Raw genomic sequence first — 144,179 nt, 5'->3', positions numbered from 1 at the left:
CTCCGGCCTGAGAATGTAATTTTTTCCTGTTAGTCTGACCTTGTCTTTTCTTTTTTGTTTAATTAGTGTTTTTAAATTGAATCACTGTGAGATACAGTTACAAAACTTTCATAATCAGATTTCAGTGATACGATGTTCCAACACACATCCCTTCACCAGTGTGCATTTCCCACCACCGATATTCCCCACATCCCTCCTTACACCCTTCCATCCAGTCTACCTACTATCTGTATGTAGCAGGCTCTCGCTCTCTCTCTCTCTCTCTCTCTCTCTCTCTCTCTCTCTCTCTCTCTCTCTCCCTCTCCCTCTCCCTCTCTCTCCCTCTCCCTCTGTCTCTCTCTTCCTTCTTTTGGGCATTATGGTTTGCAATACAGATACTGAGAGTACAGATACTGAGATACTCATGTTTGGTCCTTTACCCACTTTTAGCACACATCGCCCATCTAGGAGCCATTGCTTCCAATCACCCTTGTCAATAATGGTCCCTTCTCTGTCCTACCTGCCCTCTCCCCCAGCCCTGGAGGCAGGCTTCCAACCATGAGCCATTCATCCTGGCTCTTGTTTCTACTGTTCTTGGGTGTTAGCCTCATACTATTTTTTTTTAATATCCCACAAATGAGTGCAGTTATTCTGCCTATCCTTCTGATTTATTTCATTTAGCATGATACTCTCCATGTCCATCCATAAGAGAATTTCATAACTTTTTTTTTCTAACTTTTTTGTGTACATGTACCATAGTTTCTTTAACCAGTTGTCTGTTCTCGAGCACTTGGGTTATTTCCAGATTCTAGCTATTGTGAATGTACTGCAATGAACACACAAGTGCAGATGTTATTTCTGCTGTGTGTTTTTGCAACCCGGAGGTATATTTCCAGAAGTGATATTGGTGGGTCAGATGGAAGCTCAATTTCTAGTTTTTTGAGGAATGTCCATGTTGTTTTCTAAGAAGGCTGGACCAGTCGGCATTCCTACCAACAATGAATGAGAGTCCCTTTCTCCCCACATCTGCACCAGCACTAGTTTTTTTTACTCTTTTTGATGTGTGCCAGTTTCTGTGATGTAAGGTGATATCTTATTGTTTTGATTTGCATCTTCCTGATGATTAGCAATGTAGAGCATTTTTTTTCATGTGCCTTTTGGCCATTTGTGTTTCTTCTTTGAGGAAGTTTCTGTTCATTTCTTCCCATTTTTTTTATGGGGTTGGAAGTTTTTCTTTTAAAATAAAGTTCTACCAGTGCCATATATATTTTTTTAAAAAAAATATTTATCCCTTATCTGATGGGCTGGAGCGATAGCACAGCGGTTAGGCGGTCGCCTTTCACGCAGCCGACCCGAGTTCGATTCCTCCGCCCCTCTTGGAGAACCCGGCAAGCTACCGAGAGTAACGGGCCCGCGCGGCAGAGCCTGGCAAGCTACCGGTGGTGTATTGGATATGCCCTAAACAGTAACAATAAGTCTCTCAATGAGAGACGTTACTGGTGCCTGCTCGAACAAATCGATGAGCAGTGGGATGACAGTGACAGTGACTATCTGGTGGGTATTGGGTAAATAATTTTGGTATATTATAATAATAAATTTTGGAGATTCTTAACATCCTCCATTATAAAGGGGTGCAGGAATGCTCATATTAGTTTAAATTGCATGAACCCAAAATTAGAACCATATACCTATTACTAAACACCCAAATGTTTAGTAATAGGTATATGCTTAAGATATTATATGCCCGTACAATGGAATACAGTTCAGCCCCTCCCCCAGATCACTTAATATCTACAACTAAATGAATAACAAATTATTACCATTATCAATAATGCTGAGTAAAAGATGCCATGCCAGAAAGGACATATTTGATTCCATATACATGCAATGGAAATGCAACCTAATCCCTATCCAACTGAAAACCTTTATAGGAAGACTTCTCTGGATGGCTATCTCAAGGAAGTAAGGGGAAGCTTTCAGAAGTGGGGAATATTATTTTGACTATGGTGTTGCTTTTAAAAGTGTTTGCAGATGTCAAAACATCCATTCATACCCTTTAAACATGTAGTTTATTGTTTTGCATTCTCCTCAAAAAAGTTGTTTAAAATAGTGTATATAATTATTCACAACATATGCAAAGTCTAACAAATAAAGAACCAACAGAACACGCGCTGGTAACTTATCAGCCAAATATTTTAGAAGTTAATGTTACCATTATTCTGAATTTTTTCTGTATTACTTGACCACCACGACTCAGGCTTTTTGCCTAAAAGATGAATGACAGAAACTATTTTCTGCGTTTAGGTTCCCGAATGTGAATATCTAGGGACTCAATGAAATTGAAATTAACTGAGTAAAGTCCTAATTTGAAATGGAAACTTGCCCTTTAAGATGTGGGTGGTGATTGAAGCCTGTTGGGCGGTTCAAATGGGAATGCAAAGTGCGGAATTCCTGTGACCAAGTCTAGATCGTTCTTGTTCTTTTACTTCCTTTTTGAAAAACATGCCTCAGGAATTAGTTAGTAATAGAACCTCCGCTGTTCTCTCTGGGTGGAGTTTAACTCGGCCCCGCCCACAAGTTTCCTGGTTGAGGACACGGGAGGATCCCAGGACTGGACCCAGCGTGTGAGCGCCTAACCCTCCAGGGAAATAGCTAGCAGTGGTCCCCAGGAGGGCTGGACCGAGTAAGGATTCTAATCAACCTTCCTTTTGAGGAAAACCTTCTCCGTTTTCCTTAGCAGAACTAAGCTATGACTCAGCTTATGCTAATTGTGTATTAACCGCGGGAAACTGGCTCCTTGCCAGACTTCAGCTGCTGCATAGTTTGGGCACAGCCAGATCTTTTTCGCTCCTGCAGTTAAAGGATTCAGGTCTGTAACTGCTGGTCTTTTTTGTTTTGTTTCTCTTTCTGGACGATGGCGTTTATCATCTTTATCCTCCGGTTGGCCATCTGCATCCTGACATTTCCCATGTACCTGCTGAATTTTCTGGGCTTGTGGAACTGGATATGCAAAAAATGGTTCCCCTACTTCATGGTGAGCTTCACTGCGATGTATAATGAGCAGATGATGAGCAAGAAACGGGAGCTCTTCAGCAACCTGCAGGAGTTTGCGGGTCCCTCGGGGAAGCTCTCTCTGCTGGAGGTGGGCTGCGGCTCTGGGGCCAACTTCAAGTTCTATCCCCCCGGCTGCCGGGTGACATGTGTGGACCCCAATCCCAACTTTGAGAAGTTCTTGATCAAGAGTATTGCCAAGAATCAACACCTGCAGTTTGAGCGCTTCGTGGTGGCTGCCGGGGAGAACATGCACCAGGTGGCCGACGGCTCCGTGGACGTGGTGGTCTGTACCCTGGTCCTGTGCTCTGTGGAGAACCAGGAGCGGGTCCTGCAGGAAGTGTGCAGAGTGCTGAGACCGGTGAGTGGGGGGATGTGAGGACTTTAGAGTGTAGTCTATAGCTTCGCGCTCCTGTCAATTTCAGAAGGCTCAAACGGGCTGATACCAAAGGAAAACTACTAGGGAAGAGGCATGAATTTTAAAAATAGACTGAAATAGAAGCTATCAAAGGAAAGATTGGGGTGGGAATGACAGTACAGCTGGTAGGGGGCTTGCCTTGCACGCCGCTGACCTGGGTTGGATGTTTGGCACCTGAAATGGTTCCCAGAGCCCAATCAGGAGTGATCCCTGAGCACAGAGCTTAAGGAGTATTGCTCTGAGCATCGCCAAGATGTACCTCCACAAAGCACGATTAATTAAAAAAAAAAAATCATACTTTTTTAAAAAAACGCCTGCAAAAAAAAAAGAGTGCTGTTAACAAAATTAAAGAATAAAAGGCCCCGAAAATAGTTCTAAGACTGAGCTCTATACTTTGCGTTTTGAAGGCTCCAGTTTACTTCCTCTGCACTCCATAGTCTCTGCAAGAAAGCCACAGTGAAAATAGCCCCTGAACTCTGTTGTGTGTGGCTCTCAAGACAAGAAATACAATTAAAAAAAAACAAACCAATAACAAACCCTTGGAAAATTATTTCCTAGGAATTCTGAACAAAAGATTGATTCCTTTATATTAAAAGATATAGCAAACCAGAAAAATCTATAGAATTCTTAAAATTCATTAAAATATGATTGGGAGCAGGAATAGAAAAATAGCCAGCATGATTAGATTAAAATCTCCAACCTAAGTTGATATAAAAAAAACTCCCAAAGATAATGTTAAATGAAGAAAAGCAATCAAAGTGTCAAATATTAGAGGGGGGAAATATTCTATATTTGCCTATGTGCTAATGGGATTGTGCATGGAGATTTCTTCTCAGTTTACACCTTTCTGTATTGAAATTCTGCACAATTGTATTTGCAACTTTCATATATTTATTATTTGACACTAAATTTGAAAGCTTCATTTAAAAATAAAGTATAAATACCTTAACATTTTTATTTAGTAGGAGAAAAGAATGTTCTATAAACCCCAAATTTATTTTCTAGTAAAAGTAGTTCTCTAGGGAAGAAAGGAACTTTGACCTAGGGTTCAGAGGCATTATCAAAGGAGCAAATGAAAAAGCTGTGATTCTCATGCCCAAATATTGAGTTCTTAGGTTTAAACAGTGTGCACTAACTTGGCACTCTTAGTTTTGCTAACAGTGATTCCAGTCTCACGACACCTACAAAGGGTAAGTAGCTACTTCTCTACTGAAAATACTTTCAAGGGGACCATATTCTTAGTCGTCTTCTTTAGTTGCTGTGACGCATCACTCTGCAGAATATATCCAGGTTCTTTATTATATTCTCCTTTAACCCTTACAGAAATCCTTTAGCACCACTGTTACCTATGGTGTGTTAAGAAAACAAATTCAGAGAGGTTAAGAAATTGACTGATGGTTGCAGAGCTAGTAGATCTGACTTACTCACTTCAAGTTTTATTTTTGGAGGAGGGCAATCCCGGTTGTGTTCAGGTCTTACTCCTGGCTCTGCACCCAGGAATCACTCCTGGGACTATATGGGGTGCCAGAGATCAAACCTGAGTCAGGTGTGTATCTGCTGGACTATAGCTCCAGCCCCTACTTCAGGTATTATTTTCTCTGCACTACAGTACTTATCAGTGGGCTTTTGATTGCTCTGACATTTATGTCAAAATGTAGCTGACATAAAAATCAACTACATTCGCAATTTATACTCTCCTGCTGGAGATATCAGGTCCTTCCACAGGTTTGAGGATGACTTCAGATGAATTAAAAGGCTTTTAAAATGCCAGTAAAAACAACAGGCTAGGGAAAATGTGTGTAATATTCATCTTTATATCCAAAATATCCTTTCTAAACAAAAGCAAGACCCCTGTGGTAAACTCATCAAAGATACCAACAGACAAACCAGAAGAGAAGAAATGTGCTAGTAATATTAAAGATATGCATATTTTTACAACAAAATTAAAAGTTTTGTGGCGGGGGCAGGGGGGGGATCACACTTGGTGGTTGAACCCAGGCCCTTGTACAAGCAAGACATGTACTCTGTGACTTGAACGACATCCCACCTCAGGAAAGAAAATTTGACCCGTGAAAATGATAAATACTGGAATATGAGGAGTACTGATGTTTGTTTGCTGGAAATGGCCCTTCATAATCATTGTTCATAGGTATGTAAATTTGCTACAACTTCTTGTCCTTTGTTGAGTGTCCACATGCAGCTGTCCTTAGTGCTTATCCCGGCTCCACCCTCAGGGATCACTCCTGGCAGTGCTTACCAGGGCAGTATGTGGTGCTGGAGGTTGAACCTGGGTGGGGTGTGTGCTTTTAAAGCTTACTCCTGGCTCTGTTCCAAAATCACTCCTGGCAGTGCTCAGGGGCCCCAGGGGATTGAATCCAAGCCAGCCACATACAAGGTAAGCACTTTACCTGCTGTATTATCGGCACTGCACTGTAGCACTGTTGTCCCATTGCTCATGGATTTGCTCAAGCGGGCACCAGTAACGTCTCCAATGTGAGACTTGTTGTTACTGTTTTTGGCATATCGAATACACCATGGGTAGCTTGCCAGGCTCTGCCGTGCAGGTGGGATACTCTCGGTAGCTTGCTGAGCTCTCCGAGAGGGGTGGAGGAATTGAACCTGGGTCGGCTACATTATCTAGATTTAATATTTTTTACTCTCTCTCTAATTTTGAGCATTGTGATTTGCAATACAGATACTAAGAGGTCATTGTGTTTGGTACTTGGTCTACTTTCAGCACATATCTCCCAACCTGGGAGCACATATCTCCCATCCCTCCAATCATCATTGACTTAGTGTTTCCCTCTCCATCCTACCTGCCTTTTCCCCCAGCACACAGGGCCGGCTTCCAAACCATGGTGTGGATGCCTTGTGATCTTCCTGGACCTTATCTCTACTGTCCTTAAGTGTTAGTCTCATATTCTGTTACTCTATATTTCAGGCAAAAAATCTTTTTTTTTTTTATTGTGGAAAGTTACAAAGTTACAAAGTTTTCAGGTTTAAATCTCAGTTATACAATGCTCGAATACCCATCCCTTCACCAGTGCTCATATTCCACCACCAAGAATCCCAGTATAGCTCCACCCCGCCCCCTCACACCTCAACCCCCCCACGCCCCTAGCTCCCCCACCCTAAGCCCCCCCCCCCGTCAGGCAAAAAATCTTAAGCTATAATTATCATGAGCCAGTGTGAAGGTGGTGGATTGCTTTTCCTCTTTAAACTTTCCTGTGTTTTCTAAATTTTCTAAAACAAACACATTAGTGAGGCAATATTGCCAGACTCTGGAGCCAGACCATCTGGTTTCAGAACTCGATTCTCATATTTACAAGATTGTGACCTTGTGAACTTTACTTATTTTGTATGTGACTAGTTTCCTCATTTATAAAAATAGAATTATAGTAATAAAGTCTAGTGTGAGGATGAAGTGGAGTTAACTTGGGGTCGGCATTAAGGGTCGCCCTTAATGCTGAGGAGATGGCTTCAGAGCCGAGCATCAACTTTGGGTGCAGGACAGCCTGTTCTTCCCTGGGGCACCCTCACTGGGTGCTCTGAACACTGCCGGAAGCAAACTCCTTGAACTGACCCAATAATAGCCCAAAGCCAAACAAAGCAAAAACATTTGTACGTGTTTCAAAATCACAAAGAAATTCTGTCACTGTCGTCCCGTTGCTCATCGATTTGTTCGAGCGGGCACCAGTAATGTCTCTCATTGTGAGACTTGTTGTTACTGTTTTTGGCATATCAAATACGCCATGGAAAGCTTGCCAGGTTATGCCCGTGCGGGCTCGATACTCTCGGTAGCTTGCCAGGCTCTCCGAGAGGGGCAGAAGAATCGAACACCGTTTGGTTGCATGAAAGGCGAACGCCCTACCACTGTGCTATCGCTCCAGCCCCCACAAAGAAATTAACCTTTTAAAAATTAATACTAGAATAATATACTGCTGGAGAGATAGTACAGCAGGCAGGGTGCTTGCCTTGCCTGAGGCTTACCATCACCAACTGGGTCCCTGGCACCACATATGGTCCCCCAGACCCTGCCAGGTCTGATCCCTGAGAGCAGTGCCAGGAGAAAGCCCTGAAGATCACCAGGTGTGGCCCCAAACCACCCTCCCAGCCCCCACCAAAAGAATAACATCTTGAATTCAGGAACTGCTTTACATTCTAGCTATTAGCTATATTACTTTTATAATGAGACAATGTAACTTAATTGTTTTAGATTTGCAGCACTATATAAAAGTTGGCAGATGACTCAAGTAACCACCAGAAGGTGTCTTAGTAAGTTTCATTTATCCCTGTCTTCTCATGAAATGGTCTCTGGAGCCACTGAAATCTGAATTTTTAAATTTTTTTTCTAGATCTATTTTCCGCTCAATTAAAATCCTTGACATGTCTTCTTTCTTTCTCAGGGAGGGGCTTTTTATTTTATGGAGCATGTAGCAGCTGGACGTTCAACCTGGAATCACTTCTGGCAGCAGGTCCTGGATCCAACCTGGAACCTTCTCTTTGATGGATGCAACCTGACCAGAGAGAGCTGGAAGACCGTGGAGAGAGCGGGTTTCTCCAAGCTGAAGCTGCAGCACTTACAGGCCCCCCTGTCCTGGGAGTTGGTGCGCCCTCACATTTTCGGATATGCTGTGAAATAGCATGGCAGGGGCGCAGGGCTGAGTGGCTCAATCACTAAGGCTTTAGCTTAACACAGAAGGCTACTTGGCAGAAAGGAAACCCCGGTTTGGTTATTTGTTATCAAGGTAAAGTTGAATTATATCCCTAAAATTTACATTGTAATATTTCCAGCATTTTCTATTGTCTCCCCTCAAGAATCAAAAACAGAATAAAACAGAAAACACTTCTGAATTCTCTGAAAAAGCGAAGTGAGCTCCCATAACTGAATTCTGTCATTTAATCCCAAACTGACTTTATTGAATAATTTCAAATTTTTCCAGGTGTCTTCCTTAAATTGTTATTCAATAGATTTTAGTTTTGTCCCCTCTTTGGAAGCTTGATACTAACAAGTCAAATAACTCAAAAAAAAGACTTTCAAAAGAGAGACACGGGCTGGTTTGCATCAGGACCCTCTGTATTTGCTTATGTAGCCTGACCTGTTTTTATTTTCCTTTATTTCTTCTGTCAATTAAAGTTATTATCCAACAAAAAAAAAAAAAGAGAGAGACACGGGGACCAGGCAGGGATTCACTCAAAGGGCTGGAGCCCAGGTTCCATGCCCAGAGCCCCATGGATGACCCCACCAAAAAAATAAATAAATAAAAAGAGAGAAAAATGAAAATATCTTAATAATTTACAAGCCAAATAAAAACAATGTTAACAGATGATAATCCAAATCATCAACATATGCAAGTAGAACAAATATTTTTAAAAAGGAAACTGATACTTGATCTTCATGCCCGTGTTCTTGCTTGCTTGTCTCTATGTCTCTGCTTGCTTTTCCCATGCTAGAAAAGTCTGTGCTGTATCTTGAATACATATTCTTTCCCCTCTCCCTCTATCCTCCCTCTTCATCTTCCTAAGTAAATTTCATTCAATTAAAGCTATGAGCTTAAAAAAAAAAACCAAAACTGTTGCTTCATTAAAAAAGAAAAAAGATCTGAATATATTTGCTATTCTTAGTATCAGTAGGCTGGCACTCAAAATTAATCTGCCAAAAAGTCACAGTAGGCCTGCTTTGTTGTATCTTTTATTCTACCATTTTATTGAAGTTTGTTTTCCTGCATTTTAGCCTTCTGTTTGTTTGTTTGTTTGGGCAGGGGGAGGGGGCATAGCTGGTGGTGCTCAGGGCTTACTCCCTGCTCTGCTCAGGGATCACTCTTGGAGGGACTCTGGGGACCATCTGGGATGCTGGGGACCAAACCCAGGTTGGCCACATGAAAGTCAAGTGCCCTCCCTACAATTCTATTGCTCCAACCAATCAGCCTTCAATTCTTAAGATAAAGATTGTACTTGTCACTTTATTATATACTTAAGACTATTTGAGGCAATTAAGGTTTTTTAGAATCTTTTTCCTTATAATATAGCATATACTTTGTTGAATCTGGTAGATTGCAGGTAAGAAAAGGCCCACTGTAATTAGAAAAACCTGTGTAATTAAGTATTCTATATTAGGAGCTATGTAAGAGCCCGTAAAAAGGGGGCAGGCTGTCTGTGAGCCTATAAAGAAGTAAACAAGTATTTGGGGGATTATTGTGATCAAGTTTCTATTCCTGTCCTAAGCTGACATTTTTGTTATTTTTGCAACTATACAAACCTTTTAAAAATTATCACAAGTGAGCTGCTTGCAATTGGGTGGTTAGTCACAAAACTTAAGATTTTCAGGGGCTAGGGATGTTCTCAGAGGTAGAATTGTGTGTGAGGCCTTGCATGTGTGAGGCCCTGGAATAGAATTCAGAACCACAAAAATATCTATTTTTAGCGATAGATTATATGTATTTTATTATAATTATTGTATTTTTGAGGTTATTTTGCATGTTTTAATTTTAAATATCAAATCAACTAATCATATATAATTTAGACATGGAAATATAATAAATGATTTATATCTTTGCTGGCTTGGTTTCATTATTATTATTATTATTATTTTTTATTTTATTTTTTTATTGAATCACCATGTGGAAAGTTACAAAAGTTTCAGGTTTAAGTCTCAGTTATACAATGCTCAAACACCCATCCCTTCACCAGTGCACATATTCCACCACCAAGAATCACAGTATACCTCCCCCTTCCCCCCACCTCCCCAGCCCCCCACCCCGCATGTGTAACTGGTAAATTTCAATTTACTTTCACCTTATTTTGATTACATTCAATATTTCAACAAAAAATTCACTATTGGTTTCATTATTATTAATATTTCTAAGAAAGCTTTCCTTTAATGTGTTAAAGGAAATTTACTGTTTGAACAGTTAAATTTAACTGTTTGAACTGTGTGGCCTTCTCCACATGTTCGAACGAGCCTCACGCATGAAGGAACCGGCAGAGGAACCCAGGTGTGTGGGACCCGGGGCTGAGACCTCGAAGGCTGCTTGGATGGGGGCTGGGTCTCCTCTGCCCAGATTTCCCATCTCCCAGTAGCTAGGTGGTCACACCCAGGGACTGCCCCTGGCGCTGTGTAATCCTGTCAACGGCCAGCATCCAGAGACTTAAAAGCCAGCTCCTGGAAGCGTGATATCTTTTTTTTTTTTTCTTTTTGGGTCACACCTGGCTATGCACAGCGGTTACTCCTGACTCTGCACTCAGGAATTACTCCTGGCGGTGCTCAGGGAACCATATGGGATGCTGGGAATCGAACTCGGGTCGGCCGCGTGCAAGGCAAACGCCCTCCCAGCTGTGCTATCGCTCCAGCCCCTCGCACGATATCTTATAGCCTACTTCTCCCTCTGGGAGAATCTGGCAAACTACTGGGAGTTTCCTGCTCACATTGGAGAACTTGGCAAGGTCCCCATTGTGTATTAACAAGCCAAAACCAGTAACAAGCTGGGTCTCATTTCTCTGACCCTGAAAGAGCCTCTAGTGCAGCATCATTGGAAAGACGAGTAGAGAGAGGCTTCTAAAATCTCAGGGCTTGGACGAATGGAGATGTTACTGAGACCGCTCAAGAAATTCGACGATCAACGGGATGATGATGATGATGATGATGAACTGTTTGCACATAGATATTTCTTCTTACAGCTAGGTAGTTATAAACTTAGCTAGTAGATTTTAGCAAATGCACATTTGGAAAACTCAGAAAGGCTTTTGAAGAACAGAAGTCCAAAGAGCATTTGTAAAAGCTGTAGGGTAGGGTGGCTTACTGTGCTGCCTTTAGATGTTGCAATGATGTCAGATGCTCCCCAGTTCTGGGCCATAAACCTCCTCACAAAGCCTCATCTTCCCACCTTACTGCTGCCTGGGGCAGCCTCTTGACCAGATAATTGGAAAAACCACAGGCTGGCCTGGTGAAATACACATTGGAAGAATAAGTCCACGATGGAAGGAAAAGTAGTAACATCAAAGTCCAGGGCAGGTTCTTATTAAGTCCCTCTAGCCTAGTAGAATGAGAACTGTTATCCTCACTTCCTAGAGACAACACTGAGGACCAGAGAGAATATGTGAAGTTTCTTACATTGCACAAACGACTGAGGAAGTTTTAGAAGTCCTGAGTTTCGGGACTGCAAAACCCCTTTGACTGTCATTGCTACAACATGACCTTCTCACTGCCTTTCTCCTCGGGCCCAGAGAGCATATATTTATGATTGTATGTTCATTCATTCAGCAATCATTCCAAATGCCAGAAAAAGTAGCTAAGTCTATGCAAAATGACAACAAATAGAGGGTAAAATATGTATTAACTTAAACTGCATCTTTTACCATCTTTAAAATGTATCTGATAAGAAGGGAAAAATAGAAGCATATCTGACAATGATCAGGTTCAGTAGTCAGGGGCTACTCCGGGCTCAATGCTCAGGGCCCTCTCCCGACAGTGCTGAAGGACCATGCAGTACTAGAAATCAAACTAGGGGTGCTGGCACACAGCGTTTACTCCAGTCCTTTGAGTCATCAACTTGGCCTGACATGGTTGCTTTTTGGTCAGACCTGTCTGCATTCTGATGTAGGCCACACAACACCATGTCTAGAACACTAGCATTTCAGCGGGACGACACATGGAATGAGGGAAATAAAAATCAGAGTGATCTAGGTTAAGTGACTGTTATTTGCTCACTGTTACTTCTGATATGTTACTTCTCTGCTCTCACTTTCTTGATCTCTTCATGGGGATCATATTTAAGGGTTATTTCTAAGGAGTTCATGGAGAAAGAATTTTGTGTTTGATAAAAGCACTTACTGAATGCACTGCTCTTGGCACTTGGCATGGAACCATGAGTAAGCTAAATGTGATCCCTGCCTTCATGGAGCGGGCAGTGAGGAGAAATGTTCGCAGTGAGGGAGAAGAGCAGGGTTTCAAGAGAATGGAATCGGATCTCCCCAGGGGGAGGTGGATCAGATGCTCCTCAGGGAAGTGATATTTGAGCTGAACTGCAGAGAATAAATAAATCCATCTGTTACTAGCCTAATGGAACAACTTGCGCCACAGATAGGAGGAAAAAACAGGAAGTTCAGAGAACTGAAATTGGTCAATGTTGGCCCAGCATTTAAATTTCTGAGTCCTCTCAAACATTACTCAGCAGGCCTGTGGGCCACTCCAGGCCATACTTGGCTCTTCAGCTCAAGTTACAGCCTGAGGATGTATGCTTCTGCCCTATGCCAGGGACTACCAGGGCCACCCAGTAGTGCTCAGGTGATGTGTTATATGTGGCATATACCTGTGCCTGATGCTTAGTGAATCATGGGGTCCCAGGGATCCAACCAGGTTGGAAGCATGCAATGAATGGGTCCCTCACCCCGATGCTATCTCCCTCGTCCCCCGCCACTTATTTAAGTGACTAGCAACAGTAGAAAAAAATGAAATGTTCAGAGAGAGAATTCAAAGGGCTGGAGCGCATGTTTTACATGTTTTGCATGTGAGAGCCCCAGGTTTGATCCCTGGCACCACAAGGTCCCTCAGCACTGCTGGGAGTCACCCTTGTAAGCACCAAGCCAGGAATAGCACCCAAGCCCTGCCCACACCCCCCAAATTATTTTCAAAAGGTTAAACATTTCTTATTAAACATTCTATTCCTAAGTAATCTAATATTCTAATTGTTTCTTTTGAATTCCTACATATTTTAGTACTGAATAGAAAGTAAAACAAATATTACATAACAGTTTCTCTTGTACTTTCATCCACCTTCCCCTTTGATATTACTTTGGAAAACACAGAACTTCACATAACTGAGATTCAATTCTTGTTTACCTGTTATGACAATTGTGAAAGTAATGAATCGTAGCAGACTAATGTTCACAAGAGCAAAAGAGAACCTTCTCAGTCAATAAAACTTTAACTCTCAATATTTAAACAAAAGCACTCAGGCAACATTTAAGAGTAATCAGAATTCCTGAGTCCTGTAACTGCCAGAGAAAGGGGGCAGAGGTCATCTTAACTGAAGGCACAGGAAATGAAATAAAATGCCAAAGTTTCCAACTTCTAGTTCGGTAAAACAAAATAGAACTACCATGAGGATCAAAACAGTGTTATTTCAGTTCTAAATGAAAATGTGGGGAGCCAACAGAGAACTACATGAAAACCAGAAAAATTACTGGTCAGAATTTATCATTTTTTAAAGTAAAAATTTCTCACACTCAGTAATCTTACCTTAAACTGCCTCTTTCACTGTCTTTAAAATGTATCTGATTAAAAAAGAAATTTTTAAAAACACCTTATCTAACAATGATGTTGACTTCTTGGAATGATCCCTTTATTCCCTGGCCCTAATAATAAAAATATCCATTTCTTATGTTCATTTTTAATGCTGGGCACTAACTTTTTACACAATTCCTTTTATGCAATTCTCATAACTCAACTATTCAGGTCTGACTATCTGATTTGGCAAGAAAGAGAGTCCTGTGGACATGCCCTTGACCACACAAAGAGTGGCTCACCAGCTCCCCTGCTTGACATACTGTCTCCATTGACCAGGGTTCCCAGAGCACGGGTTTCTTAAGAATTTCTTCCCAAACCTCTTTCATTCCACCTCTTTTTATTTTTTATTCTCCTTCTCATGGTGAATAGTCCCACAGTACTGATTACATCTGTATTCAATCCCTTGAGAATTTGGTGTGTGTGTGTGTGTGTGTGTGTGTGTGTGTGTGTGTGTGTGTGTGTGTGTGTGTGTGTGTGTGTGCGCGCGTGTGTCTGGGGCTACATCCAGACTGCTCGGAGGCTATTCCCAGCAGTGCTCAGAGAACCATGCAGTGCCAGGGAATGAAGCAAGTCCTTCTGCATGCAGAGTATGTGCTCAGCCCTTTGGCCATTCCCTTAAGACATACTCTTAGCTTGTATCCACTAAACTTCATGCTTTTGCTGATCCTTTGCAGTTTGGATTTTGACTCTATAAGAGCAATGTAATGTATCTTTCCCCAAATAAACAATGCTTTTCAACTTTCCATATGGCCCCTGTGGGCCCCCAGGATATTCTTGGGAGGGTACAGCTGAAAATAGCATAAACAGGGCAGGGGGCATACCACGGCCAGAAAGCCAACAGCCAGTTGGGAAAGGGGCGAAGAGGAAGGAGACAAGATGGGAGAAGGGGGCATGGTCCGAAGATTGAGAAATGCTGCCCATTTACTGCATTTCCCAAGGACCAGCTGGAATGATCCCCTGGCTGCTTCAAGAAGCTTTGCTTTGAAAATTTATGCCCATTAGTAGGATTTCTCCCTCATCAATCTCTTCTATTTTTCCTCTGCATACCAAACACAGTGCTTACTACACCAGAGGGGCAAGTTAACTTATCCTAAGTCCTGCCTCTTCTTCTATACACCTGCTAACCCTTCTGATTCTCACAGTCAGCATCTTAGTGTGAGGACTGGTCCCCGGTCAAACTGCACAGACAGCTGTGTAGACGACTGTACTGACAAACTACTTGTGTAGAAAATTGACAACCACAACAGTATCCAAGACAGGACAGAAAAGGAACTCTTAAGTGAGGGAGAGAGCCTATGCCGGGATACATTAGTAAAGAAAATAGTCCTTTTGTAACAGATTGAAACTTCTTTACCCTCCTTTACCCTCCTTCACCCAATTTACTCCACTTATCTCGTTTCACATAAACTCAGCAAACAACTTAATCTGAGTTATAAAGAAGTGAGCTCTTAGGTATTCACCAAAATCAATGCAAATCATAGTCCCTATGAACAGTGCTTCAAAATGATCTCCATGGCTCATGCTCGCCAACTGACTCAAATACTTCAAATCACTGTATCACTGTCATCCTGTTGCTCATCGATTTGCTTAAGCAGGCACCAGTATCATCTCCATTGTGAGACTTGTTACTGTTTTTGGCATATCAAATATGCCACAGGTAGCTTGCCGGGCTCTCCGAGAGGGGCGGAGGAATTGAACCCGGGTCACCTTTGTGCAAGGCAAATGCCCTACCCGCTGGGCTATATCGCTCCAGCCCAAATACCTCAAATGCTTCAAATAATTCAAAATGATCTCCGTGACTCATGCTTCACCACCCCTATATCTCTATGCTCATAATTTCCAGAATTGTTTCATTTAGTTATTCCCACAACTCAATTTTATGAAGGTATATATCTACTCAGCACAAGATTGAATTTAGGGCCAGGAATGCAGCTCAGTGGTAGAGCAGATGCCTTGCCATGTGTGAGGTTCTGGGTTCCATCCCTGGCACTGTGTAGCTTCCAAGCACTGCCAGGCAAAGTTCCTGGCATCTAAGCACCACTGGGTGTGACCCTGCAACATCATAGCATCAGCGGCAACAAAAACAACTACAAATATTTCATTTAAACTAGTGGTTCTCAACCTCTGGTCTGTGAACTGCTGCAGGTCTGCTGGTGTTTTCATTTATTAGTTTTAGTTTTGTTTTTGTTTATGGGCCACACTTGGTGGTGCTCAGAGGTCACTCCTGGCTCTGCACTCAGGAATTACTGCTGGCGGTGCTTAGGGTATTGTATGGGATACCAGGGATCAAGCTCAGGGGGTCACATGCAAGGCAAATTCCCTACCTACTATACTACCCCTCCAACCCCCACTGGTGTGTTTTAAAAAGCTAAAGGACTTCGGCCCCATGCCTGCCCAGGAGGGGAAAGGTATTTCTCTCTCTCTCCTTTTTCCTTGCCGTGGGTGAAGGGCATGGCAACCGCCATATTATGAGGACCTCAGGTGTGAGTTACAAACTGCAGTGATGGGATGCGAGGGTGCTCTTGGGAAAGTGGGCGGCACCTGCCCGCTCCCTGCCAAGATGTGATCCCAGGGGCTGCACATGTGCGGCCTCTCCACAGCTGCACGAGCATGACTCCAGAGGCCAGCTAAACTACTTTTGGTACCAGCAGCTCCTTGCAGAATGTCTCCAGACTGAGAACTAAGCCGCGGCCCCATGCCTGCCCAGGAGGGAAAAGGCTTTTCTCTCTCTAGCCTGTTCCTTGCCGGGGGGGGGGGGGAAGGATGTGGCGACCGCCATATTATGACGACCACAGATGAGACTTACAAGCTTGCAATGATCCAATATCTGGAAGAAATTTCTCTGGACTTAGTTGCTAAAATACAGAAATCCAAAATCGCGCAGCCGCTATTGCACCCTCATATCTCTTCACAACAGGTCTGACTCTAGTAGGGAACTCCGAACAATAATAGTGAGGTTTTTGTTGAAATATTGAATGTAACCAAAGTAAAGAGAAAGTAAAGTGAAATTTATCAGTTGAAAGGGGGGGGCGGAATGGGAGGTATACTGGGTTTTTGGTGGTTTGTTTTTTTTTTTGGTGGTGGAATATGGGCACTGGTGAAGGGATGGTTGTTTCAGCATTGTATAACTGAGACTTAAACCTGAAAGCATTGTAATTTTCCACATGGTGATTCAATAAAATAATTTTTTTTTTTAAAAAAGGTAAAGGACACTAGTTTAAACTGTACATCTTTGCATTTAGGAGAACCAGAAAACTGACAACTCAATGTTTTCCCCATTTGAGACCAAATATTATCGTTGTAATTTACTACTCACCTTGTAAAGAGAATAGCCCCAACTCTCCTCAGTTGAGATTAATGAAAACATGAGTGGTGAACTACAAACCTCTGTGCTGAGCACTGCCACTATTTCACACAGTGCTCACTCTACTCAAATTACGCCTCTTTAGGCATTTGTGAGAGGAACAAAACAAAACTCACTTTTTTTTAATCAGAAAAGATATTTACTTCTATAAATGTGGTCCTGGAATTCCAATGACCTGAATTATTATACGATAAGTTTTTCTGAAAGTCAGTACACATTTTCTATGTTAATCCCATTAGCCCTGTTCCCTTCCCTGGGTTGTACTGCAGTGACCAGAAGCCATACACTCAGCTGCTTAGTTGCAGAATTTTCAGAGCATTGCACAATCTAATTGAAGCACTCCCATCCATTTAGTTGTGCTTCACCAAAGGCTGAACACTTTGTTGTGCTACCAGGAATCCCAAAGGGCAGAGTCACCAGGACCATGCTTGGCATATGTGGTGCGCTAGATCAAACTCATGGCTGCATGCTAGCAAGGCAGGTGTTCTCTCTGTCTCTCTCTCCCTATCTCTCCCTCCCTCTCTCTGTCTCTCTCCCTTCCCTCTCTCTCTCTTTTTGTCTTTCTATCTGTCTGTCTGTCTCTATCTCTCTCTCGTCTCTCTCACTGAACAATCTCTGGGTCTCCCAAGGACCTCAGTTTGGTTTTATTTTATTTTATGGTTCAAAGCAAGGACTAAGGATGCTTGGTAGACAATGATTGCCCCAAGCCACCTCCAGGGGTGCTAATGGTGGGGTGGGAGTGAGGGTGACTCCAGGGCTGTATTCTATAAGGCCCAGGGGACCACATGTGGTGCTAGGGATTAAACCAGGGTCAACTGTGTGCAAGGCAAGTGTGTTATCCTCTGTATTATCTCTCCAGCCTCTCAGTATATTTTAAAAGAAATATTCCATAAAAATAACTTGGATAAGCTCTCACTTTTGTACCTAACAATAAATAGTTTTATAGTTTTGCAACTTTGTGAGATGTACTGGCTTCAATTGATGCAAATAATGTCTACACAAACTAGACATTATACACGGCTAAAGACAAGATTTCCTAAATCCCTCTGATCTTGGCTCCCTAGCTAAGCAGCATGTATTAGAACTGTAAAAGAAGCAGCAGACAGTTCTAATTCTATCTCACCTATCAGGTTATGGGAATAGATGATTAACTCTGTTCCCAGAGGAAGAGTTTATTTCAATCTTCTTGTCCATCAAAGTTTAGGAATAAAGAAATCTAAAAACTTTATTTTGAAAAAAAATTTAAGCCTGCAATGTCAAAACAAATACATGTTTACATTCATTTGTAAGCGTAAGTGTTAACATTGACCAAACTCCTTGCCAGTTCATACCAATCCATCTGCCTAATTTTAACAGTGGCCAGAGTGAGCACAATGAATAGATTGTTCACCTGTCAGCTAATGTTTTTGCTATTTTGCTTTCATTTTCTTCCCTTAATACTCTTGGCAGGAGCCCTTCCTGAGTAGAATTTTTTTTTCCCCAAATGATATATATTTTTTGTTTTATTTTTTGGCTTTTTGGGTCACACCCAGCGATGCACAGGGGTCACTCCTGGCTCTGCACTCAGGAATTACCCCTAGTGGTGCTCAGGGAACCATATGGGATGCTGGGAGTCAAACCTGGGTCGGCCGCATGCAAGGCAAAAGCCCTACCTGCTGTGCTATCACTCCAGCTTCCCTGAGTAGAATTTTATAAAGTGATATTTGCCTTGTGTTCATACAATACTTGGAAGATTGTGTCTAAAACTGTAAGGTAAAACTGTAACTGTAAAACTGTAAGGTAAAAATGTTGCACTCTAATTGGTGGAGGAGAATGGGCACTGGTGGACAGATGAAAATGATCACTGTATGACTGAAATGCAACATGAAAGTTCATAAGTTTGTAACTGTACCTCACGGTGATTCACAAATAAAAATTTTAAAAATAATAAATAAATTTAAAAAAATGTTGCCCTCTAGAGCCAATTCTTTTTTTTTTTTTCTTTTTGGGTCACACCCGGCGATGCACAGGGATTACTCCTGGCTCTGCACTCAGGAATTACTCCTGGCGGTGCTCAGGGGACCATCTGGGATGCTGGGAATCAAACCCAGGTCGGCCACATGCAAGGCAAACGCCCTACCCGTTATGCTATCACTCCAGCCCGTAGAGCCAATTCTTAATTCTTATGGGGGCCACTAGAGACTTCTTGAGAATATAATGGAAGGTTTAGATCCTTTCCCCGCCGGAATGCTCCTACAAATAAACATCATTTCCAGAGGAAACACTCAAGCTAAGCGCGTGTCTAAGTGTATTGTCACCACCTCCAAAGCACCACATACGAAATTTTAAAGCCTGTAGTCCTGTTCTCTAAGGAATAAAACTCCTTGTTTTATACTTTTCACACAACATCTGTTCTCTAGTGGTGAGACCACAGATGCTTCTACTCTGCTTTGTCTGTCATCATTCAGTGCCTTTATCCAGGCTGAACAGCAGACTAAACCAGCCCATTATTGCTTCCTATTCCTGTCCATTCCTAATGCTATACAAATCTGCCAGTTTGAAGGTGGGGTCTCCTTTATCACAAATCTGCTTATTTTGCATTTAAAAAACAAACAACCATCTTAACTCAAGTCAGAAACCAGGACATTATCTGTTTTCTTCTCTCACCTTCCATTACCAGTTAAACACTGTCCCCGCCTCCCTTCCTCATAGCTTCTGCATATGTCACTACTGACTTGAATTACCAAATCTCAGTGCAAAATCTTCTAGTCTGTCCTCTGTGCTGCTTCCAGAAACTAACTTAAAAATCACATCTTAACCCAACTTCTCCAGATGGAGTTCCGGCAACACTGAGCTTCTACTAACATGGCTCTGGTATGTGGGACTGGGATATCTCTCCAAACTGCATGGGGGCACTAGAACGGGATGGCATCAGCCCAGCTTCCAGCCCATCCCTGCCGCTGGAAGTCATGCCCTCAACCCACCCTAGGCGCCATCTTGCTGCACCTAGCAGTGAAGAATCTGGGCCGGCGGGCACCACAAGCCGGAGAATGCTCCCCAGACCAGGCCAACAACACCAGGGTGCCAGACAGAGAAGGTGCAGCCAACCCACCTTCTCCAGATGTGGGAGAAGAATCTCAGCGATTCTGGGAGATTCTTCTCCCACCTTCTCCAGATGTGGGAGAAGAATCTCAGCGACACTGAGATTCTACTAACACGGCTCCAGTATGTGGGACTGGGATATCTCGCCAAACCACCTTTCCTGATATAAAAAAAAAAAAAAAAAAAAAAAAAAAAAAAAAAAAACACGCTAGGAACGGCTCTGCCACCCCTGAGCAGCCATTATCCCAGAGGTACAGAAACCAGTCTCGGAACACAGTGGCTGCTCGGAGATATACTCCTGGACTGTGAACTAAGCTACGGCCCTTTGCAGCCCCGGGAAGGGAAAGGTTTCCGTCCCTCGGCCTTTTCCCCTTTGTGGCGGCATGGCAACCGCCACCCTTCAGACCCAACTGGACAGAAAGGTAGGAGCTTGCAGTGATGGGACGCATGGGAAATCTCGCGATGGGGGGGGTTGCAGAACTGATTCTTGCCCAAATGAGACCCCGAGTGGCCACCCAAGAACAGCTCCTCTGCCCCTGAATAGCCATGATATCAGAGGAACACAAACCAATCTCGAAATGCAGCGGCTGCTGGCAGAAATACCTCTGGAATTAATACCAGAATTCCAAAACTGGGCGGCTGCTTTCGTGACTGTGCAACATCATATGCTCTTTGTTATCGACAATAGAAAACATATGATCTAATGAAGCCGTTTCGACCGGTCTGACTGTTGGGGGCGGGGGGAAACTCCAAATAATGATAGTGAGTTTTCTGTCGAAAATTGAATGTAATCAAAGTAAGGAGAGAGTGAAGTGAAAATCATCTGCCACACAGGCAGAGGAGGAGGGAAATGGGGGTATGCAGGGGTTTTTGGTGGTAGAACATGTGCACTGGTGAAGGGATAGGTGTTTGATCATTGTATGACTGAGACTTGATCCTGAAAGCCCTGTAACTGTTCTCATGGTGACTCAATTAAAAAAAGATAAATTATTAAAAAAAATCACATCTTTCCTGAAATCCTTGGATGGCTTCTTAGAGATCTCAGATTAGGTACTGGAATGCATGCCTGCTGGAGACCTCAAATTCAATCCCTGACACCAGGTGTATGACCCTGGTGGTCCCCCAGTGCCCTGGACCAAACAGCACCACGTTACTGAGACCAAGAATCAAATCATCCATTCCACAGAGCTGGCCAAGTATTGCTGGGAGTGACCCCTGGATTCCTGAGCACTTCCTGGGAATCCCTTGACCCCTGCCACCACCACCACCAAGTGATGATGATTATAATCATGATGATGATGATGATGATGATGAGGAGGAGGAGGAGGAGGAGGAGGAATGATTCCAAAATATCTAGTTTAAAATCCAAGCCTCTTGTGATCGGGTCTCACTGGCCCTAGAAGTCACTCCTAGCTTTAGTTCTGCACTTTGTGCCATGGGACCCTTTGCCTCTTTGCCCTTTGCCCTTTCCTGCACCTGGAATACCCCTTCCTCTCTTCATCTAAAATTCACTAGATCCCAAAGTAGCCCACAAGCCACTTTATCGAAAGGAACATCCTTTATTTTCCAGCTTTATTACTGGGCCCATGCCTCCTGCTTCTCAGTTTGCTCTCTCCTTTCCACAATAGTCTCCCCGATGCGAAGCTTCTTGAGGACAGAACACTTGCAGTCACTCAGTTTTGCATATGCAGTGCTAAATTAATCTTTGTCAAATGCACACATTATCCCACCTATTTGCTTTTTCTGTTGTTTTTCTTAGGAGAAAATACAAACCTTCCTCCAGTTAGACTTTCAGAACTGCAGCCAAGGGTAATTTCCAATGTTGTCCATTGCAGTACTGCTTGTGACGTTTCCAAGCGAGTTAACCCTGCAACTGAGTGCTTAGATAAACCGTGGCACTTCTGCACAACTGGGGAGATGCAACCTGTTGGGTCCTATATCAGGTTTCCAGGACATGCCAAATTAGCATATTGACTTATTTCCAAGTGAAGAAATGTTTGGTGTGTAAACAATCCAAAACCTTTCTCCCCTAAAAACAGTAAATTCTACTGCCTCTAAACTCATTCATTTGTATCCAACAGTCTTGAATCCTACCCATCCTGTTCTAGTCAGTCCTTGGATACCCCACCCCCACCACCAGTCTCTGGATTTTGGGATGCCATCACCGACCCACCCTCTGTCCTGTGACCACAACTGTAACCTGCCCAACCTGACACCACCTCCAGACCCAGCCAGTGATTCCAAAGGCCATGCTGATACCATCCAGAACTTTACAACAGTCGGGAATAAAGTTTGTATTGAGTCATAATATACCCCAAATAGCCAAACCCACAATGGGAAATGGAAAAATGAGAAGTATCTCATTACCTAACTTGAAATTATACTATAAAAGCTATAATGATCAATACAGAATAGTAGTGGAATAAGGACAGACCCTCTGAGCAATGGGTCAGAACTGAGCAACCAAGGACAAATCTGGGAACATGAAATGTAGAAAGATAGCCTCCTCAACAAGTGGTCTGGGAGAACTGAATAACTGTGTAAAACTTAGTGTTGATTCCATAACTCACACCTTACACAAAAGCCAATTCAAAGTAGATCAAAGAGTGGAAATGATAAAATACACTTAATAAAATACAGGTAGTATGCTCCAAGATTTGGACCTCAAAGGTACCTTCAAAGACAAGGGCAATTAAGCACACCGTCTCCAGATGGAGCCCTGGCGACACTGAGCAGCAACTAACACGGCTCTGGGATTCAGGATTGGGACACATCCGAGCCCCGGGGGGGGGGGGGCACTGGAGTGGGGCGGCGCCAGCCCAAACTCCAAGTGGTCCCGGCCGCCGGAAGTCACGCCCTCGACCCACCCTCGGCGCCATCTTGCCACATTCAACAGAGAAGCGGCCAGGCATTCTGGTGAGCAACGCGGCCCGGAAAATGCTCCGGACCCGAATTGGGAACAACAACACCGGGGAGCCGGATGGAGGAGGTGCAGCCAGCACACTTTCTCCAGATGGAGCCCTGGCAACACTGAGCAGCAACTAACACGGCTCCAGGATTTGGGACTGGGACACATCCGAGCCGTGCGACCTTTTCTAAAACCTGAAAATATACAATCTTTTAATGGAAAACTAATTATCAAATGCTTCCTTAGTAGGGCTATCTTGTTTGGGGGTATAACTCCCACAACAATAGTGAGTTTTGTGTTGAAATATGGAACGTAATCAAGGTAAAGAGAAAATGAAGTGAAATTCATCAGTTATACAGTTGGGGTGGGGGGCGGGGGGTATACCGGGGATTTTGGTGGTGGAATATGGGCACTGGTGAAGGGATGGTGTTTGAATACGGTATAACTGAGACATAAACCTGAGAACTTTGTAACTTTCCACATGGTGATAAAATTAAAAAAAAAAAACAAAAACCAAAGACAAGGGCAATTAAAAATAAACAAACGGGACTACATCAAATTAGAGTTTCTGCACGGTGAAAGAATCATAGGCTAAAACTGAAAGACACCCAGTTAACTGAAAATTTTTGCACTTAACACATTAGAAAAGGCAATAATATTCAGGACATATAAAATACTCACAAACATTAACAATAATATTTTATTTAGATTTTTAAATTTAATTTTTACAATGTTGTTCACAATAATTTGTAACATTTAATATTCTAACACCAATCCCACCACTTTACACCTACCCACCACCATAAACAATAATACAAATTTTTAAAACTATCAACAATGGAGAGAAAAACTGATCAGACATTTAACTGAAGAAGATGAATGGTGTGTCTTCATCACTTATTATTAGCACTGTAGCACTGTCATCCTGTTGTTCCTTGATTTGCTCGAGCGGGCACCAGTAATGTCTTCATTGTGAGTCATGTTATTACTGTTTTTGGTATATCGAATATGTCATGGGGAGCTTGCCAGGCTCTCTGAGAGGGAAGGAGGAAGCAAACTCAGCTCGGCCGCGTGCAAGGCAAACGCCAAGAAGACAATAAGATTATTTCATAAAAGTGAAAATGGCACATATAAAAAATATTGGGAATAATTTGTGTTAGGGATGATGTGGTAGAAAAGGAACTATGAGTTCACAAAGCATGTGGGTGCTGTTTGATGAGTGCATTGGTGGCTGAGAGCTGCCTCCCATCCTCCCCAGGCAGAGAGACAAAGAAACAGGGGACAACAGCCTGATGGTGAAAATGGCCCATTTAATGCGGAGTTGCTAGCATACTTATAGAACACCTGAAGGGGTCATACTGCATGTCCGTGTGATTTACAGAGGTAAAACATTCCAGCAGAGGCAATTCTCTGGGGGAGATAAACTCAAGGAGATGTTCTGTCTCCCAGGGATATCTCTATGCTTTTCTCTTTCCTTCTAGCCCTATATATCGAACAATTAAGTCAAAACAATTAATCAAACAATCAAACAATTAAGCCAACTTCTTATCAATACCTGCAGTTGTTTGGATAAGCACAGTAAGATATAAAGATCCCAAACTTAGTTCTCTGAGCTATTAGCTCGTTGAGAGCAAGCAAGGCTTTTACTGTAAATCCCAGACTAAGTCTCCTCAGGCCAGTTCAACTTGTCCTTCCCCATGGGGGTCCTGCCTCTTAAGTCATAAGAGCTTGCATCAAGCTGTTTATGCTTCTAGACTGTCCCATTTTGATGCCGGTGCAGCTTCACCACTCACCCCGGGCCCAACTCAGCCCCACAGCAGGATCTCCCTTTTGGGGTGTTAGCAACTATGGCAACTGAAGCCTGAGTCAAGTAATTATGATGGATACCCAGGAGCAGATATATATCAGAGTCAATCAACTCCCAAATATTAGGAGCATAGCACTAAGGTCTTTCTGTGTGTAAGCAAAGAACATTGCTCTATAGTAAAATATGAAAAGGCCATAGGGGAAATAGAAAAGTATCCATAGAGGAAATAGTGTGAAGATTGTTCTATTTTGGTAGGGGCCATTAAGACTTTCTTTAAGATATCAAAAACATGTTGTTAAAGGTTGAGTGATGTGAACTTTCGTATATATATATATATATATCTGAAAAAATATATATGCATACACACACACATACACATATATATATTTCCCTTCCGGTTGCCTACTATTTGAACCCCATCACATTGGTGTGGCACTCTTGGAGAATGGGTGGGGAATAGGTTCACTTGTGAGTGAGGCTTGGCCGAGCATGTGGGGAGCGGCCTTGAGCATGGCAGTTGTTGGGTTCTGGAGGTTTTCAGCTGCCAAGGCTGGGTCCCTTGGGGTGGGGGCAAGGGGCTTTAACCTCTGGGGAGCCCTGAGTGAAACAGCCTGGCTCCGGGTCCAGTGGCATGGCTATAGCAGGCGTCATATTGCTCCCTTTCAGGAGAGAAAGCCGTGGGATCTGGACAGTGGCCGGTGACGAAATTATCTGGCATCAGCAAGAGGTGGCTTATGGGCGTGACCTGTGGGTCATCGGAGACAGGGGAAAACGGGCCGAGGATCTCTGCTCCTGGGCCCATTGAGCCCAGAGTCCCAGAATCACAAAAGTTCCACGCGTACCTGGGTTTTGTTGGACTTCACTCGTGCGTGAGGCTTGGCCCGAGCTGTGAGGATCAGCATTGAGGGTGGTGGCAGTTGGGCAGTGGAGTTTTTTGGCTGCCAGGGCTAGGTCTCTTGGGGTGGGGAGGGGTCTCACCCACTCCCCCTCTGGGGGACCCCGAGTAAAACAGCCTGGTATGGGGTCTGGTGGCATGGCTCTGGTGGGTGTCATATTGCTCCTTCACCACCCCCCCTTCCAGATAAGGCTTTTCATGAAAGGCTGCACAAAACAACTGGGAGCCTGGTATGATTCTGCCAAAAGTTAACAAGTTACAAACGCAAGACACCAGAGGGTATAAATATAAGGTCTAAAACCAGTGAGAATCAGAAGAAATGATTAAGTAACCAATAGATGGATCCTAATTTCAACTTCGTTACATACTAATTTCAATACATTTATTTATTTTTCAATACATTTAAATTATAAAATCACACCTATTCAACTCATGAAAATTTCCAATTGCTATGGCAACTCCTGGAAACAACCAAACAGATTAGAATCTGGGTGGTGCTTTGATTCTAAGAATTCACCACTCTTTAAACCTCTTCCCTCAGAATCCCCATGCTTATCCCATTCCTTACTTGCTGTTTCTATAATTACACAACCTAGAAATTGTGTCAAATTGGTTCTATCATCTCTTGAGTAGGCATGTCTGAGTGTGTACTCTTAGTAAATTTGTCTTACTTAAAAATAATTGCTACTGGGTCTGGAGTGATAGCATAGAGGGTAGCGCGTTTGCCTTGCACTCGGCCAACCAGGGTTCAAATCCCAGCATCCCATATGGTCCCCCGAGCACCGCCAGGAGTAATTCCTGAGTGCAGAGCCAGGAGTAACCCCTGTACATCGCTAGATGTGACCCAAAAACAAACAAACAAAAATAATTGCTACTTTCATTGAAGTGATGCCTGTATTCTGATTTTTCAGTGCATTGCTTTAATAACTTTTCTGTACTTTGTCTGACCCACTCTTAAATTCTTTCCTGTGGTGAAGTTAAGAAGCTGGACTCCTGGGGTCCTGCCCAGGCTTTTCCTACACCATGTTTAGGAATTCTTCACTTAAAGTCATCAACAGGTTCTTGAAAACTTCAACTTTAAGCTAAACTATGAATAATGAACCCAAGTTCCTTAATAATATTATTTCTTTCACCATCTCCCAGAATTATTTTTGTCATGGATGTTATAATGGAATGACATTGTTAAAAGATATACTCTATAATCTCAAGTAAGAATAAGAAAGCATCATTACAAACTCTGTGGGCAGGGCTGGAGCGATAGCACAGCGGGTAGGGCGTTTGCCTTGCACTTGGCCAACCCGGGTTCTAATCCCAGCATTCCATATGGTCCCCTGAGCACCGCCAGGGGAGATTCCTGAGTGCATGAGCCAGGAGTGACTCCTGTGCATCGCCGGGTGTGACCCAAAAAAGCAAAAAAACCAAAAAAACAAAAAAAAAACCTCTATGGGCCCCAGAAGTAGCTCAAAAGGGTTGGAATGTAGGTTTTGCATGTAGTAGTCCTGAATTCAATCTCCAGCACTGCTAGGAGTGAATCATTTCCAAAGAGAAAGAAAAAAAATCCTACAAAAAAAATGGATGAAAGCCAAAGACAACTATGATGGGAACTTTTATATTTCAAATAGACTGAGCTGTCCCGGTAGCTAGTAAACATTATTTCTCAGTGTGTCTGGGAGACGGTGTTCGGAAGAGCTTAGCATTTGAATCAGTGCACTCTATTATTTATTTGTTTATTTATCACGGTGCTGGGATGGGACCCAGAGCCTTGCATATACAAGGCAAGGCAAGTGCTCTCTGCCACCGAGCCACATCCTCAGCCTGATCAGCACCGTCTTCACTGTTGAGCTGATCCACTGACGGGCTGAGTAAATACAAGGCCGAGAGCTGCCACCATGTCAACTCACCACCAGTCCTCCTCTTCAGATTCACTAACTAAATCTCTGAGGAGATGCAAACCAAGCAGCTGAAATTCATGGACACACTGGTTCTTCCCCCAGGGCGCCCCCCCCATTCCTGACCTCCCAGCCAGCCCCACTGAAAACTGGGGCACCCCTGGGAGGGGGTGGGTTGAGTTCCAGCACTGCCAGTGCTTCAGCAGCTGCACCCACATCCCGCAGCAGCTCCAGGCCAAAGGCCTACAGCCCAACTTCATGACTTTATTAAAAATCTCTGCAAACTCATCCCAGTTCCATAGATCCTGAAGTTACAAATCCCACAGTACTGAATTTCCAGCAAGAGCACGCCAGATTAGATGAGAAAGCAATGTGGAAGTCAACTAAACTCAACGAACAAAAACTAACACAGAAAACTCAACCAGTGACAAACGGCCTAGTAAATCCTCAGACAAAGACTTAACAACCCTGTGGTGAGTTATAACAAATTTTACTAATTTTCTTTTACTGAAGTATTTTTGATATTTCCTTTAGTTATTTGGCTGTAACAAGTAATATAAAACAAATCATTATGTGCCTACTAAAAGGACAGGCCTGAGAAGGGTTGGGAAAATGGGGACAAGTAGTGGAGGGAGGGTCACGCCGGTGGTGTTGGAACATCAAAAAGCCCACGACAACTGTATTATGAACAACTTTGTAAGCCATGCTGCTTAAATAAATTTTAAAATATAAAACAAATACAAAGGCAAAGGAGGTGTGAATGCGTTCTCTGCCTGAGCTGGAGCTTTCTCATCCTGTCTTTCTCACCCTTTCCTCACTTCAGTGATCTCTCCGTCAAGCCTCTTTTGCCAAAATTCCTTTTGCATTGGAAAGAGATGGAAGTTTTTAAGGATTCATTTCATTTTTCATGTCACATGAATGCTGTGGGTCTAACTCCTCAAAACACTGCTTACAATTGTTAAGAGTCAAGCGAATTATTTGCCAAGTCCGGAAACCCTGAAGCATCTGTTCCTCGAGTTGAATCAAGGCCCCAAAGTCAGAAGACATTGGGAATCAGCAACATGAAGACTGAGTGGACGACAGGGAAATCAATATCCAAAATAACATTTTAGGCTGGAGAAAAGTGGGCATGGATATATCAGGGGAGGAAAGACGGAGGTGATGGAGGTGGAGACAGAGGGGATATAAGGAAGGGAGGGGGAGGAGAAGAAGGGTGGAGAGAAAGGAGAAGTGAGAGAAAGAGGGGGGAGAGAGGGGGAGGGAGAGAGAGAGGAGAGGGAGAAGAGAGGGAGAGGAGAGAGAGAAGAGAGAGAGAGAAATAATAAATGACAATGTTAACTGTGAACACTGAGAAATGCAGGTGTCAGACATAGACACACAGCTCCATGTACTATTCTGGGAACTTTCTGGAAGTCTGAAATTATGGGGGGGGGGAGGACCCCACCAGCACTAATCCTCTATCCTCCACTGAGGTCTACATGGCTTCAGTGCAAGGGGCCAGGAACAAGGGCTTATCTGAGGACTCACGGACGCAGGGCTGCCCAGTCACCAGAGCGGTGAAAGCAGCAGCCACACCCACCTGCCATGTGCCTGAATGTGCAGGACGGCGACCCACACAGCATCTTCTGCGCTGCTCTCAGGCTAACCACAGGCCCAGTGACACCAGGCCCTTCTCGGAAGGGCACAAATGCTCCTTCGGCCTCTGCAGAGGCTGCCACAGCCCATGCTTTGCTCCACTTGGAGATCACAGGAGGTTTACAGTGTGTCGCCCAGGAGTCCAGCCTGGCCTAGGCAAGCTCTTATTCCCACAGAACAGAACTCTGGGCCTCAGATGGCTAATCTCCGCCCTCACCCTCTAGCCCAGGTGTGTAGCCCTGTGCACTTTCCTCTTGACGGGGCTAATTTAGAATTAAACGTTCACGAAAGTTACGGTAAATAGTAACTGTCCCCTAAAGCAACTATTATTGTGAAGCTTCAAATTTTATTTTACTTAATCAGTTTCATTATTTATTTTTAAGTGAAGGTAGTTTTGTTTGTTTGTTTGTTTGGTTGTTTTTTTTGCTTTTGGGGTCACACCCGGCGATGCACAGGGGTTACTCCTGCTGATGCACTCAAGAATTACCCCTGGCAGTGCTCAGGGGACCGTATGGGATGCTGGGAATCGAACCCCGGTCGGCCATATGCAAGGCAAATGCCCTACCCGCTGTGCTATCGCTTCAGCCCCAGGAAGGTAGTTTTTATTGCAACTTATTTTTTAAAATGTAAGGGGAGAAAAAAGGAGAAGTGTGTGTTTAAGAGATAATACAGGTGGGGCTGAAGCAATAGTTCAGTGGTAGGGCATTTTTTCCCTTTTTTTTAAGGAAAACAAAACCTTTTCCTATTAGACATAATTAGAATACCTGTGTATGTCCAGCTGCAGACTATTTAGGTAAAAGGACTGACAAATACAAACAAATACAAAGGACGCCAAAAAGTTCATGAAGATGTTATGAGATGATGTCCAGGGCTTTGGTTCTTAGAGGAAGACCAGACACAATTCTTAAAAACAGTAATCAACCCTATGGTGAAAATGCAAGCAATATTATGCCATTGGAAAAATAGGAATAGGGTATTGAGTTGTCATCATTGCCTTCAAGTCCTGGTTTTGTACCACAGAAATGCAGGGAATGTGCACTAAAAACAGAATCAACAGATAATTCTTCTTTTTAAAAAAATTTTTTAAATTAGTGAGTCACAGTGAGGGTACAGTTACAGATTCACACATTTTTGTTCTTATTTTTCCCTCATGCAATGTTTAAGAGCCCATCCCTCCACCAGTGTCCATTCTCCAAGTGGTAGGGCATTTTCCTTGCACAGGCCAACTCAGGGTTCATTCCCCAACATCTCATATGGCCGCTGAGCTCGCCAGGAGGGATCCTTGAGTGCAGAGCCAGGCATAAGCCCTGAGGACTGCTGGGTATGCTCCCCCCCCCCAAAAAAAAAAGCAAAAGAGAGAGAGACAGACACAGAGAGAGAGAGACAGAGACAGACACAGAGAGAGAGAGACAGAGACAGAGACAAACAGAGCCTGAAAGAACACAGGCCTCTCCAGAACGGAAATAGGAATTCAATTAAATTAAAATTATCTGCAATTACTAGTTTAGTTCCCAGTCCATCTAAATTAAATAATTGATGGAATTTAACTTTTGACTCAAGATCAGCAGCAAGAGAATCAATTACTGCTACATCAAAAGTCTTCTAAGGACTATTGAGAGGATTATATCTCCTCTTCCCTGCTTTTAGCACTGTAGCACTGTCATCCATTATTCATCAATTTGCTCGAGTGGGCACCAGTAACGTCTCCACTGTGAGACTTGTTACTGTTTTTGGCATATCCAATACGCCACGGCTAGCTTGCCAGGCTCTGCCGTGCGGGTGCAATACTCTCAGTAGCTTACCGGGCTCTCCGAGAGGGAAGGAGGAATCGAATCTGAGTTGGCTGCTTGCAAGGCAAGAGATGTGGCTCAGAGGTAGAGTTCAGGCCTTAACTGCCTGAGGCCTGAGTTCAATCCCTGGTACTGACCCTTATGCAATATTATAGCAAAATTCTCTCAGGCAACTCTCCTAGTACACAGACACCAGAAATGATGCTAGAAATGAAAATATTGGGAATTGAAGAGTTAGTACAATGAGTAAGGTGCTGACCCAGGTTCAATCACTGGCACCTCATATTGGTCTCAGAGCCCTAGTAGAAGTAAGTCCTGAGCACTGTCATGTGTGGCCCCAAAACAAAATCACAAACCAAATAAAAAAATGAAAATATTGGAGTCTGAGATAATTTATGAAAGTAGGTCTTGGTTTTTATTTACATGTAGCTAACACAGGTAAAAGGCATAGTACAGAGTGTATTGCCTTGTACATGGCTGGCCCAGGTTCAATCACTGGCACCGCATATGGTTCCCAGAGCCCCTGTAGGAGTAATCCCTGAGCATAGTGTATTGATAAATGCATACCCCACGATAACAGACTATATAGATACATCTTGTCCCAGAGAACAAAACCCATTACCACAGAGAGTTCCCGAGTATAGCTTCTCATTCAGCCTGATCACGGAGCAATCACTGTTCTAATTCCTAACACCACAGATTAGTTTTAGCTCCTCAAGAATGTCACAGAAATAGAATCCTGCTCTGTGTGTTCTTTTTCTGTCTAGCTCCTTGCACACAGCAGGTACTGGAATGCATTCATTTCGGATAGGTTGCTTGTCCTATCTCATCGCTGAGTGGTACTATACTGTACCAACACTCCACAATTTGATTATATATTCATCTGCTGGTGGACACTGGGCCAATTTTGGGTTATTATTAAGACATGGTGGCATGGGGACATGGCTCAAAGGACCCAAACACATACTTTCCACTGGAATGCCCGGCCTCAATCCCTAGCAATATAAAGCTCCCAGAGCACTGGCAGAAGCTACCCAAGCAACAGTCCAGGGGTAGCTTCTGAGAACCACCTGTGGGTGTGGCCCCCAAACAAAACCACTACAGCAATAACAAAAAGAAATGCAACAACCATTTTAGTTTATCATTTTGTATTATTTATTTTATTATTATTGGGGGCACACCCAGTGCTGCTCAGAGCTTACTCTTGGCTTTGCACTCAGGGATCACTTCTGGCAGCTTGGGGAATGAACCCGGGTGCTGGGGATGAACCCCGGTCGGCTGTACAACCTGCTGGACAGTCAGGCTGGCCCTGGGAGGACCTTTCTAAACAAAACTTTTAATGGGCATGTTTCCATTTCTCCTAGGGATAAATAGGAAATATTCTTGGATCGTAATATAGATACATATTTAACATTTTAAGAAATTGTCAAATGATATTGATTTGTATCATGTTACTCTAATTACCAGTGTATTGTAGTTTTAATGTATATATATACATTTATTTATCTCTACCAATGTATTATGACAGTTCCAATTGCTTAGTATATTTTAAAAAAATTTTTTTTTAATTTTTATTAGTATGATAATTTTTTTTTTTTTTGGTTTTTGGGTCACACCCGGCGATGCACAGGGTTACTCCTGTCTCTTTACTCAGGAATTACCCCTGGCGGTGCTCAGGGGACCATATAGGATGCTGGGATTAGAACCCGGGTCGGCCGTGTGCAAGGCAAACGCCCTACCTGCTGTGCTATTGCTCCAGCCCCTGCTTAGTATATTTTTAATTATGTAAAGAGACCTGTTAAACTGCTGTTGTGTTATTCCAAGTTCTAATAAACACTTGAGATAACCAATGTTTTATTTTATTTTGTTTCTTAAATGTAACTTTTTAAATGTGTTGGAATATGAGCAGTATATGCCTTTAAAATTTCTATAATAAGACAAAAAATAGCAATTTAAAAAAAAAACATTTTCTATTTTTTTTTTACACCCCTCTTCCTACCCACTTCTCAGTTAGCCTTAGTTCTATTATCAGAGCCCACTGGCTTGTCTTTTGAATTTTGAATTTTGAACTGGAAATTAATGAATTCAAAACAACAATTAATTGGTCAGTAATACCAAAAACTGACCCACAAGATCTTTGTGATCTTTGTGATCATGGAAAGTCAGGAAGCGAGGAAGGGAGGAAGGGAGGAAGGGAGGAAGGAAGAAATGAGAGAAGGAAAGGAGGGAGGGAGGGAGGGAGGATGGAAGGAAGGAAGGAAAGAAGGAAGGAAGGAAGGAAGGAAGGAAGGAAGGAAGGAAGGAAGGAAGGAAGGAAGGAAGGAAGGAGGAAATTTTTATTGTTGGTTTTGGAAGACCTTAAAAAAACAGAATTTAAAGATTATGAAAGATAAACTTGATAAAATTTGTTGCATATCAAAATTCACTATGACAGGGGATAATTATTTAAAATATAGAAACATAAGTATCATACTAGGAGAACATTTGTAACATAAGAGAATAAGTCTTTCCATAAATCTATTTTAAAAAATCATAAACAATGCAAAAGAAAAAGGGCAAAGCTTTAAATTGGTCATTCACAGGGACTGGAGTGATAGCACAGCGGGTAGGGCATTTGCCTTGCATGCAGACGACCCAGGTTCGATTCCCAGCATCCCATATGGTACCCCTAGCACCGCCAGGGGAAATTCCTTAGTGCAGAGCCAGGAATAACCCCTGTGCATCGCCGGGTGTGACCCGAAAAGCAAATAAATAAATAAATAAATCGGTCATTCACAAAAGTACAAACAAAAATGGCTAATACTTAAAAAATGGTCAGCTTTACTGTAAGAAGACACAATGCAAAGGGCATCATTTTTATCAATCATACAAAAAAATAAGTGTTGATTTAAATGACTCAGTACATTTAAACAAAGGGGCAATATTCAACTATAAAAAGGATGAAATTTTGCTATTTGCTGCAAGTCTAGGAAGACAATCTAGGGGATTAGTGAGGTGAAGTAAGTCAGAAGGGAAAAGGTGAGTGTTCGGTGATTTCAACTATATGTGTAATATAAATGATAAAAACTGATGAAAAGATAGTTGCTTTTAATCTTTTTTAAACTGCAGATTAGGGGCTGGAGCAATAGCACAGAAGGTAGGGCGTCTGCCTTGCATGTGGCCGACCCAGGTTCGATTCCCAGCATCCCACATGGTCCCCCGAGCACTGCCAGGAGTAATTCCTCAGTGTATGAGCCATAAGTAACCCCTGTGCATCGCCGGGTGTGACCTAAAAAGCAAAAAACAAAACAAAATGACCCCCTTCCTGCAGATTGATGATACTGAGGTATTCTGTGGGCTGCAAAAACAAGGTGTGGGGCTGCTTATACTCACTAGAGTGAACAACACAGCTGCATTCTACCACAAAATCCAGGCATACCATGTGGTAAGTGGCATTCGGAAATCTTTTTGGAGTGCCATTAAAAACTGCTGTTCTAGGGGCTGGAGCACTAGCACTGCAGGTAGGGCGTTTGCCTTGCACTCGGCCAACCCGGGTTCGATTTCCAGCCTCCCATATGGTCCCCTGAGCACCACCAGGGGTGATTCCTGAGTGCAGAGCCAGGAGTAACCTCTGTGCATCACCAGGTGTGACCCAAAAAGCAAAAAAACAAAAACAACAACAAAAAACTGCTGTTCTAAGTAATCACAGCTTTTTAAATTTGAAGTTTTAAGTTTTTGAATCTGTTCTTGAATTCTTGTGCTTTTAAGTTCTTGTATCTTTTTTTTTTTTTTTTTTTTTTTTGCTTTTTGGGTCACACCCAGCGATGCACAGGGGTTACTTGTGGCTCATACACTCAGGAACTCAGGAATTATTCCTGGTGGTTCTCAGGGGGCCATATGGGATGCTGGGAATCGAACCCGGGTCGGCCACGTGCAAGGCAAACGCCCTACCCGCTGTGCTATTGCTCCAGCCCCTTGTATCTATTCTTGAATTCTTGTATCTATTCTTGAATCTTAAGTTCTTGTATCTGTTCTTGAATCCTTGTGCTTCTTATTCTTGTTTCTTCCATTACTGTTTGGTTTTCACCAAAAACTTCTGCTTCAACTGTTTTGTGACATTTTAAATTACATATTTCAGATCGAAAGAACTGACTTAATTCTGGATAAAGAAGGTCTGAATGGGAGCCAGGACTTCACTGTTCCCCTGAGAGTATGAATATTCATGTTCAGTTGCCCTTTTTGCTAACTTCTGTGTTGAGATTGATGGTGAAGCAAACTTTAGGTCTAAAAAATTGGTCTTAGGGACTAGGGAGATAAGTGTGAGGGCTGGAGTATGAGCCTTCCTCTTTCGAGCCTGAGGTTCCGGCCCCAGCATTGCGGGGCCCACTGCGCACCATAGTAGCCCCTGAGCATCAAAACAAAAACAACTGGCATTATAATTTGACCTGGAATCACAGCCTTCTTAGCTTTGGCTGACATGTGTTTATGAGATTTACACCAGATACTCTCTTTCTCTCTTCTCTCTCTTTTTAGTATTTTTTTTTTTTGGCTTTTTGGGTCACACCTGGCGATGCACAGGGATTACTCCTGGCTCTGCACTCAGGAATTACTCCTGGCGGTGCTCAGGGGACCATATGGGATGCTGGGAATTGAACCTAGGTCAGCCCTACCCGCTATGCTATCGCTGCAGCCCCTTTTCAGTATTTTTAATTAGAAAAAAATGCAAGTACTCAAGGCCACTTGAACATATCACTAGAATGAACCGAGGTCAGTACTGTTCCTGTTGGAAATGAAATTATTTTCTAGATACAGCGATGAAAGCGGAGACAAATATGTTTCTATCACTGGAGATTTTGTCTATAGAGCTGAAGTTACGTGAGAGAAGGAGCAATAGTACAGTGAGTAGGGCATCTGCTTGGCATGTAGCTAACCTGGGTTTGATCCCCTGTACCTCTATGGTCCCCTGAGCCTGCCAGAAGTGACCCTTGAGCAAAGAGCCAGGAGCAAGCCTTGAGCGTTACTAGGGGTGGCCCCAAAACAAAACAAACAACCCTCCGCAAACTGAAGTTACGTGGCGTGGGGGATGGCTGGGAGGGGTGAAGGGAATCGGCTCTCTGGTTCTCTCATGATGGCTGTGGTGCTGGAATGGTAGATGTGTGAAAACTATAATTAACAGTATTGTTAACCCTGGTACCTCAATTAAAAGTCGTTAGTTTTTTTTTCAATGTTCCATCTAAATTTATTTAAATTACAGAAATACAGTATGGAAAATTGCTGGATGTTCCAGCATTAGCCACTCAAAGAAACAAAACTAAGACTAGAACTCTGAGTTAATCAAGGAAAGAGAGCCAAATTTTTCCAAGAAAAATAATGATAAAATCTAGATATACATAATAATTTCTGACTGTTCTTTTTTCCTCCCCCTGGCCTTCCAAGCAGTGGTCAGGGGACCCAGGTATCACTTCTGACAGTTCTTAGCAACAGACCCAATGGCTCAATACTATTGCCCAAGTGTTGCGAACCAGAGTTCAGAATGCTGGAGTCCAGATATAGAACGCTGGCCTGGAATGCCGATCCCGGCAGTTCTGTCTGATCTATCTCTGTTCCTCCTCCTGCAAAAATTTCCCCTTAAGAAAGCTTTTTACATTAAAAAAAATTTTTTTTTATTGAATTACCATGAGATATTTGCAAGCTTTCATGTTTGGGTTACAATCACACAATGATACAATCACCCATCCCTCCACCAGTGCACATTCCCCACCACCAATATCCCGGGTATACCCCCCCCTTTCCCACCCTCCCCTGACTCCATGGCAGACAGTACTCCCCATACTCTCTCTCTAGCTCTTTACATTTTTGTTCATCTTGATAAACTAACACCTTCAGATGTGTAATAGTTTAATCCAGATAGATCAAGATTGTTAGAAACATGACCACAGAATGTTGTTCTTTTCCTTTTATGATTATTGGTTCTAAGCAATAAATAATGATCGTGGAGGACAGTCAGAGCTCTCAGTCCATAAGGCTGTTAGCCCCCTACCCTGTGCTTTTTCTCTCTTACTTCTGTCGCTTTTCCCTGCTTCAGGCCTGTCTACCCAGGGTTGGGTCTTCTGTTGCTGGGGATCAGGGGCCACCAGAGCCACACCTGGTGGTGCTTGGGGGCCTACAGGGCTATGCCCAGTGAAGCTTAGGAGACCATATGGTGCCAGGGATCAAACATGGAGTTACTCCATGTCATCTCTTTGACTATTATTTTTATATTGTTCACACTCACACTTAATTTTTTTAAAATTTGTTTTGTTTTATTCCTGTCTTTGTTTTGGGGCCTCACTGGGCTGTGCTCGGGTTCTTCCTGACTCTGCACTCAGGGGAGACTCCCAGCAGGCCGAGGGGATCATATGGGGCGCTAGGGGTTGAACCCTGGTCAGGGATATGCAAGACAAACCACCTTATCTGCTGGACTTTCTAGCCCCCCTATATTGTAATTTTTAAATTTATTTTACTCATTGTGATTTACAATGCTGTTCTGTTTATTATTTATTTATTTAGCTTTTTTTTTGGTCACACCCAGCGATGCTCAGGGGTTATTCCTGGCTTTGCACTCAGGAATTACTCCTGGCGGTGCTTGGGGGACCATATGGGATGCTGGGGATCGAACCCAGGTCGGCCGCGTGCAAGGCAAACGCCCTACCCGCTGTGCTATCGCTCCGGCCCCTATTTTGCTTTTTGGGTCACACCTGGCGATGCTCAGGGGCTACTCCTGGTTTTGCACTCAGGAATTACTCCTGGCGGTGCTTGGGGGATCATATGGGATGCCGGGGATCGAACCCGGGTCAGCCGCATGCAAGGCAAACATCCTACCCGATGTGTTATCACTCCGGCACTGTTCTGTTTATTTTTATTTTTTTAATTTTGTTTTAGACGCTGGTTTACAAAAATTGTTTACTGGTATGACTATTTTAAAAGTTTTTTTTTAATTTTTTTTATTTTTCAGGCCATTCCTGGCTCAGTGCTCAGGGATCACTCTTGAAAGTGCTCCATGGACCATAGATTATAATGGGGATCAAACCTGGGTCTCCTGAATGCAAAGCAAGTTAAGCTATCTTTCTTTCTAGTCCCAGTCAATGTTTATTTCATCATAATCATCTATTTATAGCTGTTAAAATCTTCATATTCTCCTGCATGTATCACTCCATTACTGTAATCCCATTGTTCATCCAATTGCTCGAGCGGGCTCCAGTAACGTCTCCATTCATCCCTGTCATGTACTAGTGTAGCCCGATGGCGTACTGGGGCTCTTTCTGGATCACGGGAATGAGGACCATCGTTGTTACTGTTTTTGGCATATCCAGTATGCCATGGGTAGCTCGCCAGGCTTGGCCAATTCTTCTGAATGTATGTGTATGAATTAATGTTTTTATCTTGGAGGGGTGTGGGGAGGCCGGGGCCACACCCAGCTGTGCTCAGAGCTTATTCTACTCTCTACTCATGGCAGTGCTCAAGGATATGTTGTACCAGGTATAAAAATTTTCACCCTGTATTATTGATCTACCGTGACTTACAGTACTGCAAGTGATAGTTTCATTCATACGTCATCTTAACACCTCACACCCACCTCCAGAATACCTGTTTCTCTCCACCAGTGTCCCAGGAACCTCTTCTATTTCCTTCACTCCCCACCCAGGTAAGCTTCAGTTTTTAAACAAGTGTCCAGCTCTGTTGTTTTGGCTTTCTGCTGCTCGCTTAATTTGTTTCTTTATTTCAACATGAGAGAACACTATCTGTTCCTCTCCTTATAACCGACTTCACTCAGCATGACACCCTCCAGTTCCATTCACATAGTGGCAAATAGCATGATTTCATCTTTTTCTCATAATGGAGTAGTATTCTGTTGTGTTCTTTATTCAATCATCGATTCTTGGGCACTTGGAATGATTCTAAATCTTGAACACTGAATAGTGCTGCAATAAACATAGGGCCACAAATGCCTTTTCCTACCCTAAGGAAGCCCTTAGGGTAGATGCCAAGAAGTGGAATTACTGGGTTATATGGAAGCTCAATTCTTAGTTTTTTGATATTTTCATATTGATTTCCAAAGAGGTTAGATCAGCTGACATTGTCATCAGCAGAAGATGTGAATTCCTTCTACCACTCCTCCCTCCCCCACCATATATACCAGCACTAATAGGTTTTGTTCTTTTTTAAAATCTTTATCAAGATATTGTGACTTACAATACTGTTAATGAGAGTTTCATACATCATTTCAACACCACGCCCATTATAAGGGTACCCACTTCCCTCCACTAAGATCCCAAGGGCCCCTCCTGGACCACTACCTACCCCTCTAGAAGCTCAGCTCTGTAGGTCAACTCTGCTGCTGTTGGTCATTTGTTCCCTTACTGTGTGTTTTCACATCCCACACAAGAGAGATCATTCTATCCGTTTCCTTCTGACTGACTTCACTCAGCATGATGACCTCTAGTCTTATCCATCTAACAGCAAATTGTACAATTTTGCCCTTTCTTTCAACTTCATAGTATTCCTTTGTGTATATATGCAGCAACTCATATTTGGGCATTTGAGTTGTTTCCCTATCTTGGCTATCATACCAAGCACTGCAGTAAATATAGGTTGGCCTCTGTCCTTTTGTATTAATGTTTTGGGGGTAGGCGCCAAGAAATGGTACCCCCTAAGTGGGGTGAAAGAAACCATTTTCTCCCTTTTGATCATATAACTGTAACCATATCTTGTTCTCTTCACATATCATCAAGGTGTGGAACAGTGCTTTGTTTTACTACAGACTTGCAATCAATCTTGCATGCTCTTCATTGACACACTAGAATGTGGTTTTGGGGTATAAATGTGATTCTAGTCTTTGAGTCACTTGTTGTAGAGGTCCTGATCCACTGCAGTGAATTTAGAATTAAACTTCTGTTCATCTCTCCTGTTTTGGTCTTGGTAGCTCTCATTGAGTTCAAGTGAACTTGGGTATAACAAGATAGCTCCTTGTTTTGATTTGCATTTTCCTAATCATAATTGACCATGAGCACTTTTTCATATGTCAGTTGGTCATCCATGTCTTCTTTGGGGAAATTTCTGTTTATCTTTTCTCCCCAATTTTGGATGGAATTTTGTCATTGAGCTTTGTGAGTGCTTTATAGATCTTGGATACTAACCCTTTATTTGATGTATTGGGTGTAAATATTTTCTCCTGTAAAAGGGTGCCTTTTATTTTAGTTAAGTTTCTTTTGCTGTGCAGAAGCTTTTTTTTTTTGCTTTTTGGGTCACACCTGGCAATGCTCAGGAGTCACTCCTGGCTCATGCACTCAGGATTACTCCTGGCGGTGCTCAGGGGACCATATGGGATGCTGGAAATCGAACCCAGATCAGCCACGTGCAAGGCAAATGCCTACTCGCTGTGCTATTGCTCCAGCCCCATGCAGAAGCTTTTTAAATTTGATTTAGTCCCATTTGTTTATTTTTGTTTTTCTTGTCTGCTTCTGTGGCCATCTTATTTAACTTACCTCTGAGGGCAATTTCCTGGAGAGTTCTGCTTATGTTTACTACAGTGTATTGGATTCTGGTCTAATCTGAAGGTCTTTAATCCATTTCAAATTTACGTTTATGAATGGTGTGAGGGGGGCTGGAGCAATAGCACAGCAGGTAGGGCATTTACCTTGCATGTGGCCAACCCGGGTTCGATTCCCAGCATCCCATATGGTCCCCTGAGCACCACCAGGGGTAATTCCTGAGTGGAGAGCCAGGAGTGACCCCTGTACATCACTGGGTGTGACCCAAAAAAGCAAAAAAAAAAAAAAGAATGGTGTGAGGTATGGTTCCAATGTCGTTTTCTTACATATGGCTGCCCAGTTTTCTATTTGTTGAAGGGATTTTCTTTGCATTATTGCATGTATTTTGTTGTAAATTAGTTACCTGTAATCTTGGGACTTAATTTAGGATTTTCAATTTTATTCCACTGGCCTGTGAGTCTATCTTTATCCCAGCAACTTGCAGTCTTTTTTTTTTTTTAATTTATTTATTTTTAATTAGAGAATCACCGTGAGGGTACAGTTACAGATTTATACACTTTTGTGCTTATACTTCCCTCATACAAAGTTCGGGAACCCATCCCTTCACCAGTGCCCATTCTCCACCACCCATAAACCCAGTGTCCCTCCCACCCTCCCCAATCCCATCTCCCCCCCACCCCACCCTGCCACTGTGGCAAGGCATTCCCTTCTGTTCTCTCTCTCTAATTAGCTGTTGTGGTTTGCAATAAAGGTGTTGAGTGGCCGCTGTGCTCAGTCTCTAGCCCTCATTCAGCCCGCAACTCCCTTCCCCCACATGGCCTTCGACTACAATGTAGTTGGTGATCGCTTCTCTGAGTTGACCTTTCCCCGGAACGTGAGGCCAGCCTCGAAGCCATGGAGTCAACCTCCTGGTACTTATTTCTACAGTTCTTGGGTGTTAGTCTCCCACTCTGTTATTCTATATACCATAGATGAGTGCAATCTTTCTATGTCTGTCTCTCTCTTTCTGACTCATTTCACTCTGCATGAAACTTTTCATGCCCATCCACTTAACTACAAAATTCTTGACCTCCTTTTTTCTAACAGCTGCATAGTATTCCATTGTATAGATGTACCAAAGTTTCCTCAACCAGTCATCCGTTCTGGGGCATTCGGGTTTTTTCCAGATTCTGGCTATTGTAAACAGTGCTGTGATGAACATACATGTGCAGATGTTGTTTCGATTGTACTTTTTTGCCTCTCTGGGATATATTCCCAGCAGTGATATTGCTGGGTCAAATGGGAATTCAATATCTAATTTTTTGAGAGTCGTCCAAATTGTTTTCCAGAAGGGCTGAACCAGTCGGCATTCCCACCAGCAGTGAAGAAGGGTCCCTTTCTCCCCACATCCTCTCCAACAGCGGTTGCTTTTGTTCTTTTGGATGTGTGCTAGTCTCTGTGGTGTGAGGTGGTATCTCATGGTTGTTTTGATCTGCATCTCTCTGATGATTAGTGATGCAGAGCACTTTTTCATGTGCCTTTTGGCCATTCGTATTTCTTCCTTGGTAAAGTTTCTGTTCATTTCTTCGCCCCATTTTTTGATGGGAGCAACTTGCAGTCTTGATCATTATAGTAGTACTATAAAAATTGGTAATGCAATACCTCCCATCTTTTTCCTCTGGTATTTGTCTATTCAGAATCTCTCCCCCAGCCCCTGCACTCAAGGGTGTTCAGTGCTTACACTTGTGCTCAGGGTTCACTCCTGGCAATGCTCAGGGGACCATATGGGATACAGGAGATCAAACAGGGTCAGTCACATGCAAAGTAAGTGCCCTACCCACTGTACTATCTAGTTGACCTCATACTCAGGGAGTCTTATGGTCCCATAACAATTTTAGTAGAGTTTGTAGAAAGTCCTTGAGGAATATCATTAGAATTTTAATAGATATTGCCATTGAATCTGCATAATGCTTTAGGTAGGAAGGTCGTTTAGATGATGTTGACTTTTCCAATCCATCAATAGGTAATATCTTTCAATTTCCTGGCAACTACTATTTCTTTATTTTAAAATTTTATTTTATTTTTACAAAGTTGTGTACAATAATTTATATTTACTATTCCAACACCAATCCCACCGCCATTTACTTTCCCACCACAATGTTTCAAATGTTCTTTTAACAGTAATTTATAGTTTTAACTGTCGAGGTCTTTCGCCTCCTTTGTTAGGCTGATTCCTAGATATGTGATGTTTTGGGACACTATCTTAAAAGGGATTGTATTTTCATTTCTTCCATTCTAGCTCATTATTTGTATACAGTAATGTCATGGATTTTTTTTTTCGTGTATAAATTTCAGAACCTGCTAACTGACAGTATTGGTGTATTGTTTCTAAGAAGCTTTTTTTGTGTTTTAAAATGGTGATCTCCAGAGTTTTCTAGATGTATATTATCAACATTTCCTGCAAACAGTGATAGACTACTTCTTTTCCAATTTGAATCCCTTTATCTCTTTCTTACAGCTTGCAAGCTGTATTACAGATTCACCACCAGGATTTCACCATTCTACAAGGAAGTGATCATCGACGTAAAGAGAGGGGTTCAGCAGGGTGATACCATTTCACTGAAACTCTTCAGTGCCACCCTCGAGAACATCATGAGATAAATGGAATGGGAAGGAATGGGAGTAAAGATAGACAGTCAGCAACTACACCACCACCGCTTCACTAATGACATAGTTCTAAATAACACCAAACATTAGTGAAGCGGCACAAATGCTGGCCGACTTCAACTGCGAGTGTGGAAAGGTCAGACTGTAGCTGTACCTCACCAAGACAATGTTCATGAAAAACAAACTAGTTTCTGACGTTCCATTTGCTCTCAACGGAATGAACATCTCCGAATGCAGCAGCTATGTGTACCTGGGTCGAGAACTCATCATGACAAACGACCTGGCACTTGAACTGTGCAGGAGGAAGAGAGTGGCATGGAACTCCTTCAAGAGTGTCAAAGAAGTGGGGCTGGAGCAATAGCACAGCGGGTAGGGTGTTTGCCTTGCACGTGGCCGACCCAGGTTCGATTCCCAGCATCCCATATGGTTCCCTGAGCACCGGCAGGGATAATTCCTGAGTGCATGAGGAGCCAGGAGTAACCCCTGTGCATCGCCAGGTGTGATCCAAAAAGAAAAAAAAAAAGAGAGAGTCAAAGAAGTTGTTAAGAGAATGAAGAACCTCCAGCTCTGGGCACATCTTTTTGACTCCACCGTTCTTGCTGCACTAACATATGCCTCAGAGACCTGGACCCTACAAAAACAGGATGAGAATGCTCCTTGGGTATCCCAAAGAGGAATCGAAAGAGCTATGCTTAGAATATCACATTTCACTCAAGTGAGAGAAGGAATCCAGAGTTCTGACCTCCATCGATGACTGAGAATCAGGGACACTATCTCCTTTGCCCAGGTGTCGAAAATCAGATGGGCCAGACACGTAATGCGATTTAGAGATGACTGCTGGACTACAGCTGTTACCAACTGGATTCCACAGGATGTCAAAAGACCGAGTGGCCATCCACCTACGAGATGGTCAGACTTCTTCATCAAAACCCTGAATGAATGGTTTGAGGTTCTTCGTGATTCTGGAGCAAGCAGATACCATTGGGCTACACTAGCAGGTGACAGGGACGAATGGAGACGTTACTGGCGCCCACTTGAGCAAATTGAAGATCAATGGGATGACAAGTGATGCAAGTGATCTCTTTCTTGACTGATTGGTGCGATAAGAACTTTTTAAAATATTTTGGATTAAAAAAAAAGGGGCGGTTCTCTGCTGCTGCTCGAGCACAATCCCGGAGGCAACTGAACTACTCTGGACACGAGCAGCTCGCAGAGATGCGTCCAGACTGTGAGCTGAGCCACTGCCCCATGCAGCGCCAGTGGGGAAGGGTTTCTCTCTCCAGGCTTCTCCATCTTATGAGCACCACAAAAGGGAAGTAAAAGCTTGCAGTGATGCAATTTTTGGCAGAATTTTCCCTGGACTTTATACAGAAATCCAAAACTGCGCGGCCGCGACCTAATATCTCTTAATTGTCAGCAATGTGAAATGGTTCCTTTTTAGCAGGTCTGACTGTGTGGGGAAACTCCAAACAATAATACTGAGTTTTTTGTTGAAATATTGAAGGTAATCAAAGTAGCAGCCATTTCTCTAGACTGAACTAAACCATGGGCCCACGCCGGCCGAGGAGAGGAAATATCCTCCTTTCTCGGTTCTTTTCCCTTTTCAGGGAGAAACATGGCATGGCATCCACCATATTATGAGGTATATTAAGCAGGCACGAACTTAGTGGCGTGGGAAGGGGAAGGGAAAAAAAAAAACTATGTACTTGGAATAGCGGGACACTTGGGCAGTCTCGGGCTGATACCAGCACACGCTCCACCGAGATCTGACCTGGGTGGCCACACTTTGGTGCGGCCGCTTTGCTGCTGATCAACCAGAATCAGGAGGCCAACTAGACTACTTTTGGTTCCAGAAACTGCTTACAGCCATGTCCCTAGAGTGAAATAAGCCATAGCTCCACGCCAGCCAAGGATGGAAAATATCCTTTTTTCTCGTCAAGTGGTGTGGCGTTAGCCATATTATGAGGACTGTTTATTAAGCAGGCATGAACTTGGTGGCATGGGAAGGAGGAAAAAAAAATTTATGTACTTGAAACAGCGGAACTTTATATCTCTCCATTCTCAGCAATAGAAAACTAATTATCAAATGCTTCCTTGGCAGTAGGGCTGTCTTTCCTGGGGGGAAACTCCAACGATAGTTGAGTTTTGTGTTGAAATATGGAATGTAATCAAGGTAAAGAGAAAATGAAGTCAAATTTATCAATTACGCAGGTGGGGATGGGGGTTGGGAGGGCGGGGTTGGGAGGTATACTGGGGTTTTTGGTGGTGGAATATGGGCACTGGTGAAGGGATGGGTGTTTGAGATGGGTGTTTATGTCTCTGTATAACTGAGACATAAGCCTGAGAACTTTGTAACTTTCCACATGGTGATTCAGTAAAATAAAAAAATTTTTTTAAAAAAAGGATGGTGAAAGTAGGTACCCTTGCTTTGTGCCTCATCTTGGGGGTGGGGAAGGCTTTCAGTGTTTCTTTATTGGTTGTGGCTGTAGGTCTGTTGTAGTAGCCATTACCATCTTGAGATGTGTTCCTTCTCTTTCTATTTTTCAGAGTTGTTTTTGTTTGCTTTTTGTTTTTTTGGGGGAGCCACACCCAGTGTTGCTCAGGAGTTACTCCTGTCTCTGCACTCAGGAATCACTCCTAGCAGGCTCAGGGGACCATATGGGATGCTGGGGATGGGACGCGGGTCAGCTGAGTTCAAGGCAAGTACTTTACTTGCAATCCTATCTCTCCAGTCCCATATTTTTCAGAAAATTTTTTTGTCATGAATGTATAGTAGATCTTGTCAAAAATCTGAATTAATTAATATATTTTATCTTTATCTTTCCTTTATTAATATGGTGTACTGAGTATACTGAACCATCCTTGTATTTCTAGGATGCACCCCACTCGACCACGGTGAATAATTCTTTTGATACATTGCTGGATTTGGTTTGCTAGGATTTTGTTGAAGATCTTCATATCAATATTCATTAGGGACATAGGTCTCTATTTTCTTGGGGTGGGTGCAGACCCAGCTGTGTTCAGGGCTTACACCTGGTTCTATGCTCAGGGACTATTCCTGATTGGACTCAGGAGACCATATGGGGTGCCTGGGATCGAACTTGGGTCAGCTGCCTGCAAGGCAAGTGCCCTGCCAGCTGTACTATCCCTCTGGCCGCATCCTAGAGATTTATAAGGAGATCCATAGGACTTTGTAAAGAAAATACTTCTTAGTGTGTTTGGGGGCCATATCCAGTGATGCTCAGGGTCATTCCTGGCTCTGCTCAGAAGCTACCCTGGCAGTGCTGGGAGACCACATATAGTGCCAGGATTTTAACCACTGTCAATGCCTGCAGCCACATGAAGGCAAGTGCCTTAACTTTGGTACTACTTGTCCTGCACAATTTTCACCCCCCCTACCCCCCATGGAAGCAAGTAGTTTGAATAAAGCCTAAAAACAGTTTGAGATCAAAACTCCAGGGAAAAACAATGCAAGAGGAGAAAAGATAGATGAATAATCTGTGTTTAATTAATGTATTTGTTAATTGATGGCTATTTATTTTGGGAAAATATAAGTGAAAGAAACTCAGTGCTTACTCCCATGGATTCTCTATGTATTTTTTTTTTCTCTATAAGGACTACATTAGCCCTCACTAAGTTCTGCAATGTGTCCAAAAAAAAAAAAAATGGAGCACCATAAAGGGAAAGAAAGCCTGGGTTTGGGAGATGGGCTGGGGTGTACATGCTTGTATGTGGGAGGCCCAAATTCAATCCCTGGCACCACATGGTCCCCAGAAGAACCCCTAAACACACACCAGGTGTGCTCCAAAACAAAACAAAATATAGGGCTTCTGAAAAGTATTTATGATGAAGACAAATTTTTAACATGTAGCAAATTGTATTGCAGAAATATCAGCAGAATTATCAGTCTTATATAGTAAATCTCAACTGTTTAACAAGTTTATTTTCAAGTCAATAATTGTAAACATCAACTCAAAATATACTTTATTGATGTATTTCAGCACCTAAGACAAAATTTTCTGACTTAAATTTTTTTCTACATTTAGTCGTAGAAAATAATATACTCTAATGCAATCTGAAAGTAAGAAGTTATATAGTGAGTACAGAAAATTTTCTACATCTGTGTTAAATGTGATACTCAATGTATTCAAGGCTTAATGAATGCATAATTCCCCAGACTTAACTAATGTAACTAAGATTTTCATAATCCTCCATTTAGGATAGGAAAGAACTCCCCTAGAGGAGAAAGGTTATGTTGGTTTTTATTTATTTATTTATTGTTTTGCTTTTTGGGTCACACTCAGCAATGCACAGGGGTCACTCCTGGCTCATGCACTCAGGAATCACCCCTGGCGGTGCTCAGGGGACCATATGGGATGCTGGGATTCGAACCCGGGTCAGCCAAGTGCAAGGCAAATGCCCTACCCGCTGTGCTATCACTCCAGCCCCAGGTTATGTTGATTTTTTAACCATGTTAGATGAAAATTCCTTTTCTCCTGGTATGGGAAGTAGCTCACAGGGCTGGAGCTCATGTTTTCAATGTTTGCAAGTTTTTTTTATTTTTCAATTTTGGTTTTTGTTTGCTTGTTTTTGCAGTGCTAGGGATCAAAACCAGGACCTTTTCATGCAAGCCAAGAGTTTTACAGAAGAGTCACGTCCCCAGAACCAGATTATTATTATTATTATTATTATTGTTATTATTATTATTACTACTATTATGGTTTGGGGATCATACCCAGTGGTATCTGGGCTATTTCTGGCCGTGCTTGGTAGTCCATGCATGCCAAGTACTGAATCCATGGAGTGCAAGCAAATCATGTGCTGCGGCCTGCTGAACAATCTCTCTGCATGCAAGTGCCCTGAATTAGATCCCCAGCACCAGCATGTCCCTGAACACTATAGGTGTGGCCCTGGTACCCCTCTTATCACCAAACAAGGCCTATACAGTCAGGCAGAATACCACCATGAGAGTCATCTGTGCCTCCTGAGCATTGCTCGGAAATAAAAAAAATTAAATCTTTTAAAAAAACAAGTAAACAAATTCCTTTTCCCCACATGACAGTATATGGAGAGTGAAGGGCTGAGTCCAAAATGGCTGGTACTAAACTGTTCTAATGATACTGAGAAAATATAAGAAACCAAAGTAGTCATATGCCTGTGGTCCCAAACTCCCTTCAGACTGCTCAAGGGCTCTAATAAATGACCTAAAGTTGTTGAAGTCATGGCTGTCCTGACTCAGATTTATTGCCTAAGATGTGAAGTCTGAGAAATATAATAATAAAAAAAGTTTCCTCTGCAATCAGATGATGACAAATACAGTGCTCTCCAAAAGACAGTCTGGTGTGACTTCCTTCACACTGACGTTTCTAATAACGGATGAGTCTAGTATATATGGAGAAGTGAAATATGGAGAAATATCTGAAAATGTATCTGCATTCAGGGTATTAACCCACTCTTCTGGGTATCACATACATTTTTCTCCATTGAGCAGCTAATTATTTTTAAAACTGGCATTTGCATCATGCGACTATCGTGCTGCTAAGAAGTATAAGTATTTTGGTCAACACAGTGTTAGGAAAGAATTCTGCTACTTTGTTCCATAAAGTTCCCACAGCTGGAGTGAGTATGTTCCAGAGTCAGGAAAACTGAGGAACGCACAGAAAGGTCATCCTGCAGCTTCTTCACAATGGAAAAGTATTTCCAATCTGGAAAAATTCCTTTCATATATATATATATATATATATATATATATGTATATATATATATATGTCAATCAATCATCATCCCGTTGATTGTCAAATTTCTCAAGTGGTCTCAGTAATGTCTCCATTCATCCCTAGCTCTGAGATTTTAGAAGCCTCTCTCTACTCGTCCTTCCCAACAATGTCAAATTGGAGACTCTTTCAGGGTCAGGGAAATGAGACCCAGCTTGTTACTGGTTTTGGCATATTAATACATCATGGGGACCTTGCGGGGACATATACATATATATATGAATCAATATATACATTGAATTAGAAAATAACTTTATGCCCAAAATACAATAGGGGGTAAATACAATAAGAATTGTTAAATCTTACTCTGAGAAAACTAAGGTAATAAATACATTTGAAACTAAGGTAATACATTTGAAAGAAAAAAAAAGGCTAAAAAAAACAATGAAGTATTTACTAATTAAGAGTGCCTATTCAGAAGTTGGAGAGAATACCCAAAGGGCAAGAATGCAGACTTTGCAGGCAGGAGTCCTGGGCTGGATCTCTAGAACCATATAGTCCTCTGAGCAACACCAGTGCTGACCCCTGAGCACTGCTGGGAGCATCTAAACACCACCCGGTGTGAGTGTCAGACTGCATTTGTGTGTGTGTATGGGGGGGGCAGTAAAGCAGAAGGACCACTATAAGAAGACCCAATTAAATAGAGAATATACAACATCTGAATTCACCATGTTTCTGGAGCAAAGCTTTGGTGACTTAAAATACAATGTTTATAATTGGGAAGTATATTTCATGGTAGCAATCACCCCTGATGCCACATTTGATAAATTAATTATTTCATGCTTAAATGATTAAATATATGCTAACTGCCTTGAATATAAGCGGAAAATCACATATTCAGCTTATATAGAGCAGCACTTATATAGGGCAACAGCAACAATTATTTAACTGTGTTTTCCTGACATTCTAGGTACATCTCTGTTAGAGAATCTTTTACAAAGTGAGTCTCAGTGTTAACCACTAAGAACTGAGTGTATGCACCTCGGTTAATTTGAAGACTGAGTATATGATTTCTATAATATAGTTAGCACATAATAGAAATCCATATAGATTACAAATTACAGAATAAAATTAATTTAGAAAAAAGTTTTATACTCACTCTTTAAATATTAACCTCTACTGGCTTTTTAGCATGATTCCATTTGCTTTACAAAAGATGTATGACCTGAGAGATATTCTTGTAAACTCAAGTCTATTTCCACTAACATACAGCCAAAGAATGGAGAAATTCTACAGAAATCTCCAAAGTACTTATTCTTTACTAGTCACCTCACCTTGCTCTGAGCTGTGGAGCAGATTTGTTTTGCCCTTTGTTGTTTTCTCAAATAGTCTCTGGTAATGAACCTATGGAGAAATTAAACTGCCCAGGGAGAGAGGAAAATCCAATTTGGTTCATCTAAACTTGTCTGTGTATTAAGAAGCTAAAATACAAAAATACATTGCTTTCTTTTCAAATGTCAGTTGACAGCATATGTTAATTCAGTCCTATTTTTAGGATCAGAAGCAGCAGGCTGCTCTTATCAGAAGTCTTGAGTTCTCCTGAAGTAGAAATGAGGGACTCCGAGTATCACGCAGGACATCGAGAAGACCAAGTCTGTCTCAAAGACTGTCAATGTCTGGATTTAAAATTAAGGTCATATTAAAAGACACTGAGGCAAAGAGTCAGACGCTTTATCTTTACACTAAAAAGAGGAAAATGATGCTCAAAGTCAACTAAACACTGCACGATTTGTAAACTCAGTGCCTCTGGGTCCAAAAGGAAATGAGGGAGTGAACCAGTAAATGCTACTCTAGAACATATCCTTTAAAAACGGACAGTTGCTAATTCCGGTCCAGTCAGCTGCATCTTTATGCTGGGATGTGAGCCCACTGCTGAAAATCTTCTCACTTTTCACATAAATTTTCAAAACTGCTCTATATTTTTAACTAGGAGAAGCGGGGCGGCAGGACACACCTGGCTACCTCGGTGCATGGGGTCACTTTTGGTGGTGCTCGGGTACCATGAAATGCCAGGGATCAAACCCAGGCCTTCTGTACGCAGAGAATGTGCTTCCACTATTGCACTATCTCCTAGTCCTTATAAAATTTTTAAGGGAAAAAAAATTCCTATTTAGTAGGGAGGTTTAAAAACAAACAAACAAACAACTAAAACCTTCAGGTAGGCGGGCAGTTTAAGATAGGAGAAATCTTCTGAATCCCATTTTGGTTCTAATCTCATACTATTTGATATAGAGATCTTACAGTGCTTCATAGGGCGTTCAACACTAGAAATATTCACTTCTGATAGAGATTTGGACCAAAAATGGTGTTGGGAGTGCTAATGAGAAAATTCAGAAGAAAAGACTTAGTGTCATTACATACACATTAGAGAAAAATGAATACTTTCATGATCTTCTGTTGGAACTTACAAAGCAAATGTTAGATGCTCCCTTTTTTTCATTTGTTTGTTTGTGTATGGGTTACACCTGGCATGTTCAGGGGTTATTCCTGATTCTGCACTCAGGAAGCACCTGGAAGTGCTCGGGAGACCACATGGGGTGCCAGCATGCAAGGCAAGCATCCTACCTACTGTACTCTCTGGTCCCCAATGCTCCTTTTTAGAACAAAAGTGTGAATCTAGAAAGAATTGAGTTAATGCAACATAGGCAATAAATAATTCGTTAAAGATCAGTCAGAATCTTGTTAGTAGGTATTAAGTTCTTTCACAAATTAAAACATATCTATAAGAGTACAGAAAAGAGACAACAAAGAAGAGAATGACAAAGTGACTATTAGCCAGGACTAATTAGCCAGAAGGTTTTCTTTAGAAATGATGTGCTGGTATGAGGGATTATTAAGGTTGATGGCTGATTAAAACTATAAACTGAGATCTAAGTGACATACTAAAGCACCACGATATAAGGAAATCAATTTGACTAGCTCATTCCCTTTCTTATTTGTGCTCTGGATTTAACTGTACAAAATATATTTTTAAAAAAATACAAAAGATCTATCAGTTTATATAATCTTCAAATCCTACCCAAACCAGTATGCTTAGGTTTACATAAATATATGCACATACGCGTCTTTTTGAATTCCAGAAGTCAAAACACAAGCCCATAGGGGTGTGTGGCCTTCGCAGGCCAATCATTTAGCTATGCCTATTGTAGGAGTGCTGTAGGTGGGTGGGTCTCTGGCCTACCCTTCAAGCTGTCAGCTTTTAACACCCTTCCCATGAGGAAATGTTTGCTTTTGTTCAAAACATTTGAACAAAACTCACCTCTGAACTAACAGAGATGTTAGGGCACTTGGTAGAAAAGCACTAAGTGAAAGTATTTCTTATACGGGTCGACGGTCATCTAGTCATGAGAGAGTCAGCGTCCACGGTGTTGAGGAGGTAGAGTTCAGGCTGCGCTGTCAATCCCAGATGGTACTAAGGACGAAAAAGAGAAAAGGGTTAGATTTATTTTCAAGTGTCAATTGAAATTAGCATTATCAATTTAGGCTCCAACCTGCTTCCCACAAAATTGGCTTTTTACTTTGGAAAAGGAACTTGAGGCAATTCCTCAAGTCTCTGTAAACCGTTTCTAGCTAGCCACTGAGTGATGGAATGCCCAACACTTGAACAAAATTTACATTTTGACTGTTCTTGTGACTCACTGCATAGATGGGTCCTTATGATCAGAATGTTAAGAGAGAAAGTGCAGAGTGATATCTTACTGTGTGTATTTCAGAAACCCAGTTTTAGAAGGTCTAACTCCTGAATGCTAAATCCTTCCCCAGCATTCTTTGGCAGCAGAGCAGATATATTTTCCCAGTTTAAAAAAAAACAGCCAAGTCCATGCTCTGACTCTCATGTCCCATGACCTGAATCCCGTATCTTTGTTAGTCTGAATCAATATCACTTGGGGGGGGGGGGCTGTTAAAACAGATGGCCAGACTGTTCCTAGAGAACTGTACTCAGGTACTTTGGTTGGATCTGTGAAGTTGTCCTCCTTTTTATTTCCCTTATGGATATAGCTTGGGAGAATCATTCAGTTTCATTTTAGTCTCACTGCTTTTAGAATTTTAGAAATGTACTGCTCCTGTGCTCCAAGGTAATGGTAAATTAAACTGTAAGCCTATAAATCTATAGCAATGAAGGATTCCCATCAGAGTGTCATGAAAGAGGTGCTGGAGTTGAACTCAAGCTTGAATTCCACCACTTCCTACAACCTTGAACAGGTCGTATGATCCCTTTGGAATCATACCCTGGGAATAAAAAGCCAAGGGCACTAATAATCTATCTCATGTAACTCCTACTAAGTACTTCTTAACAAACTGTGTAGTCTAATATTGTTGCAACCTCACAAGCCTGATGACCATGAAGAAATTAAATGGAGCCTAAAACCATTCTCAATAAATGAACTAGAAAAATATGGAGTCACACTGGTTTTAGTGCAGAGAAAACAGCTCTTCAGACTTCAGCTTGGTTACCCATCCTGGGGCCTTCCATCTAAGGTTTTGGTAACCAGGAGCAATTTTCAATGACAGAGACAATCCAGGTTTTCTCAAGAAAGTTAGTGATAGAATTTGTTCTCTAACTAAGGCTGCACTATAAGCCAATGACTCTGAGACACTATCAGTTAATTTGGCAGACAGATTTCTTTTATTAGAAAAACTGACCAAAATATTGAGAAATGTGGTTAGAACCATAGGCTGAAACATATTTAAGGGCAGAGAGGTAATGTAAATGAATAAAACTATTGCTTCTTAGCTATTTCTAGGGTTGTGTTATAAAGGGCTTAGCTCAATTTCAAAGGCTGCCAGAAAGCATTTTTTAATCTTTTTTAAATCAGAAAGCATTTTTTAATCTTTTTTAGTCAGAAAGCATTTTTAATCTTTTTTTAATCAGAAAGCATTTTTTAAACTTTTTAGTACTCTTTAGGGGCTGGAGTGATAGTACATTGGGTAGGGCGTGCACACAGTTGACCTGGGTTCTATCCCTGGCATCCCATAGGCCACCTGGAGTCTGTCAGGAATGAATCCCAAATGTAGAGACAGGAACAAACCCTGAGCACTGCCAGCTGTGACCCCAAAAACAAACACCAAAACTAAACAAAAAGCACTCTAAAACTTGGTACAGACTGAACAGAATTAGCCTAATTCAGAGCACTCCTCAGAGTCCCGAGCAAACGCCTGTGCTGTATGTTGATGTTCCTCGTGCTGCTGGACAGCAAACTTAGGGTCTTGCCCTCACATGAGGGCCATGCAAGAGAGTATACCGGATGGGTCACTGACACCCATGTGCCACTGGTCTCCGGAGTTCAGCTACTCAAATGGTCTACTTGGATATAACTGGGGAAAATTACTTTGCTTTTCTGCCTTCATTTGACTCTTTTACAGAGGATTCTCTGGTTATGTGAATTAAATGTGGTTATATGAACACTCCAGTCAGAACTAACATATAGTGATGTTAGCTATTTTTACATTCATGAAAACAAGAAGCTGAGATTTATATTAATTGGTCATTTGTAGCCAGCAGAGTAGAACGCATTCCAGAAAGGAAAGCCAAAGGAAATACCTCAAATCAAGCTCCTTAAAACACTTTGTATCTTATTTATGAAATCAAATATTCACTGTATCACTGTACCACTGTCATCCCGTTGCTCATTGATTTGCTCAAGCGGGCACCAGTAATGTCTCCAATGTGAGACTTGTTACTGTTTTTGGCATATTGAATACGCCACAGGGAGCTTGTCAGGCTCTGCCATGCGGACGGGATACCCTAGGTAGCTTGCTGGGCTCTCCGAGAGGTACGAAGGAACTGAACCCAGGTCGGCCTCGTGCAAGGAAAACGCCCTAAAAATCTGAAAAGATAACATGGAGAATAAAGTTCTTCCCAGATCACTTCCACAGTGTTGCTGAGAACATTCAGGTCTGGGGAATAGGCAAGGAAAGCTTGCAACTGAGAGAGGGAAAGTGAAGTTCTATGTTCTTGGGATAAATGAATTGATGACTTAAATCTGTGTTTGGTGACAGAGCTAAACTTTATTGCTCCTGGGCTTTGACTTTTTTTTTTTTTTTTTTGGTGTCACACCTGGCAGTTCTCAGGACTTACTCCTGTCTGTACTGGTTACATAACTGGTGCCAGGAATGGCAGCAGGGACAGGTACATGCAAGGCAAGTGCCTTAACATCTGTACTGTCTCTGGCCCAGATATAGTTTTTATTAAACATTGCCAATATTATGTACTACTATAAACAATAAACTATAATGTAATACAACTTAATTAACTTTATGTAGCTTATATATTATACATATTATTTATATTTAAATCATGTTTAAATCAGATATTCCCAAAGGTTTGTTCACTTGCTCTAAACACTTTTTCTCCAATAACTCAATAAGTTTTGTTTTGGTTTTGGGGCCAGACCCCATTCAGGACTTACTCCTGGCTCTGCCCCCACGGATCACTTGGCAGGTTGGGAGACCATATAGAGTGCTGGGGATGGAACTGGGGTTGGACCCTACTGACTGTATTATGTACTCAGTAGTTTTTATTGGCAGCATATAAGAACAAAAAGGTCTACTTCATTGGTGAAACAAGGCTACAGTGAAGTGTTCAGTTTAAAGCAGTTTAGAAAGGCAGAGAACATTTATTTTTTCCCGAGTTCAAACTGGAGAATAATGTGACCCTTAGCTATAGTAAAAACTATGACTCTATGTGGGTAAAGAGAAATTAGCATCCTGGTGTCTGCAGTCATTGGCGGACTAAATATATTTCTCTATCCCTTCTAAGGAGAAATATCACTAAGTTTGTAACATGTGGTAACATTGTAACCAGATGGTAGCTGCTATTTTTAACACTTTTGTGTCAAGGTAATTGAGACCCCCATTAAGAAAGTGTTTTCAAGGTTAAAAAAATACCCAAGAAACCAAATTGGAAAATGAAAAAAATTTTAATTACAGATCAAGCTTACATAGTGTTAAATGTTAAAAGCTCAGCTTTAACGCTCCTAGTATCACTGGCAGGACCTCACCAGAGCCAAGATGGAGCCAAGCTGCTGTTCTTCCCCAGCTGGTTATTTCCCAGCATGTTGTAGCGGCACAGTTACTCCACATCCCATCCAAGGAGAACAGAGGGCCACTTTATATGAAGTACAATGACTGCTCCTAAGCTTCTCATATACACACTCTACATTCTGGGGCTGGGAGACTTCAGTTCTAAGCATGTTTACTGTACCCAGAGTGCTGGAGGATCAAGTAGAATATGATACGGGAGTGCTTTAAATCCGTCAGATACCACACACAAGAGTATTCCAAGTGCCACTCAACTGGGAAGAAATGTATGTTCCGCTACTACAAATAATAAATATTTGAAAGAAACCTAGCAGCTTTTTTTCTTTTTGTTTTGGGGCCATACCTGGCAGGAGCTCAGGCTTTATTCCTGGCTTACTCCAGGGTTTCCTCAGGGATTACTCCTGGCTGGGTTCTGTGAACCATATGGGATGCTGGGGATCAAACCTGGGTCAGCTGTGTGCAGGGCAAACAGCTATCAGCTGGTACGATCTCTCCGGCCCTGTAACCCCCGAAACCTATAAGTTTTACTTGGACTACATAATATTTGTAAATCAGACCCACTAGACTCAAGACAAAGTTAAGGTTCCTGTACCTGTATTTTTTTGAGTTGGGTTCTTTTCATTTTTGTTTACTTTTCAACTTAGCCTTTACCAATAAAAGTTTAGGACATCTGTCCCAACATCTCTTATAATCACTTTGGGCACTGGTGGAGGGGAGAGGGGCAAGTATCATGACAGAACAAACCAGAAGCTATCTTTCAAGATCCTTGGATTAAAGGTCAAGTGAAATATGATATGGGAGTGCTTTAATGCTGTCAGATATCACACACAGAGTATTCCAAGTACCTCTCAATTAGGAAGGAATATTTGAGGAGCTAAGGTAAAGGGCTGGTCTGTGAGACCCAGTGGTGTGCCCCTAGTGCCTCACAGAAGGCACCATCAATCCTGCTCTTGACTGTGAGCAAAATACCAGCAACGCCTCATTTAAGGGGCTTAGAGGAACAGAGAACATTCATCAACCAGGCCTCCAGGATGACAGCTCCAAAGTGACAAATCTTTCAACGCCATTGCCATGACTGTTCCCACAATGTCCATGGCTACCAAGTACTTGTAATTCTTTCTCTCCACCAGGAAAATGTGGTTAGGATTCAGTTCATCATTTAGTCTTAGACTCCAGTAAAAAAAAAAAAAGTCAGGAAACTGTCACAGGTCACTGAAGAGCAGCCGCTTCATCTGAATGGAACCGTTTCCTCTGACTCCACAGCGCCACCATCTGGTCTCCGCTTTCCCTCTGAGGGAATGAGTGCAGACTGTGGAACCTTCCAGTCAGTACTTGAACCTCACTGATGATCATTAGTGTGATACGCAGAGAGAGCTTTGCCACAGTTAGGTCCAAGATTTTTGGGTTTCAGAAAGACCTGATGATTCTGGTAGGAGATGGCTTTAGAAATAAAGAGATGACTCTTCTCCTTTGAATATTTTCTCCTCACATTCTGACGAGAATGTCAGTCAGAAATGTTCCCAGTTTTTTCTACTACCACCCTCCTGCGTGGGAAGGGAGGTTTTACAACTCGGTATGCTGGAGAGTATCATCAGAAAATCTGTGTACTCAGATGAAAGTTGTTCTATCAGCAGTCTCCAGGAAATCCTCAGACATTTTCAGTATGTGAGCAAAACCTTTGAAATGACTTTCAAAGGAGATTTAGGAACCACCACCTACAAGTGGGTTTTGCTACTTGTGCACTTACACCTTAGGATTCCTAACTCCTCTTCAATTTCACTGAAGTTTCCACTAAAGTGGAAATCAATGAAAAGAATCCTGAAGCTAACAGAGGTAGATGTTTTACAATTTTATATTTTATATAAAGGAAACCACCCTATTTGAGAATTTATTTTTTATACTAAACAATGATGAAAAGAGTATGCATTAGAAAATTATTTCTCAATCCATTATCTTTTGAAAAGCAAAATTTGCATACCCATTTTGTAATTTGTAGTAGGGTAAAAATTATTGCATTTTCCAAATCATTTTTAACATATTACCTGATTTAGAATCATGGATAGTGTATTATTTTTCATAGGGATAAAACAAATTTGCCCTTGGGCAGCTACTTAACAGCTTAGTGTTGCAATGACAGTAGCAAATGTAGCATTTCAAAGATCCAACCTCATCCAGGTCCCAATTTAAGAGGTTAGGAAGAAACTTTGCATTTTTCAAACATGTATGAGACCATCTTTTACAACAGTTGATCCCTACATACAACCAGTCTGTGCAACAGTACAGGCTCCTGGCCTGTTCACATAGTAAGCCATAGGAACCCACTGGCTCTGTCGGTTACTTGAAGAAAACTGATCCAGTGTTACTTAGTGTTGCTATCGGTGGCTTCTTCAGTCATCAGCGCTTTAGAGATGCTTACCGTGCGCCCACAATCCAGGAAGGACATGCCCAGTGCAATCAAACATTGCCAAATCTGAAAGATAAAATATGGGCATCATTCACCAATCTCCTGACTGTTGAATGCACTGCCCTGCTCTCATGTGAAATGACTTTCTCCTGCGAACGCCAAGCTTTGCCTATCTCCTATCAGCAAGACTATACAAGACATGCACCCACTCTTATGCCCCTTCCAAACACACCAGAACCCATCTTCCTCAATAAATGCGAGTTTCTGTCATGTTGTTTTGGTAATTTTCAATACCAACTTCTGCTTCTACTGTTGTGTGTTTGTGGTGTGCTTCTTTTATTCAAGTACAGATTCCCTGAAGACAACTTTTCTCCATTCCTCATGATGGCGGTACAATGAAACAGTCTCTCAAAGTGCTCTACTCTATGAAGTCCATGTTTTAGAGATAAACAGCAGTTACCCACTTGTGAATCAGTCTTCAGCCTTAAATCAGGGTTGTCAACAGTTTCGAGTCTCAGGATGACAAAACAATTTGGCATTTTAATAACCAATGTGCATGAAGGATTCTTTAATTACTTCATTTTTTTAAGGGGGGTCTGCTGGGAATTGAACCCAGGTGAAGTTCACATATGAAGCATGCACTCTATCACTTAGCCTATCTCTGGCCCTGAATTTCTTTGACTTCTATAATGCATATTTAGAACAATTCTTGTCAAAAATTTGTTTGAGAACCAGGTAAGAATTATTAAGAACTAGTTATAAATAATAACTAGTGTCTTATTTATTTTGGTTTTAAGGCCACACCCAGCATGGTCAGGGGTTACTACTGGCTCCACACTCAGGAATCACTCTTGGAAGGCTTGGGGGAGGATGTGGGATGCCAGGGATTGAACCCTGGTCAGCAGCGTGCAAGGTAAGCACTTCACCTGTCATACTATCTCTCCAGCCCAAACTAGTCTCTAATTCTGTTTTTTTCCTTTTGGGTCACACTCCGAGATGCACAGGGGTTACTCCTGGCTCTGCACTCAGGAATTACTCCTGGTGGTGCTCAGGGGACCACATGGGACGCTGGGAATCGAACCTGGGTCAGCTGTGTGCAAGGCAAATGCCCTCCCCGCTGTGCTATCACTCCAGCCCCTAGTCTCTAATTCTTAGTCAGTCTTTGAAGCATGGTATAAATTTTGCTGTCACCAATTTTCATTATTTGTATTATTTTCAAGAAACCTATAGAAAAGAAGGTGAGTTTGTGGCTATTGTTACCATAACAGCTTTCCATTAATATAAAGTAGATGATTCAGAAAAGAGGGAAAAATATAACTATAATATATATTATTATCAATGTATATATGTACTATACAGAAAATTATGTATCTATAATACATACATATATAACTAGCACCAAGAAAATATATTGAAATTAGCACTCTGATGTAATTTATTCTAGATCCTTGCATTCTCTATTATAAGGGTACAATAATTCTTCATTCTCTTGAATTCCCTAAATAGGTTATGGTTTTAAAATGATTTTAATACTGTTAAGATAATCCAGTGAGAGAGTATCGCTATTTACCTAGCTCCTTATTGGACAGCAATTGAGTGGAGGAGCTGAACAGGGTGCAAGGCACATGAGCTCTGCCCCAAAGCTCTAAGATCACACAGCAAATGCTTTCCCAGTTCCGCCTTGCACTGCTCTGATTTCCTATATTGTGACCCTTCTTTCACCCCTCAAACATACTACTCTTGCCATAAGAATGACTAACCATGGAAACCAGACAAAAACAGTATCTCCTAGAAACTAAGATGTGTGTGTGGCTCTGTGTGTGTGCGCACGTGCGCGAGCGCGCGCATGTTCGGGGGGGAGGGGTGTGCACGTGTGCGTGTGCATACTCATGTGTGGTGTTAGGGATTAAATCCAGGGCCTCACACAAATGAGGCATATTTTCTGCTATTGAAGTGTATTTCCAACCCCAAAATCAAAGTAAATTTGGGCTGGAGGAATAGTACAGCGGGTAGGGTGTTTGCTGACCCGGGTTCAATTCCTAGCATCCCATATGGTCCTCTGGGCACCACCTGGGGTGATTCCTGAGTGCAGAGCCAGGAGTAACCCCTGTGCATTGCCAGGTGTGACCCATAAAGCAGCAAAAAAAAAGTAAATTTATGGTTATAGATATTATTTAGGGGGCAGAGAGAAAGTACAGGGATTACAGTGCTTGCCTTGAATGCTGAGCCCAGTTAGAATCTCTGAGCACCACCAGGAGAGCCTCCTGAGCACAGAGCTCCTGACTCCCTGAGCACCGCAGGGTGGGACAAAAAAAAAAAACTTGATTAACCAGAGCTGGTTTTGGAATTTCACATAAAATGTGCCAATTTCTTGCCGCTCTCCGCCGAGATGTGACCCGGGTGGCCACACGTGTGCGGCCTCTCCATTGCTGGATGACCATGACCCCAGAGGCCAGCTAAACTACTTTTGGTACCAGCAGCTTCTTGCAGAAATGTCTCTAGACTGTGAACTAAGCCACGGCCCCATGCTGCCCCAGGAGGGGAAAGGTTTTTCTCTCTCCGCTTCTCCTTTCCGGGGGAAAGGTGCGGCGACCGCCAGCTTATAAGGACCACTAAAGAGAGGTACGAGCTTGCAATGATGCAATTTCTGGCAGAAATTTCCCTGGACTAGTTACTAAAATACTGAAATGCGGAGATGCAAAACTGCACGTCCACGACCTCATATCTCTTCATCCTCAGCAATGGAAAACAAATTATCAAATGCTTCCTTTTCAGCAGGTCTGATTTGGGGGGGGGGGAACTCCAAACAATAATAGTGAGGTTTTTGGTGGAAATATTGAATGTAATCAAAGTAAAGTGAAAATTATCAGCTACACAGGTGGGGGGGTGGGGGTGGGAGGGGAGGTAAACTGGAGTTCTTGGTGGTGGAATATGTGCACTGGTGAAGGGATGGGTGTTCGACCATTGTATAACTGAGACTTAAGCCTGAATGCTTTGTAACTTTCCACATGGTGATTCAATAAAAATAAATAAATAAATAAATAAAATTCACTGCTATATATATCTTTTCAATAACAAAACTTCCTATATTCTAATTATAATATTTTAGTCCTAGATATAATAAAATGTCTTTATAAAACAACAACAAAAAAGTGCCAATTTCTTAAGAGAGAGATTGCTATATGATCCTTGGAGTCTTTTTTCTCAGGTTTTGGGGCCATACCTGGCAACGCTCAAGAATTAATCCTGGCTCTGCACTTAGGAATTACTCCTGGACGTGCTCAGGGAATCCTAGAGAATGCTGGGACTGAACCAAGGTTGACTGCATGCAAAGCAAGTGCCCTGGCTGCTGTAATCTCTGGCCTCTGATCCTTGAATTTCTAAATGTTCTGCCTCTACCATCACTGTTATCTGTGAACTCATGGACTGCCCCCTCACCCACCTCGTACTGGATGGACTTACCAAGTAAAACACAAAGCTCAGATATGCCAGGCTGATGACAGCAGCCACCACATATAATGACACATGCCCTAGGTCCTGGACATAAACTACTACAAAGTACATGTTTATGGAACAGACAATGAGGACCAAGATGCCACCTGCAATTCGCCAGCCCCTGTAAGAAAAAAAAAAAAGGCACTGGTGAAATATTCTAACCTAGTTATTAACATTAAAGTAACACTATGGGAACCAGACGTCAAAGGTGCTTGCCTTACAGATGGCCAACTCCCATTCACTCTCTGCCACCACATAACTTCCTGAGAATCATCAATTGCAGCCCTGGAGACCAAGGTATTGCCAGGGTGACCTGGATAAAACTCAGGCACCCAAGGGCCCAAGCAGCACTATATCTTTTATTCTGGTTTTGGGGTCACACCCAGCAGTGTTCAGGGGTTACTCCTGGCTCTGTACTCAGGAATCCCCTCTGACAATGCATGGGGGAATACTGGGATGCTGGGGATCAAACCCAGGTGGGCCATATGGGAGGCAAACACCCTATTCTCTGTACTTATCGCTCAGGACCCAGCAGCTCTGCATCTTGCATTGAACTGACAGACCAACTGGCTGAGAATCTCTAGGAACAGCCCCCAAACCTCCTGAGCATGGCTTGGGAGAGATACCAAGCCATGCTCACCCACCCCAAGCTCTGCAAATGAACATTATTTTGTGGGGTAGACAGCAGCAAATAAGTTCTAGACACTTTAGGCTGAAACTATTCTTAATATATTTCAGATTAGGATAATGAGAGAAAATAATAATCCGTATCATTTAAGTTCCTAGAAATACAAATCATGATAATCCCTTTAGAGGCAACTATCATTTCAAATACACCATTTCCTTAAAGGTATAGATAAAACTATTAAAGGTGTTAGCTCATGGCTTTTCTATCACTTGATGTGGAATTTAAATTCAATGATGAAGTTGAAATTAAAAGTTGAACATTTTCCTCAAGAAACAAAAAGTAGGGCCATATTCACAGGCAATATTTTCTATGCCAAAAGGCATAGAGAAGGCAGCTCTGTCACTTCTCAAAGCATATGATTTTTCCATTTGTGTGACTGGCCTTTTGCTGAAGAAACGTTTCTCCCACATTCTATAGAGAACTGAGAGTACACTCACAATCCATTGGCAAAGTCATTCATTACTGGCCGCAAACTCGTAAACGTGAGGATGGGTATGAGGGCAAAGGGAAGCTGAAAAAGAAGAACCAAGATTAGCTGGGTCAGCTGGGGCTACTGGAAGCTTTAGGATCACTCTAGAGAACAGCACTAATATATACCCTATTTGTCCCTTGAGAAATACTTATTCCCATAATACGAAGATGCTGCATTATGATGAAATCTATAGAGCTATTTAACCTAAGCATCAGTTGTGATTTTTAGTGTCTTTCTATCAGCTTTGTCTTCTTAACCTCCATAAAATCTATTGTTGCCCTATTATGTTAATTTAACATTTCCTTGTATTGGTTAAGAATATTTAATGTTCTACATTGTATGAGGGAAACACAAGCACAAAATGTGTAAATCCATAATTGTACCCTCACGATGATTCACTAATTAAAAAACAAATTAAAAAAAAGAGATAGCAGATTGACTCTAAAAATAGCCTCTTGATTCAGGACTGCTGAATAATGATAAACACAGGTAATTATAATGGCAAAATAAGTTATTTTGTCCACTCATTACTAACATGCTTTCCTTTCTGTAAATTAAACTATTTGAACACAATTTACATATTATGCAATTTACTTTTTTCAGGGTCAGAGAGATAGTAGTGTGGGGAAGGCCCTTGCCTTACACATGGCCCACCTGGGCTCACACCTCAGCACCACACATTATCCCCTGAGCCTTGCCAAGGAATGATCCTTGAGCACAGAGCCAGGAGTAAGCCCTGTGCATAGCCAGCCATCCCCCCAAACAAAAACAGTTTACTTTTTCAAAATGTACTATTCAGAAGTTTTTAGTATATTCACAGTATTGCGGAAGTCTTACCATTCTAATTCTAGAATATTTTCATCATCACACAATAAAAATACCCATTAACTTTTATTTTTCATATGTTTCTCTTGAATCCTAAGCCAACAACTTTTTTTTTCTTTTTTTGCTTTTTGGGTCACACCCGGTGATGCTCTGGGGTTACTCCTGTTACTCTTGGCTCTGCACTCAGGAATTACTCCTGGCAGTGCTCAGGGGACCATATGGGATGCTGGGATTTGAACCCGGGTCAGCCGTGTGCAAGGCAAACAAACGCCCTACCCGCTATGCTATTGCTCCAGCCCCAGTAGCCAACAATTAACTCTGTCTCTGTGTATGTGCCTATTCTGGACATTTCATATACTTAGAATCATATGGTATGAAGTTTCTGTGTATGGTTTCATTCAGTTAGTATGTTTTAAAGGTGTACTCCTATGCTACCATAATTTGATATCCATAAATGGATATACCACATTGAGCATCCATTCATCATTCCACTGACTTGGTGATTATGAATAATGCTGCTGTAAACATTTGTGTACTTGCTTTTCAGTTTACATTTTAATTGGGTATGTATTTGGAGTAGAATTACTGAGTCTTTAAAATTTCTGATGAGCTGTCAAACTGCTTCAAAGTAACTGTACCGGTTCACAATTTGAAAGCACAAATTCAAATTGTATAAAGTTTCAAATTATTTCACATCATCTCCAGTACTTGGGCTGGAGCGATAACACAGTGGTTGGACATTCACCTTTTACGCGGCCGACTTGTGTTCGATTCCTCCGCCCCTCTCGGAGAGTCTGGCAAGCTACTGAGAGTATGGAGCCCACACGGCAGAGCCTGGCAAGCTACCCATGCGTATTGGATATGCCAAAAACAGTAACAATAAGTCTCTCAATGAGAGATGTTACTGGTGCTCGCTCGAACAAACAAATCTCCAGTACTTATTACTTTTAATAGTAATTAAAATACTTATTTTAAATTAAAAAAAGAGTATTTCATGTTCTTGCTTATAATGCATATACAACTATTACTGTCACTGTATCACTGTCATCCTGTTGCTCATCGATTTACTCAAGCAGGCACCAGTAACATCTCCATTGTGAGACTTGTTACTGTTTTTGGCATATCGAGTACGCCACGGGGAGCTTGCCAGGCTCTGCCAAGCGGGTAAGATACTCTCAGTAGCTTGCCAGACTCTCTGAGAGGGGCAGAGAAATGGAACCTGGGTCAGCCACGTGCAAGGCAAATGCTTTACCCTACCCTGTTCTAGCACTCCAGCTCCATATGTATATACATATATATATATATATATATATATATTTTAGCTTATAATGCATATACAAACACGATGTCAACTTTAAAACCCAGTAAGTGCCAGAGAATTCATGCACACTGACTACACACATGTGTGTATGAAGAGGCACAACTCTGACTTTTCCTTCTTTTACTTCCTCCAGAATGCAGCACTAGGCTTGGCACCCGAAGACAGAACACAAAGCTACCTGACTATACAGACTCTACATTTCCTTAGCGCCCTCATTACCTGTAAACTCTGAAGAACATTCAAGAAGTCATTCATTCCTGTTAGACGCTCTACATCTTGGAAGACAGAAACAAGCAGAGTAGGGATGATGGCAATAGAACGGGTCAGAATCACCCGGGCAAAGCGTGACCATTTTAGGTTCAGGAATCCCTGGAAGAAAACACAGAAACAAAATGTACAGCTGAAGGAGAAAACAGAAACAGATCTCGGGAGGTTTAGGAAGATGCTAGAAGCAAGGGTGTAAGGAGTAACAAAAGGGCAGCCTCCTCTTCTGCCCAGTCAGCTAAGGCAACACGAACCTCCATGACAAACTGGCCAGAATAGGTTCCTGTCATGGTGGAGCTCTGTCCGGCAGCCAGGATTCCCACTGCCCAGATGTAGAGAGCGGCAGGTCCAAAGTAACATCCCAGGACAATACCCTGAGAGAAGCAAAGGTAGATAGGTTGTGTCAATGATCTGCTTAGACAACATCCAAGTCAGCATTTCTCTGGGGGCTCCCTCTTCTTTGCTGTGCATCCAGCTATACCGAGTACTATTCTGGGCAATATTTCGAAGGTAGACTCAGGTCCTGATTTCAATAAAGAGATTTTCAATAAAAAATGTTACTTACAGCCCCTTTACTCCCCAGCCAAGTCCTTTCTCTTTTCCAGACTCCTATAATCTTCATACTCAATTTAGAAGTTAAAAAACCTTAAAAGTAGGGGCCAGAGTGATAGCACAGTGGGTAGGGCGTTTGCCTTGCACGCGGCTGACCTGGGTTCGATCCCCGGCATCCCATATGGTCCCCCAAGCACTGCCAGGAGTAATTCCTAAGTGCAAAGCCAGGACTAACCCCTGAGCATCGCTGGGTGTGACCCAAAAAGCAAAAAAAAAAAACAAAAAAAACCCTTAAAAGCTCTACACTTTGCTTAAATTACATTTTCTTGTTTCACTGTTTTTGGGTCATCCCCTACAATGTTCAGGGCTCACTTCCAGCTTTGTGCTCAGAGGACCACACGTCAAACCCAGGTCATGTACATGCAAGGCAAGCACCTATCCCACTGTATCATCTCTCTGGCTCCCAAATTACATTTCTTTTCTTTTCCTTTTTTGTTTTCTTTAAACCACACCTAGCTGTTCTAAGGGCTCAAGATCATTCCTGGCATTACTCAAGGACCAATATGTATGCTGAGGATTGAACCTACATGCAAGGCAGGGCAAGTACTACTGCTTGTACTATTGCTCTAGACCCTGCCAAATTACATTTCTTAATACATCATTCTGAAAGACAGTAAAGAAAAACAATTCGAGAATAGATACATATGTTTATGTATGCCACACACTACATTTTTATTCTTAGAGGGTGACAATGTAATTGACTTTTAAAGGGTCTGAGAGGCCGCAATTTAAGAAACACATTATTTTTTTGTGCTAATTTCTATTTATTTTGCTTTTTGGGTCACACCTGGCAATGCTCAGGGGCTACTCCTGGCTCTGCACTCAGGAATTTCTCCTGGCAGTGCTTGGGGGAATGTATGGGAGGCCAGGGGTCGAACCCAGGTCAGTCATGTGTAAAGCAAATGCCCTACTGGCTGTACTATCACTCTGGTCCCAAGAAACACATTCTTTAGTCACCCAATTATTACACCTGAACAACAATATGCTATCTATGGAAGCTTGGGGATGACTAGTACAATTTCTTTTCATCCGATCCTCTATTCCCTCCCAGGTAACAAAATGCCTGTCTGGCATCTAAACTTCTGAAATCAGAGACTCTACAGAGGAGACATGCTCAGCTCTGCAGTGAACCCAGTTATGCCAAGAACACTGATTTGGAAACAGAGATCACAAATACAAACAGGCTTACCCCTTTATATATGTCCACTGTTAGTGTGGAGTTATCATCAGGAAAAAGGTGAGTATAGTTACTGCTGCTATTTCTACAGACTTCACCCTGAAACACAAAACAGTACAGGAACAACTTTGTTTTTATTTGCTTTTATTAATTTTGCTGTGCTTGAGATAAACTCAGCGACCTCATATATCTGAGGCATGAGTCACATTCCCAGGCATTAATTAAAAAATTTTTAGCCCCTCCCCAAGTAGCAATGGGTGTGACTGAGGATATCCCTTGCATTTAACTGTCTGCCCAATTGGCCAAGATTGTGTGTGTGTGTGTGTGTGTGTGTGTGTGTGTGTGTGTGTGTGTGTGTGTGTGTGTGTGTGTGTGTGTGTGTGTGTGTGTGTGTGTGTGTGTGTGTGTGTAGAGGAATGGACCACCTGGGTCTCCTGAATACCAATCGGGAGCTCCCATTTGTTTATAGGGGCCACCTCTTGCAATATTCAGCCTCATGTAGGCCTATGGTTTGGGGCTCAGGTACTGTGGCATTTGGAGTCTACCAGAACTATACCTCATGCTGTGTGTGTGTGTGTGTGTGTGTGTGTGTGTGTGTGTGTGTGTGTGTGTGTGTTGTGGGGAACAAGGAAAAAACGGAGTATATGGTGCCAGGGTTGAACTTAGGCCCTTGCATGCACTCTACCACTTGAGTCATCTACCCACCCCCAGAAACTTTATTTTTGAGGTAAGGAATGGATAAGAAGAGCTCACTTTGAGATTACACACAAATCACCTTTGATATAAGCTGGACGTAAGATACCTGGTTACAGGCTATAATATGAATAGATACAGAGCCAAGCAAAATTTGATGCCATGTGTTTTCTTCCTTCATAATTTCTCTATATGCCCCCAAATATCATCAAAGTATTTATAGCATTAGCCAGAACCATCATCTTCCAGTATAGCATCAAATTAACCAATACAAAGGGAAAAGGAGAGGCACAATAATGTTCCCTAGAGCTTTTAGAAAACATAAAGCTGATTAGCCACATAATGCAGATTTGCAAGGTGGTACTATAAAGGGAACAGGCACTGTTTAAAAAGGAATGCTCCACAAATGTTCCCAGGGCAAATCTGGTAATCTACAATGTTACCCAGCATGCCATTGGCATTGCTATTAAAAACAAATAAAGGGCAAGATTCTTGCCAAGAGAATTAATACTTCTACTGGTGGGCCCAGAGAAATTTTAAGGCAGGCAGGGTATTTGCATTGCATCTGCTAAACCAAGGTCAATCCTTAGCATATATTCCCCCAAGCACTGCCAGGAGTGATTCCTGAACACAGAACCAGGAGTAATCCCTGACATTTCCAGGGATGGCCCACCAGAAAACAAAAAAAAGAACGAGAGAGAGAGAGAGAGAGAATTTTAATGCTTGTACCGAGCACTCTAAGAGTTGAGTTGTTGACAAAAACGTGTTAAGGAGCAGAAAAATACCAAAGCCAAGAAAAAGTGCCTGAGCTCAACTGAAGTGCCTGCCTGCTCCATTCAGAGAAGTTCAGTTAGTGAAACCCACTGGAGAGAGCCTGAGCTGCTGAAACCACTCACATGAATTCATGGCTCAAGAGTTTTGGTATTTTTTTTTTAATTAAAAGACCTCAGGACCATTAAAGCTTTTTACAGGAGCCAGAAAAATAGTATAGTGGGTAAGGAGCTTACCTTGCAACCTGGGTTTGACCCTGACACCCCCGTGCCAGCCAGGAGTGATCCTTGAGTGCAGAGCCAAGAGCAAACCCTGAGCACAGCCAGGCATAACCCCCCAGCCCCCACCCTAAAAAGATTTTTTCACATGCCAATCTGTAAACACTAGATTTTTTTTTTTTTTTTTTTTAGTGTTGATGGACTGGGGCCTGGGGTAGTGTAGCAGTTAGGGTGCACGCCGAGCCTGGATTCAATTCTTGGCATTACAGGATCTCCCAAGCAAGACAGGGTGCACTCCTGGAGGCCCTGGAGTATGCCACTAGGTGTGGTCCTGGAGGGCCTCAGCACTGCAGGGCCTGAGCAGCGACCTTGGACCCTTGCTGGCTGAGAACTGAGGGCGGGGCCCCTGGACCTCCTGGGAAGCCAAAAACCAAAAATGTTTAAAAAGACATTTTCAAAGAAAATTAAAAAGAAAAGGCCCTTAGGAAGACTTCAAATATAAGAAAATATAGACAATAAGGAGTCCTTAGTGACAGGTGTCAGAGATCTTGTGCCTGGGAAACGAAGTGGTGACCCAAATTAGAAAGGCAATAAGGAATCAAAAAGATAGAGAATTCAAAATAAGAAATTGTCTGTTCTTGGGGCTGGAGCAATAGCAGGGTAGGGGTTTGCTTTGCACGCGGCCGACCTGGGTTCGATTCCCAGCATCCCATATGGTCCCCTGAGCACCAGGGGGGATTCCTGAGTGCAAGAGCCAGGAGTAACCCCTGTGCATCGCCAGGTGTGACCCAAAAAGGAAAAAAAAAAGAAAGAAATTGTCTATTCTAGCTAATTTTTCTGTCTGTTGACTCCTCACAACCTCTCCTCTTCAGAAAAAGTAAGGACTGGCCAGAGTGCTGCCAGTTAATAAAGAAACACAAAACAAAGGAGATGACAAAGAGGTGAATGGATATAGATTTGAGGCCACCAATGTAACAGCATGGAGCAATTTTGAGTCTGAGGTTACCTCTCTTCTTGACCCCAAATATGCAAAACATTGGTCCGTCCTTGGCTAGGTCCAGACTGTGGACTCAAACCAGGCAGCTACAAGGCTACAGATCAATTTCCTGTGAACTCCAAGTCTCTGTAGTATTTTCCTACCTGCTCCAACCTTCACTTACCCTCCCCTTCACCACCATAAGGGTCATGGTTTACTCACCACTTGCTTGTTGCTTTTCCCAAAAAATGCTTCGGCAAAAACGGAGACAACAAAAACATTTATGATGAAGGACACAAAGAGAGCAATGCAGGATTCAATGAAAAAGTACTTATTGGCTTCTCGAACTTCTTTTTTATTGGCTCGGTTTACTTGTCTGGACTAGACAGATAACAGCAACAGTTAATTTTTGACTAGCTGGAATGAGTTTCTACATAGTATTTCATAAGTTCGAAATCAGCTAAAAGATTCAGAGTGCAAACAATTGACCAATTGAAAAATGAGAGTCTCGCTGACACCTGAGTTCACCAAGAACTTCATGATCCTTTGAGTACACTGCACATTCCCCGCTTAGGAAACAGTGATCAAGTGATTACCAAGCTCAGTTATTGTAGCTGGAAAAACTACTGCTCCCTCCATCCTACCCCCCAAACAACCTGATTTCATTTCAGAAGGGTCTAAGACCTTAATTGTCAGTCTCTAAAATCTCCCATTAAGCTGGTGTGTATGACTAACTGAAAAGGGCTGGCTGGGTTCCTTCATGACAGCCAAGTTCATCAACCCTGAGACTGAAACGTAAGGACTTGATGCATAGTGATTTAGGAGTCAGCATCGAGGTTAGACATCCTTTTCTTGAATTTTTGATCTACCACCAGCTAGCTGATTTTCAAAATATTTGCCAGCAAAGACTGAAACAATGAAGTCTTTGATGAGTACAGAGCGAGAGGGAGGGGGAGAGAGAGAGAGAGAGAAGAAAGAGAGAAAGAGGGGGAGAGAGAGAAAGAGGAGAAAGAAAGAGAGAGAGAGCGCGCATGCTACGCTGCTATGCTTGTCTCAATAAAATAAGTACTGGTGGTGGTTTCTCAGACATCCTATTTATTGCTCAGTCTTCCTGCCTAGACCTCCCAGACTGCTTATGAAGAATGAAGCCCAGCTCCTCCTCAGTCACTTATGGTTATAGGTAAGTAATAGAGTCCAAGTGTGTATAGTTCATAAATATCCGACCATGTAAAAATTCCTTGTTCCTTCAAAGAGCTAACAGTTCTAAACTAAAAGTGTGTCCCTTGTCACACTCTTAAAGGCAAAGATCCCATCTGGCTCACCTTAACTAAGGCAGAATGCAGGTACATGTTGTGTGGCATAATGACAGCTCCCACGATGCCCACAGCCTGCTCGACCTGTGGGGTGCTACATCCCGAACAAGATGGCACGAACAAGCCCCTCAGTACCTGGGCCTGGTTGGGTTTCACTGTAACATACTACACATCAACATAACAACTATTAGCCTTCACCAGAATAGGAGACAGGAGGAATGACAAATAGCATCCTTACAATATACAAAATAGAGTCCTTTTCTCTTACAACCATCTTCACCAACAAGCAAAGTAATAAAGAATAAAGAATAATAATCTAAAGAACACACATCATCAAAAAATAGCAGCCTAAAGAGCTTTCTGTCAGATGTCAGTGAATTCAGTTCTGCAGTATCATAGATATACAAACTAGATAGAACGTAATTAGAATTCTAAAGTAATAAATTGGCTGCAAAGGAACTTACTGATATTAGCTTCATAATATAATGTCTGTGGGACAGAACCAGAGGTAGAATCCAATCTTTTTGGAGGGAAGGGCTGACCACTCCCAGCAGTATTCAGGGGCTATTCCTAACTTTAGGCTGAGGAGTGACCGGTGGTGCTCAAGGAACCATATGCAGTGTCGGGGTCTAAACAAGGTCAATCAAAGTGGCTGCATGCAAGGCAGGCGCCTAACCTCTTGCACTGTCTCTTTAGCCCGAGAGTCAATTATTAATTATTAAAACAAAATTCTTGATTATTCACATGTATTATACTTCTGTTCACAATAGCATCTAAAAATCACTAATGTTTGCCACTAGTGTATGTTGCAATATTCATAAACACATCTCTTTTTCTGGTTTAACATTTCTTGGAATCTTGAACCAAGGTGCACAATCTACCCTTAGATTAGATACATCTTTATTTTTTGCAGTGCAGCACCCTGGTCCGATTCCTCTGTCCCTTTTGGAGAGCCCGGCAAGCTACTGAGAGTATCCCACCCGCACAGCAGAGCCTGGCAAGCTACCTGTTGGCGTATTCAATATGCCAAAAACAGTAACAAGTCTCACAATGAAGACGTTACTGGTGCCCGCTCAAGCAAATCGATGAACAACAGGACGACAGTGCAACAGTGCTACAGTGCAGTGCAGGACATCAAACCCAGGATCTCACAAAAGCAAAGCCATATGCTCTATTGTTAAGCCCTATCCCCAGCTCTACATAGACATTTTTAAAAGTTACCCAGGTCAATATGCAGAAATCAATGTGTTAGCAACTAGCACGTAAAAAGTGCCAATTATAAGACAAAAATTCCTAGGTAAAAAATTCCTAGGTATGTCTGGGGTGAGGCACAAATTATAGTTCGTCATTTCCCTGTTGCAATACAGGGAAAGTTCAAGTTGCTGTTAGTAGAAACTAAGACAAGCACAAATAGGTTTGCTTTAACTGAAGAGCCAAGTAGCCTTGCAACCCTCACTTTGCCCTCCTCTTGAAGGCTGGCTATTCTGTTGTTAGAACCTGCCAGCTGGAACTAGGTAGTACAATATAAAAAGTCCTACAAAATTTAGTCTTTTTTTTTTAAACTTGGGGTCACTTGCAGACCTTCCTGAAAACTGGTGTACTGTACAGTGACCATAATCATTCAAAACTGGGTGAGAGGGGCTGGAGAGATAGCACAGCAGGTAGGGCATTTGCCTTGCACGCGGCCGACCCGGGTTCAAATCCCAGCATCCCATATGGTCCCCTGAGCACGGCCAGGGGTGGTTCCTGAGTGCAGAGCCAGGAGTAACCCCTGTGCATCGCTAGGTGTGACCCCAAAAAGCAAAAAAAAAAAAAAAAACTGGGTGAGAACTGAATTTGGGGGGTGGAGGGATTGAGTTTTCTTTAATAAATTATTTTTAATTTTTGAAATTTATTTTAGGTTAGACAACATGGTTACAACAGTGTCAATTTTTATGATTTTTAATTAATTTTTATGATTTTTATATACAAATTTAATTCACTTTTACCACTATCAAAGTGCTCAAGACTGTTCTTGTATCCACCATGTGTCCTTATATCACATCTAATTTATATAAACCATTGTTCTCTTTGTATGATTGAGAACAGCTTTGTAACTGTGTATCTCATGGTGGTTCAATAAAATTATTTAAATAAACAGTTGGAGAAGAAAAATGAAGAAGCAAATTGGAATTTTTTGAAATGCAAGACAAAATCAAACCAGAACAGCATTATACTTCTATTATCATAAAGAGCAAAAATGTAAGTTGGTTTTAAAAAGCCATAAATATACTGTAACACTTGCCTCATATCCAAATGTGAGGGCCATAATAGTGATGAGAAAGCCAAAAAAAGCTTCCAGTTTCCTCAAGCCTACAAGGGAAAATGTAACAGTGAGAATCGCAGAAGCAAACCTCCCCAATAATCACATGATGAAAAGTGGTGTCCTTGAGATGAAGTCATGAAATCTGCTTATAAATGGATAGACATGGAGAGTATCATGCTAAGTGAAATGAGTCAGAAAGTGAGGGACAGACATAGAGGGACTGCACTCATTCGTGGAGTATAGAATAACATCACATGAGGCTGACACCCAAGGACAGTAGAAACAAGGGCCAGGGGGATTGCCCCATAGCTGGAAGCCTGCTTCATGAGCGGAGGGTAGAAGGCAGAAGGAATAGAGAAGGGATCACTAAGAAAATGATGGCTGGAGGAACCAGTTGGGATGGAAGATGCATGCCAAAAGTAGATAATGGACCAAACATGATGACCTCTCAGTGTCTGTGTTGCAAGCTACAATGCCCAAAACTAGAGAGAGAGTATGGGGAATATTGTCTGCCACGGAGGCAGGGGGAGGGGGGGAAAGGGGGAATATACCCGGGATACTGGTGGTGGGGAATGTGCACTGGTGGAGGGATGGGTGTTTGATCATTGTGAGATTGTAACCCAAACATGAAAGCTTGTAACTATCTCACGGTGATTCAATAAAATTTAAAAAAAAAAGAAAAGAAAAGAAGAAAAGTGGTGTCCTTAACTGTCCCCTCCATTCCCACTTTCCTTACCATATTTGTCCAAAAAGAGAAACACAAAGGTATCCGCAATGGTGATAAGCACTCCACCCCACAGAGGAATCCTAGTTTAGAAATAAGAATGAGAGATTTTTAAAAAGGCAGTAAGTTTTTGTTGTTCTTCCCAACAACTTTCCAGATATACAACACTTAGAGAAAAAATAGCAGGAGGCTAAGACTAAGATCAAAGCAACAATTCAAACTGTGATAGTCTACTATGTCAGACTTTTCAAAAGTGAAAAGTTTGAGTTATACTTCTCAAAGAGATCACTAGCCAGGGAAATCAACACACAAATACTTGCAATACACAAAGCCACACACTGGGATCACCAACATAGAGAACCTAATGTGACAACATGAAAAGTTGAAAGCCTACATCTCCCTGGAGAAAAGAAACTGATTCCAGAAAGACTCCACAGAAAAGATAACTCTGGAGTTGAATACTGACAACTGAAAATCAGTCAGGCTTTTGTCTTTACAATTGCTTTGAAATTTAGCAAGACACTCCTTACTTTCCAGCAGATAGGAGATTGATGGCAATGGCTGAGCCGATGACTTCCTGCATGTCTGAGCCAATGATAGCCGTCTCCACCATTAGCCACAGGACAATTCGTGGCACCTGAACACCAAACAGCAGAAAGACATAATTCTAATTATTTACCTCAATGAACTTTTTCTCAATAGCTTAGAATTACCATTTTTGCACCTATGCATAAACAATCCTGTATGAGCCTACAGTTCCACTGGGCCCATTCCTGCACTGCAGGCCCTACTGCTGAAATGCCCCAAAGTCTCTGAGTCCAAATCAGATGCTCATCTTTCTCTTTTCCTCTTTGCTTTTACTCAAGAGAGAAAAAAATCATCCATGAATTGATTTCTCCTCTATTTCTTGCTTTAGAACAATCCCAGAGTTTGGATGTGGAGTGGGGAGTAATGTATTGCTGATGTGATCAAAATACTGTTTAGGGGGACAGAGAATTAGTACAGAGGTTAAGGCCCAGTTTGATGTCTGGCACCGTTATGTCCCCCATCCTCAAACACTGCTGGGAGTGATCCGAGCAGTCAGGAGTGGCCCCCAATTACTTACACTTACACACACACACACGTATGCACACACGCACGCACGCACATACACACGCACACACATACACACACACCCTACAAAAGGAAAAAAGATGTATATAAGATACTTACATAGGTTTGTGTACATATATATGTATACATATATATGTGTACATATATAGAGAGAGAGAGAGTGAGAAGAGAGAATAACATGTTAAGTGAAATAGATTAGAGGGAATAGAACAAATATGGAATGATCTCACTCATCTGTAATATACAGAAAAATAAAACAAGGGAATTGACAGTTAAGCAATGACAAAACCTTGGTTTTGGATTACAAAGCTGAAATTAGCCAGCCAAGGAGGAGGAACGAAGAGGCTGACTAAGAGCAACATATGGATGCTGGTGGAGGTTATCTGGCACTTTGGGGGGGGAGATGGAGCACTTGGTGGAAAGGACAGTTTCTTGTACATCAATATCATAATGTTAACACCACTGAAAATGTTACAATGATTTTTAAAATTAAAAAATAATAAAACAAAATAAAGAGGATAGAAGATGATGGAAGAAAATTTCAACCTACTCTTACAAGAGACAAAATGAAAAAAATCAAGGATATTAAATATGAATATGACAAGGAATGGCCCCTCCAGGAACTCAAGCATTGCTTGTTAGATAATGCTTCAAAAAGAAGAGGGTTAAGCTGCAATGCAATAATTCACAAGTGAAAAGTGACATGCAAATAGACTTAGGAAAAAAAGCTGGACTCAGGAGACATTTAACAAAACAGGAAATTAAATTGGACCAAAAATCCAAATGAAGGACACATTTTGTTAATGATGTTCACAAAGGGGGCTGGAGAGATAGTACAGTGGGTAGGGCGTTTGCCTTGCACGCAGCTGACCCGGGTTCAATTCCAAGCATCCCATATGGTCCCCTGAGCACCACCAGGAATAATTCCTGAGTGCAGAGCCAGGAGAAACCCCTGTGCAATGCCAGGTGTGACCCAAAAAGCAAAAAAAAAAATTGATGTTCACAAAGGTGAGGAGAAAAAAAGTCCTCCAGGTACAAGCAACCCCCAACCAACAACCAATCAACAATCCCAAGATCCTGTCACATATAACTTAAAGGGAAAAAATTACGTTTTCAGAGTGATTAGAGTCAAACTAATGAGTAATATGCAGAGCACTGCACAGTAATGTGGATGTAGGAATGAAAGTGCTGAGAGAGTACTTCTTGTTCCTCCACAGTCGAGGCTCTGCTAAATGCAGGAAGGTGGCGTGAAGGAAAAGATTTGCTCAAACAGAACTTTTCTAGGTGACCATTCTGGAGAAAACGGAATCTCAAGTTTAATGGCTTATTTTTGAGTTCTTGCTATGTACTCAGGAGTTACTCCTGGCTCTGGGCTTGGGGTCATTTCCAGTAGTGATCAGGAAAGCATGCAGTGCCAGGGATCTTAGTGCAGGTTTCTGCATGTAAAGCATGTACATCAGCCCTTTGAGCTATCCTCCTGAACCCACACATTAAGATTTTCTGGGGGTTGGTGGGGGTGGGTTTGGCCATACCTGGCAATGCTCAAAGCCTACTCCTGGCTCTGTGCTTAGGAATCATTCCTGACTCCTGATGGTACTGAGAGGAACATGTATGATGCCAGGAATTGAAATGGGGTTGATCATGTATAACTCAAGCACCTTAACCCTTGGACTATCTGTTCAGCCCCTCAAATCTTTCTGAAGGAGTAGAAAAATAAGGCTTGGCAGTAAGAAGGGCTACAGTATTTCCACTAGGACTCTACAGGGAAGTCTTGCTGTTTCAAAATACAGTAAGACCACCACAATTTGGCAGACACACAGATTCTGATGATATGAGAGACAAATTAAAGTAACAGCACATTGCTCACCTTGGGATACTGCCGGTGACACACTTCAGCAAGATGTAGCCCAGTGACCACTCCCAGTCTGGCAGCAAGACGCTGGAGCAGGAGCCCCACAATGGTGGCCAGCAGAAGAACCCAGAGCAACTAGAGAAAAACAAGAGCCCACCACAGCACTCATTAGGTAAGTGAGGTGTCTCGTTTAACTGCTGGGAAATGTGATGGGAAATATTACATCAAGGGACCAAATGATCCAAGTTCTACATCAGGTTCTATCATGACCTATTCGGTTACTTGTGCCGTTCTGAGCCTTAGTTTCTCCCATCTGCAGTTTCCCTTAGTCAAGGAAATAATGTGGATAAAACAAGAGAAAAAGAGAATGGAAAAGTACTTTTCACTGAAGTTTCCCTACCACTGCAGGATCTGCTTGCAGTCCCCGTGGCAGACGCCCACCAGGCAGGGTAGAGGAAAGAAAGGGGTGGGTTGATTATGTGGGTGTTCAGAGGGACTGGAGTGGGACAGATGTTCACCTTAAATCCAGCCACTGCTCCAGACTGCAAATCGGACTCGATGTTTCCTGGATCCAAGTAGGCAATGCTCATAAGAAAGCCTGGTCCCGTGAAAGCCCAGAGTTTACGAAAGCTAAAACAAGAGTACTAGAAAATAGAGGGAAAGAGAACAAATGAATAATCACACCTACAGTCTGATCTAACTTACCTCCTATTTGTCACACATATAGCAACAATATCACAGTTTCACAAGGGCAGAGAATTAAGGAAGCTGCATAATGTGTAAGTCCATGCTTTACTTCCTCATCTACTACTTATCTATGAGCTGCCACTTCTCTGTCCAAAAACCAACCCTTTTCTGACCGGCTCTTTCCATCAACCTCTCATTTAAAGGCTAGAGGACGAATATCACTGCCAGTGTGCAATAATTTCCAAGTAGAATAAAAACCACCTTTAAGAAGGAATACTAGACACATACTTTCTATATATATTAGGGCTGCCAGAGATTAAACCCAGGATTTCACACATAAAAATACATTTTTTCTAAACCAAAAAAGAATGCACTGTATAACTTAGCAACTGCTTTCTGGGCTCCCTCTTAATAGTTTCCTTTATTCTGATTACCAAAAACAGTAACAAGTCTCACCATGGAGACATTACTGGTGCCCGCTCAAGCAAATCGATGAGCAACGGGATGACAGTGCTACAGGGCAGTACTACCAAAATCTTGCCTTCAAAAATTCTCAAAAATCGCTTTGAGGATGCTGATCTTGATTTGTCTAGCTGGCTACACTAACAGGTTTTCCTTAGACAATAAGGTTTTTCTCCAAGAATTTCTTACTAACCTCCTCCTCAGGAATGGGGATTTTCTCGTCAAAGTAGGTGCTGAAGGGCTCCTCTGCGTGCCCGTTGGACGGAGGAATAGAAGAGGTGCTGTAGGCCGGGTTAATGGCTCCAAGACTGGCAGAGTCCCCATGGTCCCCAGATGCATCATCTTAATTGAGTTGGAGAAAGAATAAAGGTGAGCAAAACACACTAACAACTCATCCACAGAAATACTGAAAGAAATCTTTTTAATTCCTAAATGCCTAAGACCAAAATTACTCTAGTTTAATTTCCAATCATTTAGTAATATTTATATTTTTAATAAAAGTTTTAATAGGTAATAATTTTTGTTTGTTTTAAAGCTACATCAGCAGTGTTCAGGGCTTATACCTGACTCTGCTCAGGGACCACTCTTGGCAGTGCTCAGGGAAACTTTTGTGCTACTGGAGATGAAACCAGGATCAGTCACGGTCAGCACCTTAACCCTTGTACTATCCTTTTTGGCCCACAATACTTTCATATAGTTAAAAATTTAAAAACACACAAAGAAAAACTTATGATTTAAATTTTTTGAAAAAGGAAAACCCTATATACTTGCCCTATCCCATCATTCGGCTCTAGATGAGTTTTAACATTTCTCAAATAAAAACATTCAGCCCAGATTTAACTAGCACTACAGAATGCCAATTATTCAACATAGATGCTGAATGTTCTATTAAGCTGGATATTCCAGAAAATTGATTCAGATCTTTATTACATTCAGTAAAAGCTGGAATATGAAATCAAGATTAATCATCCTGATTTAGCAGGCAAGAGAAATCCAGTTACAGTCTTAGAGGAATTGTCAGTGATAAAATGTTAATTTCAAATTTTGCATGCACAGGTATCAACAGCTACAGTTGAGAAAAAAGTGACTTAGAGCTACATTTATGCTACTTTGAATAAAACTATTATGATGATACAATAACTACAAAAATAAAACTCAGAGCTGGAGTTGTCTCCATTGACTGAAAAAAAGAAAGCTGCAGGAGAGCAATTAAAATTTTCTATGTTAAAAGCAAAAAAAATAATAATAAAATTTTCTGTTAGACTCTGGGTCTAATATAGAAGAGTCTCTTGTCCCTGCGCCTGGCTGTCTTCACCGGGGGCCTTTTGGAGGGGGTGGGTTGAGTTTCCCTCCCTGCCCCGAGCAGAGCCATGGCAGCCAAAGACTTCCAGAACCCAGCCACAGCCATGCTCAAGGTCCCTCTACACACATTCGGATGAGCCTCACGCATGAAGGAACCGGCAGAGGAACCCAGGTGTGCGGGACCCAGGGATGAGATCTCTAAGCCTGCTCAGATCGGGACTGGGCCTCCCCTACCCAGATCCCCCATTTTCCGGTAGCTAGGTTGTCACACCCAGAAACTGCCCGAGGCACTGTGTAAGCCCATCAATGACCAACATCCAGAGACTATAAAACCAAGCTCCCAGAAGACATCTGATAGCCTAGTACTCCCTCTCAGAGAACCTGGCAAGCTACCAAGAGTTTCTTGCCCGCATGGGAGAGCCTGGCAAGCTCCCCGTAGCGTATTCATATGCCAAAACCAGTAACAACAATGGGTGTCCCATTCTCCTGACCCTGAGAGAGCCTCTAATAAGGCATCATTGGGAAGTACGAGTAACGAGAGGCTTCTAAAATCTCAAGGCTCAGATGAATGGAGACATTACTGAGACAACTCAAGAAAATCGATGATTAACAGGATGATGATGATGACAATGATGATATTAGACTAGCTAAGAACCTGACTCACAAAAGGAGATTCAAATGGAAAACGATCAATTCCAGAGAGATTAGGATGTTGTCTTATTAGCATCTGATAACTAGAAGGATTATGAAGGAGATCTGGCTCAGTTGCCTGGACAGCAATTCCTTCACAACATAGGGCACCATAAGGACAAATACAATGCTTAGTTTAAAAAACAGGACGGGACTGAAGAATCTGAAGAATCGTGTTGGGGGGGGGCGGGGGGTAAACTGGGAAGGAAAAAAGTATCCAGGACTGAAGAATCGTGTGTGTGTGTGTGTGTGTGTGTGTGTATACTGGGCAGGAAAAAAGTATTCAGGAATAGGTAAGACACTGATCTTGCATGGAGACAGCCCTGTTCTGATTCCTGGCACTGTATTCGGTCCCCTGAGCATGCCATGGGGTCACTATTGATAAAAGAGCTAGGAGTAAGCCCTGAGCACTGCTTTTTTCCTACATATACCTACACCTGATCTTGTAATTCTTGTAAATCCAGAAAAAGGCTCCACACTATATATTGCTTTAGAAAAAAAAAAATTGAATCACCATGAGACAGACCATTTCAAAGCTGTTAATGCTTGGGTTTCAGTCATGCAATGTTCCAACACCCATCCCTCCACCAGTGTACATTTCCCACTACCAATGTCCCAGTTTCCCTCCCACCATCTCCCAACCCCTTCACCCCCAGCCCGTCTCTCTCTGTCTCTCTGTCTCTCTCTCTCTCTCCTGCCTCTCTCTTCTCTCTCTCTCACTGAACACTCCCTGAGTCTCCCAAGGACCCCAATTCAGTTTTGTTTTATTTTATGGTTCAAAGCAAGGAATAGGGATGCTTGGTTAACAGTGATTGCCCCAAGCCACCTGCAGGGGTACTAGTGGTGGGGTGGGGACTCTGTTTGGGCAGACACTGGGCTAACAAGCCCCCCTCTGATATGCCCCAGATCATTCAGCCATGCATGGGTCCAAGATATATTGCAGTTTTTCAATCTCTTTCAAGATTTATTTATGGGTTTGCATTTGTTTTTGCATAATCAGTATAAAAAGGTATCGTGACCTACAGCTTAAAATATATAGATAGGTGCCGGAGTGATAGAACAGCGGGTAGGGCATTTGCCTTGCACACGGCCGACCTAGGTTCAAACGCCAGCATTTCATATGGTCCCCCAAGCACCTCCAGGAGTAATTTCTGAGTGCAGAGGCAGGAGTAACCCCTGAGCATCACTGGGTATGACCCAAAAAGCCCAGCAAGCTACCGAGAGTATCCTGCCCACACAGGCAGAGCCTGGCAAGCTACCCATGGCGTACTTGATATGCCAAAAACAGTAACAACAACAGTCCTCATTCCCCTGACCCTGAAAGAGCCCCCAATACACCATCTGGCTACACTAGTATGCGACAGGGACAAAGAGAGAGATTACTGGCACCTGCTCGAGCAAATCGATGAACAACGGGATGACAGTGATATAGTGATACAGGAACAGATAATCATACGAGTCCAAAAAAAAGAGCACGCTTTGGAAATAAAAGAATAGGGAAAATTTGTATTATATTATGTGTTTTATATATATATAAATTTTTGGTTTATTTTTATTGTAGATATAGTCACATTTTTGATGTGACCTGTGATTTCCCATAAACTTCTCTTTACTAGAAACTTACTGCAAAATAACAGTTTCACACACCTCTCCCATTTTTTCACCTTTCAACTACTACTTGCCAATTTTATGTATTCTGTGTGTGTCTGTATTTCCTATTTTCAAATAACTCTCCGCAATAAGGACACTGTCCAAAGTAGGGACAAGTTTTGATACAAAGGTGTAAATCACAACATTATTTACAACAGCAATATATGCACACAACCAATTAATAAATAGGAAAGTAACCTGAAGAATACTAAGTAACTCTAAGTAGTCAAATTGTCAATTATTAAGAAAATTAACATTAATATTCTGGAAAGTGATGTAGCTATGCTAAGTCGGGTTTAGGGAAAGTAGATAATGTAGTTTTGCAGTTAAGACTGGGCTTTAGAGTCACTTGGAGAAGTAAAGAACTGTTTTTACTTATCCCTGTAGTGCATGTCATTGAATCCCCTGCATCCCTGACTGGACTGCATAATTTTGCTTCCTTTTCATTATGGAACTCTCAAATTTCATTTAGGAAATACATTGTATGAAAATGGAAGTTTTGATACTGAAAGCACAACAGGGAGGTTATTCAGAGAGAGATTCTTTCAGACAAGACACCCTCCTTCAGGAAATCGGTTTCCTATCATGCAGATTCCCACAACAGAAAGTTCCAGCTACAAACTGGAAATTCCAGTTTGGGACAGGCTAAAACTACAATTAGATTAGGTAACAAATCTTGGCATAACTGAAAATTTGGGACTGTCGTTTCTTCATTTTTAACATACTAATCTCAAAAACATTTTTCTGCTTTCCTACTCTGTACCCACTTGGCAATTTCAGACTTATTTCATCTTCTAAAAACACTGATAAGGTGGCCTCAACATTTGCTGGCCACAGCAATAGAACAGCGCCTTGCATACAGCCAACCCAGGTTCAATCCCTGACATCCCCATATGGTCCCATAAGCAACAAAGGAGAAATTCCTGAGTGCAGAGCCAGAAGTAAGCCCTAAGCTCAGGGACCACAAGCAAACAAACAAACAAAAAAGATGACATTTGCAGACTAGCCCTTCGATAAGTAACTAAACTCCCTTTGAGATAGCACAGTAAGGTACTTGCCTTGCATGTACCCAGATTCGATTCCCAATACCATATATGGTCCACCAAGCCCTGCCAGGAGAGATCCCGGAGTACAGAGCCAGGAGTAAGTTGTGAGCACTACCAGGTATTACCAGCTGCATCCCCTTCCCAGTTCTTAGTTTTCTTTTTTTTTTTTTTCCTTTTTGGGTCACACCCAGCAATGCTCAGGAGTTACTCCTGGCTCTGCACTCAGGAATCATTCCTGGCGGTGCTCGGGGGACCATATGGGATGCTGGGAATCAAACCCGGGTCGGCCACATGCAAGACAAACACCCTATCTATCGCTCCAGCCCTCCAAGTTTTATTTTCTTTATTACTTATTAAAAATTATCTTTGAGGGCTGATGTGATATTATAGCATATAGGGCACTTGCCTTACATGCCACTGACCCAGGCTGGATGCCCAGTATTTCATCCTGAGCCCCCCAGGATTAATTATTAAGTGCAAAGCTAAGAGTAAGCCCTGAGTACCACTAAGTGTGGCCCCAAAACAAAAACAAACAAAAGTTATCTTCAAGAGTTCTCTTTCTTTTTTGTTTTTATTTGGGGATCCAGCCTGGGGCCTTACACCCATGAAGCATGCATTGAGCTACATTTCAGTCCCTAAAACCTAAATTTAATTTTTTAATTTTTAACTTTTTAATATTGGGACCACACCTTGAAGGGTTCAGGGCTTATTCCTGGCTCTGCGCTTAGGGATCGCTCCTGGCAGGGCTCAGGGGACATCTTGGAGTACTAGGGATCGAACCCGGATGAGTGTAAGGCAAGAGCTCTACCAGCTGTCTCTGTCTCCAGCCCCTGAAATGCTAACCTTTTTTTTTTTTTGAGGGGAGGCCTTGGCCAAAAGTGCTCAGGGCATATTCCTTGCTCTGTGCTCAGGGATCACTCCTGGCTGACTAGGGGACCATATGGAACCATATGGATCTGTTGTGCCCAACGCAAGTGCTTTACCCGATGTTCGTAGGTTCCTGAAATCCTAAGCTTTAGAACAAAATAAAACAGTTTAGTGGAACTACCTAAACATCATTACTCACTAAGATTTAGTCACAGAATCCTCCTTGGGCATTATTTCCTGCAGGCTTCTCAAAAATGTGGAAGTTGCAAAATCCTGCCAGTTTAAACTGAAATCTGAAACTGTAGGGAAACCAGCAGCAGGAACCCTTTGTCTATAACTGAGGAGAGGAGCAGCCCTGAGGAGCTCCAGTCACCAGACACTGGTGCCATATGATAAGAGTGCATTCATCTCAGACTAATTTCAGTGTCTCCCCCTCTCCCAGGGAAAGTGAGAACCTGGGAGAAAAGGACTAATGAGTTAGAAAAATACAAAACCCAATTTACTGTAGTCATCAAATGGCTATTTTGAGCCGCAAAGCTCTGACTCAGTGTTTTCAAGAAATCTATGCAACCTCGAATTACCAAAAGAAATCTTTTTTTTTTCCCCTTCTTCTAAAAAGGAGCTAACCAATTCACCCTGAATGTCCATGAATGGATAAGGAAACTTACAGAAAATGAATGGAAATTATAAAAGGGAAGCTTAGAATTAGGGCTAGTAAAACACACAAGAAGCTCCAATAAATAAGTATACTTATTCTGTGTCTGTACTAGGTACTGTACATTGCCCTGTATTTTACTGCTCTATACAAATCTGAAACATTAGGGAGGATCTTGAGCAAAGTCCTTCAGTGGCTGTGATGTCAGGTCCACCAATAATGCTGCAGAACTGCTCTAGAAAGCTCTGAGGAAAGAGCTTTCTTTCCTCAAAAAAGGAAAGAAAGTTGTAGCAAATCTTGGCTAACCTTGAATTGGGAGTAAGAGGTGAGGCACGTGTCTATGGTTATAAATCCATTTTCATGTCTAGCCTAAGTCAATTCTGAATGTAGCAGATAGAGCCAGAGAGGAGCTCAAAGGGCTAGGTACACACAAAGCTCTGAACTCACAGGAGGCCCAATTCTATCCCCAGAACCACGTGGCTCCTGGGAGCACAGAGCTGTGAATAACGCCCCTCTCCCCAATCACCATGGGGTGTGCCCCCGGCCCCTTTTCCTCCTAAAAGTGGGAAAAGAAAACTAGTACACATTACCATATACAAAGGCAAAGGCAAATTTATGTTACTTAACCCGAATTCAAGTAAAATATTTACAGTAATATAAAACTATAAGTTACCATCTGGAATCTTCTGTTCTGGACCCAACACCATATTGGAAACCTGATTGTTCACGGTCTTAGAGTAGGATTCTGGAAAGAGTAAAGATAGAGATTGAGGAATTAGTAAGAACAAACTAAAAAATTCAGAAGTAGAATTTTTTTGTACGCTATACAATACAAATACTTGCTCTGTGAAAAGATAATTTCTCTAATCAAGTAAGTTTCAAAATGAAGTTTTTAGAGCATAATTAGAAGATACTTATAAAAATGTTAACAACTTTTATTTTTTTGGCTTTCAGTACCAAATGGAAGCAATAGACTATTCAGTGAAACCAATACCTTTTAATAGACAACCACAGAGAGAGATTATGAGGCAATCACCCGGAGCTTATGTCTTTGGAGCAACCCAAATATCTAAAATCAGACTGACCTCTGCCCATTTTTAACACTTTTTGAGTATAAAGACATATTCATTCTCTTTGATCTAGTCAAAAAGAAAAAGGGCAAAAACTGTGTTAAGACCCCTTTAGGAAATTAGTTTACATTAAGGAAAACACCGGGGCTGGAGCGACAGCACAGCGGGTAGGGCGTTTGCCTTGCATGCGGCCGACCCAGGTTCGAATCCCAGCATCCCATATGGTCCCCTGAGCACCGCCAGGAGTAATTCCTGAATGCAGAGCCAGGAGTAACCCCTGTGCATCGCCAGGTGTGCCCCAAAAAGCAAAAAAAAAAAAGGAAAACACCAAGTAGAAAAATAAGCAACTAGAATCAACACAATATCTTCACAATTATGATTAAGATTCCTGTGTTATTATAGCTCACACCCAGCTAAAAAGGGTCACTTACGTTTCCTATCAATCAGCAATCAGGAACATAAACAAAATCAAGAACAATCATGGGTAAATGTAGCAAGACCATTTTATCCCATTTCATATCAGATGTTTTAAGTTTACTTAACAAGAAAAACAGACTAATAAATTTACATTTTCTAACTAAATTTCAAAAGCCAACCTTTGCTTTGACTTAGCAATTCCACTTTAACAATGCATTCTATATAAAATATCATAATATGAGACTAACACCCAAGGACAGTAGCGACAGGGCCAGGAAGATTGCTTCTTGGTTGGAAACCTGCCTCATGAGCTGGGGGAGAAGGCAGCTGGGATAGAGAAAGGATCACTAAGTCAATGATGGTTGGAGGGATCACTCGGGATGGGAGATGTATGCTGAAGGTAGACAAAGGACCAACCACGGTGGCCTCTCAGTATCTGTATTGCAAACCATAATGCCCATAAGTAGAGAGTAAGAGGGAAACCGTAGAGGCAGGGGGAAGGGTGGGACGGGGAGTGGAGGGACACTGGAGACACTGGTGATGGAAAATGTATACTGGTAGAGGGATGGATGTTCGATCATTGTATGACTGAAACTCAAACATGAGAGCTTTGTAAGTGTAGCTCATGTGCACTGTAGCACTGTAGCACCGTTGTTCATGGATTTGCTTGAGCAGGCACCAGTAACATCTCCATTGTGAGACTTGTTACTGTTTTTGGCATATCGAATATGCCACGGGTGGCTTGCCAGGTTCTGCTGTGTGGGTGGGATACTCTCGGTAGCTTGCCAGGCTCTCCCAGAGGGATGGAGGAATTGAACCCCGGTCGGCCGCGTGCAAGGCAAACACCCTACCCGCTCCAGTCCAGTGGTGATTCAATTAAAAAAAAATGCATTCTAAAGACACATGTGGGCTGCAGTGATATACAGAAGATAGGGTGCTTGCCTTGCACGCAGCTAACCGGGGTTCTATCCCTGGCACCAGATATGGTTCCCTAAGTCTGAAAGGAGTAATCCCTGAGCACTTCAGGGAGTGACCCCAACACAACAACAATAACAAAGAAACCTTAACATAAAGAAGTTTGGCAAAGATGTCCTAGGGCACGATTTGTAGTCATTAAATAAAAACTGAATGTACAGAATAGCATTCTCACTTATGCAGCCTAAATCTAAAAGTGGAAAGAACACACACACACACACACACACACACACACACACACACACACACACACAGAGATTATCTTCAGAAGACACAGCAAGAATTGAAAATGGTGTCCCTAAGGGCTGGAAAACACAGCAGAAGCAAGGTTCAAGGCACAACTCTCACTGCATACATGCTGGGGTTAATTTGGCATTTAAATTTTTTACTGAGTACGTTTTCCTTCTCTTTTGGGTGACCCACAGTAGGGCTTAGGGGCCACATGTATCTCAGTGCTCTAGAACATGCAGGTGGAACTCAAGAGCTCCCACATGCCAAACATGTGGCCCTTTGAACTATAGCCAAGTCCTTTTAATGCAAAGGTCAAATGGATTCCCTCACTTCTCAGCACTGAGGGCTGTTCAGCAGAATGCTGATCAAGTTTCAGTCATGGATAATCAGAGATCTACAGCTGTCTACTGGCAGGCCTTTACTGCCTTAAGCTTAATTTACAGTTAATTACCCAAAGAGCTATGCTTGGAATTATGATTAGGGAGTTTCACCTGAATGGATAAATCAGCAGCCACCTCCTCAGAAAAGTGTTTTTTCTTAATCTGGGTTAAAAATCCTCTCCAAAGATACTTTAACCACTGTCATTAATCTCGATTTCAGTAAATTCCTAATACGTCTAAAACTGTTCTTAAAACTTTTCTGTAAGTTTGAAATGGGAACGAGCGATAGCACAGCGGGTAGGATGTTTGCCTTGCATGCAGCCGACCCGGGTTCGATTCCTCCGTCCCTCTTGGAGAGCCTGGCAAGCTACCGAGAGTATCCTGCCCACACAGCAGAGCCTGGCAAGCTACCTGTGGCGTATTCAATATACCAAAAACAGTAACAAGTCTCACGGTGGAGACGTTACTGGTGCCCGCTCGAGCAAATCAACGAGCAACAGGATGACAGTGACAGTGACACAATGAAGTTTGAAATAAATTCAAAAGTTATCTCCCTAAACACATACCAACTATAATAGAATTCTGATTAGGGGGAGGGTAGAGTTTAGGGCTACACCTGGCAGTGCTTGGGGCTTACTCCTGACTCCCTATGCTCAGGGATCACTGCTGGCAGTGTTCGGGTGCCAAGGATTGAACCAGAATTGGCCACCTGCAAGGCAAGTGCCTTAACCCTTTGTACTGTCTTTCTGGCCTGTGAATTTTTCTTCTTCTCCCTTGTTTTTTTTTTTGGGGGGGGGCGAGGGGGAGTGGTTATAGTTCTGTGATTGAATCCAGAGCCTCAGATATCCAAAGGAAGTGATCTACAGCTGAGGCCAAGCGATCTACATTTGCAGCCCAAAATTCTAAACATCTAATTAACAACATTTTTGTCTGTTCTTTTAGCATTTAAAAGAACTCTAGAACGATGGTCTCAACTTTTTAAAAAATTGCATCTAAGGGGCCGGAGGGGTAGTACAGGTAGAGCATTTGGCCTGCACGCAGCTGACCCAGGTTCTATCCCCAGCATTCCATATGGTCCCCAGAACACTGCCAGGAGTTCATTCCTGAGTGCAGACCCAAGAGCAATCTGAGCATCACCGGGATGCAACCCAAAAAGAAGAAGTGTGTGAAATACTGAATATTGAAAATTCAACTTTAAGGACTGGAGAGACAGTGCAGTGGGTAGGATGCTTTGTATTGCACAGGGCCATCCCATGTTTGATCCCCAGCATTCCCATGTGGTCCTCCCAGCACTGCCAGGAGTGATACATGAACGTAGAGACAGGAGTAAGACCTGGGTACCACTGGAGTGTGGCCCCCAAACAAACTAAACTTTAGGGACTGGATAGTATACAATGTGTAGCACTTGCCTTACAGGTGTCTGCATTCACCTTGAAGCTGGTTCAAATCACAACCTCCCACACCCTAAGCCTATGGCCCCCTAACTCCTGTCATTAATCTCAAAGAGATTACAAAGAGACAGTAATAGGCTCTGAGCACCACCCCATAGGTTTAAAAAAAAAATAAAGTTTAAATTTAAGATAAGTTTTTAAAAGTAAAATTCCCCTTCGGAGAATGAAGCATTGAAGACATTTTACTGATTTTAAATGACTGTTGTCAATATTGCAAAGTTCTCCCTAAAATGAATAGAAGGGTGCAGGGAGGAATTTTATTTATATAGTGCTTTAATCCCAGCCGCCTTGTTCTTCCCTTCCCATCTCAAACAAATCAAAGGCAGCACTACATAGGAATAGAACTTTCACAAAAGCCACCAGAAGTGTTTGGATATAAACAACTAAGTAAGAAAATGTGAAAAAAATAGTTTAGATATGGTGTTCAAAGTCAGTAACATGCTGGTGACAAAGTGGAAACTGCTAATTACACAAATCAAGACCTTAAAAAGTGATACCTGGGTGTTTCAGAGAAACAAGAAACACTAGACCTGTGATTCTAAAAACACCATTTTCCCTAAAGAAAATTTAAAAATTCCATGATCCTCCTAAAATTCTCTTTCCAAGGGTCTATATCAGAACTTGGGGCCAAAGAGATAGTAGAGTGGGTAGGGTGTTTGCCTTGCACACAGCCTACCCAGTTTCAATACCTGGCATCCTATATGGTCCTCTGGACCCAAATGGTCTAGGAGTAATTCCTGAGTACAGAGCCAGGAATAACTCCTGAGTATTAAAAAAAAAAAAAATTGAAGTACTTGTCCTACTAAATTATCACTTTTAGTCCAAGACTTATGTTGTATAACATGGTCATGAACGTGTGACTGGGAGTCATCAAAATTCTCTGAAATATTCAAGTTGCTTATAGTGCTGGGCCTCAGAGATTCTACAGAAGTTAAAGAAATTTCCTTGCCTTGCATGGGCTGACCCCACGGACCTCAGTTCAATTCCTGGCACTGCATTTGGTCCCTTGAGCAACATCAGGAATGATCTCTGAGCTCAGAGCCAAAGTAAGAGCCAAGGTATGGCCCCAACACCCATTCCCCCAACCCCCACCAAAGAAAACAAGAACAGAGCTAGTGCTTCTGAAACCTGTGCATTTGAATAAGATAACTAACTCCCTTTAAAAAGGAGCTTATCACTTCCAAGTTAATGAAGAACCACCATTTTCTGAGTCTTTTCATGGATAATAGCATCTAACTGCTCCCAAAAATCAATCTGCCTCCAATGAAAGTGAAAGGAAACAATATTAAAAAAAAAAAGAAATCCAGGTTATTTTCTTTTATATATGCGTGTATGTATATATATATATATATATATATATATATATATATATATTGCTTTTTGGGTCACACCTGGCAATGCACAGGGGTTACTCCTGGCTCTGCACTCAGGAATTACTCCTGGCAGTGCTCAGGGGACCATAGCTGGGAATCGAACCCGGGTCGCCCGCGTGCAAGGCAAACACCCTACCCACTGTGCTATTCCTCCAGCCCCCAGGTTATTTTCTAAGTGATTCTTTAGGACATGAAATCCGGAATTTAAAAAATTTGGACAAATTTATCTTAATATTATAAATTTGATATAAAATAAGAAAAAGAAAAGACAGGTTGAAGACTGATTACATTAACTTGCAGAGGATCAAAACAAAGGATGTGACTACAGACGTCAAGAAAAAGATCTAAGGGGCTGGGGAGATAGCTCAAAGGGCTAGAGTGCAAGTTGTGAGTGCCATGGTTTTGTTCCCCAATACTGTACAGCTCTCCACAGACCAGCACCTCCAGAAGTGTCCTACCACTGAGCTGGGGGTAGCCCCCAGGAAGCCACTAAGTATGACCCCAAAACCGATTAAGAGAAAGGTCTCAAAGTTCCAATCTTTTTGCTTACAAGGGTAATACTAGAATGTCTTCAGCAGCGAGCACCGCCAACATGTCCTGTTCAGAAAGCACAAACACTGCTGCTACTGTCCTGTGTGGGTTAACAGCTACCAGGGCCTCTGCCTGCGAATGTCTCACTCATCTGGCACCACAGTCACCGAGGTATTGGCTTAACCTTTCTAGGCTTCACTAACTGCGAAGGCCACAGACAATAAGCACAAATTGAAGAGTGCTTAGTCTACTGGAAAACCACAATTTCAACTCAGCATCAGCCGTGCCCTTTCTCATCAGGGCAGAATCTGGTACAATGTGGAAAGAAAAACCTGACATTGAGACTGTCTAAAAAAGAAAAAAGATAAAGAGAAAAAGCAATGTTAGCAGCAAGAAGAGAGACAGAGTAGACGGAGTAAGATATGGGTAGAAGAGTACAGCTGATAATGAACTTGGCTGCCCGAATGTCAAAAAATGATAACACTGGGGAGAAATGTGGCCAGGCCGTATCCATCTTTCAGGCAAAAGTATCAGTCATCGACCAGACTTCAGCGTGAGGAGGGGCTGATAGCAGCTCAGGAGAGTTCTTCTTTTCTGTGCTCAGAGCTCTCAGCTTCACCAGCTCCCAACCTACTAGGGGGCTCATATGTCAGAGTTACTGAAATCCCATGACCAGAGCTGGGTCTTTGTTCTTCCCTCTCCCTGGGGGCCCTTCCTCTGACTTCCTTCTCAGCAGCAGTTGGCAGCCCTGAGCTTCCCTTTCAGGCACTAACCAGGCCTCAAGGGCTGACACATCAAGCCTGAAACACAACTCTAAGCTTTATGATATACAACCTTTTAATAAGAAAGAAAGGCATTAAGGCAGCATACACCCACCTTTAACGGCAGAAAACATGTTTTGCCCTCAAAGTTTTAAAAGTACTTTCTCTAGTAATCACAAAGAAATATTATCATTAAATGATTACATTTAATAAATTTATTTCAATGACTGATATGGCCAGGATACCACAGTCCTTAATTTTAAGTACATATATCTCTCAGTGGTTTTTTTCTTAAAACAAAGATATATGTAAAGAAAGCACATCTAAAAGACTCCCTAGTCTCTTATACGCCTCCTTTTGCTCTTTGGAACCTGTTGACTTTTTAATAATTAACTTGTATTCCTATCCTCTAATTACACTGAAGTTTTAACAGAAAACTGATTATTAGTGCTAAGACTAAAACAAAACAAATATAATTTATAAAAGATGACCCACTAGCAATAAGCACGAAGATAAGACTAAGAATCAATTAGGTTAGACTGATAATCAATTATGGCATAACTGGAATCTCTGGCACTGAAGCTTTGAAAGTATAAGTTATTCTGACTTCAAATGAAATTGGAAAAAGGAATTGGACATTAATCTAACCCTAACAACCCTGGAAAACTGAAATATTTTGATCTGATTTCACTAAAATAAAGTAAAAAATATATTTTTCTTTTTTCTCCATGTTAACCTGGAGACACGAGGTCTTGGTGGCTGTAGCAGTCAATAAATGCTAATCAATATGTTTGTTAATTGAATAGAAAGATTATATGAGACAGGAGTCTTGGTCTTTTAATTCCTTATGTTCTGCAAATTTAAATGCTCCCTGCCTACCTTTCAAAATACTGTACTCCAATCTCAGAGGTTTAAGATGGCAAACATGACAATATTAGGGCAAATATGCCTCAACCATCTTTTTAAACATGTCACTCCCTCTTCTCTTCCAAGCAACAAGGAAGTTTCCCAAAGACACTAGGGCAGTGAGAATCTTTTTTTTTCCCACTTTTTTCTAAGTTCAAGTTTCTCATTTCATGATTTGTTCCCAATAATGTTAGGAGTAAAGAAATAACTTCACTGGAAGGACAGGGAAGGAAAGCAAAAAGTTTTCCATATGATTAAAGTCTTCCAGAAGAATTTTTAAGCTCATGGAAAGAACATAATCTGTCAGGAGATGCTTATTCATCTGTGCCTGGTGAAGTGGTAGAAAACAAAAACGTCTTTGATTCGAAAGCGCACACCCAGGGCTTAGCACTAGAATCAAACAAAAAAGATGTACAGACACCAGTCTCCAACTTTATCGAACTAATGGTACTTAACTGAACCAACAGTACTTAGTCCAAACAGAACTAATGGTACTCAGTTGTTTCGTGGAGTAAGGCCCCGGGCCACAAGGATTTGCATAAGGCAAAGGGGCTTAGATTCCTACCAAGACTGTCCTTTCATTACTATGAAATGCTGCCAGACTGCTCAGAAAATTCCCCATCCCGAGTCCCGAGGTCATTCCGGAAACACGGCAAAGCGAGCAGGCTACAATCCTGGCCTTTTGGATATTGGATCCAAAATAAACTGTGCCGAGGCTAAGGCTAAATAAAATGTTATCCAACAAAAAACCCAAACAGCCGAACACTTCTCAGGTTTCATTTACCCAACACCGTTGAGACAGACAGACTTAGGTACGTGGCAGTTTTCCTAAGATAAGAATAAACACACACCAAAACCGCTCCAGTCACGAGTCATTTTTACAGGACACCCTCCGTGAAGGGCTAGGACGGAGGCGCGCACTGCCCTGGGGATTCACTGGCCACTGGCAGGCAGGACTCGGAGCTATGAATAAGCAATGAGGTGAGAATTCTTCTCGCCAGAACCTTTCTGGGGAAAGGCACAAAGGGGTACTAAAGTCCAACAGGCCAGGAACTAATATGAGCACTTTGCTACATGTGCAATTCACACCAACAACCCTATGTATTCGATCCTAACAACCCGCCTTTAAGAGACAACGAAAGAACAAAGAGGCTAAGCAACTTGCCCAAAGGCTCACACAGCCGTTTAGTTTTGCAAACGGGGTTGGCACCAGAACCCAGAGGCTCAAGGTAAACAATACGGCCGGCTGGTTCCACCCATCTTCGCTAAAACGATGGCCAGGCAAGGTTCTGGACGCCTGTCTCTGCCGGCCGCTCCTCTAAGCTGTTGTTTTCCACTTTCGAGCGAAATCACCGTCCTTAGCGTCAGGAGGCTTCTCGAAAGCAGGGGACAGTGGCTGCCCGCTCGGGATTCCGCGCAGGAAACTCCGGCCCAGCGCCCGCAGCTGCTCCCCTAGGACCGTCTTGGAACCAAGACTGGGAGCTTGAGGACTTGGGAAGCCGAAGGGACAGGGGGGATCAAACGGGGCGACACCTTGCACGGGGCCCCACGGGCGGAGAGCATCCTCCACTGGCCACTCGGTGCCACTCGGGGGCCTCCTCGGAGGCCGGCGCGCACCGACAGCCCCGGCGTGCAGCGCTGCAGCGCCGCGCGGCCGCCCAGGCCCTCCGCGCGAGGGCCGCCCCGGCACGGCAGAAAAACGCCGGGTGACGGGAGGGGGCGTCGGGGTCCCCGGGCCCCTGCCCTGTCCCCACCGGCCTCCTCCGTAGCGGCGGGAAGCGGCTCCGCGCACCCAGGCCACGGCGCCGGGCTCGGCATCCAGTCCAGCACGCGTTCGGCCATTTCTCCTAGGCCCGCGGCGGGGGGCGGGAGGGAGCCCCCCCACGACCCCCCACGACCCCTGACGGCCGGTCCCCGCCCCCCAGCCGGCCCCGACGCACTCCTACGCAGCCCGCGGAACCCCGCGCTCGGGATTTCGGGCCTTTCCTTCCCGCACGGCGCCTCTCAGTCCCGCACCGCAACACGCGCGCCCCACACTGGGGCCCCCCGTGGCTCTCGAGCCGCGCCGCGTCCGCCCCTGCCAGCTCGGGTTAGCCCGACGCGCGTGACCCCTGACCCCGCGCGCTCCTCGCCTTACCGGCTCCGCAACCCCCTGACAGCTCGCCCCCGCGCCCGCGTCTCCATGGCCCTGGGGCTAGCGCCAACCGGCCGGCCCCCTACGCGCCCGGCGATTGGCCGATAGGCCCGCAGCCGCTCGTTTCTATTGGTGCTGCTCCCCAGGGCCGAGCGAGGCTCCGCCCACCCGGGGTAGGCGGCTGGAAGCCCGGAAAGCGCCGCGGGAGCCCCGCGGCTGCCTCCGGCTGCTGGTGCCGGAGCTGTTAGACCCGCCGGGTGGGTTCCGGAGCGCCCACCCCGCGACAGCCCCAGGAGAGGTCACACGTCTCCGCTACCTCTCGACAACCCCGTGGCAATCAAACTTTTCTTCCTGGGGTTGTGGTACGGTTTCACCCTATAATTACAGACACCTGGCGAGAGCGTTTCCTCCTGCCCCCAGAACCACCTTCAGAGTATCGTGCCGGGGAGGAGCCCCGAAATCTCAGCTCGTGCAGCCTGTTCCGCCACATCTGATGCCTACGACTTCCCAACTCGGGAACGCGTTGTTTCCTTCCCTACTACCAGCTGCTTGGCTTCCTCCTCCAGTCCAGTCCAGCTGCCCTCCTGAAATGCCACTGCACCCCCCATTCCGTGTCTTTCTCTAAGAGTGACTGCCAGGTGTCCAGTGCCTCAGAAATGGTCTGAAACGCCTCCTCATTTTCTACAACGTCGTTAGGAATTACTAAATCATTGGTAGACCCACTACCGCTTGCATCTTTAAAGCTTGCCAACCTTTTCACCGCTTTTACTCTCATTAATTTGTTTACAACATAACATTGGAAGTTATAGTCAGATCAACAACACCAAAAGTTAAGTTTGCCAAGCTTATGTGAACAAGTCGTAGACCTAGAGAAGAAAAACATGAACATGAATCCTTCAACTTCTTTCTTCATGAAAAACCTCTGGGAGAAAATTTTATTAGAAAAAGAAAAGCTGTAAAAAGAGTCAAGAGAGGGGGAAGAGGAGCATGAACTGCACAGGAAATATTCAAATAAAGTACAAGATGAAAACTAATTGAAAGACAAAGGGGGAAAACATGGCCCAACTATCACTGGTTATCTGATACAGTTTGGTTTCCACTCAGAATTTCTCCTGGAGGGAAAAGAAAATACACAAATTAATGTTAAGAGTCTCTCCACCACATGCCCCAGAGCTTCAGAAAGGCCCCATGAAATCCCCCCAAAACAGATCCTTTGCTTTGGGAATCATGGTTGCAACTAAAACAGGAATCGGAGCCATCCCGTCCCCTTCCACGTCTGCTCAGTGACCACCTTTCCCCTCCCACATCTGCTCAGTGAGCACCTTTCCCCTTCCACATCTGCTCAGTGAGCACCTTTCCTGGGCTACCTGCCGGCTACTTACTCAGCTCACACTGCGGAGCTGCATCCGCCTTAGCCTGCTTCTTCATGGTGCAGAACAAGTTTGGCTATTCCCAGGGCCGGCTCCTGTTCCTATATATGCAGACAAGTGCACCTCCCTCGGTTAGATAAGGGCACTTTAGGCAGACTGTGCAACAGGAAAGGCAAGGGAATTTCAAGAGGCAAGCCACACCCCTTAACATAATCAAATTTCTTCTTTGACCTACCAAGAGAAGGGACGCATCTTCTATCTGCCACTCCTATTTCCTAATGAACAGTTAATTGAGTTGAATTGAGTTCCCCATATTCTGAGATTTCATATCTGTCCCACTTGGCGGCAGCAGGAGGCGGGCCTCTAAGTGCCACAGATGAAAGGGGTTCAGAAAAAGGAATTGCTTTCTTTCAGGAGGCCCCTCCCCTTAGAAGAGTAGCTGGTTAGGTCACTTGTACCAGGGGACATGTGCGCTAGGACTCTGCTCCCCTGAGACATGAGCTGAAACCTATTAACCCCAAGCCTGACAGTCTACAAGTATTTTCCTCGTGGCTACGTGCAGCACTGATGCCATTATGAGGAGTCTTAGCATGTGGGTGGAAATGGCAGTCTCGTCAGGGCTGGTGGAGCTGAAGACTTCTGCTATTAGCCTGTCCAATAGGTGATCAACAGGTGGATAAAGAAGCACGTACAAACTAGGTTGCAGTGCCTGGAGGAAAAGAATACAAACCTGAAATTCCTACCAAAAAATTCAGGGGAAGACCCAAAATTTCTCAATTTGGGACGGAGGGAACTTTAAGAATGGGCAAAATTTTCCTCAGACAGCCTCGTGAGTAGGTGGGGAGAGGATAGCTGGAATAGAGAAGGGATCACTAAGAAAATGATGGTTGGAGAAATCAGTAGAGATGGGAGATGTGTGCTGAAAGTAGATAAAGGACCAAACATGATGACCTCTCAGTGTCTGCATTGCAAACCATAATGCCCAAAAGTAGAGACAGAGTATGGGGAATATTATCTGCCATGGAGGCAGGGGGAGGGTCAGAAAGGTTGGGGCTATACTGGCGATATTGGTGGTGGGAAATGTGCACTGGTGGAGGGATGGGTGTTTGGTCATTGTGTGATTGTAACTCAGACATAAGAGCTTGCAACTGTATCTCACAGTGAATCAATAAAATTAAAAAATAAAGTTTCCTCAGACAAAGAGCTTAATTGCTTCCCCAGAAGTAAAGATGCAAAAGAAAGATACTGGGGGTAGCAGAATGGGTCAGACTACTGAAGACATTGCAAGTATACTGTCAGGTGGCATCTTTAATGCCTGTGCTTCCATGGAGCCCCCTCCTAGCAGGTCTGCTCTGTAATCCTGCTAGCTCTACCATCTGTGATCCCCCAACACTGTACTTGGTTTCTGCCACTCTGCCAGAATATGTGAGAACTGTAACAAAGAGGTGAACACTGCAACTGAAAGGCAATATGCAAGTTCCTGGGCAAAGTGTGTCTGAAGACTGCAGTGACTTCCAGGGAGCACTGTAACCAGAATGTGTGTGAGCACTACAGCTTCAGGTAGTGCAGCACTCAGCAGCCACTAGAGCTGAGTGTGGGAACACTGCAATCTGATGTCTGATATGTGACCCTAGATAAGCACAGCTGAAACTTTGCAAATATGGGGGCTGAAAAGATAGCTCAAAGGGTTGAGTACTTGCTTTGCGTGCAGAAGACCTGGGTTCAATCCCTGAAAATGTTGAGAGTGACCCCTAAGTACAGAGCCAGGAGTTCTGAGTTGTGGCTCAAGTAAGCCAGCATCACCAAATTGTACAGGCACCACGCCCCAGGTATATGTAACCCTCAGTCATTGCAACATTATCAACATCTAATGGGAGGGGATGAGGGAAAATAAAAATAAGAGTCGAGGGAACCAAAAAGATAGTACAATTGGTAAGATGCTTGCCTTGCACAGTGTTGACCCAGCTCTGATCCCTGGTACCCTGTATGGTGCTCTGAATCCCCCCCTTTTTTTTTTTTTGCTTTTTGGGTCACACCCAGCAATGCACAGGGGTCAGTCCTGGCTCATGCACTCAGGAATTACCCCTGGCGGTGCTCAGGGGACCATATGGGATGCTGGGATTCGAACCCAGGTCGGCCGCGTGCAAGGCAAACGCCCTACCCGCTGTGCTATCACTCCGGCCCTCTGAATCCCCCTTGGAGTGATTCAAGATACAGAGCCAGGAGTTAGCCCTGAGCACCACTGGGTGTAGCACAAAAGCAAACTAAACATACAAAACAAAACAAAACAAAAAACTTAGCAGAAGGAACAATGCGGAGACCCCAGATGAAAATCTCTTTGCTCCAGGAGGGCACAGTCAAGCACTAGATCTTGCCTCTTGTTTTTTATTTACATTACATGAATTTCCTAAGATTGGGTTCACTTGTACCACTTGTCTTCCCATTGATCTTTGATTTGCTCGAGCAGGTGCCAGTAACGTCTCCATTTGTTCCTATCACGTGCTAGTGTAGCCCAATGGTATCTGCTCACTCCAGGAACAGGAAGAGCCTCAAACCATTCGTTCAGGATTTTAACGAAGAAGTCTGACCATCTCATTGGTGGGCGGCCACGAGGTCTTTTGACATCCTATGGAATCCAATTGGTAATAGCTCTAGTCCATGGTCATCTCTGAATTGCATTACATGTCCGGACCATCTGATTTTTGATGTCTTGGCAAACGAGACAGCGTCCCTGATTCTTGATTGTCGACAGAGATCGGAACTCTGGATTCCTTCTCTCACTTGAGTGAAATGTGATACTCCTAGCATAGCTCTTTCGATTCCTCTTTGGGATACCCGAATAGCGTTCTCATCCTGTTTGCATAGAGCCCAGGTCTCTGAAGCATACATTAGCACAGGAAGAACGGTGGAATTGAAAAGATGTGCCCGGAGCCGAAGACCCTTTGTCCTCTTACCACTTCTTTGACGCTCTTGAAGGTGTTCCACATTGCTCTCTTCCTCCTGTGCAGTTCTGGTGCCAAGTCGTTCCTCATGTTGAGTTCTGGACCCAGGTACACATAGCTGCTGCATTCGGAGATGTTCGTTCCATTGAGAGCAAATGGAGCTTCAGGGACCAGTTCGTTTTTCATGAGCATCATTTTGTTGAGATTCAGCTGCAGTACGACATTTCCACTCTTGCGGTCGAAGTCAGCCAGAATTTGTGCCCCTTGACTAATGTTTGGCGTTATGAGAACGATGTCATCAGCGAAGTGGAGGGGGTGTAGTTGCCGACCGTCTATCTTCACTTCCATTCCTTCCCATTCCAGTCATTGCATGATGTTCTCGATGGTGGCACTGAAGAGTTTCAGTGAAATGGTATCACCCTGCCAAACCCCTCTCTTTACGTCAGCACCAGATGAGATCCTGGTGCTGAATCCATAATACAGCTCAGAGGATCTAGATGTACTGAGTTTGAACGCCCTATTTGGCTTGGGCTTCAATGACCGCTTCAGTCTCAACAGAATCAAAGGCCTTCTTTAAGTGATGAATCTTAGACAGAGTGGCATCTTGAACTCTCTCGAAACTTCAATGAGTTTGGTCACCGTGTGGATATGGTCGATAGTGCTGAGTCCTTTTCTGAACCCGACTTGCCCACATGATTGTCCTTCGCCTAGTGTTCTGCCTATTCTATTCAGGATGACATGAGTGAACAACTTGTAGATGACAGACAGCAGGCAGATTGGGCGATAGTTGCCAATCGAAGATTGGGTTGGCTCCAATTTTCCCCAAAAGGGGAAAATGGAAACACATATGAAATGAACCATAAATTAAAGTGTCAGAGGAATGGGGCCAGAGTGATAGTACAATGGGTAGAGTTTTTCCCTTGCATGTGGTTAACGCTAGAACACTCCATATGGCCATATGAAGCACAGCTAGGAGTAATTTCTGAGTATAAGCCCAGGAGTAACCCCTGAGCATCACCAAGTATGACTAAAAGAGCTAAAAAAAAGTGTTAGTGTAATACATTCTATTTTAGTTAAGGAATTCCAAAAATAGGAATAAATTTTACAATCTGATTCCCCGAAGAGCCTTCTTATTTCCTTTCTGAAAGGTTTGTTCCAACGTACACACTCCACTCTTGCCTTCCAGGGTCCCAGTTTTCACTTAGTAATGGATAGCATTAACTAAAATTTATTATAATAAAACTAATTATCACAGAATGTGGTATCTTCTGCTCTTAAATTTTGTGCTATTTTTAGCTAATACCATTACTCCTCAAGTACTATCAAATACTGAAGAAAGAGTAATCCTTTCTAACAGTTTCTACACTTATATCCAAAATGTAGCTTATTTTATAAGCTACACTTATATCCAAAGCAGTTAGCAATTCTACTAAAAAGAAAATTTTCACATCAAATCCCCTGATAAACATTTTTTTAATCCATCACATATTTGTTCTTTTTTTTAATTTTTATTTTATTGAATCACCGTGACAAAAGTTACAAAGGTTTCAGGTATAAGTCTCAGTCATATAATGATCAAACCCCATCCCTTCACTAGTGCACCTGTTCCCCCACTAAGAACCCCAATATGCCCTCTCCCACACCCACACCCGCACCTGAGTGGCTAATGATCTTCACTTTACTCTCTCTATTTTTTTAATGCATTCAATATTTCAACAGAGAACTATTATTATTTGGAATTTTCCCCTAACATCAAACTTGCTGAAAAGGCATCATTTGATAATTTGTTTTCCATTGCTGAGAATGAAGATTATAGGAGCTGTCGCGGCCGCGAGGTTTTGGTTTTCTGTTGTTTAGGCTCAGTTTAAAGTCTAGATGCATTTCTATAAGAAGTCTCTGGGTGCCAAAATGGGTTAGTAGGCCTCCCGGATCGTAGTCTTTAAGGAGCAGAGGGGCCGTGTCGTGCACGGCTGCTCCAGATCTCATCTGGGTGGAGAGCATGCAGTAACACCCCCATCCCATGATGTCTTGCACGCCACGTCACTACAAGCTCATACCTCTGGGTTGCGAGTTCTAGAAGCTGGCGGACACCGCGTGGGCGCTGCTGCTGCCACTGCTATCTTCCCCGTAGAAAGAAAGCTTTAAGAGAGAAAATCCTTCCCCTCCCCGGGCGGCATGGGGTTATAGTTCAGCTCTCCCATGATAAACACTGATGCAAAAATCCTCAACAAAATGTTATTGATGTGAATACAACAGCATATCCAAAAGATCACACACTGCAATGAAGTAAAATTCATCTCAGAGATTCAAATCTGGATTAGCATACACAAATCAATTCGCGTAAAACACCACATCAACAGAAGGAAAGATAAAAATTATATGATCATATCAATCAATGCAGAAAAAACTTTCAACAAGATCTGACATTAATTCATGATTTAAAAAAAAAAAACAACTCTACAGAAACTGGAAAGATAGTATAACGAGTAGGACTATTGCCTTGCATGTGGCCAGCCTGGGGTTGATTCCCGGCACTGCTTATAGTGCCCTGAGAACTGCTAGTTGTGACCCCCAAACAAAGCCGAATAAAATAACAAGTTATTTTGTTGGGGCTGGGAGAAAGCTTCCTTAAGATAGTAATAGCTCTTCGCCGCGCCCGAAGCCCCAGTATGACTGAGGAAGAGGAGGGAGCTGCTTTGGACACCAGCAGCCTGCCAGCAACCTGCAGTATGTGACTTGAGCGTTTCTGCCAGGTCCCCCATGCGGGGGCCCGGCGTTTCTCTTTTTTTTAATCTCTCTCTCTCTCCTTCAACCTCTCCTGAGCACAGCACAGCCTCCACCCCACTTCTCTGAGCACAAAATGGAGAGACGCACCCGAATGCGAGGCGCGGCTGGCGGGAGATCGAGGGCGGGGAAGTACCGGTCTCCGCCCACATCGGACACTTAAAGAGAGTGCAGCCATGTGGGCTTTCCCACTTCGCCGCGCCCGCAGCCCCAGTATGACTGAGGAGGACAAGGGAGCTTTCCCACTTCCGCCCGTGCGGGGGGCCCGGTATTTCTCTAGGTTTTCCCATCTTATGAGCACCATAAAAGGGTAAAAGATTGTAGTGATAGAATTTCAGACAGAATTTTCCCTGGACTTTAGACAGAAACCCAAAATTCTTAGTATCAGCAATATGTAATGGTTCCTTCTTAATGGGTTGGACTTTTGTGGGAGATCCTAACAAGAATAGTAAGTATTTTGTTGAAATATTGAAGGCAATCAAAGTGGTAGCCATCTCTCTAGACTGAACTAAGCTATATCCCCAAGCCGGCTGAGAAGAAATATCCTTCTTTCTCGGGAAGAAACGAGGCGTGGTGTCAAACACAGTGTGATGTCCATTAAGCAAACAGACCTGGTGGCGTGGGAATGGGATATAAGGGGAAAAATTATGTACATGGACCAGCGGGACGCTGGTGGTATCTCGAGCCGGAGCCGATATCAGCGCAAGACCTTTGGTTCCAGAAACTGCTTGCAGACACTCTACTAGACTATCAACTAAGCCAGAGCCCCACGCCGGCTGATGACGGGAAATAACCATCCTCTTCGGGTTTTTTTCCTTTTGTCAGACAGCGTGGCGATTACTAAACAGGCGTGAACTCGATGGTGCGGGGCAAGGGGGAAAAAGAAAAGTTATGTAACAAACAGTGGGACTTAATATCTCTATATTCTTAGCAATGGAGAACTATCAAATGCCTCCTTGGCAATAGGATTGTCTTTTTCTTTTTGGGGGGAAACCCCAGCAATGGTAGTGAGTTGTGTGTTGAAACATGGAATGTAATTGAGATAAGCGTAAACGAAGTGAAACTTATCACGTACAAGGGTGGGGACTGGGGAGGTGGGAGGGGGCGGCAGATATACTGGGGGGGTTGGTGATGGAAGATGGGCACTGGTGAAGGGAAGGGTGTTTGAGTATTGTATAACTGACATAATCCTGAGAACTATGTAACCCTCCACTTGGTGATTCAATAAAAAAATTAAAAAAAAAAGATAGTAATAGCTATCTATATCAAACCCAAACACAACAGCACAGATAGGTTTAGTTCATTGAAATAGAATATAGAATACAGAATACAGATATTGACCCACAAAAGAAACCTATATATATAGTTCTTCAGTGCAGGAAGTATAGGATCTTTAATAAAAGGTTCTGCTGCAGCTGGATTCATTGACAAAAAAAAATCCCCTGGAATCTTGACTCAAGTCTCATAGAATTATAAATAAATAATAAAAAATGTACTGTGAACTAAAATAAATTCTAAAGTATACATAACTTTCAGCACTGTGATAGCACAGTGGGTAGGGCATTTGCCTTGCACGAGGCTGACCCAGGTTCGATTCCTCTGTCCCTCTTGGAGAGCCCGGCAAGCTACTGAGAGTATCTCACCCAGACAGCAGAGCTTGGCAAGCTGCCTGTGGCGCATTCAATGTGCCAAAAACAGTAACAACAAGTCTCACAATGGAGACGTACTGGTGCCCGCTTGAGCAAATCAATGAGCAACAGGATGACAGTGATACAGTGATACAGCTGCAGCAGCACCTTTTTTTAATCCAAGTTTATTTTCTAGTTTTTGCCACTCGATTTCAAGCTTCATCAAGAGAGCTATGTTTTTGGGGCCGGAGCTATAGCACAGCTGGGTAGGGCATTTGCCTTGCACGCGGCCAACCCGGGTTCGACCCCTGGCATCCCATATGGTCTCCCAAGCACTGCCAGGAGTAATTCCTGAGTGCAAAGTCAGGAGTAACCCCTGAGCATCACTGGGTGTGACCCCAAAAAGAAAAAAAAAGAGCTATGTTTTTATGTTACGGCTCCTAGAGATATGTATTTAGCACATCTTTAGCACAGATAACATTTGTGATACCTAATTTTATTTTTTATTTTCCATTACACAGAGGGCCCCTTACAGTGCTTTTGAATTGAGGCTCATTATTGGATTATAAAATCAGTTCAGTGGGAGTATTTTTTTCTGTGGTGTTATGGATAGAACTCAGAACATCATACCATGAGTTATGCATTCAAACCACTAAATGGCCTACAAGGAGATTTTATTATTTGGAGGTGGGGGAGGGGTTGGGTCACACCTGGCAGTGCTCAGGGTTTATTCCTGGCTCTGTGTTCAGGGATCCATAGAGGGATGCTAAAGATCGAACCTGGCTCAGTGTGTGCTAGTGCCCTGCCCACTGTACTATCGCTCTAGCTCCCCACAGATAAATTTATAAAAGAAAGAAAAAATAAGACATATTAGAGAATATCACATGTATTTCTTTTTGAAGATTTTCATAGTGTGTGATTATGTTTGTACTTGTGAGTATATACTTAGTTGATGCAAAATATTCTTATTGTTGTAATTTTAAAAAGTGGAAAAAACACCACAGTAATACAATTCAGCTAACTAACAGGCCCTTTGGGGAGAAGAAGCATGTCTTATCAGTGCTAACTTTATAATAAGGGAAAATCAACCCCAACTCTCATCCCTACTCAATGTAAGAAGTTGCCCTAGGAACTCAAAGAGAGACTTAGGAAAAACAGCAAAGTCCTGCATTTTTTGTTTGCTTGTTTGGGGGTAACACCTGGCAGTACTCAGGGCTTGCTCCTGGCTCTGCACTCAAGCATCATTACTGGCAGGATGAAGGGCACCATATGTAGGGCTGGGGATCAAACTCGAATCAACAATGTGCAAGGCGAGCACCTACTCGTAGTATCACTTTCACCCCACTAACTATGTTAACGTGTAAAAAGCACCATAGGAACACAATGAGAGCTAGTCTACCCATTTTATTATGGATTGTAATACATTTTAATGTCTCAAATAGATTTGACACCTCAGCCTAGTGTCCTTAACCAAATTGAACCCATTTGAAATTTGTAACTAATAGTCCTCTGATAATTTTATCTTATGATCTTTTCTTTCTCAAATTGAGCTTTTCCTCAGTGGTTGTAGATGAAGTAAAAATAACAATAAAGAGAATACTTCCAGGAAAGGAAAGCTGGGGGAAATAAATCTGAGAACTGTGAATTTCATTCTGAAATTTATAATTATCATGTCCCAGGTGTTTAGCAGATATCTCTTAGAAAATGATAAAATCATGGACTTTTAATAATAAATATGTAGACTCAGAGAGATCAGGTGGTTTGTCTAAAGTAGCAAAGTAGATTGTGCACCAACATTTCCAAACTATTGCATCATGCTTTTGGATTTCTAAGAAGTTCGACTTGTTTGAGGCATGAATTTATACATAGTCAGAAAAGGGAAACTAGTGCTTATCAAAGTTAATGTTTAAGGCTCAAAGGAAATAGCACTGTGTTTTTGGGAACCTGTCATGAAAGCAAATAGTTGTGTGCTCAAATCCACCACATGTGCTGAGAATGACCTGGCAGCTCTACTATCTGTGATTCCTGGCACCCGCAGCGATTTCCAGTCACATCACAGCTGGCTGTATGTAAGCACCACAAAGGCAAAGTGACCCCTGATGAGTATCACAACTATAAAAAAAAATTCTGCATCATTACAAGAAAGTGAAACTTCTGGCAAATGTGTGAGCACTGCAAAGAATCCACTAGGCATTGAAACCATAACCTGCATACCTGCAACAGAGTGTGACCCCTATCAAAAACATATGCAAGCAATACACATCTCGGTGAGCACTGCAGTCAAGAACACATGTGCCACAACCTGCTTGCAATCCCCAGTGAGCTCCACAGTTAAAAATGTGTCAACAGCATAGCCAGGCATGTTTAAGTGATCCCCAGTCAACACAACAACAGCATGAAAAATGAAAGAAAGGGTATGATAAAAGAATTATAATAAGTGAAAAGAATATGTCTATACTTAGGCAGTTCTAAAGTTTAGGGCATAGGTCAGGTCCACTATATAGGACTTGATTTGTGCCCAAAATGTAGCCAACTATATAGATGTTTCTCTTTAGAGGATGAAACCAAGCTAAATTTTTGGGAGTCTGTCCAATTTGCCCAAAGTTTGGGTAGACAATGATAGCACATCATAAATATCTTTTCCATAAGATGCATAATTAAGTGATTTAAAGAATAGAAATAAGTGAAGGGAAATAAAAGACAAGACCTCAGTTCAATCTTTGGCATTGAATATGGTTTCCTGAGCACTGCCAGGAGTGATCCCTGAGCCAAAACTAAACCTTGGCTTAAAACCAAAACAACAAAAAATACAAAACAAAATTCATGAAGAAACTGCTAATAGCTAAGAATGTTGCTAGATAACTTTGATGTTGATCCAGAAGACTTACATTAGATTCCTCATTCTGCTGCATTTTATCTGTATAATGTTTGATAAATTGCTTGTTTTTGTTTTTCATTTTCTTTTTTTTAATGTAGGAGTACTGCTATTTATTCAGCCACGGATTAAGCTGACTGAAACAGGCATGAACTCCACATTACTTTTTCAAACAATTTTAAATTAAATGTCCATGGAATGGACCATTACAAAGTTGTTTATGATTGAGTTTCAATCATACATTGATCCAACACCCATCCTCCACCAGTGCACATTTTCCACCCCCAATGTCCCCTGTTTCCCTCCTACCACCCCCCAACCACCCACTCCCCACCCCCAGACTCCCTCTATGGAAGGCACTTTTCTTCTTTCTCTCTCTCTCCTTTCCCTTTTGTGCATTATGGTTTGCAATAGAGGTACTAAGATGTCATCGTGTTTGTTCAGGACCTTCAGTATTTTTATCAGGATGGTAAGGCTGGAGTGGCTTTTCAACTGAATGGCAGCTTTCAGGGGTGTGAACATGACTGCTGAGGCTTCTGGAAGTACAGTGAAGTCGGGGGAGGTAGCCATCCTAACCCCAAGAAAATCTGGAGATTTTAGTCATAAAATCCGCAATCTGAATTTTCAGCAGATTATATGTCCGTGAGGCCCGTCCTGAGACAGTGAAGCCAGGCAGGGGCATGGTGAATTGTACAAGCAAGCGGTTTCTGGGGGTTTGCTTGGGCAGGAACCAGGCTGACCCTCCCCACTCCAATTTATCCCAGACTGTTCAGTGTTGCATGGGTCCAAGAGTAACTGTGGCTTCTGATCTCTTTCGAGATTTATTTATGGGTCTCTGAAGCAAAGCAGGTAGAAGAGCTTCACATGGCAGTGCCTGAGCTGGTTTGTGGGGATGACTGTCAGTGCTTCCAGGAGTATTGGGAAGTGGGGGGAGATGTCCATCTCAACTGTGAGAAAGCCTGGAGATTTCATTCACAAAACCTCCATGTCCAAATCTTTCACAGGTTCATATCTCGGTGAGGTCTGTCCTGAGATAGTGGATTCCGGCTGGGGAAATGATGGTGATTTTGTATAGTGGGAGCAAGCGGCTGCCTGGGGCTCTTCTTGGGCAGGTACCAGGCTAGCCTGCCCCCTTCCGATTTTTCCTGGTCTGTTCAGTCTTGTGTGGGTCGGAGATTAAATGTGACTTTTGATCTCTTTTGAGATTTATTTATGGGTCTCTGAAGCAAGGCTGATTAATGAGCTTGTATAACTGAGCAGGAGTTGGTTTGTGGGTGTGGCTCCCACATACCTAACTTTTGGCCATTTAATTTCTTAGGAAACTTGGTTCCTAGTTGTTGGGGTCCAGACAGAGGCACAGCGGCAATTTTGGGGTAACAGGAAGCCTGAAGGCACCATCAGGCTGCTGATGCACCCACCTGCAGGTACAGGTTGACCTGCTGGAGATACTCTATCCCTGTGTTTTTGTTTTTCTTACCTTCAGTTTAAACAAGTACAAGAGCAACAGATTGGGGCTGGAGTAACAGTAGAGCAGGTAGGGTGCTTGCCCTGAAAGTGGCTCATCCAGGTTCGATCTTGGACACCATGCATGGTCCTGCAAGCCTGCCAGGAGTGATCCCTGAATGCAGAGTCACAAGGAAAACCTGAGCAGGGTCTGCCCCCCCCCCCCCCAAAGAGAAAAAAGACTGATTTTAAAGTTTCACTGAGTTTCTTTCAAGAAGACAGATGACTAGATACCAGACTTTCCCTTCTCCCTGCATTTTAAACTAAATGATTAATGGAGTGAAATATATGCCCTGAAGAGGCACCTTCTCTCAGATGTCTCCTGCTGCGTCTCCCTGAGACCGATCTCCGAGAACGTTGGAAAATTACTTTATCTGTATCTACCTGTTACTAATATTAAGCTCAAGGCCAAAAACAGGGTTCTTACATTGTTGTCCTCCTGGGTTTGCAGCCCATAGTCTGAGCTACTTCTCTGCATCCTGAATTTTGAATGAGTTCAGTGGCAGAACCTAGAGATTGGGCTAGACCTTTGTGGCACCATGGAGATGGCAAGGGTTATTCCCCACACCACACGGTCCAAGCAACACTGCGTCCTCAAGCTCTTGAATTGTTGGCCCAGTTAGCCAAGAATTGCTCAAGGTCCTTGGGCCCCTTAAGCAGCACTTTGGAGGTCCCCCACAAAAAATAAAAAGGAAAGATAAATAAAATTCAGGATGCAGAGAACTAGCTCAAACTACAGGAACATGTGTTTTGCATGCAGACGCTCCAGGTTCCATCCCTGGTGTGGCATGATCCCCCAGCATTGCCAAGTGTGGCTCCCCACAGAAATATCCAGGGCTATGGAGACAGCTCAGGGATCAGGCTCCCAAGCCCTGCATACATGTCACCAGGACCAAAGTTGGATCTTCAGCACTGTGTGATCTCCCACACGCTGGTGGTTGTGACCTGCATGGCCTCCAGCACAGCTGGGTCTGAGAGCCCCGCGTCCCCAGCCCCAAGCATTAAATCTATTCGGCTGAGTATTTCAAGGAGTGGCTCTGGAGTACCTAAGAACTGAGTGGGAGACCCCTACCACCAAACCCCAACATTTTCCTGCTTACAATAAATGCTTTTAAGATAAGACTTTAGGCCTGGACTATCTCAGCAAAGCATATGCTTTGTACATATGAGACCTAGGTTCAGTCATCAGGACTGAACACAAAACAATAAATTCAGAATTAAAATCCGATAAACAAACAATAAAGTAAAAAAAAAAAAGGCAAATACAGGGGCAGGAGTGCTGTACAGTGATGTACAGTGGGTAGAGCATTTATCTTGCATGTGGCCAACCTGGGTTTGGTTCCTGACACCCTTGAGCCCGCCAGAGTGATCCCTGAGCATAAGGCCAGGAGTGAGCCCTTGAGCACCACCACCCCACCCCATGAAATAGGCAAGTGCAGGAGCCATGAAGATAGTATAGCAGGTAAGGCATTCGGCTGGCATGAGAAAACCAGGATTCAATTCCCAGTACCACCTGAACAGCAGCAGGAGAGTCCTATGTACAGAGTCAGGAGTAAGCCTGGAGTACAGCTGAGTGTGGCCCAGTTCCCCCCAGTCTCCACCACACACACAACAGGAAGGTACAGCTATACTCACAAAAAGAATTCCAGCTATAAAAGGTAGTAAGAGATAGATATGGACATTATATAAAGGTTAGGAGCTGAGTACAAAAATATTTTAATGCTTTTTAAAATCTATGTTTTATTTATTTATGCTTTGGGTCACACCTGGTGGTGCTCAGAGCTTAGGGGACCTTGTGTGGTACTGGAAATTGAACCTGGGTCTGCTGTCTGTAAAACAAGTGCCCTCTCTGCTATACTATCTTTCTGGCCCCCATATTTAATAGATTTTTACCTAATATGAAACCACAAAATATATTAAACAATGACCAAAAGAAAGACGTTGATATCAACAGTAGTCCAAAATAGTGGATTTTTAATATCTGGCTTACAACTACCAAATTGTCAAACAGAATAAATAAGGAATATTAAAAAAAGCTTATAATCACTTATTATCGAAGAAATGCCAGATCAGACGGCAATGAGAGGGGCCAGACTGATTGATAGCATAGAGAGTAAGCCACTTGCCTTGCACATGGTTGACCCAAGTTCTATTCCCAGCACAGCATATCGTCCCCAGAAATCGTCAGAAGAGATCCCTAACACAGATCCAGGAATAAACCATGAACACAGCCAAGTGTGGCCCCCAAGCCATAAAAGAGAGAGAGAGAGAGAGAGAGAGAGAGAGAAACTGCAATGAGAGGGTCCAGGGAGGTGGTTCAATGACAAACACTCAGTTTACTTGAGATCCTACTTGTGTGGGTTCAGTTCCTGGCACTGCCTGATCTCCTGAGTACTGCTGGGGACAAATTCCAAGCACTGAGCCAGGAATAGCCCCTAAGCACAGTTGGGCAGGGCCTCTAAAACATAATTGTTTTTAAATTGTGATGTAAACATATAAAATGATTTAATGAACTATAAAATTCAATTCACAAGCTTATAAACCTACATATGTTATTCAGTGAGCACATACAAATTTGTTGTATAAGTGACACAGCTTATTGTGCATTAGGCATGATTTCCCCCACCTCCCCCCCCCTTTTTTTGTTCTTGTGAGGCTGAAGCTCCCAAGCAGGGAACAGGCTTTGTGGGGGAGGAGGGGGAGGCAGAGGGGGACACGCCCAGTTCTTCAGTGTATGACCTGAGGATGCAGTGCTCTTGGGTCCTGAGGCACCAAAGACCACCAGAACCACACCTGGCTATGCTCAGGGACCTCCAAGCTATAGCTGGTGTGCTGGGGGCACGCAGCGCTAAGGATGTAACTGTCCTGTGCATGCCCTGGGCCCTGTTCTATTTCCCAGCCCCAAGTTTTATTGTTTTGTGTTAAACTTCCGGTGATAGAATCAACTCAGAGTGGCTGTGCTCAAGGGGAACTGAAGCACTGTGGCAACCGGGGTGGGGGGGGGGTGTGGGAATGACAGGTCTGGTGATTCACCAAACAGCCTCACCTCTTTTTTCATTTGACTTTCTCTCACTCCGGAAGCTGCTTCAGTAACCTAAATGTGGTTTTATTCCCCGGCAGTTTCTTTCCACTGAATGGAAGTAAGGGCATCTCAGCACTGATGATTATAGAGAACTCCTTTCCCCGGGGTCCCAGCAAATGACTCAGGACTCTGTCTGATACCTCACTTCCAACATCAACTCCCAAACCAAAGCAGTAGTCAGAGGAGCCTGTAGCTCAAACTGATCCTCTGAGCAAAGAAGTATGGTCAGACTTCCCTGATTTACCAGGACTGAAAAAAGAGGTTGGATAGGTTGAGTGCTCAGGCACTGAAGGTCAGAAATTCAAAACGACCAAGTCTCTACAGTTGAGGATGATTTATTTATTTATTTGTTTGTTTGTTTATTTTTCTTTTTGGGTCATACCCGGCGATGCACAGGGGTTACTCCTGGCTCTGCACTCAGGAATTACTCCTGGCGGTGCTCGGGGAACCATATGGGATGCTGGGATTCGAACCTGGGTTGGCTGAGTGCAAGGCAAACGCCCTGCCCGCTGTGCTATTGCTCCAGCTCCGAGGACGATTCATTTAACAAGACATTTTGAACTCTTGTGTTTTACTTCATTATACATTAGAGTAAGGACACATGAGCACGTGCCTTTGTTCCACTTCATTATTTAATAAATTAATCACCAAGAATCTCTTGTGTTCCAGGTATGGCTTTAGGCACTAGAATATAACAATGATTTAAACAAAGGTCCTGGTTTCCAAGAAAACTACATGCAAGAGGACAGGCTTCATTTTCTAGAACCACATAGTTCTCTGAGCACTGAATCAGCAATTTTCCCCTGAATACACCTAGTGTGACTCAAAAACCAATTAAATATTTTAAAAAATCAATGTATGGAAAGCTGGAGATATAGTATTGTGGGTAAGGTGCTGGCCTAATATGCAGCCAATCAGGGTATGATCCCTGGTACCACACCCTGGTACCACATATTGTCCCTCGAGCACTAGCAGGAATGATCCCTGAGTACTGAGCCAGGAGTAAGCCCTGAGTACCACCAGGTGTGAAGCAGAAAATAAAAATCAAGGTGAAAAGCAGCAAGAACTAAATGTGGGTGATAAAAACTATTTCAGAGAGAAGGAATTAACTCAGAAATAACTTTCTTGATGACACTGGTGAATAAATATGGCCCAAAGTGAGAGAGGCAGTAACATAAGTAGGGTCTGGGGAAGAAATTCCAGGAAAAACAGTCAGTACAAAATCCTGAGATATAAACTGAGGCCACACATTATATATATGAATATACATGTTTGCATGTGTATGTGGAAATATTGACCCTTGTTTCCTTACATTAAAATATGACAATGATTTCGGGGGCTGGAGCAATAGCACAGCGGGTAGGGTGTTTGCCTTGCACGTGGCCGACCAGGGTTCGATTCCCAGCATCCCATATGGTCCCCTGAGCACCACCAGGAGTAATTCCTGAGTGCAGAGCCAGGAGTAACCCCTATGCATCACCGGGTGTGACCCAAAAAGCAAATAAATAAATAAGTAAAATATGACAACGATTCATGACAGTGCATTTATTAAACTCAAGCCCCCTGACGTCTTCAAGCAGGCCAGGTCAGCCATCTCTGAATCTTGACCAACGTGTAAATGCGCCCACACAGAATCCCTTGAGGCAGAAGCTTCTTTCCTCCTGTCGAAGTTGAAGCCTAGGGGAACTCAGAGAGAGAAGCAGGTGCAATAAAAAGCCACACACCCTGCACAGTGATCAAGACCCCCCCTCCAACCCTGCCAGAGTGAGTGGGGAGACCTCCCCTCCTCCGGAGCTCCTTACCTCTGCCCTCTGTTCTAATCATGTGGACGTGCCAGGCGGCACAAAGTGGCTCCTGAGGGTGGTTCCCGCTGATGCTGGGTAAAGGTCCCCTCATTCAGAGCCAAGGCCCGACACAAAGTAAGAATTCCTCTGATCTCAGGCCTCAGCTAGGGCTGTGCTGTCTGGGAGAAGAAAGGCTTGGGGTGGGGCCCATGTGCAGGGAGACGGGTAGTGGGAGGGGCTAGACAAGCACCCGCCCTGCAGATGACTGGTGACAGGTCCTGAACTTGGAACCCGAGCAGCAGTCCCTAGCAGGTGCTGCTCCTTCTCCGCAGTGCCCTTACCCTGGATCTCACTCACATCTGAGGTGGCCCTGATATTCACTCTTCGCTGTCCATAGTAGCTAGCTTAGGCTACTGTTTTGATGACCACCGGGGTCAGTCCTTTGCTTATATTAATTTTCAGAGAGTATGAATGCTAAGACCATGCTGGTGAACAAAAATCACTGTATCACTGTCATCCCGTTGCTCATCAATTTGCACGAGCGGGCACCAGTAACATGTCTATTGTGAGACTTGTTGTTACTGTTTTTGGCATATTGAATACGCCACGGGTGTCTTGCCAGGCTCCGGGGTGTGGAACTCTCGAAGAGGGGCAGAGGGATAGAACCTGGGTCAGCTGCGTGCAAGGCAAATGCCTTACCCAATGTTATTGCTCCAGCCCTTCTAAATTTGATTTTGTGTCTACATCAACTGTCCATTGCAAGGGTTTTTCTTTTTTGTGGGGGGCGGCGGAGAGATAATACAGCAGAAAAGCCTAGCACCATCTCTCACGGATTCCAGAAGAAATATATATTTAGCATTATGTAATATATTATACATACATTTACATATGTGTATATACAAACATATATGTATGTGTATACATGTGTATGTGTATATATACATATATAAATAGGTGCATATTTTTTAAATGTAGCATTCAGGGTCAATTACCACATCCACGACCACCAAGGTGCCCTCCACCAATGTCCCTAGGTCACTTACAGTCCACCTCCCTCCCTCCTTGGTAATCTCAGTTTGGTAATCCAGGGTCAGGATGTTTTAGCATTTAATACTGTCCATTCCCTTACTTTGTTGCTCAATATGCCACAGATCATCCTGTATTTGTCCTTCTCCCTCTGAAACCTGACCATTTTTTCCCAGTGTCAGCGAGAATGTGACTAAAGTTGGACTCTCATATCTTATAAAAAGAACCCCAACACTTTAAAGAGCAAAGTGACAATATTTACTCAAGTTGAGAATCCACATATACTTTGATCCTGCAAGTCCAGTGCTGTTTTACCCCATTTCATGTTCAGCATTTTACAAAATATTTCATTTTATTTCCTATTTTATTTCAAAATAAGAAATAGGAGTGCATATGTTAAAGTATGTTTTATTTCATTAAGCTTTTATTTTTATATAAACTGGGTCTTGATATAAAATGTACTTCTTATAAGCTACTGTTTAGAAAGTAGTCTGAAAACACTGTTTTTATGAGAAACTCTCTTATACAACAGTTAGGGAGACATACTGGAGATTGTTCTCTGCAGCAAACAGACAAAGGGTGTCCAAGTGACTGGTCACACATGGAGCTTCAAATCAATGAGTTTATTCAGCATGGAAGAATTCTGAAAGCAAAGTTGAGAGAAACAAAGCAGAAAAATAAATACATTTGTAAAAATAATTAGTTAGGACCTGAAAGCACAGGCGTTGAGATGCTTGCCTTGCACATGACTGAGCCGGGTTTGATCCCTGGCACCTTATCCGGTCCTCCATGTGCTGTCAGGAGTATTCCTGAGCACAGAACCAGGAGTAAATCCTGAACACTGTCAGGTGTGGCATTGCATATGGTCCCCCAAGCACTACCAGGAGTGATCTGAGCACAGAGCCAGGAGTAAGCCTGAACACAGCTGGGTATAGCCTCAAAACAACACCTGCTCCCCAAACCCACCAAAAAGTAAAAATAAAAATGCAAAAGCAATTAGAATGGACAGTTTCACATGATACTCTTTCAATAGTGATTTCTTTCAGTCTTCAGATTTTTAAAAAATGTTATCATACCTAGTAAGAAGTAACACTTATCATCTGGAAGTATTTCAGTGCCTTATAATCTGGGAGAATAATTGACTTCAGCTTTTACAACTACTGGTTGAATGTGTCTACTCTTTTAGAGAGAGTTCAGTTCAAAGGCTATTTCTTATCCTCACAATACCTATGTGTGACATTTTCCTGGAAACATAATATCTCCTTAGGTTAGAGTTTCAGTTGTGTCAATCCTTAATTCATCATTATTTTGTATTAGTAGTTGCTTTTGTTGTGGGGGACCACACACCTGGCAGACAGGGGTGGAGTGGAGGTGTTCAGAGCCACTGTAGGCAGTACTCAGGGGCCACAAGGTGCCAGGGTAAAACCTAGGAATTTAGTGCAAAGCTTGTACTCTGCCCCTTCAGCTACCTCCCCAGCCACCTCTTTCAAGGGTTTGTTTGTTTGTTTGTTTTGTGTGCAATGGATTAAAATTCAGGGTTTTGTACATGGAAGGCAGGTGTTTTACCTTCATTGCTGGCACCAGTTTTGTTTTTTTTTTAAATTTTTTTATTGAGGGGCTGGAGCGATAGCACAGCGGTAGGGCATTTGCCTTGCATGAGGTCAACCCAGGTTCAATTCCCAGCATCCCATATGGTTCCCTGAGCACCACCAGGAGTAATTCCTGAGTGCAGAGCCAGGAGTAACACCTGTGCATTGCCGGGTGTGACCCACAAAGAAAAAAAATTATTGAATCACCATGTGGAAAGTTACAAAGCTTTCAGGCTTAAGTCTCAGTTATACAATGCTCGAACACCCATCTCTTCACCAGTGCACATATTCCACCACCAAGCTTGCACCGGGTTTTAATGCTGTTTTTAATTTAGTTATTTTGGATTTTGGGGGGAGAGCTACTCCAGTGCTTGGAAGTCACTCTGGCAGTGCCTAGGGGATAATGTGGCCGGATATCACAACCAGGCCTCCTACCCAAGCATGCACTTCAGACCATTGAGCTATTTCTCCAGCCCCTTCCTTTAGCTTTTTTCTTTTTATGGAAAGAAGTTAATTTGTATGTATTTCCAATATTCCTTATTATTTAGAAATTAAATCCACCATATTATGTATCAGGCTTTCTCCACTCTTGATCCTAACTCCACTCTCTTCCCTTGGAGTAACTTCAGAATTATTGTCAGTGTCTACTTTCATTTGTTTTGGTTTTGATTTGGGGGTCACACATGGAGGGACTAAGGGTCTACTCCAGGCTTGGTGTTTGAGGATTGCTCCTGGAGGTATTCAGGAGACCCTAGAGTGCTAGGGAGTGAGCCCAGACCTCCTTCACACAGAGCATGTGCTCCAGCCCTTTGAGCTTTATCTCTGCTGCTGCCTCCCCCAAGCTGGTTATTTCCATTGCTTTTTTTCTAGTCACCTGCTTTGTTTCATTCTAACACACACAGATGAAGTCATTCAAAAGTTTTTCCTTGATTTATTGCACGTTGTGTGATCCCTTCAAGATCCTTTTACCTTGCTACAAATGGCTAGAGCTTCCCTCAGAAGCAGGGTGTAGCCTCCACACACACACAGACACACACACACACACACACGTGTATGTGTGTATCCAAAGTACTAAAAGTGGATCAATATAAAGATTGAATAAAGGAGGGCAGCCAGGGGCTGGGAACACAGCTCAACAGGCTGGAGCACATGCTTTGCATCCAGCCTCAGTTGGATTCCTGGTACCATATGGCCCCCTGAACATTGCCCCCGATAACCAGGCTGGGAATAGCCCCCAGCACTACCAGGGATAGTAGAGGGGGTAAGGCTCTTGCTTTCCATGTTGACTGATCCTACTTCAATCCCTAGTTGATCCTAGTTCAATATAATTTCTATGGTCCTCGAGAACCAGCAGAGCCAGGAGTAAATCCTGAGCACAGCTAGTTGGGAATGGCTGAAAAATAATTTTTTTAAAGGCTTTCCTGGGGTGGGGGGGAATTCAGTGCTTTATTTGCCTTTATTTTTTTTTCTGAAACCTAGCAAATGGCCAGAGCGGGCCCTCAAATACCTGCTGAACAATGAATACTGATGAAAACCTAAAAGACTTGTAGGTTTGTCAGCTCAAATCTGGTGCCATTTACTGTATCACAAATCTGGAACCACTAAATGATGGCCATAATTTAGGGCAACCTAGTGGGTCATTACTATCTCTGATCCAGATCCTTAAAACAACCTAACTGGTAGCCTTCTCCAACCTCTCACTGTGGATAGTTTTCCAGGATAAATTTAAGAAAACATCACTTTCCTTTTGTTATTCTTTTGAGCAAAATGTAATGCAAATCCTGAATTCTCATGCTTGAAGCACCGGAGCTCCTAGCCCATACTTCAGGTCTCCAGACTGCTCTCAACCACTGTAGAATGTGAACTCCACAGGAATGGAATCTGCATGACCTCATCACCTGATTTTAAAGCAACAAAAATAACACCTGGCCTGTTCAAAGGTTTTGTAATTAGTATACTGTAATTAGTAGCTATTTGTTTTAATCAAGCTAATTTTTTGTTCTCTATATGCATAGCTATCAATCTTGGTGTCCCTAATAAAATTCATTGTGCATTTCGATAATGCACCAATATGAGGCAATTTCTTCTTTCTTCAAAAAACAAACCAAAAAACAACCTATATTTATATATGTTTGAGGCTTCACATGTCATCTATGAAATAGTAAACTGCTCAGTTACTAATTTGTTGGGAATTTAAGTATAATATTATTTAACAATAATTTTAAATCACACACAGAGATAACACTTTTTACTTATAACACAATTTTATTCAAATTAGTGTCTTCATCTTCATTGAGCCGCTTTTACCAAGTACCTCAACTTGCAGATCACATTATCCTCGCATACAGATGTAAATAATTTGAAAGTGGGTGGGTTTTCTTTTTTCTCATGCTATGTCTGCACACACACACACACGCGCACACACACACACACACACACACGTGTGCACGCACCAAAGTACAGTTTTTTTTTTAAATCTTTATTTACTTGGGTTTGGGGGGCTATACCCATAGTGCTCCAGGCTTACTCCTGGCTCTTTGCTCTGGAGGTCATATGCAGTGGCAGGAACTGAACCTAGGCTGACTATATGCAAGGCAAGTGTCTAACACTTCTATTATCTTTCCAGCCCATCTGCTTGTATATTCTTGTTCTTGACATCCACAATATAATTTATCACTGTGTGGGGGGGGCAGGGCAGGTTCCAAGTGGTACTCTGAGGTAGCTAGGATACTGACTTAAGTTTCCTATAACGTGCTTACTTCAATGTAGTATAGCAATAATTCATTTCACTGTTCTGTCTGCACTTAAGTTTTGAGTCAAATCTTATTTAACCTCACTTTCTTATTAAGTGGAGCTAACAGTGAAACTGCAGTCAAGATTGAAAGACTTACTACATGCAAAGCACAAAGAACAATGATGAAACAATGTTCTATGAGTGTCAGTCATTAATATCACCTGGAATCTCAAAGACAGGCTAGCAGAAAAGGAAGAAACTGTGAGTAGGGAGAGCAGCATGTGCAAAGATCTGCAAAGTTGCTAGGCCTATCGAAGAACTGAAAGGCCAACAGTACAGAGAGCTAAGGGGAACAAAATTATTAGATATGGAAGACCAGCTCTGGACAACAGTACAAGGACTACTGGGCCACGTTTAGGCATTTAAACATTTATCCCAGGAGTCAGAAGAAATGTGGACAGTTTCAAAAACGAGAGTAGGGGGCTGGAGCAATAGCACAGCGGGTAGGGCGTTTGCCTTGCATGCGGCCAACCTGAGTTTGATTCCCAGCATCCCATATGGTCCCCCAAGCACCGCCAGGAGTAATTCCTGAGTGCATGAGCCAGGAGTAACCCCTGTGCATTGCCGGGTGTGACCCCCCAAAAAAAAGAAAGAAAAAGAAAAATGAGAGTAGTACTGTTTGTAAATATTCTCCCCGGCTACAAAGACCTCCTAAGTGGAGGGAGGTCACAAGAGATGACAAGGAAATGAGGAAGGAGGCTGTGCTTACTCTGCCAGATGCTTGACACTGAACCTAGGATAGAGGCACAGAGAAGGCAGTGTAGTAACTGGATAGCAGATAAAGTTATTAGAAAGCAGAACCAGCAAGAACCATTTAGAGGTCCAAGAAGGTGTAAAGGACTGGAGCATATGCTTTGGATGTGGGAGCCCCAGGTCTGATCCTTTGTGCCACAGGGTCCCTAGATCACTGTTGGGAGCAGCCCAAAACCAAAATCAAAGAAAAGTTCTGTATATATTGGGGAGTGGGAGTCTGCGAAGAGAATCTCTAAACATTGAAAAGTAAAAATAAAAACACTGGGCTGTGGGTGTGGCTCAGTGGTAGAGCACTGTATGTGTGAGGGCCTGCACTCAGCCCCAGCACTGGGAAAAGAAGAAAAAACGAGGAAAGGATGGATTCATATTCCTTCCAAATTGCTTTTAAGCATAAAATACAATTCTTCTACTCTACCCTTCCAGGCGCAATTACCTCTCACTCCCTAAAGTTACCTTATCTTGTCTCCTTTCCAGAAGTTTCTAGAATTTAATGCTAAACATACTTGGTCATAGCTCAGAGGACTTGCAAACTGTCAAAGCCTGAGTTCGTGTTTTACTCAGCTTCCTATAATACCCACCTCATATGCCTGAAACTATAGCCCCCACCCACCCACACTCCTGCAACTGGTAATGCTCAGGGCTTACTCCTGGCTTTGCTCTCAGGAATCATTCCTGGTGGGGCTCGGGGAACATACGAGCCCAGGGGTCAAACCAGGGACAGCTGCACGCAAGGCAAAGGCCATACCAGCTGTACTATCCCTCCAGCCCTACCGAACACTACTTAGACAGCGGACCACCCAGTACTTCCCTGAATACATGAGGGTTACAATACTTTAAAAATGTACTTATATAAAGCTCTGTGACCCATAAGATTATTATTATTATATTATATTGTTACATATTACAAACCCGTATAACAAGTGTTGAAGTTTTTGTAATAATTTTCTTCTTTAATCTTCATCAGTCGGGTGAAACATGCACTACTACTGGGACCAGAGAGAGAGCGAACTCAATTAATTGTAAACAAGGCAAGAGGCTGGCGCTTGGTCCATTCAAGGAGTGGGTCGTTTTTGGAATTTATCAACAATGCAAATGGACATTGCTCTCCAGAAATACTCAAAATGTGTCTTTCTGCGGGGAATGGGGGCAACTACCTTGGAAACGGTGGTCAAAGTCTCCAGGAAAGTGAGGACCCGTCCTGTTTCCAGGAGGTGTTTGACTAGCATCAGTGCGTTTGGAGGCCAGAGTGATAGAACAGCGGGGGCGGCGCTTGCCTTGCACGCGGCGGCCCCAGGTTCGACCCTCGGCAACCCAGATGGTCCCTGGAGTCCCCCAGGAGTGATTCCTGAGCACCGCACCTTTGAAACAAATCAAAGTCAGTTTCTGGAACAACCCACAGAAGAAGACGCACGCTACGTCCCCGCCGGCCGCTAGAGGGCGCGCGTCCTCCCAGCCCAGCAGGACGCGCCGCCACGTCGCCGTCAAGGCCGGGAGACCCTGGGGAATCGACAAGGGGTCACCAGACGCCCAAGGAGAGCAAGGAGAGACGTCCTCCAGCTCACACACCGAAGCACGGGGAAACGCTCCTTTCCCTCGGGAAGCGCCCGTTTCCGGCACCTCTGATCCAGAAAGCACTCTCCTGGGCCATGCGGAGACCTTTGACCCCGAAGTCGCCTGTTCCCAGGAGCGCCACCGCCCCCTCCCCCGACCCCTCCCATCCCGCGCGGGGGATGGCGCTGTCCTGGCTGTGTTGGGCCGGTACTGCCCCGTGGGGCGCCCTATTGCACCTCTCTCTGGCCTGAGCTTTAGTCTCTTTCAGCTCTGACCTTGCTCTCCAGGCTGGCCCCACTTTCCAGCGTCCTTCCTGCCTGCCACTCTTGTGTCATGTTGCTAAGGCTTGCTCCTTAATGTCAAGATGCTCTTGGGTTTCAGAAACTTCAAAGGTCTCTTAGGAACCCAAAGGGGGTCCTAAGGGATTTCTCAAGTCTACCTTGTAGGTCTCTAAATGTGCACCTTCTTCTGAAAGCTATGTGCGGAAAAACTGATCTCTTGTGTGGTGATGGAAATAAAAGCTATCAATGGGCAAGGCCCTGTACACAATCAATGCCCTGTATCAATGCCCTGTACACAATCTTCAAGAAATTTACATTTTACCTCAAACCACAGAGCCTGACACTAAAAATGAACAACAACAATCAGTGTTGGCGAGGATGTGGAGGAAAATGGATCCTCATTCACTGCGGATAGGAATGCTGACAGGTCTAGCCTTTTTTCTTTCTTTTTTTTGCTTTTTGGGTCACACCCCGCAGTGCACAGGGATTACTCCTGTTCTGCACCCAGGAATTACCCCTGGCGGTGCTCAGGGGGCCATAGAGGATGCTGGGATTCGAACCCGGGTCGGCCGCGTTCAAAGCAAATGCCCTACCCACTGTGCTATTGCTCCAGCCCCGGTCTAGCCTTTTTAGAAGACAGTATGGACGTTCCTCAAAAAAAAAAAAAGAAACAACTAAGAATTGAGATTCCATATGGCTCAGCAATTCTGTTCTTGAGACTATATTCCAAGGGCCTAAAAGCACAAAGCAGAGAAGATATCCACATGCCTATGTTCATTGCAGCACTATAAACAATAGCAAAAATATGGAAATAGCCCAAATACCCATGAACAAAGAGGACTGAATAAAGTAACTATAATACATATGCACATCGGAATACAACTCAGCTTTAAGAAAAGATAAAATAGTACGATTTGTTGCAACATGGATGGATCTGGAAAGTAGCATGTGGGTGAAATTAGCCAGATGGAGAGGAACAGACTTAGAATGACTTCTCTCATATGTGGGATATAAAGAAACCTTATAGAGGGTCTATCAAATGCCCAATGGCAATAGAAACAAAGAACAGGCAAACTGGTAGGAATTTTGGCCCTAGGGCAGGGGTGAGGGTGAGAAATTAGGGAAGGGAACACTAGGACAATGAGGGAGGGGCAAAGTGCCTGCCTGCCATAGAGGCAGTCTTTCGGGGAGGGATGTGGTAGGAGGAAAAGTGGGGACATTGGCAGAGGGTAGTACCCACTGGTAAAGGGATTAGTGTTGGAACAATATATACCCGGAAATCATAAGTATTTTTTGTAACCTTATAACTCATTGTGATTCAATACAAAAAGAGTTTCTTGAATTAGCCCTTGAGCTGTGTCAAGAGTTGAAATGAGATTATTCAGAAACTGACAAGATAATACAGAGTTTCCTCATTCTAATCCTAGCACGTGGTATCCTGGGCACCAAGTTAGGAATGGTCCAAAAACAAAAAAGATTCTTTGTAAGTTTCCAGAAAGGAATCATGAGAAATAATTTTTGGTAACATACAGGAAGTATTTTATACTTAATCATAAACCTGACTATAATAGAAAATATTTCCCCATTTCTATTGAGGTGCTATGGTTTACAGTACTTCCAACGATATTTTCTTTTTTGGCTTTTTGGGTCACATCCAGCGATGCACAGGGGTTACTCCTGGCTCTGTACTCAGGAATTACTCCTGGCATTGGAATTGGTTCCTGGCAGTGCTCAGGGGACCATATGGGATGATGGGAATTGAACCCAGGTTGGCCACGTGCAAGGCAAACACCCTACCCACTGTGCTATTACTCCAGCCCCCCAGTGATATTTTCATGCATACATTCCAACAGCACACTCACCACCATAGTACCTGCTTCCCTCCCCAATGTCTCAAAGAACCCTCCCACGCTGCCGGGAGCCAATGCCTGGGAACAGCCAGGAACAAATGCCTGGGAACCAATATGTCAGTACAAACTGACCTCTAACTAAGGAACAACCATTTCTTGGGAAAAATATCAAAGTACCTTCTGAAGGTTGCAGAACAATACCCAGGGGAACTGCCATCAGGGCCCACATCCAGTTTCATTAAACATTTGCATTCTTTGCTATTCTCCCATTCTGCCCACTCCTCATATAATCCATTATAAAAGACTAGCTTAGGAGAAATAAAATTGGAGTTGCTCCCATTCTTTTTTGTCTGTTTGTGTCTGTCTCTTGTTGTGTCTGTCTCCTTTTCACTCGCACACCCTCTCCCGGCTACCCACGTTGACCAAGTCCCACAGGACGGGACACCATGCAACCTGTCTCCCAACTCCTAAGCTCAGTTCTGTGGACAAACTCAGTTCTGATGCCTTTGACTGTTGTTCCCTTACAATATTTCTTTACATCCCACATATGAGACAGACTTTTTTTTTTTTTTGCTTTTTGGGTCATACCTGGCGATGCACAGAGGTTACTCCTGGCTTTTCACTCAGAAATTACTCCTGGTTGTGCTCAGGGGACCATATGGGATGCTGGGAATCGAACCCGGGTCAGCCTCGTGCAAGGCAAATGCCCTACCCACTTTGCTATCACTCTAGCTCCATGTTTTTTTTTTTTAAATGGTGGATATGGTGTCACAAATTATAGTAGAAATACAGTCTTCACTAATTAGAAAAGGTGTACTTAGACTTGCCAAGATAATATCCTAGGTAGCTTGAACCACATATACTTGGTTTCTACGTGTTTAGATCTGCAAATCAGATCTCTGTTAATGTCTACAAGGTGGCATAATGTCCTCTGTGGAGCCAGACTGCCTGCGTTCAAATCTCAACTTGAACTACTTAATTAATCTGTGTTCCTGGTTTTCTCATTTATAAAATGAGGATAACAACTCATCATACCTACTGATCACACGGTTGTAAAGATTACATACATCAATACAGGTAAAATACTTAGGGCCTGATTCATAGTAAGTAGCAATGAGTGCAGTTATATTTTATTCTATGCTTTAAACAGCAATTACAATAAACTGCCACATTTTCAGCTCTTGAATATATCATAGTTATTGCTAGCTCATGGACTTGAAGATTTCTTATCACCACTCTTAAACAGATATTAGAAAACTACTTTATCAGCTACCAGGCTTAAAACTGGGATCAAATGAGAAAAGAATCTGAAAGTATTTTTATTGCTTTTAAGAAGCTTTTTATTGTACAAACTTAATCACACATAAAAGTAGGGAAAATAATATCATAAACATCCTTGTACTCAATTCATTAAGCAATTATCAACTCAAAGGCACCAATCTTATCATATACAATTGCCTTTTTCATTATTACTTTGCAGTCAACCTAGATATATATAATAATATTCATAAATATGCCAAGCATTTGTAAAAACAAAGTTCTACATAAGGATTTTGTCATATAAAGAATATATTTTGGGGGGGCTGGAGCAATAGCACAGCGGGTAGGGCATTTGCCTTGCATGCGGCTGAGCACCGCCAGGGGTAATTCCTGAGTGCAGAGCCAGGAGTAACCCCTGTGCATCGCCAGGTGTGACCCAAAAAGAAAAAAAATTTAAAAAAATGCTTGAGCAATAGTACAGCAGGTACCTGCTTTACACATGGCCAACACAGCTTTGACCCCCAGTACCCCATAGGATCCCCCCATCCCCCCATGATCCTTTTAGCTCAAGGATCACTAGGAGTGATCCTTGAGCTAAAAGCCAGTAGTAAACTATGACTGTAGGATGTGAACCCCCACAAAAAGAAACAAAAAGATTTAAAAAAATCACAGAGGGCTGGAGCAATAGCACAGCGGGTAGGGCGTTTGCCTTGCACGCAGCCAACCCGGGTTCGATTCCCAGCATCCCATATGGTCCCCTGAGTACCGCCAGGAGTGATTCCTGAGTGCAGAGCCAGGAGTAACCCCTGTGCAGAGCCAGGTGTGATCTAAAAAGAAAAAAAATCACAGAAACAGATTGAATGAGGGCCAGTGGTAGGTCACATGCTTCCTATGTGTGAAGCCCTGGGTTCAATCCCTACACCGAAGAGGCCATAAAAGGAAAATTCTGACTTACAGTAATTGTAAAAGTCTTATAGAAATGAAAAGACTAAAATTTGTTTGGGAAATATTCATTGATTAAATAGCAACATTACTCATAACCTAGGGAGCTTTAAATGCTGATTTGAAAAAGGAAGGAAGAAGAGAAACACCATTCCATAATTTATCCTGAAGATCAAGTTGGATCGGAGATGTGCTAATGGAAGAGTGAGTAGAGATGAGAAAGGAGATAGAGCTTGGCCTCACAAGCGTTCAGATGACCCAGTGTGAAGCTTTTGTTTGTGGCTGGAAGGCACAAATGAGTGCATGTGGGGGGGACACAAGTAGAGAATTGGGGTAAGATGCAAACCGGGATAACATCACACTGTGTCCTCTAATGAGGCAGGATTGCAGATGTTATGGGCTCATGTCAAACAAGACAAGAGGAAAAAGGATAAGTGTTGCATTAATATTCATTCAGAGGTGCTGATGTAAGAAACACGAAAGAAATTTATGTCATGGAGGGTTCAGGTTCTCTCAGACCTGTGACAAAGGTAGAGAGCCCTGAAATCTCCTTTTATTGATCATGGTACCCCTAAAGGGCACAATACAGTGACGACATCAAAAGAAGTTACAGAAAAAACACTGAGGCAGCAAAACATGCATTGTTTCCTTGTGTCTGAGGGCCAGTAAATTTGGCCTCAGGAAAGAAGACACAAAACCAAAACCAAAACTTTTCTTGGGCTACAAGTACTAGGGTTCACATCTTAAAGACAAGGCTGGGCTACACCTGAAATCTACATCCCAAAGACAACTGGGCCAGCATTTGAAATTTGCACCCCAAAGACTAGGCTGGGCCAGAGCCCGGAATATCTACATGTCAAAGATCAAGCTGGGCTTCTGTGTGAGAAGGAAACACGGACTCATTCTTTCTTTTTTCTTTTTTGCTTTTTGGGTCACACCCGGCAATGCACAGGGGTTACTCCTGGCTTTGCACTCAGGAATTACCCCTGGCAGTGCTCAGGGGACCATACAGGATGCTGGGATTCGAACCCGGGTCAGCCGTGTGCAAGGCAAACGCCCTACCCGCTGTGCTATTGCTCCAGCACCCCCCCCTCGACTCTCTCAATATATTGAAATTTATGAAATTATTTACTGAAGGTAGCTTAAAGGAAAAAGATGTTCAGCTTCATCCAAACCAGGCAGGATACATGAGAAATCTCGCCCATTTTCATGGGTCCCTATGTTCCTGCCCGTGTATGGTACAGTCTACATGGGCTCACCCTGATGGCTCAGTCTAGCCCCAACAGACAAGTATGTGGAAACACAATAAAAAGTTTCATCAACTTTAATACCAGGAAATGGAGCATTAGAGACAGGCCACAGAAAACCATGGTGAGGTTAACCAAGTTCTCAAGTTTGTTTTCTTTCTTGTTCACTTCTAGTCAAGAGGTTCCCTTTTGCTTGTGAGATCAAAGTAATGAACTGAGAGTCCCAAATAATTTTCAAAATTAAGTTTATTCAAAGTGTACCCCTTCATAGAGAGCTCCACAGAGCATCTGCACACTTTATTTATTTATTTATTTATTTTGGCTTTGGGACCACACTTAATGAAACTCAGGGCTAGTCCTGACTCAGTGCTCAGGGTTCACTTCTGGCAAAGCCAGAGACTGACCCCAGACCTGCCCCATGCAAAGAATGTGTTCTAATCCATTGAGTTTCTCCTTACCTAGGGCATAATTTGTTCTTGTTTTATTTGGGGCCATCTGGTGATGCTCATGGGTCATTCCTGATCTGGTGCTAGAGGTCACCAAGAATGGTGCTGACTGGGGAACTGTGCACAATTCTGGGGATCCAGCCCAGGACTCCTGCAAACAAAGTTCAACAAATTCTTTGAGTTGTTTTTACCTCGGCTCAACACTTATTGGAAAAATATAAACACTGAAAAATTAAATTCATTTTGAACATACAAAATTCTGTAAAAATTCAAAGGGCAGCAAGAGGGGTGGAGATTTAGCTCAGTGGTAGAGCATTTGCCTTGCTTGTATGAGTTTCTGGGTTCAATTCCCAGCATCAAAAAGGCAGCAAGAAAGTATTATGATCCGCAATTTTATAAGAACCATTAAGGAGGTACAAACTTGATGGCATGGGAAGAAAAAAAAAGATATGAACTTGCAACAGCGGAATGCGTGGCGATCTCGGGCTGGGGGCAATACCGGCTCGTGCTCCGCCAAGATGCGTCCCAGGTGGCCACATGTTTGTGCGGCCACTCTGATGCTAATCAACCACAATCCGGAGGCCAGCTAGACTACTTTTGGTACCAGCAGCTGCTTGCAGCAATGTCTCTAGACTGTGAACTAAGCCATAGCCCCATGCTGCCCCAGGAAGGGAAATGATGCAATTTCTAACATAAATCTACCTGGACATAAAATTACTTAACTTAAAGTTAAGTTACTAAAGTAACTTAAGTTACTAAAATGCCAAAATACAGAACTCTCAAACCTGTATTTTGATAAGAGACATCATATCTCTTCATTCTCAGCAATGGAAAACTAATTATCAAATGCTTCCTTGTCAGCAGGGCTGTTTTTTTGGGGGAAACTCCAACAACAATAGTGAATTTTGTGTTGAAATACGGAATGTAATCAAGGTAAAGAGAAAGTGAAGTGAAATTTATCAGCTATGCAGGCGTGTGGGGGGTGGCTGGGGTTTGTGGTGGTGGAATATGTGCACTGGTGAAGGGACCGGTGTTCGAGCACTGTATAACTGAGACATAAGCCTGAATGCTTTGCAACTTTCCACATGGTGATTCAATAAAATAAATACATTTTTTAAAAAAGAAAGTATTATGACTTAACAAATTATGAAATTTGAGTCAGACTCTAGGGCCCACTTTGCAGATAAGGCATTTACTAAGGAAATTGGTAAAATTATTTTGGGGGAATCAAAAGAGAATAACTCAGAACTTCTTCTCTCAAGGAACTTAACATCTAGAGGTTGATAGAAATAACATTAATCTTTTTATTTTATCTTATTTTTTAATTTTTATTGAATCACCATGTGGAAAGTTACAAAGTTCTCAGGCTTGGGGCTGGAGCAATAGCACAGCGGGTAGGGCATTTGCCTTGCACGCGGCCGACCCGGGTTTGATTCCCAGCATCCCATATGGTCCCCTGAGCACCGCCAGGAGTAATTCCTGAGTGCTAAGCCAGGAGGTAACCCCTGTGCAATGCCGCGTGTGACCCAAAAAGCAAAAAAAAAAAAAACCCAAAAACAAAAAACAAAGTTCTCAGGCTTATGTCTCAGTTATACAATATTCAAACACCCATCCCTTCACCAGTGCCCATATTCCACCACCAAAAACCCCAGTATACCCCTCACCCCCACCCCCCTCCCCCAACTGTATAACTGATGAATTTCACTTCATTTTCTCTTTACCTTGATTACATTCCATATTTCAACACAAAACTCACTATTGTTGTTGGAGTTTCCCCCCAAGAAAGACAGCCCTACTATCAAGGAAGCATTTGATAATTAGTTTTCCATTGCTGAGAATGAAGAGATATGTAGCCCCACTGCTCCAAGTACATAACTCTTTTTTTCCCTTTTTCCTTTTCCTTTTTTTTTTAACCCCTCTTCCCCCTTCCGGAGCCTCATAGTATGGTGGACGCCATGCCGCGTTTCTCCCTGAAAATGGGAAACAACCGGGAAAGAGGGATATTTCCTCTTCTCAGTCGGCGTGGGGCTGTTGCTTAGTTCACAGTCCAGAGAAATGGCTGTTACTTTAATAACCTTCAATATTTCAACAAAAACTCACTGTTATTATTTGGACTTTCCCCCCCAAGTCAGACCTGTTAAAAAGGAACTGTTTCACATTGCTGACAATGAAGAGATGTTAAGTCGCGCGGAAGCAGCAGCGTCCCCGCGGTTTTGGATATCTGTATAAAGTCCAGGGAAAATTCTGCCAAAAAGTGCATAGCCCAGCTCACAGTCCCAGTGCATTGCTGTAAGAAGCTGTGCTGGATGCCCAAATATGTTAGGTCTCTGGAATCAAAGTCTTTAGGCGCAGAGGGTCCAATAACCTTAATTTTTTAAGGCTGTAATAAAATTTACTGCACAGTGAGGTGGAAATATTGTCCACTGTAATGAGAACTGATGAGATAAAGCTGAAAGTAGACTATGGACAGAACATGATGACCGCTTAGTACCTGTATTGCAAAACATAACACCCAAAAGGAGAGAGAAAGAGGGAATGTGCCTGCCACAGAGGCAGGGGGTGCGAAGAGGTGGGGGGTGGCAGGAGGGATACTGGGAACATTGGTGGTGGAGAATGGGCAATGGTGGAGGGAAGGGTACTCCAACATTGTATGACTGAAATGTAATCATGAAAGTTTGTAAGTCTGTAACAAAAAAAAAAATAATCACTGTATCACTGTCATCCAGTTGCTTGTGGATTTGCTCAAGTGGGCACCAGTAATGTCTTTATTGTGAGACTTGTTGTTACTGTTTTTGGCATGTTCAATACGACAGGGTTAGCTTGTCAGGCTCTGCTGTGCTGGTGAGATACTCTCGGTAGCTGGCTGGCCCTCGGAGAGGGGCGGAGGAATCGAACCCCATTTGGCCGCATGCAAAGCAAATGCCCTACCCGCTGTGCTATCACTCCAGCCCCCCAAAAATAAATAAAATATATAATAAATATTTAAAAAAAAAATAAACAGCTGAATTTCTGTTTAGTTTCAATGAGACATTATCACCACCAGGGGGAACCCCTGAGCATCATCAGGTATGCCCCCCCACACCCCCAATGCAAAATTAAGCAAAACAGCAGCAGCAAAAGGACGAATACGAGCCCGTGCGAGTGGATCTGGTGGAAGGACCGAAGCATTCATGCTGGGACGGGCCCAAAGCAGGGCACACAGGACACTAGAGCCTACGGTCACACGTCCCTTCCCCTGGCTTCCTCCTCTCGTGTCAGACGAGTGAGGCAGGCTTCCCTGGCCTCTTTGCAGAAGCCGAGCTGTCCCTCCTGCTGCACAGCCTGGTCCTGCTGTCCACCGACTACGGGGGTCGAGGCTCAGAGCGACCATAGGATGGAGGCGCTGTCCAGTCACCAAGAGCAGCAGCGCAGGCCCGACGGCACGGACCACTGACTGCGTCTGCCTGGTGTGCGGGAGGCGGAGGGGGCGTCCCCAGCCGGCGGCCCTCCGTGGAGGCAGGCACTGAAGCAGCCCCTCTGCCAAGGCCGGAGCCCCAGCGCCCCCTCAATGGCAGTTGCCGCCAGCAGCCTCTGAAGTGGGCTTTGACGGTGATGTCTGGGCTGGGGTCTCAGGAAGGGAAGCTCTGCCCTGGGAATCCTCATGTGTTTAGGACTCGCCACTGCCACACTCTTTTTTCCTTTCTTTCCTTTAAAATTTGTTTTAATTAATTCTTTTAAAATTAATTTTTTAAATTTTTTTATTGAAAACATTGTGATTTACAAGTTGTTCATGATACAGTTGTTTCAAGCACTTACTGTCCCAACACCACCAGTGTGACCTTCCCTCCACCAATATCACCAGTTTCCCTCTCAATCCTAACCTGCCCCCTTTGGCATGCAACAAACTTACTTTCTATTGCTTATTCCAACAAAATTTTAAGAAGTGGCAAATAGAATGGTCAATAAGAGCTGATTAGTGATTACTATATAATTTTGACCTATGTAAATAAGATAACTAAAGCCATTTAATACAATATGATATAATCCCTATTTTTATTTACATATATACATTTTGAACTCTGGGATCTAAAGTATACTACATTAAATTTTATTTTATACTTGGACCTCATTATGGTAATAATCATGCCTCACCTGTCATTAATAAACTTTTCAAAACAATTCTGTGTTAATATATTTTGGAGTTTACATGGAATAAGTAAGGAAGGCCTACATATGTAAAATTTCCCCTTACACTTTATATAAACACTGTGGTTTACAAAGTTGTTAGTGATGATTTGTTACAGGCATTCAGTATCCCAGCACCTACCCCCCCCACCATTGCACGTTCTCTGCACCTTTGTCTCCCATTTTCTCAGCTATCCCCTAAGCCTGTCCCTATAGCAGGTCCTCAATAATTAATTTTATATTGCTTGTTATTAATAATAATGCTAAGAGAATGATCAAAAAAAGTTTCCTTAGAAAAAAGTTAGTGAGCTTTCTGCTGCTACACGAGCACAATCCCAGAGGCCAACTGAACTACTCTGGACACGAGCAGCTCGCAGAAATGCCTCTAGACTGTGAACTGAGCCACTGCCCCATGTGGCGCCAGGGGGATAGGGTTTCTCTCTCCAGGCTTTCCCATCTTATGAGCACCACAAATGGGAAGTAGAAGCTTGCAGTGATGCAATTTCTGGCAGAATTTTCCCTGGACTTTATGCAGAAATCCAAAACCGCATGGCCGCTCTTGCGGCCGTGTGACCTAATATCTCTTAATTGTCAGCAATGTGAAATGATTCCTTTTTAACAGGTCTGGCTTTGGGGGGAAACTCCGAACAATAATAGTGAGTTTTTTGTTGAAATATTGAAGGTAATCAGAGTAGCAGCCATGTCTCTAGACTGTGAACTAAGCCATAGCCCCACGCTGGCTGAGGAGAGGAAATTTCCTTCTTTCTCGGTTTTTTTTCCCTTTTCGGGGAGAAATGCGGCATGGCGTCTGCCATATTATGAGGTCTATTAAGCAGGCACAAACTTGGTGGCGTGGGAAGGAGAAAAAAAAATGTACTTGGAACAGCGGGATGCTTGGACAGTCTCGGGCCGGGGCCGATACCAGCGCACGCTCCACTGAGATTCGACCCGGGTGGCCACACTTTTGTGCGGCCGCTTTGCTGCTGATTGACCAGGATCCAGAGGCCAACTAGACTACTTTTGGTTCCAGAAACTGCTTGCAGCCATGTCTCTAGACTGTGAACTAAGCCATAGCCTCACACCGGCCAAGGATGGGAAATATCCTTCTTTCTCATTTTTTTTTCCCCCTTGTTGGATGGCATGGCGTCAGCCATATTATGAGGACTATTAAGTAGGCACGAACTTGGTGGTGTGGGAAGGAGAAAAAAAAGAGTTATGTACTTGGAACAGCAGGACTTCATATCTCTTGATTCTCAACAATGGAAAAATAATTATCAAATGCTTCCTTGGCAGTAGGGCTGTCTTTTCTGGGGGGAAACTCCAACAACAATAGTAAGTTTTGTGTTGAAATATGGAATGTAATCAAGGTAAAGAGAAAATGAAGTGAAATTTATCAGTTACTCACGCGGGGGTGGGGGGCGGGGGGTGGGATTTTTGGGGGTGAAATATGGGCACTGGTGAAGGGATGGGTGTTTGAGTATTGTATAACTGAGACATAAGCCTGAGAACTTTGTAACTTTCCACATGGGGATTCAATAAAATAAATTTAAAAGAAAAGAAAAAAGTTAGTGAAAATTGTTGTATCTCACCAACGAATCTCGGACCTGAGCAACTTGCTGCAGCGATCTCTCCAGACCCTATAGAGCCATTAAATATTTGTATAAAAGATTGCTAAGATGTTGTTACAGCTTAAGCCAGCGTTTCTTTATTTTATTTTTTTGCTTTTTAGGTCACACCCGGCAATGCACAGGGGTTACTCCTGGCTCTGCACTCAGGAATTACTCCTGGTGGTGCTCAGGGGACCATATGGGATGCTGGGAATCGACCCTGGTCTGCCGTGTGCAAGGCAAACACCCTACCCGCTGTGCTATCGCTCCAGCCTCAGCGTTTATATCTTATTAATTGAGATTTCTTGCCTTCTGTGTTACATACCATCGATCTGGTGTACTACTACTGGTTAATCAGTGCTGTAGAGTTTGAGACGTCGCTCCAGGAAGTCCAGTATTTTTACCTGGTGTTACAGCAGGAGTTACATTTTTTGTTGTTTTGACAGACACACAGACGAATCTTGGACCCAAGCAACTTGCTGCAGAGATGGCTCTGGACTTCGCAATAGGCCACGTTCCTGAGGCCACTCCCGATGGGGGCAGGTGCCACCCCTCCGCCTGCCCTCTAGGAATCCTGGTGGCCGCCATCTTCTAGAACTCAGCAAAAAGCTCCAGGTATGGGTGGCGGTGGCGGCAAAAGCCAGGCCTCACAGGACAGGGGAGGAGTTGTCCTTCTCCTTTCCCCCACCCTGATGGGACTCTGAGATGATGCCCACATATGGCCACCGTCGCCTTAAACTCCCACACGGCCATGATCCAGAGACATACCAACGAATCTCGGACCTGAGCAACTTGCTGCAGCGATCTCTCCAGACCCTAATTATTAAAAGTGTAGAATTCCGAGTGAGAGGCTGCCTGAGGCCGTGTGACATTACATTGTATCCATAACAAGCAATAAAAAACACACTGTCTAGCATTGCATTTTCGGCAGGTATGAGTGGTGGTGGGACTGGGCTCAAAATACTGAAGGTAACCAAAGTAGAGAAAGAGAGTATTGTGCAAATTGTCTGCCACACAGGCAGGGGTAGGTATGGAATGGGGGGGAAGGAGATAATACTGGGGATTTTGGTGTTTTGGTGGTGTAAAACGTGCACTGGTGAAGGGATGGGTGTTTGATGACTGTATGATGGAAGCTCAAACATGAAAGCTCTGTTACTATACCTCATGGTGAATCAATAAGAAGGGGAAAAAGAGTATTTACCATAACACAAGACCTGTCACTGTCATCCTGTTGCTCATCAATTTGTTGAAGCGGGCACCAGTAATGTCTCTTATTGAAAGACTTATTGTTACTGTTTTTGGCATATCCAATATGCACGGGTAGCTTGCCAGGCTCTGCTGTGCGGGCGAGATACTCTCAGTAGCTTGCCTGGCTCTCCAAGAGGGGCGGAGGAATCGAACTCGGGTCGGCCGTGTGAAAGGCAAACGTCCAACCTCTGTGCTATCGCTTCGGCCAACACAAGACCTGCAAAAAAAATTTTTTTTAACTGCTTTAGGGTGTGGGCCTCAATGCTGGGGCTTCCAGAAGTACAGGGAGATGGAGAGAGATAGTCCATCCTGACTCCGTGAAAGCCTGGAGATTTCAGTCACAAAACCAAATACCTACATTTTTTCAGTGGATTAATTTCTGGGTGAGGCTTGGTCCCGAGGCAGGGGGGTAAAGCCAGGGACATGGCAGCAATTTTGGAGTGTGGGAGCAATCAGCTACTGAGTTTGTTCGGACTGTCCAGCCCAGAGCCCCCCCCCTTCTGCAGTGCTCCAGATGACTCAGCCATGCCTGGGTGTCTGGGAAAATCTTCTGTGACTTATTGAACTGCAACACGGCTATAGCAGGAAAAAAGGGGAGCCTGGAAGTCATTCTAGATGGAAAACATTCAAAGAATAGGTTGAGGAAGTAGATATAGAGTTCTGTCACCAGCTCTCCAAAACCACCCCAGTCTTGTGAGTCTCGTTAGGATTTCCCCGAAACCCTGGAAATGAGATTGCCACCTGTTTTTAAATGGGTCATCGGGCTCTGAACCCAAGAAAAATCTAGCCCGTTTTAAAGGAAACTTGGGTCAGGCCGTTCTCTCCAAGGGAAATATTTTTTAATTTTGTGGAAAATGGAGTGCCAAATGGTGCCAATACAGCAAATGGAGAGCACTAAGCACAAAAGAGCCATCTGAGGCGTCCTTCTCCTAGCCCTGTTCACCTCCTAAATGCGAAAGGTCAGGCAGCAGACACAGCATTGAATATTGGATAACATTGGTTTCTCCTTGCTCCTTCACAGCTGGGATCTTAGGTTTATTGAGTTATACCCTACACAGTGCTCCCGAGGCACTCCCATTCCCCATTCCCGTGTTTATCTTTAAGTTCTCCTCTGTATTCTGCTTCCCCTGTTAATTTCTCATATCCCCAAATCAGACCTTGTAAAATCAGATTCTTCTAAGGACTCTGGATTTTGTATCTTCAAGTGAAATACTTCTTTTTTCTTTCTTTATGTCCTTTGCATAGTTACTTTAGAGCTATGTCCTTTTTGTATAGACATAAGAAGACAGTTAATGCTATATTTTTGTAACTTGGGAGTTAATTGACTCCGAATAATATTTACTCCTGGGCATCTGTCATATTTACTCGACTTAAGCCTTAGTTGCCTTTAGTTCCTAACACCCCAAAAGGAGGATCCAGCGAGGAACTTGGAGGGACCCAGGGCAAGCTGTAAGCTACCCTGACATTGAAAGTGGACAGGACAAGTGCCATAAAACATATAATAAGTTAAGAGCATAGTCATGGGCAAACTCTGTTATGTCTTAACATAATTTAAGAGCATAGTTATAGGGGGCTGGAGCAATAGCACAGCTGGTAGGGCTGGTAGGGCACATGGCCGACCCGGGTTCAACTCCCAGCATCTCATATGGTCCCCTGAGTACCGCCAGGAGTAATTCCTGAGTGCATGAGCCAGGAGTAACTCCTGTGCATCGTCATATATGACCCCAAAAGCAAAACAACAACAACAAAAACAAAGAAAAAGAAAAAGAAAATAAGAGCATAGCTACGGACAAACTGTCATGACTCAAAAAGAAGTAACTGGATAAATTACCTGCTGGGGTTAGGAAAGACTAAACTGGCCTGAGGACTGTAGCCTGGTAAATATAGTGAGATGTCCCCAGGAGAGTCACCCTTTAAGTTTAATATATCTCTTACTGTGTCCATGACTAGAGCTATTATTAAGAAGTAAATTTAAGACAACTGTTTAAATGAACCTGGACTAAGGGAAGAGGAAAGTGATACACCTCAGATGGAATTCCGCCCTTGGGAGGATCTCCTTGCAAGATGAGATTTTGTCCTAGAAGCTTTCGCTGAGGGAAGGGCTTGACATCTGTTGACTGTACAACCACACCTATGTGTGATTGCTAACACAAACCCTTCATGATTGCTCTTTAACTAAGACTGTGAGCATGAGGAAACTGGGATGAGGGGCAGCAGGAGACAGGAATGAGTAGAGGGTGAGACTGAAATGGGGGGGCAGAGTGAGACTATAATAGGACAGAGATTAGAATAAATTAGAATAAATGGTTATTGATCACCAACCAGCTGGTGGTGCCCATTTCCTCCTTCATTCACCTATCACCTTTGGCAGTCCAGGGGCGGGGAGGTAACTCCTGACCACCAAATGCATGTGGTGTGCACCTATACTTTTTGAACTCACAATTGACGATGTGAAAAAAATGTCTTCTTATGCTGTGATTTATACCTAGACCAGAAGTGATGGTGGAGGTTACACAAATAGCAGAATCCTTCCCAAGAATTGTAGCACTGCCATCCCATTGTTCAATGATTTGCTTGAGCGGGCACCAGTAACGTCTCCATTGTGTGACTTGTTATTGTTGTTTTTGGCATATTAAATATGCCTTGGGTAGCTTGCCAGGCTCTGCCATGCAGGTGGGATACTCTTGGTAGCTTGCTGGGATCTCCGAGAGGGCCAGAGGAACTGAACCCGGGTCGGCCGGGTGCAAGGCAAACGCCCTACTTGCTGTGCTATCACTCCAGTCCAACTTGTATCAAAAAGAACAAAAACATTCAGTGCTTACATGGAAAAAGAAGAAACTCATTTACTGTTAGTGGGAATGTAGACTGGAACACCCTTTTTGAAAAAAAGTATGGGACACTTCTCCAAAAACTAGAAGTCTAGCTTCTCTATGGCCAGCAATTCACTTGTTGGCACCAATCTCAAGGGCCCAAACAGCAGCACTAATTGAGAAGACATTTGCACTCCTATGAGTTTGATGCCTGACACCACACACGCACAAAGATGTATATGAAATAGACTCGCATATATTGAGAAATAGATACTTTTGTGGGGACTGTAAGGCTACATGTAATACAGGCAGGTAGAATGATGCCCCCTCCAAAGATATCTATACTGTAATGCTCAGAATATGAAGTTTGTTACTTCACATGGCAATTTGGACTTTGAAGATGTGATGAAGGGACTATAGTTTGATACAGGATGATGATGATGATAGTATGGATTATCCAAATGGACCCAATTACATGAATGCTTAGAAGAGAACTTTCCCAGCACTGGTCAGAGGATGTGAAGATGGAATGAGTGTCAGAAGCAACAATGCTGTGAACTGGAGACCTGTGTCACTTCTACCGTGCTATCAGTAATTCATGTGTATAGTTTTAAGCCATCAAACTTCTCATAATTTTCTATAATAAGCAGCAGCACATATTTTCCTGGTCTGTTCCATTCCTTTGTGTCTCAGATGTTATCCCTCAGAGATGTCATCCTATCCAAAATAGCAACCCCCACTACATTACTTTACATCTTCTTTTTGAAAATCCATTCGAATTTTACTTTTGAGGGGCCTCCTAATTAGTGCTCAGGGGATCCAGGGTTCAGTCCTGGCAATACTTGACCAGCTGGCCTGAAAGTTCAATGTGGAAGCTTCGGGGTCTATAGAGTACCAGGATCAAACTTGCGGCCTCATGTGTGCATGATGTGGGCTCCAGTCTCTGAGTTACCTTCCTTATCCCTGAACTTTATTTCCCTCTCTTCTCTTTGCTTCCTTCCCCTTCTTTTCATTGTTAGCACTGTGATGACAGAGGTAACATATGCGCCTGACTGTGCTGAAAGGCATTTAATTGGGTTTTTTACCAAGTGTTCCACATCAGGCCACAACTCCTATGCACTCCACCTTGTGGTTCACCGAAAGTCACCTACTTTGGTTACAGTGCTGATAAGGGGTCACATTCTTTAGTTGTGGTACTCACACACATTCTAGTGGTGATGCTCACCAGAGATGACACTTTCTGGCCATGGTACTTGCATACCTTTTAGTTGTAGTACTTGCCAGGATCATGATCCATTAGTTGAGGTGCTAACATACACATGTACTTTCAAACCACTTGTGGTGCCAGCAAACGTGTTATACATCAAAATATAAATTATTTATACTTTTATTTTACAAGTATACTTTTTAAAACGATGAGGATGTAAATCTGGTTGAGGATAGCAATAATTTATATATATGTACATATATATGTATATATATACATATATATACATACATATATACATATATATATGTATATATATATACATATATATATACATATATATATATGGCATGAGGTAAAAAACAAGGTATTACTCCTGGGAATATATCCCAGAGAGGCAAAAAGAAATGACATCTGCATTTGTATGTTCATTGCAGCACTGTTTACAATAGCCAAAATCTGGAAAAAAACCGAAGTGCCCCCAAACAGATGACTGATTAAAGAAACTTTGATACATCTACACAATGAAATACTATGCATCTGTTAGAAAAGATGAAGTCATGGGGCTGGAGCGATAGCACAGCAGGTAGGGCGTTTGCCTTGCACGCGGCCGACCCGGGTTCAATTCCCAGCATCCCATATGGTCCCCTGAGCACCGCCAGGGGTAATTCCTGAGTGAAGAGCCAGGAGTAGCCCCTGTGCATCGCCAGGTGTGACTCAAAAAGCAAAAAAAAAAAAAAAAAGAAAAGAAAAGATGAAGTCATGAAATTTGTATATAAGTGGATCAACATGGGAAGTATCATGTTAAGTGAAATGAGTCAGAAAGAGAGAGACAGGCATAGGAAGATCCCACTCATCTGTGGAATATAAAATAACAGAGTGGGAGACTAACACCCTAGAGTGGTAGAGAAAAGGACCAGGAGGTCTGCCCCACAGCTTGGAAACTGGTCTCAGATGCTGGAGGAAAAAACTGGTCAGATAGAGAAGGTAACACCAAGTAGAGGATGTTGGGAGGACCCATTCGGGTTGGAAGATGCGAACTGAAAGTAGACTATAGACCGAACATGAAGGCCACTCAATACCTCTATTGCAAACTACAACACCCAAAAGGAGAGAGAGCAAAAGGGAATGCCCTGCCACAGAGGCAGGGTGGGATGGTGGGGGATGGGATGGGGGTGGTGAGAGGGATACTGGGATCATTGGTGGAGGTGAATGGGCACTGGTGGAGGAATGGGTAGACGATCACTGTATGACTGAAATGCAAGCACAAAAGTTCATAAGTTTGTAACTGTACATCACAGTGATTCTCTAGTAAAAAAAGCAAGATATTTTTCATTGAGATGTTTAGTTATCCCCACAGGGTTTGTTGAAATGGGATTATCCTTTCTGTATTATTTTTACACCTTTCTTAAAAATCAGTTCTGATGTGTGTGGTTTGGGAACTGTGCTGAGCTAATGGATGCCCCTGTGGGCACCACATGTTGCTTTGTTACAGCAAATCTTATAAGCACATAGGTTAAATCCTTGACTTTGTTCTTTCTCAAAATTGTTCTGGCTATTCTACGAACTTTGCATTTTTAAAAACTTTGCTTTCATTTTGTGTTTAATTGGGGGCCACACCTAGTAGTGCACAGAGGCTATTCCTGGCTCTGTCCTTAGGGGTTGGCCGCTCCTGCATGTGTAGCCTATGTTCAGACTAGTTGAGCAAACTTTCTGGCACTAATAACCTTTAAATTTTTGCTTTGTTTTGTTTGGGGGTTTTTGGACTATACCTTGCAAGGCTTAATTCCTCTGGCTCTGCATTTAGGAATCACTCTTAGCTTCTGCTTTGGGGGACCATATAGGGTATATGGAATGCTCACACATGTGCTCACCAGGGATGCTCACACATGTGCTCATCAAGGATGACATTTCCTGGCCATCGTACTTGCACACCTCTTAGTTGTAGTGCTTGTCAAAGTCATGGCTGGGCTGCATGCAAGGCACGAGCTCTATTACCTCACTATCCTACTTCTCTGACCTCACTAAATACATTTTTAGAAAGGATTGATCTCTACAAAAACCCTGCTGGAACTTTTACTGCAATTGCATTGAATTAGATCAATATGGAAACAATTTGCATCTTAATCACATTAAATCTTTTGGTGAAAAATGAATATCTCTATTTGTTTAGTATTCAATATTTTCTGCCATTAAAATTTACAATTTTTTGATAATTTCCATTTTATATATTTTGCACATAGTTTGTGAGATTTATCCCTTCATAATTACCATTTTTAGATGTTCAATGACATTTTTAAAAAATTCTCCAAACTTATCAGTCACATCACGATCACGAATCACGAAATCCCGTTGATCATAGAATTCCTCGAGCTGTCTCAGTAACCTCTCCATTCGTCCTATCCCTGAGATTTTAGAAACCTCTCTCTACTCAGCCTTCCCAATAATGCTGCATTGGAGGCTCTTTCAGGGTCAGGGAAATGAGATCCCCCTTGTTACTGTCTTTAGCATGTGAATACACCATGGGAAGCTTGTGAGACTCTCCTGTGTGGTCAGGAAACTCTCAGTAGCTTGCTAGTTTCTCCCAGAGGGAGAAGTAGATTATAAGATAGCTCCGTCTGGGAGCTTGCTTTTAAGTCTCTGGATATTGGCTGTTGATGGGATTACATACACCTGGGTTCCTCTGCCAATACCTTCATGCGTGAGGCTTGTCTGAACGTGTGGAGAGGGGCCTTGAGCATTGCTGTGGCTAGGTTCCGGTGGTCTTCGGCTGCCAGGAACTCTGCTCAGGGCAAGGAGGGAAGCTGGAGCCCATCCCCTCCAAGGGGCCCGGGGAAGACAGCCAGGCGTGCGGGCAAGAGACTCTCTGCGTTGCTCTCTTCTGGGAGCTTGCTTTTAAGTCTCTGGATCTTGCATCAGTCACATGTAAAAAAAAAAAAAAGAACTCAGATCCTTACATAATGCACAAAGGTCAAATCAAAGTGGATTAAAGACCTCAATATCAGACCTGAATATATCAATTACATTGATGAAGACATAGGTATAACTCTTCATGACAGTGAAGCCAGAGGTATTTTCAATGATTTGAAACATTGGCCAAGCAAACTAAAACAAATATTTAAAAAAGAAAAAAGGGATTCGTTGTTTTTTTTAAATTTTTTTAAATTTTATTGAATCACTGTGAGATAGTTACAAGCTTTCATTTTTGTTTTTTTTCCTTTTTTTCTATTTTTAAAAATTTATTTATTTTTAATTAGTGAATCACCATGAGGGTACAGTTACAGATTTATACATTTTTGTGCTCATGTTTCCTCCATACAAAGTTTGAGAACCCATCCCTTCACCAGTGCCCATTCTCCACCACCGGTACACCCAACATCCCTCCTACCCTCCCCATTCCCGTCTCCCCCCACCCCACCTTGCCACTGTGGCAGGGCATTTCCTTTTGTTCTCTCTCTCTCATTAGGTGTTGTGGTTCACAATAGAGGTGTTGAGTGGCCACTGTGTTTAGTCTCTAGACCACATTCAACCCTCATCACCCTTCCCCCACATGGCCTCTGACCGCATTATACTTGGTGATCCCTTCTCTAAGTTGCCCTCTCCCCAGAATGTGAGGCCAGCTTCCAAGCCATGGAGTCAACCTCCTGGTACTTATTTCTACTATTCTTCTATTCTTGGGTGTTAGTCTCCTACTCTGTTATTCTATATTCCACAGATGAGTGCAATCTTTCTATGTCTGTCTTTTTCTTTCTGACTCATTTCATTTAGCATGATACTTTCCATGCCGATCCAATTATACGCAAATTTCATGACCTCCTTTTTTCTAACAGCTGCATAGTATTCCATTGTATAGATGTACCAGAGTTTCTTCAACCAGTCATCTGTTCTAGGGCACTCGGGTTTTTTCCAGATTCTGGCTATTGTAAACAGTGCTGCAATGAACATATAAGTGCAGATGTCATTTCGACTATACTTTTTAGCTTCTCTGGGATATATTCCCAGCAGTGGTATTGCTGGGTCAAATGGGAGCTCAATATCTAATTTTTTGAGAATCGTCCATATTGTTTTCCAAAAGGGCTGAACCAGTTGGCATTCCCACCAGCAGTGTAGAAGGGTCCCTTTCTCCCCACATCCTCTCCAACAGCGGTTGCTTTTGTTCTTTTGGATGTGTGCTAGTCTCTGTGGTGTGAGGTGGTATCTCATGGTTGTTTTGATCTGCATCTCCCTGATGATTAGTGATGTAGAGCACTTTTTCATGTGCCTTTTGGCCATTCGTATCTCTTCCTTGGTAAAGTTTCTGTTCATTTCTTCACCCCATTTTCTGATGGGGTTGGATGTTTTCTTCTTGTAGAGTTCAACCAGTGCTTTATATACCATTGATATCAACCCCTTATCTAATGGGTATTGTGTGAATATCCTTTCCCATTCTGTAGAAAGTCTTTGTATTCTGGTAACTGTATCTTTTGCGGTGCAGAAGCTTTTTAATTTAATGTAGTCCCATCTGTTGATCTCTGTTTCTACTAGATTGCTTAGTTCCGTGTCATCTTTGAAGATACCTTTATCTTCAATATCGTGGAGGGTTTTGCCTACCTTGTCTTCAATGAACCTTATGGCTTGTGGTCTGATGTTGAGGTCTTTAATCCATTTTGATCTGACTTTTGTGCATGGTGACAGGTCAAGGTCTAAGCCCATTCTTTTGCATGTGGTTGTCCAGTTGTGCCAGCACCATTTGTTAAAGAGGCTTTCCTTGCTCCACTTCACGTCTCTTGCTCCCTTATCAAAGATTAGATGATCATACATTTGGGGTTGTGTGTAGGGATATTCTACCCTGTTCCATTGGTCTGCGGCTCTGCCTTTGTTCCAGTACCATGCTGTTTTAATTGTTACTGCTTTGTAATAAAGTTTGAGGTTGGGGAGGGTGATGCCTCCCATCGTCTTTTTCCCAAGAATTATTTTAGCTATCCGTGGGCGTTTGTTGTTCCATATGAATTTTAGGATTGTTCGATCCATTTCTTTGAAGAATGTCATGGGTATACTTATAGGGATCGCGTTGAATCTGTATAATGCTTTGGGGAGTATTGCCATTTTGACAACATTGATTCTCCCTATCCACGAGCAGGGTATATGCTTCCATTTCCTCATGTCCTCTTTTATTTCATGGAGTAGCGTTTTATAGTTTTCTTTGAAGAGGTCTTTTACTTCCTTGGTTAAGCTGATTCCGAGGTACTTGATTTTCTGGGGCACGATTGTGAATGGGATTGCTTTTTTCATGTCCCTTTCCTCTGCCTCATTGTTTGTGTATAGGAAGCCATGGATTTTTGGGTATTGATTTTGTAGCCTGCAATGTTACTGTATAAGTCTATTGTTTCTAAGAGTTTCTTAGTAGAGGCTTTAGGCTTCTCTAGATATAGTATCATATCGTCTGCAAATAGTGAGAGTTTGATTTCTTCCTGTCCTATCTGGATGCCCTTAATCTCTTTTTCTTGTCTAATAACTAGCTATCGCAAGTACTTCCAGTACTATATTGAAGAGAAGTGGTGAGAGCGGGCATCCTTGTCTTGTACCTGATCTTAGAGGAAAGGCCCTTAGTTTTTCCCCGTTGAGGATAATGCTTGCCGTAGGCTTGTGGTAGATGGCTTCGACTATCTTGAGAAAAGTTCCTCCAAACCCATTTTGGTGAGGGTTTTCATCATGAAAGGATGTTGGATCTTGTCAAATGCTTTCTCTGCATCTATTGATATGATCATATGGTTTTTATCTTTACTTTTGTTGATATGATGGATTATGTTGATTGATTTCCGAATGTTAAACCATCCTTGCATCCCCGGAATGAATCCCACTTGGTCATGATGTATGATCTTTTTGATGAGTTGTTGGATCCTATTTGCTAATATTTTTTTGAGAATCTTCGCATCGGTGTTCATCAGGGATATTGGTCTGTAATTTTCTTTCTTAGTGGTGTCTTTGTTTGCTTTTGGTATTAGGGAGATGTATGCTTCATAGAAACTGTTTGGGAGAGTTCCTTTTGTTTCAATTTCCTGGAAAAGTTTGAGGAGAACTGGCAACAGATCTTCTTGAAATGTTTGGAAGAATTCACCGGTGAAACCATCTGGGCCTGGGCTTTTGTTTTTGGGGAGATTTTTGATTACAGTTTCAATTTCCTTAACATTGCTGGGTCTATTCAGGTATTCCAAGTCTTCTTTGTTCAGTCTTGGTAGATGGTAGGAGTCAAGGAATTCATCCATTTCTTTTAGGTTCTCCTGTTTTGTGGTGTATAGGCCTTCAAAGTAGTCTCTAATGATCTTTTGTATCTCACTGGTTTCTGTCATGATGTCCCCCTTTTCATTTCTGATTCGATTTATTAGGACTCTCTCTCTTTCTTTCTTTGTGAGTCTTGTTAGCGGTTTATCAATCTTATTTATTTTCTTGAAGAAACAGCTCTTTGTTTCATTGATCTTTCGGATTGTTTTTTTTTTGGTTTCAATGTCATTAATTTCTGCTCTAATTTTTATTATTTCTTTCCTTCGGTCTGGTTTGGGTTCCTTTTTCTGGT

The 144,179-nt window shown here is 42.9% G+C and overlaps 2 protein-coding genes across 7 annotated transcripts; one reads left to right on the top strand and one right to left on the bottom strand.

Moving 5' to 3' along the window:
- The first annotated feature begins 2,554 nt into the window (after positions 1-2,554).
- On the top strand, positions 2,555-10,004 carry TMT1A (thiol methyltransferase 1A). The gene is made up of 2 exons (XM_004601466.2): positions 2,555-3,391; positions 7,855-10,004. The coding sequence occupies exons 1-2, from the start codon at positions 2,894-2,896 to the stop codon at positions 8,089-8,091; spliced, it is 735 nt and encodes a 244-aa protein (XP_004601523.2). The 5' UTR covers positions 2,555-2,893; the 3' UTR covers positions 8,092-10,004.
- A 13,870-nt stretch (positions 10,005-23,874) lies between these two features.
- SLC11A2 (solute carrier family 11 member 2) lies at positions 23,875-94,953 on the bottom strand. 6 transcript variants are annotated; one of them, XR_008628688.1, is made up of 18 exons: positions 94,887-94,953; positions 85,328-85,399; positions 78,638-78,786; positions 77,814-77,939; positions 77,311-77,430; positions 74,861-74,967; positions 74,343-74,413; positions 73,586-73,653; positions 71,311-71,466; positions 70,211-70,369; positions 67,343-67,429; positions 65,796-65,915; positions 65,497-65,646; positions 63,097-63,170; positions 61,939-62,092; positions 58,489-58,542; positions 52,291-52,443; positions 23,875-24,120 (listed from the first exon to the last, which is right to left on the bottom strand). XR_008628688.1 is itself a non-coding variant. In XM_055129488.1 (17 exons), the coding sequence occupies exons 2-17, from the start codon at positions 85,359-85,361 to the stop codon at positions 52,366-52,368; spliced, it is 1,707 nt and encodes a 568-aa protein (XP_054985463.1). In that variant the 5' UTR covers positions 85,362-85,399; positions 94,887-94,953; the 3' UTR covers positions 41,319-52,365. The 6 variants fall into 6 exon arrangements, 3 of the variants coding, with proteins under 3 accessions (XP_054985463.1, XP_054985464.1, XP_054985465.1); XR_008628686.1 differs by lacking the exon at positions 23,875-24,120 and adding an exon at positions 41,319-51,751; XR_008628687.1 differs by lacking the exon at positions 23,875-24,120 and adding an exon at positions 41,319-50,647.
- Between the last annotated feature and the right edge of the window lie 49,226 nt (positions 94,954-144,179).

This window comes from Sorex araneus, chromosome 2, assembly GCF_027595985.1.
Source record: "Sorex araneus isolate mSorAra2 chromosome 2, mSorAra2.pri, whole genome shotgun sequence".
NCBI lineage: Eukaryota > Metazoa > Chordata > Mammalia > Eulipotyphla > Soricidae > Sorex > Sorex araneus.
Note: the sequence above shows the minus strand (reverse complement) of the source record. Positions and strands in the feature narration are given on the sequence as shown.

What these genes read in the sequence shown, in the direction of transcription:
- TMT1A (XM_004601466.2), top strand. Translation starts at nt 2,894, where the DNA reads ATGGCGTTTATCATCTTTATCCTCCGGTTGGCCATCTGCATCCTGACA. An exon ending in TGTGCAGAGTGCTGAGACCG is followed by an intron (nt 3,392 to 7,854) that starts GTGAGTGGGGGG and finishes TTTCTTTCTCAG; the next exon opens with GGAGGGGCTTTTTATTTTAT.
- SLC11A2 (XM_055129488.1), bottom strand. Translation starts at nt 85,361, where the DNA reads ATGGTGTTGGGTCCAGAACAGAAGATTCCAGATG. An exon ending in GGAAAAGCAACAAGCAAGTG is followed by an intron (nt 67,430 to 70,210) that starts GTGAGTAAACCA and finishes TTTGTGTTTCAG; the next exon opens with GGTGAAGTCTGTAGAAATAG. An exon ending in AATGACTTTGCCAATGGATT is followed by an intron (nt 62,093 to 63,096) that starts GTGAGTGTACTC and finishes TTTTTCTTACAG; the next exon opens with GGGCTGGCGAATTGCAGGTG.